Below are 139671 nucleotides of genomic sequence, written 5' to 3'. Positions count from 1 at the left end.
GTTGGTCTCTGTCTGTGGGGTTAGAGCAGATGCGGTTGTACCTCAGTGCTTGGCTGTAGACAATGGATCTTGTGGTGTACCCGGGATGGAAGCTGGAGGCATGAAGGTAGGCATAGCGGTCGGTAGGTTTTCGGTATAGGGTGGTGTTAATGTGACCGTCAATTATTTGCACCGTAGTGTCTAGGAAGTGGACCTCCCGTGTAGATTGGTCCAGGCTGAGGTTGATGGTGGGGTGGAAGCTGTTGAAATCGTGGTGGAATTTTTCCAGTGTCTCCTTCCCATGGGTCCAGATGATGAAGATGTCATCAATGTAGCATAGGTAGAGAAGGGGCGTGAGTGGACGGGAGCTGAGGAAGCGTTGTTCCAGGTCGGCCATAAAAATATTGGCATATTGTGGGGCCATGCGGGTGCCCATAGCGGTGCCACTGATCTGGAGATATATATTGTCATCAAATTTGAAATAGTTGTGTGTGAGGATAAAGGCACAGAGCTCAGCAACCAGTTGTGCTGTGGCATCATCAGGGATACTGTTCCTGACAGCTTGTATTCCATCAGCGTGTGGGATGTTTGTGTAGAGAGCCTCTACATCCATGGTGGCCAGGATGGTGTTTTCTGGAAGGTCACCAATGCATTGTAGTTTCCTCAGGAAATCAGTGGTGTCACGGAGATAGCTGGGAGTGCTGGTGGCATAGGGTCTGAGTAGAGAGTCCACATATCCAGACAGTCCTTCAGTGAGAGTTCCAATGCCCGAGATGATGGGGCGTCCAGGATTTCCAGGTTTGTGGATTTTGGGCAGTAGATAGAATAGCCCTGGTCGGGGCTCTAAGGGTATGTTGATTTGTTCCGGTGTTGGTGTAGGGAGTGTCCTGAGTAGATGGTGCAGTTTCTTAGTGTATTCCTCAGTGGGATCTGAGGGAAGTGGGCTGTAGAATTTGGTGTTGGAGAGTTGTCTGGCGGCCTCCTTTTGGTAGTCAGACCTGTTCATGACGACAACAGCACCTCCTTTATCAGCCTCTTTGATTATAATGTCAGGATGGTTTCTGAGGCTGTGGATGGCATTGCGTTCTGCACGACTTAGGTTATGAGGCAAGCGATGTTGTTTGAAGCGATGAAGCTTCCCAGGCTGCAGCTATCCTGACAATTATAGCAGCAGACACACTGTAACTTCAGAGTGTTTGGCAGGAGCAATGCTATAGCACACCAAACACATAGTAAAGGATAGTGTGGTTTGTTCCTTCATTGAAAGATTGCCTCTGTCAATTTGAGTCATGGCAGTAGGCTGACTCTGAGGTGATTCAGACAACAGGGAGTCTATTAATCACTTATTCCCCATATCACAGAACCCACAAAAGCTCTTCCTTATACCAGCTTCATCCCCAGATGTGATTTAAAGAGAAACAGCTGCTCCCCCACACTAAAAAATGTATAGTAGGATGAGCCATTCAAAGACAATGGAACAGGGGATTCCATACTTCCTCATCACTGCTGTGTGCGTGCATTTTAGGGTGTTAACTCCATGTAGCAAACACTTCGCCTGAAGATAGAATATAGTGCGCTTTAAAGTCAGACTCTTTGATCACCTGCTTCTTTTAAGAGATCTTCACGCTTGTAATTCAGGCAATAATGATATCTGATCCAACTGACAAGATCTTTAAAAAGTAGGGTGACTGTATGTCCCATTTTTGGCTGGGACAGTCCCCTTTTTAAGCCCTGTCCTGTGTGTGTGTGCGCGTGCATGCGCAAAACTGGGCATTTGTCCCATTTGCTCTTGCCAACTGATCATCAGTTGGCAAGAGCAAATGGGACAAATGCCCAGTTTTGCCAAAAAAAGGGGGTGTGCCCCCAGTGGGGTGCAGAGGAATGTTTGGGAGGGGCAAGAAGCTATGACAGCCCGGTGGGGCTTGTGCAGTGACGCCAAGTGGCTTGGGCCAACCCTGTGTGGGAGGAGGATGCCCCCTAAGGCCAGCCCCATCCGGGGGACGGGGCTTGGGTGAGCTCTGAGTGACGGTGGGGAAAGGGCCTTGGGCCAGCAGCTCGGAGGGGCCTTGGGCAAGCCCCATTCAATGTCCTGTTTTCCCTTTGGGAAATATGATCACCCTATTAAAAAGACTATAGCAATGCTGCTGTTAAGGGTGCACTTTATCAATGCACTTTAACCCTTCATCAACATAGGAGTATGTGTGAATTGCTCCAGACCCAGCTTTCCTACCCCATTCCCAAGAATGACTCCTAGGGGGGAGTCTGGAGTAATTGTGGACTGTAGCACAAGCAGTGCTACTTACCAACCTTTCCAGTGCCTCCTACTGGATAAAACCTGGAGCTGATGTGTGCTCCCTTTCAGCCTGTGCTCATATGCTGTTCCTTAGCAGAGCCACTGTAACTTCAGAGTGTTTGACAGGAGTAATGCTACAGCACACCAAACACTTAGTAAAGGACAGTGTGGTTCATTCCTTCACTAGAAATACTGCCTCTGTCTTGAATCCTGGCAGTCGGCTGGCTCTGAGATGATTCAGACAACACAGTGTCTATTAATCACTTTTTCCCCATATCACAGAACCCACAAAAGCTTCCCAGGCTGCAGCTATCCTGACAATTATAGATACTAACAGTGGCAGGAGTGAATACTGGCCCACTGAGAGACAGTGGGGGAGCTGTGGGTTCCCACTACCACCCAAGCTCCAATGCCATTCCCAACATTAGCCTTGTATCTCATTCTTGCATCCTAGCCCTTGTCTACACGACAGAGTTTTGTCAGCAAAAGTTTTGTCAATGATCAAAAAGCACTATAAGAAAATTGGTATTGCATGTTCACACTATGCTTCTTCTGTCGGCAGAGCACATCTGCACTTGGGGCACTAGCATAGATGGTGAGAGCAGTGCACTGTGGGAAGCTATCCCACACTTCAGTTCACCACCTTCTGTGGCTAGGTCTTGTGGGAAGGCGGAGTGGATCGCAGCACATCCTGGGTCCAGGCTCAACGTCCCATGATGCATTGCTTTCCATCCCATGTGATTCCATCTTCAATTTGCTGCATTTTTCAATGGTCCTTGTTTGCTGTTTGCCCCGTCTTCTCTGTGTGAAAGAGTTGCTTTTGGGCTTGGGAAACTAGCACTGAGTGGTGGGATCATATCGTCATGCTGGTCTAGGATGAAGAGCAGCGGCTACAGAATTTTTGAATGAGGAAAGCCACTTTTCCTGAAACTGTGTATGGAGCTTGCCTGAGCACTGCAGCGGAAGGACACCAAAATGAGAGGTGGCCTCTAAGTGGAGAAGCATATGGCGATCACTGTGTGGAAGCTGGCGACTCCAGATTGCTACTGGTCAGTTGCGAATCAATTTAGAGTTGGGAAGGCAACTGTTGGGGCCGCATTAATGCAAGTGATCAGGGCCATTAATCACATCCTACTATGAAGGACTGTGACTCTGCAAAATGTGCATGAAATAGTGGATGGCTTTTCAGAAATGGGCTTCCCTAACTGTGGAGGGGTGGTAGATGGCACAAACACTCCAATTTTGGCACCGGACCACCTTGAGACTGAGTACAGCAATAGGAAGGGGTACTTCTCCATGGTGTTGCAGGCACTTGTGGATCACTGCAGACGTTTCACTGCAGTGAAACTGCAGACGTTTCACTGATGACCTTGTCTTCACAGACAAGGTCATCTCCCAGACAGCTGCACTCTGCAGCACGGTATGGGGAGGAGGTGACCAGCTCTCTGTGGAGAAAGAAGTAGTTCGGGGCTATTTAGGAAAGCTGGACGAGCACAAGTCCATGGGGCCGGGTGCGCTGCATCCGAGGGTGCTAAAGGAGTTGGCTGATGAGATTGCAGAGCCATTGGCCATTATCTTTGAAAAATCATGGCGATCGGGGGAGGTCCCGGATGACTGGAAAAAAGCTAATGTAGTGCCCATCTTTAAAAAAGGGAAGAAGGAAGATCCAGGGAACTACAGGCCAGTCAGTCTCACCTCAGTCCCTGGAAAAATCATGGAACAGGTCCTCAAGGAATCAATCCTGAACCACTTAAAGGAGGGGAAAGTGATCAGGAACAGTCAGCATGGATTCACCAAGGGCAAGTCATGCCTGACTAACCTAATTGCCTTCTATGATGAGATAACCGGCTCTGTGGATGAGGGGAAAGCAGTGGATGTACTATTTCTGGACTTTAGCAAAGCTTTTGATACAGTCTCCCACAGTATTCTTGCCAGCAAGTTAAAGAAGTCTGGGCTGGATGAATGGACGGTAAGGTGGATAGAAAACTGGCTAGATGGTCGGGCTCAACGGGTAGTGATCAATGGTTCCATGTCTAGTTGGCAGCCGGTATCCAGTGGAGTGCCCCAAGGGTCGGTGCTGGGGCCGGTTTTATTCAATATCTTCATTAACGATCTGGAGGATGGTGTGGACTGCACCCTTAGCAAGTTTGCAGATGACACTAAACTGGGAGGAGTGGTTGATATGCTGGAGGGTAGGGCTAGGATACAGAGGGACCTAGACAAATTAGAGGATTGGGCCAAAAGAAATATGATGAGGTTCAACAAGGACAAGTGCAGAGTCCTGCACTTAGGATGGAAGAATCCCATGCACTGCTACAGACTAGGGACCGAATGGCTGGGCAGCAGTTCTGCAGAAAAGGACCTAGGGGTTACGGTGGACGAAAAGCTGAATATGAGTCAACAGTGTGCCCTTGTTGCTAAGAAGGCTAATGGCATTTTGGGTTGTATAAGTAGGGGCATTTCCAGCAGATCGAGGGATGTGATCATTCCCCTCTATTCAGCACTGGTGAGGCCTCATTTGGAGTACTGTGTCCAGTTTTGGGCCCCACACTACAAGAAGGATGTGGATAAATTGGAGAGAGTCCAGCGGAGGGCAACAAAAATGATTAGGGGGCTGGAGCACATGACTTATGAGGAGAGGCTGAGGGAACTGGGATTGTTTAGTCTGCAGAAGAGAAGAATGAGGAGGGATTCGATAGTTGCTTTCAACTACCTGAAAGGGGGTTCCAAAGAGGATGGATCTAGACTGTTCTCAGTGGTAGAAGATGACAGAACAAGGAGTAATGGTCTCAAGTTGCAGAGGGGGAGATTTCGGCTGGATATTAGGAAAAACTTTTTCACTAGTAGGGTGGTGAAGAACTGGAATGGGTTACCTAGGGAGGTAGTGGAATCTCCTTCCTTAGAGGTTTTTAAGGTCAGGCTTGACAAAGCCCTGGCTGGGATGATTTAGTTGGGTTTGGTCCTGCTTTGAGCAGGGGGTTGGACTAGATGACCTCCTGAGGTCCCTTCCAACCCTGAGATTCTATGATTCTATGATCTATGTCAGCGTGAGGTGGTCCAGGAAGGTGCATGACGCATGCATCTTCAGGAACACTGGCCTGTACAGAAAGCTGCAAGCAGGGACTTTCTTTCCAAACCAGAAGATTAAAGTGGGGGGTGTTGAAATGCCCATAGTGATCCTGGAAGACCCGGCATATGCCATGGCTCATGAAGCCTTACATGGGAAACGTGGATAGCAATAGGGAGTGCTTCAACAATAGGTTGAGTAGGTGCAGGATGACTGAGGAATGTGTGTTTGGCAGATTAAAGGCATGCTGGCAATGCTTTTATGGCAGGTTAGACCTCATATTTCTATGGTCATAGCTGCATGTTGTACATTGCACAATATTTATGAAAGTAAGGGTGAAAAGTTTGCTCGGGGTGGATTGCTGAGACAGACCACCGGGCTGCTGATTTTGAGCAGGCAGATACTTGCGCTATTAGAGGGGCACAACAGGGGGTAATTCAAATCAAGGAGGTTTTTGAGGCAACACTTTGAAAATGAAAACCAGTATTGTATATTACTATGCTCGGGACTGCAATGCTTAATGAAATCAAATTTTGCTAGGAAGCACTTGTGATTTTTGTGGTCTAGGATTCCAGTAAGCAAATGATTAAACTGCTTGTGTATGTCTTGCTGTCACCTGCTATCACAATTTGTAGGAAACAAAGACTACTTATCTTTCAAAAACTGCTTTTATTGCACCGCCACACACACGCACATGCTTGGTGGGAAAGGAGGTACCAGGAAAGGGCTCACTTTCAGAGCTGTGCGTAAGTCCAGCCATCATTTGAAAAGGTGTCCATTGGGGTGGAGTGAACAGGAAAGCAGAAAGGACTGCGTGGAGTTTGGGGTGGGGGGCATGAGAAAGAGTTCTGAATGTGCTGAAGGGGAGAGTGGACATTGATCTGCTCAGTCTGGAATGTTATGAGGGACTTCAGCATCTGAGTTTGCTCCTCCATAACTTTAATCATCCTCTCAGTAGCATCCTTAACAAAAGCCTCGTTTTCTTTTCTGTCCTGCCTTTTGATTTCCCTCCATTTCATGTGTTCTCTCTTTTCTGCATCTGAGTGTTGTAGCAGCTCCCAGAACATGTCCTCCTTGCTCCGTCTCAGGCATTTTCTTATCTGGCAGAGGTGCTCCCCCAGTGTGTAGAGGGTGCTTCTAAAGGCCACATCTGCAGAAGCACAAGGAACAATACACAAAGTATGATTGATAAGTGCTGTGACAGGGTCAGGCCAGATGGATACAGGAGAGTGTTAGAAGGCAGATATATTAGTCCCAGATTAAGTAGATCCCTTTTCCCTGGGTAAGGTAACGGGCAGTTCCAGAACAAGCAGGAACTTGCTGGAACCCGGAGTAGAGGGCGGGCCTGGGTTCTCCCCAAACCTCCCAACTCCTGATCAGACACAGGAGGAATTGACCTGGACTGTGGTGTCTACCGGGGGGAAGGTCTCTGGGCTGTTCCCTGACCCACATGGTGAATCTCTGAGGCAAACATCCGCCAGCTGAAAAGTTTTGTCACCAAAAGTGGCATTGCAGTATGTACACCTCTACTGTTTTGCTGAAAAAGCTGCCTTTTGCCGACAAAGCTGTGTAGTGTAGACAAGGCCCTAGTTCAATACCCATGATGCTCTACTGACTGTAATGCTTACAGTACTTCTCTGCAATAGGAACGATCACTGAGCTCATTGTTTTCAAACTCCGTTCTCTCCAGAGATCAGTGCATTCCACAGATTCATGACATCTCTGCTATTTTATTAATATGGTTTAAGGGGCGAAGAGTTAGGAGGATTCTCCCTCTCACCCAAACACCAAGATGCCCTTTTTACTCCTCTGCAACATGCCTCCCTCTCCATCCCCTTTACCTGTGTGCACAGGTGCAAGAGGTGGTACCTGACCTTGGACTCCCACTCTAATGCTATGTTGTATTGTGCCTAGACTGCTAGGGCAGCTAATTGGTTGTTAGTAAGAAAAACACCCTTGCCAGTAACCATAGTCCCTTCCCCGGGATTCATTCACAAAGGCAACTTTTTGCTTGTATAATTGTTTTATCTTGGTCTGTGGGGAAGCCAGCAAAGGGTGTGTGGCTGACCCAGCTGATGCACACTATTCCAGTGCAGCTGTCTGTTGAGTGTCTTTGCCATGCTTCACTAGTTAATGAAACTTCACTTATACCTTATTTAATAGCCCCTTTAACTCAATGACATTTTAAATTCACTGGAGGCAAGGTGTGCAGCATTGAGTAGGAAATGTACTGGCCTCCATCTAGCCCGTAGCCTCACTTTCAGTCAAACCCACCCCCTAACATACTGTACAAACAGAAGTGGAGGCTTATGATTGTTCCCCCACACTGTAAAGGGTCTCTGGGGAGAGGGGGAGCAGTTTTAAGACCACAAGGCAAAGCTTAGTCCAAGCAACACTCAGCCCTTTAGAACATCATCCCCTCCCTAGGAGACACACATATACAGAGTTTTGGAATTGCAGACGTGGAAGCCATGGGGGAATAACTGACTGGCAGGGGAAGTTGGGTTAGCATGTGTTTAACAGGGCCCATAGGGTTGGGAGGGCATAGTCAGGTGTGCAAGTTTCCCAAGCAAGAGTCAGGTTATTTTTTCAGGCAGGGCTAGTAGCTGTATTTTGGGCTGCCTTTTAAATCCTCTGGATCCTTTGGTGCTACTTTGTGCTCAGGTAGAACCCCCTCCAACCAGAAGCATTTTTGCAGCTGTGAGGGGAGTTGCACTGCTCTGATAGCCAAATAGAGTGGACACTTTATCTGAGCCCTCTCACTGGCCATTAGTCAGGGCAGCCTCCAGTCAATGTCCACTATTCCTGAGCTGTGGTGTCGAGCTGTTTGGGGTGAGTTCCTTCTCAGCAACTCTGCAAGGAGGGAGAGGCAAGATCTTGGACAGATAACAATCAGACTACACAAGTTTCAAGAAAGAGTTTTTGTCCTGAATGATAGACCTGTCCTCGTCAATCCAGCCAGAACCTACTGGCAGGGTCTGGATCTCTGCTTTCCTTGTAAACAAAGCAGAAGGAATCAAAAACACAGAACACCTAATGCCAACTAGTTCCCCTCCTGCCTTTAAAATGGTTTTATAGGCAGAGGATGTATGTGGAGCTTGATATTTAATCAGTTTCCTGCTAACTGATGATCCTGCACTGCTGAAGTGCGAGTGGAAGATTGACAGCAGTGGCGACTCCCAGAAACACTTTTTGATGTCAGTGCTCACGCAATTCAGAAATAATGATGACCCGCTCAATTGCCTCTGAGCTTTTAAAAAGCAAAGGGACATGAAATCTCAGTAAAAGTAAATGCACTCTGAGCCCAGCAAAAGAGACATACCACACTGAAGAGCAATAACATTCAGGGCAAGGATGAGAAGCACTGATTTGTGCAATGGGCATGAGGAAGAAACAGAAGAGCTAGAAAACTAGATCTTCATTTCTTAGCTTATCGGCAGTAAAGCACCTCTCTTTTGGCAAACTGTCCCCTCTCCAAGCCACATTGGGACAGGCTTCCTTCAACAGGAAACCAGGAAAGGTCTGAAGCTTAACAGAGGTTCTCAGACTGCTTCATAGCATGGACCACATCTTAATAGAGGGATTGTCTTGTAAAGGTATCCCTTCCCACATCTGATTGTGACACACAGGCCCACTCGTGGTTCACTGCTCTGACAGCAACTCTTGTGAGGCCTGACATACTCACTACACCTAACACACTGTTGTTATAATCTGCTCTCTAAAAGGCGTCATGTAGGTATCATACAAAAAGGTAACATGCTGGTCCCAAAAATCATTGTGTGTCCAGAATTATAAATATGCTAGAATTATGTTCTTAAACTGTTTGGCAAGCAATGCATAAGCCCTGTCTGCCTTAGACAAAGGAATATGACTTTGCTTGTCTGATCAGCCTGGTCATCTGGCAGAGACGATGAAGGTACACTTACATGTAAGGTAAACAAAGCTACCAAGGAAAGGAGAAGATAGCATAGCGTCTACACTACAGCAGAAGAGAGAAACTTTGGGCTTACTTTTCAAATACATTTCAGTGGTTTACTCAGGGGCAGCTCCAGGTCCCAGCACACCAAGGGCGTCTTGGAGCGGCAAGCTGTGGGGGGGCGCTCTGCCGGCGCCGCGAGGGCGGCAGGCAGGCTGCCTCCGGCGGTTTGCCTGCAGAGGGTCCGCTGGTCCCGCGGCTTCGGTGGACCTCCTGCAGGCGTGCCTGCGGAGGGTCTGCTGGTCCCGCGGCTTCGCAGGACCTCAGGCATGCCTGCGACAGGTCTGCTGAAGCTGCGGGACCAGCGGACCCTCTGCAGGCAAACCGCCGGAGGCAGCCTGCCTGCCGTGCTTGGGGCGGCAAATTCCCTAGAGCCACCCCTGGGTTTACTGGACTATAAAAAGAAGCGAGAGAGAACCCCTGAGTTATCCTTCACCCAGGGAAACAAGGAAACCAAGCGATTTGACCTCTGTTTTGGATCCTGGCTAAGGACTAGCCAGTTGTGCAGGAAGAATGACTATGATGAGACACCTATGAACAAAACACTCCAGTTTGTTAAATTGAGTTTCAGTCTTAGTACAGATGCTCCCCGACTTATGCAAGCATTCCATTCCAGAATGCCTTGCGTAACTCGAATTTTGCGTAAGTCGGAAATGCATACCTCACCATTATGCCAAAAAATCCCAACACCCTATTTCTAGCTTATGGAACTTTTTCCATAAATGCGGATTTGCATAAGTTGGGTTTGCATAACCTGGGGGGCGTCTGTAGTATATTTTCACTTGTTTGTTTGTAACCATTTCTAACCTTATTCCTGCCACTTGGTATCACTTACACTTGTGTCTGTTTGTTACTAAACTTGTTTTACTTTTACTGTAAGCAAGCGATGGTTGAAGGGAAGGGTGTGTTAACCCCAGATAACCTAACAGGCTGCTGTGTGCTATCTCTTTAGGAGCAGTGAACTCAACACTCCAGGGAAGACAGTTTGGGGAAAACTCAGGGCTGGAAAGGCTGTTGTTACTCTGCAAGAAGTAAGCTGGCTGATGGAAGCCTGGATGAAGTCAGGGTGCTGTAAGCAGGCTCTGGATATCCAGACTCTGAACCAAAGCTGCATAGGAAAGAGGCAGCCAGGATTACAAGGCAGGCAGTGACACATCCCCTTACCTGTCTGGATTGAACCCCAAAGCACCCCAATATCATGTAGACGGTCATGGTTATAGGGCTGGGTGTATCTCTGTCCCATTCTGGTCTCTCTGAGTGCACACTCAGTTCTCATGCCTTTACCTCTCCTGGGATGGAATTCCAGTTTTCCCCTCTCTTAGCCCTGGCTACACGCATGGCAGCATGTAGAGTACAGGCACTGCATGTGTAACTACACATCATAGTGAAAGCAGGCTGTATCCACCAGGGCCGCCCAGAGGATTCAGGGGGCCTGGGGCAAAGTAATTTCGGGGGCCCCTTCCATAAAAAAAAGTTGCAATACTATAGAATACTATATTCTCGTGGGGGCCCCTGTGGGGCCCGGGGCCTGGGGCAAATTGCCCCACTTGCCCCACCCCGGGCGGTCCTGGTATCCACATTTGTCACTCCAGTACGTAGCTACAAGCAGCAGTGGAAGGCACTGGCAGGGGGAAGGCAGGAGGGAAAGAATCTAAATGCTTCTTGCACCCCACCCTGCCAGAGCCTGTCCCTGCTGCTAGAGCTTTCCATTGCTGGCATTGGGCAGGCAGTGGGACCCTAAACATACTGGTGTGGGCATGGGAGACACTGCTTGGGTGTGTAGGGGGTTCAGGCTCTCTGCTCTACGCACCTAAGCCGTGCCTCACCGTCTAAACTGCTATTTATACCCATGCTAGCTGAGCATGCAGTGTCTATACTACGCACCCAGCCACTACTGTATAAGATCAGGCCCTGGGGCTACAGTATCCTGCATACCCACTGGGCTTACTGGTTCGTCACCTTCAGTTGCTGCCTTTGGGAGTCTGTGACCAGTAGTGAATATAATGACCAAACAGCCTTCTTAAACAGAGTGGTAGTTGTTCTCATAGTAGAAACAAGGCATAAGAGAAAAAAAGGCTTTAAAACAACAGTCACACCTATGTTTATCTTAACAAACTCTCTGCTAGTTCCTGGTGGGACACCAGGCTGGCCCAACATCTTAGACACACCAAGGTTCCTGTGTCAGTCTAGTTGTCCTGACCAGCTCCCCTTTAAACCAGCCAGAGTTCCTTTGTTCCTGGACTTTGGCCTCTTTGCTAAAACCATTTTGGATAGCGCAGCCAGAGGACAAGCCAGCTCCTCCGGCCTATGGCTCTGCCATTGTCCCGTAACAACCCTCAAGTGTTTGCCGAGGAGTGTCGTATCTTGAGCTATGCTTCCCTTCCGGCTTGTTTCTTCACACTGAACCCCAATACAGTCATATGCTAAACATCCCAATAACCAGGTCAAATTCCAGTGTCCAGCTGTTATTGCAGAGCAGCTCCTCATCCATCACAGTGACCATCTCTCTTGGCAAGTGTGTGAGGGGAGATATGGAGCAGCTCAGTGAAGCCCCAGAGCCGAGCTCATTGCACAATCACAGCGTATGGGCTTCAGTGGGACAGAGGTGTAGCGCTTTGTGCTGGCTCTCTGCACCAGGGTGAATGTCATGGGGTGTGTGGCTCTGGGGCCATAGTTTGGATGGGAGCTACGATCAGCTCCCACATGTCTCCATGTATTCAGCAAACAGCTGTCGACAAAAGCATGGTTGAAGCAGATGTGATCCAATGCCTGATTCCAAACTCCATTGCTCTCCACTGCCTGTATAATGCCCCTGTGTGTCAGTGTCCCAGAGACAGATGCTAAGCCCTCCACCCTTCCATTGGTTTACTACATGCCTTTCTTCCAGCTGGCATTTTCCTCCATTCCCTCCTAGAATCCTTCACCATACCCCCTGCTGAACTTCTACAGTAACAGCCCTGCTGATTGAAATGGTCTCTTTGCTGTGTTAATTTTCCTAATACACTTGGCTCCTTTTCCCATTCTCTTTAATTATCTCTCCCCTCTTCCCCATCCCCTCTGTGCCAGAGAGAGTATTGAACTTCTGTCATACTCTCCCTCCAGAGACACCTGCCCCTCATTTATTAAATAATGCACAGGATCCTGCCCCAATTCCTTGCTGGGGAGGCCAGGATGGGTCTCTCTCTGTAGCCCATCTCCACTAGCAGAGGATTCTGGATGCATTAGCTCTCTGCCAGCCGGTGGCAAATACAAGATTGAGATAGACCGTAAACTGCCCAGAGCACACCCACCCTTTCTGAGTGACTGGAACACACTAGCATGGAGTGGGTACTATTGTTGTTAATAATAGTACCATCATTTCAACCTGGGCTCATTACACTGTGGCGCAGAATATTACGACCAGAGTCTGCTTTCTACAGTGGGCCAGCCTGCCTTCCCAGTTACACCATCAGCTCCAGTAGACCAGCACCAGCATAACTGGGAGGAGAACTTGTCCCTGATGAAGCAGGAAATTCTTCTACAACTTTAGGGAGTTATCAGGATCTCTTCAGCAAAGGCTGTGAACTGGGAGTCTTTGGTCAGTCACATGGGAATGGGTGGAACACCATTGCCTTTATTTATATATAGAGCTGAGGCATTATTAAATAATGATGAGCTATTTGCTGAGAATCAGGCTATGCCCATGTGATCCTGACTGGGTCAGCTGATTGGAAAAAACTGTCCTTCAGGAAGAAGCAACACACTCTTAATATAGACCATGGGACATGTGCATCTTTTCCCCCAAGCTGCTCTCTGTTCATTCTGTTTATAGTGAGCTGTGCTATAGGGGGTGAGGCTCTAGGAATGCATCTCTGAGCAAAGGGGACCAAGCTATTTAGGTCTACACAGCAAGTTACTGCACTGCAAGGCAGGGTGTGAATCTTCCACACACCAGCTTGCTCAGCAATAGCATCCCATGCAGACACTGGGTACACTGCAGAGTGCAGCCTACCTGATGCACTACAGATTCACAACCTGGCTTGCAGTGCAGTAACTTGCCATGTAGACAAGCCCCTACACATACAAACTATGTGAAGTGGGAAAAACCAAAGTTGAATTGGCCTGAGATGCCTAAAACCCAGCTAGCAGGTGGTCTATAGTACTGATCTTTACTAATGGTTTTTTTAAGCAGTCAACCATCCCATATCAGTCCTACACTATAGTCTCTGGGAGCTCCTCTCAGAGGCCATGCACTCGGGATGGTCACACACAAATTTCCACCAGTGAGAGCTCTAGTGGAGACATTTCTAATTGGCTTCTGGTCTTTGTACCATTGTGGCTGATAAACTTGAAACAGACTCACTGCTCTCGAGTCTGTAAGTCACTTCAGTTTCTATCCATGGAAGGTGAGCTTATGGCAGGAAGCTTGGTCCAGGCCCTAGAGGTGAGAGTACAGAACTAGAAGTCAGGAGATCTGGATTATATTCCTGGTTCTGGACAAGCCCCTTCCCCCTCTCTGTGCCTTTGTTTTCCCATCTGTGAAGCAGGGATAAGGATCCTTCCTTTCCTCTCTGGGGTGGTTGTGAGGCTGAATGTATTCATGTGTGTGAAGCACTTAGAGATCTTGAAATGAAGGCTGCCATGCACAGCCGCATTATACCTTGAAAGCATTTCATTTCCCCATGTCATTGTCTGAGCTGCCACTGCTCCAGCTGTTAAAAATGGCCATAACTTCATCCAGCCCTTTTTTAAATCAAGCCAGTGAATTTCACAGGCTGACTCTGTCATTGCAGAAAGCACATTTCCTTTTGTCTGCAGCACAGTTACTGCCCCAATGTCTTCCTTGTTCTTGTTTTATGGTGCGTGATTAAAAGAGGAACAGATACGTTTCCATTTACACCCTATAACTTTATAAACCTCCTTCAAGTCCCCTCCTACTCTTCTTCCTAGGCTGAAGAATACTAGCCTGTATAATTCTTTATCATAAGCAAACCCGTGGCTGTCTTCAGCCCTCTTTTCTGAGCCTTGTCATTCTCTGCTGGTTCTCTCTTAACGTAATAGATCTCCTTCCTGAGTAAAGGAGCCCTAAACTCAAGACATTCCTGGCCAGCCAACATCAGGGACGGCTGGAGTTCTCCTGCATCTAAAGGACCCTTAGATCAGGATGGAGCCTGCCAGCCAAAACCAGCAGATGGGTACATGTCCTTCTTGTAGGGCAGGGCTTCCCAAACAGTGGATCATACGCCCTGGGGTCATCAGGGAGCTTTCGGGGGTCATGGCTGGGCTGATACCCCCTGTTGAGGGGATGCAGAAACGGAAGGAGAGGGAGCAGGATTCCATTCTCAGGGTGCAGCATGCAGCAGCCCTCCCCCGCCCTGCCCAACAGCTGTTGAGGGGTACAGCAGCAGGGAGGCAATGCCAGACTCAGCTGGCAGGGGGAATCAGAGGCAAGAGAAAAGAGCCCCCCTTCCATCCTCCCAAGGTTTGTGGGGTGCGCACAGTCCCAGGAGGAAGTTTGGTGGGTTGCAACCCACCATGAGGTTGTCTTATCTGGCCCAATCACTATGGTATCCAAACATCTCACAATCTTTAGTGTATTTATCCTCACACCAAGCAGAGGAGGGCTATTATACCTATTGTACAAGTGGAAAACTGAGGCACAGAGAGGCCAAGTGACTTGCCTGAGGCTGCACAAGAAGTCTGTGGCAGAACAGGAACTTGAACCCAGGTCCTGGGTTAGCGCCTTAATCACTGGACCATCCTTCCTCTTTATTGTGAACCACTGTTCAAAAGGACTCCAGATCCAGCAGTTTGCTGAAGCCTGGCTCATGGGCTGCAAGACTTGGCATATTATCATCTATACAGCTGCTGTGCTAAACCCTTAGTGAAACTGTGCTCTTTATTTAGGATAATAATATAGGAAACTTTGGGTGCATTGCATTTGCACAAGACCCTGCTTGCAATAAGTGGATCAAACTGCCTATAACTGAAGACAGAGGTTGAGGAAAGAGAAGGAACAGAATGCTGATAACTGGGGGAAAACCTATGGAGGCTGTGCCAGTATTGCTCTTGTAACTTGCTCTCTAAATCAGAGATGAGCTCCCTCCCAAAGACACCCAGCCTGTACTAGAAGCAGACAGTGGATACATGTGGTTGTGGGCAGCACTGGAGTCATTTCTGATCTACCAAGCCTGCACCTGCTGAGTGTAAAAAATAGAGGCTCATCTGCCATTCCTGCATCGTTCACCAGTATGAAATCCATTGGGCTTTTTGTTAGGGCACAGGAATGGGAGTTGCTAGTTCAATCCTGGCTCTGGCACACACATTCCCCCTGTGACTGTAGATGGGTGGTGGGATCTCCCTGTGCCTTGGGAGCCCATCTGTAAAATGGGGATAATAATGTCTCCTTTCTCCTGTGCTGTCTCACTTTGCTATTTATATTGTAAGCTTTTCAGGGCAGGCACTGTCTCCTCCTATTAGTTTGTACAGCACCTAGAACAATGGGGCCTTTACCTTGGCTGAGGCCAGTAGGGGCTGCTGGAATGCAAATAATGAAGAATAACGTTTAAGAAAATGAAAAACAAAATATTACCAAGCAAGCAGCCATTCCCCTCCCTGACCTGCAGACGTGTTTCATGCTTGGCTTGGCTTCCACCATCCCACCGTCAGGGCCGCCCAGAGGGGGGGGCAAAGGGGGCAATTTGCCCCGGGCCCCGGGCTCCGCAGGGGCCCCCAAGAGAAGAGCGGAGGCTCCCGCCTCCGCCCCTCTCCTGGAGCCTCAGCGTCTCCGTCGGGGCCCCTGAGCCCCGCCCCGCTCAGAGACGGTCCCGCCCCGGCCCCGGCCCCGGCCCCAGCCTCTTACCGAGCACGTCTCTGGCGGGGCCTGAGCTCCGTCCCGCTCAGAGCCGCGTGGTGAGCGGGGCGGGGCTGGGAGCTCCAACGGGGCCTGAGCCCCGCCCCGCTCAGAGCGCCGTGGGGAGGGGGCGGGGCAGCTGCCTCCGCTCGGCGTGGAGCTCACAGCCCCGCCCCCTCACCACGCGGCTCTGAGCGGGACGGAGCTCAGGCCCCGCCGGAGACGTGCTCGGTAAGAGGCCGGGGCCGGGACCGGGGCGGGGGGGAGGAGCGGGACCGCCGGGGCGGGGGGTGGGAGCGGGACCCACCGCCGCCGCCGAAGCGCAGCCCGGTCTTCGGCGGCAGGGGGCCCCTTCTGTTCCGGGACCCGCCGCCTAAGTGCCCGGAAGGCCCGCGGCGGCCCCCCCCCCCCGCCACCGAATTACCGCCGAAGACCAGGCTGTGCTTCGGCGGCGGTCCCGCTTCGGCGGTAATTCGGCGGCGGGGGGCTCCCGCCGCGGGTCTTTGGGGCACTTTGGCGGTGGGTCCCGGAACGGAAGGGCCCCCCCGCCGCCGAAGACCCCGGGCCCCCGGAATCCTCTGGGCGGCCCTGCCCACCGTATTCACAGAAACATCCTTTTCATGTCTGTCATGTGAATAGGTAAGAGTCCCTAGTGTGGTGAGATCTGAGAAGGAAAATCTTTGAAATGGCTGTAATGGCCACTTTTGGTTATACGATTAGTTGTGCTCGGCAGGGGTAAGGATGGGGGTGGGGAAGAGGAAACTCTCACTTAGGCAGTTCTCTTCTATATTTTTTCCTTGATCATTTGAAGAAAAAAAACCAATCTTGCAAATGTTTCCACTCTTCTGCCCCAAATTGCACTGCAGAGATAGGGAGTCTCTAATAACACCAAGAGCTGAGGCCACCCCTGTTATTGGGCCCTTGTTGTAGCCTAAGATAGACAGGGCCTCTTTCCAGACCCAAATCAGATATGGCCCAAGGATTTTGTTAGACCAGCTAATCCCATAAGATCTCCACCACTCACAATGGCAGCAGTCTCACTCTATCAGCTGCGAGGTCGGTTTGTGAGAGTTTAGAAGACCCCAAACCTAATCCAGATCTGACTCATCTCTATTTCCCCTCACCCACAACCTAGCAATAGACAAGGCATTCTTCACCAGTTCCTCTCTCTGCAAATGAAGAGAGAGGCAGCCACTGACAGCAGAGATCCCAGCTGCTCTCCTCGACTGGTGCTCTTGGGGAGGGAGGGGCACAAATCCCACTGCAGTGAGGGCCCTGTGGGGGAATCCCACCTTCAGGTACAGTGCCCTTCTCTGATTTGTGGAGGAACCTAGAAGCAGCAGGGGGTGGATCTGACCTACAACGCCATGTTTTTCTATTTTTTTATAGGCAGGTTTAATGATAGAATCTTCAGAGGCTGGGCCCAGTCATGGCTGAAAGCATGAATGCTTCTCTTTGGAAGCAAAGAGCTGAGATCTAATGAGCCCAGGGCATGTGAAAGAATAAATGAGAGACAGTGAAAGGTCAGCACATGAAACACCATCTCAGGAAGTAAACTTTGCACAATATTTCTTTTCATGATCATATCTTTTTCTGCTGCGCAAGGGGAACAGAAAGTCCCAGCCCCGGCTGGGGGTGAGGGGAAGGCGGAGAGCAGCCGCTTGCTGAGTTTTCTTTGAGATTTTATGTTTAACATGCTGTGTGTGTTTGTGAATTGGGATGCTGGGGCTCTGAGTTTGATGGGATCATTTCAGTCATTCATATAATGTGACAGCTGGCCCCATGCCAACATCAAGCTGAAAATTCCTTTCAATGAGAAACATTGTAGGCAAAAATCCTCCTCTCAGATCCGCACAGCGGCTATGAATGCTGATTTCCTGCTCTCCTTGCATGTGCAGAACTCCCAGTGACATCAATGAGAGAGCTGCATGGGCAGGAGGGAATAGCCCAGGCAAAAGTTGGCATGTGGCTGAGGAAGTTGTTTAGCAACAGAGAGCCTAGATAAGCAGATGTGAGTTTCTCCTGAGAGCCCATTCCCTTTGATTAACGAATAGGGCCTTAAAATGTTGTATGAAGCTTGTTGTCTGGCGTTGTACTTGGGGAATCACTTGAAGTAAATAGCAAACCTGGCTATTTACATGGAAAATGTGATCATTTTTTCCATCCTCAAAATCCCACTCGTTGCCATTCTGTGTGTCGTCACCAGACCCCTAGCTCTCGCCAACAGACAGGTGGATCATAAAGGCTGCAATAATGTAGATCTTGTTGAAAGAGAAAATGGACAATGTTGAGCCAAGTTTCTCTAGCAATGGTCCATGAACCAACCATCACAGACCCCAGAACTCTCCCTGCAATCCTCTGAATTAAGTGTTTTTGAGAACCTAACAGTGTGAGCATGTGCGGGGAACAGGGCCGGCTCCAGGCCCCAGCACGCCAAGCGCATGCTTGGGGCGGCATGCCGCGGGGGGGCGCGTCGCCGGGAGGGCGGCAGGCGGTTCCGGTGGACCTCCCGCAGGCGTGCCTGCGGATGCTCCACTGGAACCGCAGGACCAGCGGAGCCACCGCAGGCATGTCTGCAGGAGGTCCACCGGAGCCGCGGGACTGGCGACTCCCAGAGCGCCCCCCCGAGGCGTGCCTCCGTGCTTGGGGCAGCGAAATTGCTAGAGCCGCCCCTGGTGGGGAACTGCCAGGATAGGAAGGGCAGTTGGTCCATAAGCTCCTTGTATTACAAAGAACACCACAGAATTAAGTTTTGTGTGTTTGTTTTTGTTTTTGTTTTGGAGAGCTAATCAGTGTGGCCTAGTGGCTAAGGCAGTGGACTGGGGTGCAGGGTATTGCTAGCCTTGGCTCTACCACAGATTGGCTGTTTGACCTTGGGGAAGTCATTCATCTCCTCATTTTCCCCCATCTATAAAACAAAAATAGTGATACTGATCTGCCTTTGTAAAGTGCTGTGAGATCTATGGGTGAAAAACACTTCATCAAGTCCTAAAAATTTGGGTTTGTTTAGTCCAGAGAAGAGAAGACTGAGAGGGAACATAACAACAGTTTTCAAGTACATAAAAGTTTGTTCTTCTTCGAGTGATTGCTCCTATGCATTCCATTGTAGGTGTGCGCGCCGCGCGTGCACGGCTCTCCGGAACATTTTTACCCTAGCAACTCCGGCGGGCCGGCTGGCGCCCCCTGGAGTGGCGCCGCTATGGCGCCCATTATATACCCCAGCCGGCCCGTCCGCTCCTCAGTTCCTTCTTCCCGCCCGTGACGGCAGTTGGAACAGTAGAGTGCTCCCTTACCTCCACAACCCTAGTGTTTTCTCCATAGTTATAGTGTATATAGTGTTAGTAATTAGTTAAGTTCTTGTTATAGTTGTATATATATATAGTGTATAGTGTTAGTAGTTAGGGAATTAGAGGGCTTATCCCTCTTCTTCCGCCCCGGTGCGGGCGTATGCCCGGAGCACCGGGATTCAAGCCCTGCGCGGCTTGCCAGCGGCCCATGCCGGTCAGCGACCCGCACGACTCCTGCCTCCGCTGCCTCGGAGAGTCGCATAGACCAGATAAGTGCCCGATTTGTGTGGCCTTTAAGCCTCGTACGAGGAAGGAGCGGGACTCCCGGCTGAAACAATTACTAATGGAGTCTGCGCTCCAACCTCCGGCGCCGGCTCCATCGGCGCCGAAGCCTACCTCCACGAGCAGCGCACCGGCAGCACCGAGCCGCTCCGGTACCGAGCCGGCACCGAAGACCCGGCGCCGCTCCCTCTCCCCGGGGAGGAAGCACAAGGTGCCGAAGACGGCCACTGCAAAACAGCAGCGGAAGCCGTTAGCCCAGCCGCCTCCGACGAAAACGGTGCAGGCTGAGGCAGTGCACGCAAAGTGCACCGGGCCGTTGACTCCGGCGCCGCAAGGCCCGTCGAGTCCGGCACCGCCCAGCTCCCCGGTGCCCACCGAGGAGGAGCTGAGGATCCCGTCGACGCCTGAGGCGTTCGCGACGGCGAGGGAGCTAATCGACCTGACGTCGGCTCCGTCCCATCAGCCGCCGGCACCAACGGTGCGGACACTTAAGTCCCTCGGCAAGCCTGCGATGATTCGTCCTCCATCCCCGGGCGACCGAGGCGACCGCGGCTCCAGGATCCGGACTCGATCCCGGTCCCTCTCGCGGAGACGGTCACCGCCGCACCGCTCCCCATCCCGCCGGCGATCGACATCGCGACGCCTCTCAGCGTCTCGGCACCGGTCGCAGTCCCGGCACCGCTCTCCATCGCGGGGCCGGTCGTACTCCCGGCGGCACTCCAGGTCCCGGTCGAGAAGTCACCGGCACCGCAGCAGGTCCGCGTCCAGGCACCGCGGACATCAGCGGGGCTCCCGCAGCCGTTCAAGGCGCCGCAGATCGAGATCAAGATCTGTTTCCCGGCACCGCCGGTCGAGCTCCCGGCGCCGCCGGTCGAGCTCCCGCCGCCGCAGGTCGACCTCCCGGCGCCGTCGATCTCCTTCCCGGCACCGGAGATCTAGCTCCCGCCGCCGTCGCTCCAGCTCCCGGCACCGTGCGGAACGAAGGTCCCGCTCACCACTTGCCTCCCGAGACAGCCGGCACCGACCTTCGGCACCGGAGGCTCGTCTCACGCCGGCGCCCGATGCCCGCCCAGGCGCCGCCACTGCTCCACCCTGGCCTTCAAGGGAACCCTCCGTGGCCTCCCCTCAGGGCAGTGCGGTGGACTTCAGAGCCGGGTCACTTCCACCGGACCATGGACCCCAGTATTGGGGGCATTGGGTACCCTGGGCGCAGTATGAGCAGCCCCTGCCACCCAGACAGCCGGGCTCGGTGCGGTCGGTGCCAGTGGCCACCATCAGTAGACCCCCCCCGTCTCCACCGACTCAAGCCGATGCCCACGACCCGCCGTTAGGGCAGGACTCACTGCCACCGGATCACCAGGCGGTGGAACAGCAACATGAGGAGGTGCTGCCGGGCCACTCCTCGTCCTCCTCTCCCGATGAGGCGGTGGCAGGGGCGTCGCCATCAGAGCCCCCGCCTATTGACCTCAGGGCGCACCAGGACCTCCTCCGAAGGGTGGCGAAAGCCATTAATTTGCCCATCGACGAGGTCCAAGAGGTCGAGGACCCTATTACCGATGTGGTGGGAGACGAGACCCCCGTCAGAGTGGCGCTCCCGTTTATCCGCACCATCCAGAAAAACAATACCACCATTTGGCAGTCACCTTCCTCCGTCACCCCCACGGCGCGCGGCGTGGAAAGAAAGTATTCGGTCCCCCCCAAGGGGTACGAATATCTGTACGTACACCCCACCCCAGACTCGCTGGTGGTCCAGTCAGTCAATGACCGCGAGCGTCACGGTCAACCTGCCGCTGCGCCGAAGTCCAAGGAGGCCCGGCGCATGGACTTATTGGGGCGTAAGGTTTATTCGGCGGGGGGTCTCCAACTCCGCATCGCTAACCAGATGGCCCTCTTGTCCAGATATGCGTTTAATATCTTGGGGTGCCTCGCGAAATTCAAGGAGCTGACCCCTCAGGACTCCCGCCCCGAGTTCTCGGCGCTGCTGGAAGAGGGCAAGTTAACCTCCAGAACCCTGATTAAAGCGGCCGTGGACGCAGCGGACTCAGGGGCTAGAACGGTGGCATCCGGAGTGACGATGCGCCGCATTGCGTGGTTGCAGTCTTCCACCCTCCCACCGGAGGTCCAGTACACCCTCCAGGACCTCCCGTTTGACATGCAGGGCCTGTTTTCCGAAAAAACGGACGCCAGAATTCAGACCCTAAAAGACGGGAGGGTCGCAATACGGACACTGGGCATGCACACGCCGGCCACGCAGAGGCGTTCGTTCCGTCAGCAGCCCTACCGGCCCTTCAACCACGCCAGGACTCGGCCGTTTAACAATCGCCGCACGGCCCCCTTCCGCCGTAGACCGTCGGGGGGGCGGCGCAACCAGGCTCAGGGCTCGTCCAAGGCTCCGCAGGCGCAGAAGCCGGCCTTTTGATGGGACGCCCGAGGACGGCCCACCACTCTTCCCCCAGGATCCATCCCTTTTGTTTTCAAATCGTCTTTCCCGCTTCCTTCCGGCGTGGTCTGCTATAACATCGGACAGCTGGGTCCTCAGCACCGTCCAGCACGGCTACCGACTACTGTTTATTTCGCCCCCTCCCTCCCACCCACCTTCCCCGTCCCTCTTCAGGGACCCCTCTCACGAGCAAGTCCTCTTACAGGAGGTCCAGTCTCTGTTGAGCATGGGTGCCATCGAGGAGGTGCCTCTCTGCAGGCGGCGCAGGGGATTCTACTCCAGATATTTCCTCATCCCCAAGGCGAAAGGAGGTCTACGTCCCATCTTAGACCTCCGGGAGCTGAACAAGTACCTCCGCAAGCTCAAGTTTCGGATGGTAACCTTGGGGACCATTATCCCTTCCTTGGATCCGGGAGACTGGTTTGCCGCCCTCGACATGAAGGACGCTTACTTTCATGTGGCAATTTACCCCCCCCACAGACGCTACCTGCGCTTCATGGTCGACGAGACCCACTACCAATTTGCGGTGTTACCCTTCGGCCTCTCCACTGCCCCGAGGGTATTCACCAAATGCATGGCGGTCGTGGCCGCAGCTCTCCGTCGGCGCGGAATCCACGTGTACCCATATCTCGACGACTGGCTGATTCGGGGTCGCTCTCAAGAGTTGGTGGCAGCCCAGGTGTCCGAGATACTGCACCTGTTCCGGTCTCTCGGCCTCCTCGTCAACGCCGAGAAGTCCCAATTAGTTCCGACACAGCGCCTGGAGTTCATAGGAGCGGTCCTAGACTCCAACCTCGCCAGAGCCTGCCTCCCTCGTCCTCGCCACGAGACGATGGTCTCGCTCATCCGGGCCCTGCAGGCCTTCCCTTCCACGACGGTGCGGTCCTGCCTCCGCCTGCTGGGTCACATGGCGGCGTGCACTTTTGTGACCGCGAACGCGAGGCTGAGGCTTCGTCCGTTCCAGATGTGGCTGACGTCAGTGTACCGCCCCCACCGCGACCCTATAGATATGGTGGTCACGGTCTCGGACCCCACTCTCCGGACGCTCACCTGGTGGCTGGATCCGGAGGTGGTCTGCGCAGGGGTTCCGTTCCGCCCCCCTCGCCCGTCGGCCACCCTGACCACAGACGCTTCGGCGCTTGGATGGGGGGCCCACATGGGAGACCTGCACACCCAGGGTCTCTGGTCGGCCCAGGAACTCTCCCTCCACATCAACGTGCGGGAGTTGAGAGCGATCCGCTTGGCTTGTCTCACCTTTCTAGCTCACCTCCGGGACTGCTGCGTAGCGGTGTACACGGACAACACGGCGGCCATGTTCTATCTGAACAAGCAGGGCGGGGCCCGATCCTCCCCGCTGTGCAAGGAGGCGATGCTCCTATGGGACCTGTGCGTGACCCACTCGATTCGCCTCGAAGCCTTCTTTCTACCAGGAGTGCAGAACACGCTGGCCGACCGTCTGAGCAGGTCCTTCGCCTCCCACGAGTGGTCCCTTCGCCCCGATGTGGCTCATACCATCTTCCAGAGGTGGGGATTTCCCCAAATAGACCTGTTTGCCTCCAGGACCAACAGGAAGTGCCACAGGTTCTGTTCGTACCAGGGTCGGGCTCCGGACTCCATCTCCGATGCGTTCCTCATGCCCTGGACGGGCCCCCTCCTATACGCGTTCCCCCCGTTCCCGCTGGTCCACCGAGTGCTACTCAAGCTGCGGAGGGACAAGGCCCGCGTCATACTCGTCGCTCCGGCCTGGCCGAGGCAGCACTGGTATACCCTGCTCCTCGAGCTCTCGATTCGGGATCCCATTCCCCTGCCGTTATGGCCGGACCTCATCTCTCAGGACCTCGGCAGGCTTTGTCACCCGAACCTGCAGTCGCTACATCTTACAGCCTGGTTCCTGAGTGGTTGACCGACGCAGAAAGGGGTTGTTCGGCGGCGGTACAGCAAGTCCTGCTTGAAAGCAGGAAACCCTCGACACGCTCTACTTACCTCGCGAAGTGGAAACGCTTTGCGCTTTGGTGCGATCAGCGAGGTCTTAACCCGTTCTCGACCCCTATCCAGACAGTCCTCGATTACCTCTGGTACCTGAAAGGCCAAGGTCTTGCGATCTCGTCCCTGAAGGTGCACCTGGCGGCTCTGGCGGCCTTTCGGCCCGCTATAGATGGTCGCTCCGTCTTTTCCAACCCAATGGTTGCCCGCTTCCTCAAGGGATTGGACCGTCTCTACCCTCAGGTGCGTCCGCCTGCTCCGACTTGGGATCTGAACCTGGTTCTCACCCAGCTGATGCGGCCACCCTTCGAGCCCCTGGCCACGTGCTCTTTGCGCCATCTCACCTGGAAGACGGCCTTCCTCGTGGCAATCACATCCACCAGACGAGTCTCCGAACTCCGCGCCCTGACAGCAGGTCCCCCATATACCGTCTTCCACGGGGACAAGGTGCAGCTTCGGCCACATCCGGCCTTCCTTCCCAAGGTGGTGTCGGCCTTCCATCTTAATCAGGAGATCTTCCTCCCGGTTTTCTTTCCAAAGCCGCACGCCTCACCTCGTGAGCAGCAGCTCCACACCCTGGACGTCCGTAGGGCCCTCGCCTTTTACATTGACCGGACAAAGTCCTTCCGGCATTCCTCCCAGCTCTTTCTGGCAATTGCTGAGCGCATGAAAGGCGAGCCAGTTTCCTCACAACGGATTTCATCCTGGATAACGTCCTGCATACGGGCGTGCTACGAGCTTGCTCGCGTCCCCCCCTGCCGACTCACTGCGCACTCGACCAGGGCGCACACCTCATCGGCCGCCTTCCTGGCCCATGTTCCCATCCAGGACATCTGCAGAGCGGCCACATGGTCTTCAGTCCACACCTTCGCCTCCCACTACGCGTTGGTGCAGCAGTCTCGAGACGACGCAGCCTTCGGCTCTGCGGTATTACACTCCGCCACGTCTCATTCCGACCCCACCGCCTAGGTAAGGCTTGGGAATCACCTACAATGGAATGCATAGGAGCAATCACTCGAAGAAGAAAAGACGGTTACTCACCTGTAGTAACTGGTGTTCTTCGAGATGTGTTGCTCCTATCCATTCCAGACCCGCCCTCCTTCCCCACTGTCGGAATAGCCGGCAAGAAGGAACTGAGGAGCGGACGGGCCGGCTGGGGTATATAATGGGCGCCATAGCGGCGCCACTCCAGGGGGCGCCAGCCGGCCCGCCGGAGTTGCTAGGGTAAAAATGTTCCGGAGAGCCGTGCACGCGCGGCGCGCACACCTACAATGGAATGGATAGGAGCAACACATCTCGAAGAACACCAGTTACTACAGGTGAGTAACCGTCTTTTACAAGTAGGAGGGAGAAAAAATGTTCTCGTTAACCTCTGAGGATAGGACAAGAAGCAATGGGCTTAAACTGCAGCAAGGGAGGTTTAGGTTGGATATTAGGAAAAACTTCCTAAGGCCACGTCTACACTGGCAAAGTTACAGCACCGGCTGCTTAGAGAGCGCTGAAGGGAAACTGCTGTTGTGTGTTCACACTGTCAGCTGCCTACGCAATAGAGTGTTCACCTGCAGCGGTATTCAGAGCAGTGCACTCTGGGTAGCTATCCCAAAGAGAATCTCTTTCTCTTCTGCTGCTTAGAGTTGTGAAAGGCAGAGGAGGTCGCGGGGCATCCTGTCCCAATGACCCATGATGCATTGCTTTGCATACCAGAAATCCCTGTGCTTCCATCTGCATTTGGTGCCATCTTTCAACTGTTTCTGTACTGCATGCTCTGCCTCTTCAGGCTGCAGGAATGGATCATGAACTGTTGACCAGTATGCTGCTCGCTCTGACTAACACAGCATGAGTTGCAGTGGAGTTATTCCTTAAACTACAAAGGCAAGAGGAGTGTGACATTGATCTCACCACGTGTATTAGTGAGATTGCTTCTGGGCTTGGGAAACAAGCACTGAGTGGTGGGATCACATTGTGATGCATTTCTGGAATGATGAACAGTGGCTAGAGAACTTTCGGATGAGGAAAGCCACATTCATGGGACTGTGTGATGAGCTTGCCCCAAGACCTGCGGCGCAAGGACATGAGAATGAAAGTTGCCCTGCTGTTGGATAAGCATGTGGCGATCGCACTGTGGAAACTGGCTACTCCAGACTGCTACTGATTGGTCACTAATCAGTTTGGAGTGGGAAAGTCTACCATTGGATTCATGTTGACAGAAGTGTGCGGGGCCATTAATCGCATCCTGCTCCAAAAGACCGTGACTCTGGGCAGCGTGTGTGACATTGTGGATGGCTTTGCACAAATGGGCTTCCCTAACTGCGGAGGGGCAATAGATGGCACACATATTCCAATTCTGGCACCAGACCACCTAGCCACCAAGTATATTAATCGCAAGGGGCATTTCTCAATGGTTCTCCAGGTGCTTTTGGATCACCGTGGGCATTTCACAGACATTAACACAGGCTGGTCTGGAAAGGTGCATGACACACGCATCTTTCGGAACACTGGCCTGTTCAGGAAGCTGCAAGCAGGACTTTCTTCCTGGACCAGAAGATCACCATAGGGAAAGTTGAAATGCCCATTGTGATCCTGGGACATCCCGCCTACCCCTTAATGCCATGGCTTATGAAGCCATACACAGGCCAACTTGACAGCGGTAAGGAGCGGTTCAACGACAGGCTGAGCAAGAGGAGAATGACTGTTGAGTGTGCTTTTGTCCATTTAAAAGCCTGCTGGTGCTGCCTCTATGGGAAGATGGACCTGGCCGATGACAATATTCCTATGCTTATAGCCACATGCTGTATGCTTCATAATATTTGTGAAGGGAAGGATGAAAGCTTCACTCAGGGCTGGACCACAGAGGCTCAGCACCTGGAGGCTGAGTTTGAACAGCCAGAGACCATGTCTATTAGAGGGGCCCAGTGCAGGGCCATAAGGATCAGAGATGCCTTGAGGCAGCAATTTGAAACTGAAATCCACGAATATTTGTTTCTATGCTCAGGATTGCAGTGCTTATAATGCTTGGAGGTGATTGGTGCACAGGATGCAATAAGGGGGGTTAACATAATTGTATGTTGCTTTGCAGTGCTCTTTTTGCTTTCAATTAATAGAATAAAGATTGCTTTCAAATCAATACAATTATTTTATTAAAAGACAACAACCGGAGGAGAGAGTCGAACAAAAAAAAAATCAGCAGTGAAGGGGAGGGGGGAATGGAAGGTCCCAGGAGGAGGAGGGGTCATGGGATGGCTAAAGATTTGTGTATGTCCAGGAATCATATCAAACCTTCCCCTTTGGAGTATGACGCAGCGGGTGCTGTAATTCAACAGGGCCAAACTGCAGAGGGATGGGTGTTGAGTGCAGTGGGTACTGGGAGTCCACAGTGCTGGACCATGAATGGAGAGGATTGGAATGCTGCGGGTACAGACTGGGGACAGGAGGTTGATAAAAGTGTGATCAAGGTCGGCAAGTTATATGGGCCTGTGGTGCCCGGGGTTCCAGCAATATTGGGGGCCCAGCTCCTTCAATGTTTGGGGCCGGGTCTCTCCCCTGGCCCTGCCTGCCGCTCCCCCCCACCCCCGCACTTCCCCCGAGTGTTCCCCGGCCCCCACTTGCTGCCCCCGCACACCTCCCCAGGCCCCCAAGCATCCCTGCCTCTCCCCTGCAGCTCCAGGCTGACTCTCCTCTCCTGGCTCCCGGCATCAACTTCTGTTGCAGAGTCCTAGTGCCCTCCAGCTACTCATGCAAGGGCAGGCTGCCCTGCCCTTCCACCTCGGACCCTTCCTTTTTCTGGCAGGACCGTCCACCAGCACAAGCCTCCCCCCCCCCCCCCGCAGTCATTGCTTCGCTGGGCAAGTGGCAGCTCCATCCCCCACCCCCAGTGAGGCTATAGTGAGGGGGAGCAGCAGGGGAGGAGGTACATATGCAATGGCAGCCCCTCCCCCCGCCGCACCCACCAAAGGGGAGACAAGGGGGCTTCCTGGACCTGAGAGGGGCCCTAGGAGCATGTGCAGTGACAGTGGTGCAGGGTGAGTGTGCTGCCGGGGGGAGGGGGGTCCCTCCCCCAGAGCTCACTGCTGCAGACAGGGAGAGGGCTGAGGGGAATCCTCCTCTCTGGCCTCAGCCCCGGGGCAGCCTGTCTGCACCCCAAACTCATCCCCAGCCCTGTCCCACCCCAGAGCCTGCACCCCCAGCCAAAGCCATCCCCCCCGCACCCCAACCCTCTTCCCCAGCCCTGAGCCCCCTCCTGCATCATGAACCCCTCATCCTCAGCCCCACCCCACAGCCCTTACCCCACACCCCAAACTCCTCATCCCCAGCCACACCCCACAGCCCTCACCTCTGTACCCCCTCCCACCCCCAAACTCCCTCCCAGAGCCTGCACCCCCTCCCTCTGCACCCCCTCCCACCCCCAAACTCCATCCCAGAACCCGCACCCCCACTCCCTTCCCACACACCCTCTTCTGCCCCCAAACTCAGTCCCAGAGCCTGCACCCCTCACCCTCTCCTGCATCCCAGACCCCTCCCCCACCCAAACTCCCTCTCAGAGGCTGCACCCCTCCTGCACCCCAATCCCCTGCCCCAACCCCAGGCCTGTACCCCATACCTCCTCCCTGTACCCAAACTCGCTCCCAGAGCCTCAGGCAGGTGGGGACGGAGTTTGGGTGCAGGTTCTGGGCACCACCAAAATTTCTACAAACCTGCCACCCCTGAGTGTGTTGGTGGTGTCTGGGGGGCTCATGGGAAAGAGTTTTGCGACAGCGGCTGCAAGGGAGGGTGGACGCAGAGCTGCTCGGTTTGAAGAGCTAGTATCTCCTGGAACGTGTCTGCTTGGCGCTCCATAACCTTTAAGAGCCGCTCTGTGGAATCATTCTGGCGTGCCGTGTTCTCCTTTCAGTCCCTCTTCTCACTGTCCTCAGGGCCGGCTCTAGGCACCAGTGCTCCAAGCATGTGCTTGGGGCGGCACTTTCCAAGGGGCGGCACTCCGGCTCCTTTTTTTTTTTTTTTTTTTTGCTTGGGGTGCAAAAAGCCGGGAGCTGGCCCTGAGCGGAGGTGAGTTGCGGCAATGGGGGGCACGGGGAGGGCCGCAGGAAGTAACCCTGAGGGGGCAGAGGAACAGCTCCCTCCCCCAGCTCACCTCCGCTCTACTGCCGCCTGCTCTGCCGAGCACGCCACTGCTCCACTTCTCCCCCCTCCCTCCCAGGCTTGCCATGCAAATCAGCTGTTTTGCGGCAAGCCTGGGAGGGAGGGGGGATAAGCGGAGCGGTGGCGGCGCGCTCAGGGGAGCAGGCAGAGCGGAAGTGAGCTGCGGTGGTGAGGGGCATGGGAAGGGCTGAAGGAAGTAACCCTGGGAGGGGGCAGAGGAACCACTCCCCCCCAGCTCACCTCCGCCTCCTCCCCTGAGTGCACCGCCACTCCGCTTCTCCCCCCTCCCTCCCAGGCAAGCCTGGGAGGGAGCGGTAGAAGGGGAAATGCAGCGTGCCCGGGGGAGGAGACGGGGCCGGGGATTTGGGGAAGAGGTTGGAATGGGGTGGGGAAGGGGTGGACTTGGGGCCGGGGGAGGTGGGAAAATTTTTTTGCTTGGGGCAGCAAAAAACTTGGAGCCGGCCCTGGCTGTCCTGCCACTGCTTCAATTCCTGTTTCTTGGCGGCAGAATGTTTCATAACATCATGCAGAAAGTCCTCCTTAGTTCTTCATGGTCACTTTCTAAGTCTGTGCAGCTGTTCAGCCGCTGATAATAAAGAGGGAGGCTGGGCTCCCAAGGTCATCTCTGTGAAGTTTAAACGCAACATTTTACAGAAGCAGTATTGTTTGCAACACTGATTCAATGATTTAAAACATAGCCTCAACTCACACGCCTGTCACTAACTGGCTGACCCCAGGCAAGCACACATGAGCCACAAGCCCCCCAAAATGGTGAGTAGCCACAAGGGCAGGGTAAATCACTCTTCCCAGACCCTGCTGTACATTGGACACATGGCTCTTGGGGAGAGCCGACACTGAAGGGGGGCCTGATAATCATTCCTGTCCCCACCCTTTCCATAGGACGTGATCATTATGGAAGATATCTCGCTGCTGAGGGTGAGCAGGGAATCAAAGGAGGGTCTTCTCCAAGCCTGTGGCTTCCGACCTGGCCCCTATGCAGCTAGCCTGTGTGCATCAATGGTTCCCTCTCCCCCACACCATGACGGCACAGAGGCATGGGAAAGTTACCATTAATGGGACAAGAAACAAAGCAGCTCTGGCAAAGAACCTGCAGCAGTGGATTGCCCACTATCTCCACGAGAGTTTCCTGCAGATCTCTGAGGAAGATTCCCATGAAGTGAGGGAGTCAATCAACAGCCTGTTCTGCTGCTCAGACTAGGCATGCGGTAGGAGACAAGCCTGCTTTCTGCAACCCTCCTGCCCCCAACAACTCATTTCTGCGATTCCCCAAATCAAATCCACTTACCAGGGGCTTCCTCCCCTGTTTTTGCTTCGCCAATCTCTGACAGCTGTGACTGACTAGCCTCCTCCAAGGTAGAAAAGAGCTTCTGGCTGCATGCATCGCCTGCCTCCAAGTCATCCTCTGCCTCTGGGTCCCCCTCCCCCACCACATCCTTGTCCAAGATTTCCTCCTCTTGACTCGGCCCACTCTCAACTGGCATGTGAGCCACCGATGTAGCCACATTGGTCTTCGCAGTGGACATGGGGTCACCGCCGAGTATCGCGTCCAGCTCTTTGTAGAACTGGCAGCTCGTGGGCGCAGCACTGGAGCAGTGATTTGCCTCCCGTGCTTTGTGGTACGTGTTCCACAGCTCCTTCACTTTGACCCTGCACTGCAATGTGTCCCAGTCATGGCCCCTTTCTGTCATGCATCGTGAAATCTGTCCGTAGGTATCGTAATTCCTACGGCTGGAGCGCAGCTGGGACTGGACTTGTCGGCATCCTCTCCCCAGATGCCGACAACGTCCAGCAGCTTGACATTGCTCCAAGTGGGGGATCGCCTGCATGGGCGCCAACTTATATGGGCTCCTGGGGCTTTAGCCCCAGGAATATTCACAGACAGGGGCTCTGCTCCAGCAATATTTGGAGCTAGGTTTCTCCCCTGCTCTGCGCTGCCGGCAGCCCAGAGCCCTTTAAATCCCAGCCGCGGCTGGGAGTCAGAGGGCTCTGGGCTGCCTGCAACCGCGGGGAGCCCAGAGCCTTTTAAATCCCAGCCGCGGCTGGGATTTAAAGGGCTCTGGGCTCCCCGCCGCAGCGGGCAGCCCAGAGCCCTCTGATTCCCGGCCGCGGCTGGGATTTAAAAGGCTCTGGGGTCCCCGCCGCAGCGGTTGGTCACCTGAGGGCAGGGCAGTAGAGTTCAAACTGATGACGAGCGGTGAGAATAGGCATTGTGGGACACCTCCTGGCGGCCAGTTGCAGCACTGTAATCACCATGGTGTCTACACTGGCACCACAGCGCTGTAGCCCTGGCGTGGAAAGCTCTACGCCTTTCGTTGGGGTGGGTTTTTTAAAGCACTGCAATGCACAGTTTCTGAACACTAAGTGGCTTGGCAGTGTGTACACCTTGGGAGTTACAGCGCAGAAAACTGCTTTACTGCGCAGAAACTTCCTAACTGTCAGAGTGGTTAAGCACTGGAATTAATTGCCCACGGAGGTTGTAGAATCCCCATCATTGGAGATTTTTAAGAGCAGGTTAGACAAACACCTGTCAGGGATGGTCTAGATGAGTAGTTCCCAAACTGGGGTTTGTGAACCCCTGGGGCTTCATGAAATGTTATAGGGGGGTCTCGGGAAAAAATTCCCTAATGATGGACAGAGCTGTCCCTAGGAACCCTGGGCAGCATGGGGCCAGCAGCCCGGAGCCCCTGGACTTCCAAGACCTAAGCAGATCAAAGCAAGCATATCTATCACACTGAGGAGATTTAAACTTCAAGACTCCTTATAAGAAATGGAAAGGGAGGTGGATATTTTTTGCTGTTTTTAAATTAAATAGGCAGCTAGTATTGTTTTTAAAATTATTGTGAAGAAGAAGTTTAAGCTTTTTATAAGGTGCGTTGTTTGCCTGGACTGCGCAAGACCTGAATGCTTGTGTAGGGGAAACTCTTTGAGTTGGCTTCTTAAATACCTTCATGCTGTTTCACATCTGAGAGCCTTGATACAGGCTATGAAGGTGAGATCTTGGAAGAGTGTTGCCATTTTCATAATGCAATAAAAATACTGTAATGATAAATAATAAATAGTGTGTCATAAGCATAACAACAAATTTTGTATTTCCACGATCACCGCTTTTATAATTTATACTCAGGTAAAGGAGAAAATCTCTGGAAATATTCATTTTTAGGAGGGGGTTCACAAGACTTGACATTTTAGTGAAAGGGGTTCACAAGATGTTAAAGTTTGGGAACCACTGGTCTAGATAATACTTAGTCCTGCCGTGAGTGCAGGGGACTGGACTAGATGACCTCTCAAGATCCCTTCCAGTCCTATGTTTCTATGATTCATAAGAGTTAAGAATTCATACTGTTATCATCAGTGTCCACATAGCCTGGAGCAACAAAGTAGAAGAATCTGAGCTGAGCTTCAACACTCACAAAGACACTGAGAGAACAAATTGTGTGACAAAGTTCCTCCTCTATCTTGGTGGGTCCTGCGCTTATTGGCTGATTTGTTCACCTCAGAGATTCACCATGTGGGCCCGGGAACAGCCCAGAGACATTCCCCTCTGGAAGAACCAGGGCCGGCTCCAGGGTTTTTGCCCTCCCCCCGGCCCCAAGCAGAAAAAAGAAAAAGAAAAAAAATCTGCGATCACGATCTGCAGCTCTACCGCCGCCGCTTCAGTCTTCGGCAGCAATTCTGCGACTGGTCCTTCACTCCAAGAGGGAGTGACGGACCCGCTGCCAAATTGCCGCCGAAGACCTGGACGTGCCGCCTCTCACCGTTGGCCACCCCAAGCAGCTGCTTGCTGGACTGGTGCCTGGAGCCGGCCCTGGGTAGAACCCGCAGTCCAGGTCAATTCCTCCTGTGTCTGATCAGGAGTTGGGAGGTTTGGGGGGAACCCAGGCCCACCCTCTACTTCAGGTTCCAGCCCAGGGCCCTGTGGACTGCAGCTGTCTAGAGTGCCTCCTGGAACAGTTGCACGACAGCTACAACTCCCTGGGCTACTTCCCCATGGCCTCCTCCCAACACCTTCTTTATCCTCACCACAGGACCTTCCTCCTGGTGTCTGATAATGCTTGTACTCTTCAATCCTCCAGCAATATGCCTTCCCAATCTCAGCTCCTAGTGCCTCTTGCTCCGAGCTCCTCGAATTCATGCTACAAACTGAAGTGAGGTCCTTTTTAAACTCAGGTTCCCTGATTAGTCAGCCTGTCCTAATTGATTCTAGCAGTTTCTTCTCAGTTGGCTCCAGGTATCCTAATTAGCCTGCCTGCCTTAATTGGTCCCAACAAGTTCCTGCTTGTTCTGGAACTACCCGTTACCTTACCCAGGGAACAAGGGATCTACTTAATCTGGGACTAATATATCTGCCTTCTAACACTCTCCTGTAGCCGTCTGGCCTGACCCTGTCACAATTGCTAATCTGTAGGATGGTAACAAAATTCTCCAGCAATGGTCCAAAAGCTGGAGAGATTGGAAATCATAATGGCAGAAAAGAAATATCTACATCTCATGGCTGTTGGTAGGAGGGGAAGGGCTGGCTCTGTTGGATTTAATTTACAAATTGATATCCTGGCAATTTGATCTGGAGAGCTGAGACAGAGCAGGCAGGAGAAAGGTGTTACAGAACAGTCTATCAGTCTGGGTACAATCTGAAGCAGACTGACAGCAGCTTTCTCGGGCATGATCAATGGACAGCAAGGACTGCACACAGCTCTGTAGAAACAGGATATGTCCTACAAGGAAGCCAAAATTTTAGTTCTCTTGATCTGATGCACTAGCACACGGCTGCAATTGGATTGCAAATGTTGCGGAGGATGATTAAAAAATACCATCTGCTTCCCCTGCGTTTTTTAGCATGAAAATATTTCAGTTCCTGCCAACGGCTGTAAAATCCACCTCATACAAAACCTACATTTTGGGCTAAAACTACTTCCCAGTGTTCTGTTAAGGGAGTGTGGTCTAATAGAGCTTAAAAACAGCATGGCACCCCCACCCTCTGGATTTGCAATGAGCTCTCCTCTGCCAGCCAGGGGAGTGGACACCAAGATCTATAAAAAACATTAAAATACTAACAATACTTAGCCCTGATTATATCTAGTCTTTACAGATCTAAATGTTAGTTAGAATTCATTAAAAAGCCACATCCACCCACTTCCAACACAAGGTACGTGAGAAGTTTGGATTCCCTTGTTTCTAAGATTAGCCTTTTCAAAAGTGTCTCTCTCTGGGTCGTGGCGGCACAGCTATTCTTCACTGGAGCAAAAATCCAGTGCCCCACTCACTTCTGTCCTGGGAGGGTTACTAGGTCCCTCTCCAGTCCCACAACTAATTATCTTTTTTGTGCTGAACAGAGTCGGGAAGGTCCCACTAGATTGGCCACATGGATGCTTGATTAAGGGGACACTGCCAATTTAACCATCAGGGGCCACATCCCTACATTAAGGCAGCTTTACACTGCTTCCCACAGGTCAGCACAACAGCACATTCCAAGGCCAAGCCCGTTTCTGATGGAACATGATGGTCTGAGGACACTGAGGCCAGGGGACTTAACTCCAAAGCTAAGTCATCACTTGCACACTGGTCTCATTTCTGCTTTCACATATGTTTGAGGCCACCTCTGCTTTTGCAATTCCTCTCCCTTATGAACATACCAGAGAGGCTCCTCAGTGTGTAGACAATGGGAAATGGGCCATTCTATGATTTGAATTTGGAGAAGGCTTGGAATCAACTTTAAGTCAAAGTTGCAGAAACTCTCTGAAGCCTGCATCCCAAGCAAGGGTGAAAAATTCATAGGGAAGGGTTGCAGACCAAACTGGACAAAGAGGTGATTAAGAGGTGAATCATCTCAAAGAGGTGATTAAGAGAAAGCAGAAAGCCTACAAGGAATGGAAGCTGGGAAGGATCAGCAAGGAAAGCTACCTTTTAAGGGTCAGGAAGTGTAGGGATAAAGTGAGAACTGCCAAAAGCCAAGCAGAATTGGACCTGCAAAGGGAATTAAAACCAATAGTAAAAGGTTCTACAGCCATATAAATAAGAAAACAAGGAAAGAAGTGGGACCACTAAGCACTAAGGATGGGGTGGAGATTGAAAATAATTAGGTATGGCCCAATACCTAAACAAATATTTTGCCTCAGTTTTTAATGAAACTAATGAAGAGCTTAGGGATAATGGCAGGGTAGCTAATGGCAACGAGGATATGGGAGTAGAAATTACCACATATGAAGTGCAAGTCAAACTCAAACAGTTTAATGGGACTAAATCAGGGGGCCCAGATAATCTCCATCCTAGAATATTAAAGGAACTGGCACATGAAATTGCAAGCCCAATAGCAAGGATTTTTCATGTATCTGTAAACGGGGCGGTTGTACCTTATGACTGGAGAATTGCTAATATAGTTCCTATTTTTAAGAAAGGGGGAAAAAGTGATCCAGGAAACTACAAGCCTGTTAGTTTGACCTCAATTGTATGCAATATCTTGGAACACATTTTGAAACAGAAAGCAGTTAAAGGATATAGAGATGAATGGTAATTGGAATAAACTACAACAGGGTTTTACAAAAGGTAGATTGTGTGAGACCAATCTGATCTCCTTCTTTAAAAAGATAACTGATTTCTTAGACAAAGGAAATGCAGTAGTTCTAATCTACCTGGACTTCAGTAAGGCATTTGATACAGTTCTACATGGGAAATTATTAGCTAAATTGGAGAAGATGGGGATTAATATGAGAACTGAAAGGTGAATAAGGAATTGGTTAAAGGGACAACTACAATGGGTCATACTGAAAGGTGAACTGTCAGGCTGGAAGAAGGTTACTAGTGGAGTTCCTCAGGGATCAGTTTTGGGACCAATCTTGTTTAACATTTTTATTACTGACGTTGACACAAAAAGTGAGTATGTACTATAAAATTTGTGGATGACACAAAGTTGGGATGTATTGCCAATATGGAGGAGTACTGGAATATCATACAAGAAGATCTGGATGACCTTGTAAACTGGAGTAATAGAAATGAGATTAAATGTAATAGTGCAAAAGCTAGGACGTATCAGTTGGAAGTGACAGAAAAGGAGAAAGACCTGGGTGTATTCGCTGATCACAGGATGACTATAAGCCATTGATGTGATGTGGCTGTGAAAAAGGCTAATGCAGTCCTAGGATGTATCAGGAGAGATATTTCCAGTAGAGACGGGGAAGGGTTTATACTGCTATACAATGCACTGGTGCGAACTCATCTGGAATACTATGTGCAACTCTTGTCTCACATGTTTAAGAAAGATGAATTCAAACTAGAACAGGTGCAGAGAAGGGCTACTAGGATGATCTGAGGAATGGAAAATCTACCTTATGAAAGGAGACTCAAAGAGCTTGGCTTGTTTAGCCTAATCAAAAGAAAATTGATGGGCGATATATTTGTGCTCAATAAAGACATCAGAGGGGTCAGTACAAGGAAGTGAGAGGAATTATTTAAGTAAAGCACCAATGTGGACTATGATACAGCAGGGCCAGGGAGCAGTGGGAGAGTGGTCCTATTGGATGCTGGGAAGTGAAGGCCCCTCCCCCAGTCTGGGGAGGAGCTACTGAGCCCAGAACTCAACTAGAGTTGTGGAGGAGCCGCTAACTAATATCCCCGGCGGGCCGTGGAACCAAGGTGGAATACATGCTGGCCCACCAGAGTCCCTCACCCTCTGCAGCTGGTAAAAGGTACTGCCACTTGGTATCAGGGCAGGGCACAAGGGTGGGGAACTGAAGAGTGGGGAAGAAGTCGCAGGGCCCCACCTCTGCCAACCTCCGCTCCCTGGTGTTATGGATGGCCGCCATGGCCATGAGAAGGTTGACGAGGTGGTCCCACGACTTCGTAGGGCCTCGAATTGGGTGTGCATAATAAACAAGTGCGGGGAAAAGTGCAGCCAGAACCTCAATAAAAGGTTCTAGAGGAGCCGGAAGAGGGGCTGCAGCCTGGCACACTGAAGGTACATGTGTGCCAGGTTCTCCCTTACGCCACAAAATAGACAGGCTTCAGGGACGGAGGTGAACCGCACCAAATACACACCCGTGCTCATGGCTCCATGCAGGAGCCACCAGCTAATATACCCGACAAGCTGTGGGACTAAGATGGAATATAAACTGGCCCACCGAGGTTCCCCGCCCTCTACTGCTGGTGAAAGGTCCCGCCATTTAGTATCAAAGTGGGACATGAGGGTTGGGTAATGAAGCGTGTGCAGCACAAATGTGTAAAGATGGCCTCTTGGCACCATTTGTAAATGAACCGGCTGCATAACATGCAGCCAGCTCGAGGTATGAGGAAGGGGAGGCCGGGAAGGCTCACAGGGCAGGGGGCCAATGGAAAGATCCGGAGGGCCTGGAGTGAGGGGCAGGTGGGGCACGCCCTCTCGCAGGACCCGTTCAAGGAAAAACCAAGCTGCAGGAGGCAGGGCTGCCTCCACCTCCTGGAGTACGCGCTGGGGGGTCATAAGGGTGGAGAGCCCCGTGCGCCAACTGAACGCTTGGGGATCCACCCAACTCCCCAGGTCGTAGTCCAGGAGGTCTCCGATCTTAGCGACTCCCGCCAGGACCAACCTCCAGCACACCAAGGGAGACTCCACCATCTGCACATGAAGATGGGGATTGTGTAGCAGGGGCTCCGCGAGGAGATCTACCCCCTCAGTGGCCACAAAGGACCTGGCAGCTGAAAACAGCTTCCAGGCCCAGAGGAGGTCCTGGAAGAAGACCGGCATCTCAGAGAGGTCTCGCAGAAGACCTCTCGGATGGAGGTAAAAGAGCTGCCGGTTATATCGGAGGCCTCGCAGGTGGCGGAGGAAGGTGTGCGCCAGTATGCTCCACTCTGAGCCACCTGCACTATAAAGGAGTCTCTGCAGGGTCTGGAGGTGGAAGACATGGACCTGCGTGCGCATACATGTCAGGCCCTGTCCTCCCTCCTCCAGGGGGAGATAGAGAACCCCTGCAGAGACCCAGCACAGTCCCAGCCAAAAAAACTCCAGAACCAACCTCAGGATTGGCCAGGGGGTGGGCACAGGGGGTTGAGTTGGTGCCAGAACATAGACAGGACCAGTTGGTTAAGAACCAGCGCTCTCTCCCGGAGGGAGAGGCACCGGAGCAGTCCTGTCCGCCCCGCAACCGCCCAGTCATCCTGCCCTCTAAATGGTGTCTGGTGGAGACGGATGCGTGGCAGAAAGGTAGACACTGAGATAGAGCAGCAGACCCGCGCTCCACCCAGCCCCAACCACCAGGCCAGAGCTCGTGACCCAGCTGATCTGGGCGCAGGAGACCGCTGAATAAACTGCTTGACAAGCCTCCACCCGCACCAGGTCATCCGAGTCCTGGACCATGAGGAGCACATCATCAGCGTACGCTGCCAGGACCAGCCACACCTCCGGATCGCGTAGCACCAACCCCATCAACCTCTTGCGAAGGAAACGAAGGAAGGGCTCAATGGCCAGAATGTACAGCTGACCCAACAGCGGGCAGCCTTGACGCAAGCCTCGCCCGAAGTTGACAGGTGCGGTTAGGGTCCAGTTGATCCTGACCAAACACTCCGCAGAGGCATACAGCACCTGGAGAAACCCCACAAACCAGGGCCCAAAGCCGAATGCCTGCAGAGTACCCAGGAGAAATCCATGATCCATCTCGTCGAACACCTTCTCCTGATCCAAGGGCATTGCAAATAAACTTAGTTTCACAATTGCTTTGACATTGCAAGATCAGGTGATAATGTCACTTGGTAAAAAGTTCTGTACCACCTTGGACACTGCTAGTACTTTTCCACTGGAAACAAAGGCTTCCCACCTTATGTAAATTGTATTTAAGGCTGGGACTCTTCTCCATTCCCTTCCTGCCCGAGAAGAAAGACAGCTGAAAGTACCTGAAGAGACAAAGGAACTGAGCTGAGGGAAAGGCAAGGGCTGAGTCCAGACTAAGACAGGAGTCTCGACTGTAAAGAGAAATAACTGGAACTCTAAGCTACAGAAACTCTGCAACTTGTCTAAAACAACATTGAGGGTGAGATATTACATTTTGTAACTTGTTTCTTGAGTGTATTAAGCCTAATTTGTGTGTGTTGCTTTATTTTCTCAGTAATCTGCTTTGTTATGTTTGCTATCCCTTATGATCCCTTAAAATTTACCTTTTCTAGTTGTTAAACTTATTTCTTGTTTATAGCATAACCCAGTTTGTGCAATTCATATTGGAGGCAGGGGGAAAGTGGTGCATATCTCTTCCCACATTGAGAGGGTGAATTTTGATGACCTTGCGCTGTGCAGATCTTTCTATACAGTATGAGACTGTTATTTGGGTTTACTCCCCAAAGGGGGTGGGTACGTGAGTGCTGGGTGAATCCTCTCACACAGAGCTGACTTCAGTCTATGTCTGCAGCTGGGTGTGGCCTTGTGTGTGTGTGTGTGCAACTAGCACAGCAAAAACACGGTGAGAAAACCGAGGCTGATGGAAAGGGCAGGCTCAGTAAGGCCCCAGCACCTCAGATGGCATCCCAGATGGAGGGTTCAACCCGTCCCACATCACAGTAGCATCTGATCAAGGCTGTAGCCTCCACAAGAGCTTCACACAGAGCCATGAAGAGCTGGTTCTAAGGCCAGAAGATGAACGTCATGTTTCAGGAGTGTTTCTGGCAAGCCACTTGCAATTAGTGCAGCACATGTCACATTTCTGGGCATTACAAGAGGAAGGATCCGATTGCTTGGAGGAGGCTCCCACTGTGCAGGTGTCCAAGCTGTCTGTGTAGGCCAGGCCAACTTTAACCTGTCCCCAGAAAAGCCCACAGAGTTATCAGTGTGTGCAATGTTCCCTTGCTGCCTCCGGTTACAGCAGGGATCCAACAGGAGACTCCACACGAAGAGCTGGATGCTTGGGTCACTTACCAAAAATCTCAGTTGGGGCAGAAGTGATGGAAATCCCAGCCCAGAGTAAAGCTAAAGCAGCAGCAACAGGGCAGCAGCTGCAAGCGGAGAAGAAATAACACAATGGAGGAGAGCAGAAAGGGGTAGAATGCTGCAAATCCAAGTGCGTGGGCCGTGAGGTCCTGGGACTGGCTCGGCGGGTGAGAATCTCAAAGCTGATTAACATACAAAATGCTGAGATTATTATTCAGGGTGGAATCTTAATTTATTAGAAGAAAAAAATTATGTGGGTCCTTTGTCTTTTAACCATTTAATTTATTTAAAGCCCTAAACCCGAAACTCCTAGTTATCCCCTGGTTAGATAAAGTGTGCATCTGAGGGTACGTCTACACTACGGGATTATTCCGATTTTACATAAACCGGTTTAGTAAAACAGATTGTATAAAATCAAGTGCACGCGGCCACACTAAGCACATTAATTCGGTGGTGTGCGTCCACGGTCCGAGGCTAGCATCGATTTCTGGAGCATTGCACTGTGGGTAGCTATTCCGTAGCTATCCCATAGTTCCCGCAGTCTCCCCCGCCCCTTGGAATTCTGGGTTGAGATCCCAGTGCCTGATGGGGCAAAAATCATTGTCGCGGGTGGTTCTGGGTAAATGTCGTCAGTCAATCCTTCCTCCGGGAAAGCAACGGCAGACAATCATTTCGTGCCCTTTTTCCCTGGATTGCCCTGGCAGACGCCATAGCATGGCAACCATGGAGCCTGTTTTGCCTCTTGTCACTGTCACCGTATGTGTACTAGATGCCGCTGACAGAGGCGATTCAGCAGCGCTACACAGCAGCATTCATTTGCTTTTGCATGATAGCAGAGATGGTTATCAGCCGTTCTGTACCATCTACCATGCCATTGTAAATTGGCAATGAGATGATGGTTACCAATCCTTTTGTGCTGTACTATCTGCTGCTGTCATAGGTGCCCCTGGCTGAGATTGGCCGGGGGCGCAAAAGACAAAAATGGGAATGACTCCCTGAGTCAATCCCTCCTTTATGGTATCTAAAAATAGAATCAGTCATGCCTAGAATATGGGGCAAGTGTACTAGAGAACCAGTGTATCAGAGAACCAGAGAGCACATCCGCTCCATGTCAGATCCCGCAGAAATGATGAGCTGTATGCCATTCACAGGGGGTGCCCCTGCAACAACCCCACCTGTTGATTCCCTCCTTCCCCAGCCTTCCTGGGCTACCGTTGCACTGTTCTCCATTTGTGTGATGAAGTAATAAAGAATGCAGGAATAAGAAACAGTGACTTGTTAGTGAGATAAAATGAGGGGAAGGCAGCCTCCAGCTGCTATGATATTCCAGACAGGACATTAAGCAGTGTGGGGGAGAGGAGCCCAGCATCCCGCTGCTATGACAGTTCAGGCAGAACAGAATCTTTTCTTTACACATGAAGGGCGGGGGCTGATGGAGCTCAGCCCCCTGTTGCTATGATGAAGATGGTTACCAGCCGTTCTGTACCATCTACTGGGAATGATCAGGAGTTTTTTACCCAGGCGCCCCCAGCCGACCTCACCGGAGGCCAGCCAGGAGCACTCACGGGCTGATGATGAGGATGGATACCAGTCCTATTGTACTGCACCATCTGCCACAAGGCTGACTGTAGCAGGGTGGACCCTGCTCCGGCCCTGAGGGCTTTGAAATGCTGCCTGACAGGGCTTGAGAGGGGTGGCTCTGGAAGCTGGGCTGCTTAAAGAAGTGGCTGCAGCTGGGGCCACGCCCCAAACTGAAGCCCTGGGGCTTATAAGAGGCAGGGAAGCCAGAGCACAGGGAGTCTCTCTCTGCCCTCAGAGAGAGATGGACCTGGCTGCTTAGGGCTTGAGAATAGATACCTGAGGGAGCAGGGCTGGGGGACAGGCTGAGGAGCTAGGGAAGCTCCAGCCAGGAAAGCCCCAGGCTGCGGCCTAGCAAAGGGCCATAGGTACTGTGGGTTGCAGAGGGCAGCCCAGGGGTAGGACGAAGCAGCAGGTCCAAACCCCTATTGCCTGTGATGAGTGGGCTGATACTGCAGTCTGCCCCAGGGTGTGGGGCTAGACCATGACTGTCAGTGGCCACTACTGAGGCAAAGTGGGGACAGTACGGTGGGGGTTCCCCTGGGAGGGGGAGACCCAATTATAGAAAGGGGCACCGGGTCCAGGGAGGGACGCCGGGGCCTGCGAATAGGCGGGTCACCAGCCTGCCGAGGGCGCTCCAGGGCAGAACTGCGGGAATTCCGAGGCCAACCAGCAGGAGGCGCGGCAGGGGTGAGTACCACCCGCTTACACTGACGATGACGATGGATATCAGCCATATTGTACCATCAGCCACCAAGGAGGGGGGGCGAGGATGCTGCCGTTGACTGCTGCAGCATCGCGTCTATCAGCAGCATTCAGTAAACATAGGGTGACATTTAAAAGAGTCAAGAGAGGATTTTTTTCCCTTTTACTTCTGGGGGTGGGTGAGCTATGCCCTGAACCACCGCGGACAATGTGTTTGACACAACAGGCATTGGGAGCTCAGCCAAGAATGCAAATGCTTTTCGGAGACTGCAGGAAGTGTGGGATAGCTTGAGTCCTCAGTCCCCCCTCCCTCCCTCCATGAGCATCCATTTGATTCTTTGGCTTTCCGTTACGTTTGTCACGCAGCAGCGTGCTGAGTCCCTGCTGTGGCCTCTGTCTGGAGATTTTTTAAAAATGCTTTGGAATTTCGTCTTCTGTAACGGAGCTCTGATAGAACAGATTTGCCTGCCCATACAGCGATCACATCCATACAGTCCATGCTGGAGCTCTTTTTGGATTTTGATTTCGGACTGCATCGCCACCCGTGCTGATCGGAGCTTGACGCCGGGCAAACAGGAAATGATATTCAAAAGTTCGCAGGGCTTTTCCTGTCTACCTGGCCACTGCATCTGAGTTCAGATTGCTGTCCAGAGCGGTCAGTGGTGCACTGTGGGATACCGCCCGGAGGCCAATACCGTCGATTTGCGGCCACACTAACCCTAATCCGATATGGTAATACCGATATTAGCGCTACTCCTCTCGTTAGGGAGGAGTACAGAAACCGGTTTAAAGAGCCCTTTATATCGATATAAAGGGCCTCTTAGTGTGGACGGGTGTGGCATTAAATCGGTTTAACGCTCCTAAAACCGGTTTAAACGCGTAGTGTAGACCAGTCCTGAGAGAGAGAAAGGTCCAGTGGTTAGGGCACTAGCCTGGGGTTCAGGAAACATGAACCCCAGGAAACATGAACCCCAGGAAACATGAACCCTGCTCTGCCACAAACTTCCTGTGTGATCTTGAGCAAGTCACTTACCTGCTTTCTGCCTCAGTTCCTCATCTCTACAATGGGGACAATAGCGCTGTCCTGCCTCACAGAGGTGTTACAAAGATGAATACATTATAGATTGCAAGGTGCGCAGAAACAATGGTGATGGGGCCAAGATAGCTAGGTGATCCCTGGGGTGTTACCAGTTCTATTTAAGGTGCTTGTCGGTCTGTACAGCTGGCATCATCTCCCCCTGCTCCCTGGGCTGGGGAACCTGCAATGTGGCCCTCTGACCAGCTCTTTTCTGAACCTTTGTTTACCTGAAGGTTCCGTCTCTCCAGGGCCGGCTCCAGGTTTCCTGCCACCCCAAGCAGCGCAAAAAAAAAAAAAAAGCGATCGCGCTGCTTCACTCTTCAGCGGCAATTCGGTGGCTGGTCCTTTGCTCCGAGAGGGACTGAGGGACCCGCCGCTGAATTGCCGCCGAAGACCCGGACCTGCCACCCCAATAGCGGCCGGAGTGTCGCCCCTTGGTATTGGCTGCCCCAAGCACCTGCTTCTTTAGCTGGTGCCTGGAGCCAGCCCTGCATCTCTCTGAGAGCTTTGGATAAATGAGGATGTATCACAGTTATATGCAGTAGTTGAAATGCCAATCCCTCATCTGATTGGCTCCAAGACAGTTATGTTGCCTAAGGCAGTTTTATGCCATTGCCCTCACTTAGCTGGACAATAGGTTGGGTGTGATAACAATTGGCTGAGATGGGGTCACATGACCTTGTTGGAAGCAAGTGATGCAGCTAGTCAGCAGTAAACGGGATGTGGAAATGAAAGAAAATGAAAAACATTGCATCATCCCCTGGAGCTGTGAACTGCTGCTGGTGTTTGATGAAGAAGCTGAGAAAGCACAATACAATTTTCCATTTACATTCATCCAAGATGGCAGTCTGGAGCAGCCCATTCCTCAAAGGATATAGTGGAACATATACAAAATGGGAATTTTAGTATGTTGTGGGAAACCGTTGCTTTCTGGAGCTGTGGAAGTTAAGATCCACCACTGTTAGACAGAGACAGAATAGAGAGAAAAATTGATTAGATTAGATTAGATTAGATTAGACACAAAAGCCTCTCCATCAGGAAGCCTAGGAACCAGCTCAGCACAGACAGACACTGGTAAGGGCCTGAGTGACGTAGCAAAACCACCAGTGATCTGAGATTCTGAAGTCTCCATCCTCAGAGGAATATGTAGCTCCCCTAGAGGAAAATTCCCTTCCTAACCTCAACCCATAACTAGTCATGTGCTTTCCGAGAGGCTGTGCATGGGTCACAGGAAGGAGGAAGTGACTTTGCTGGATGTACAGTGTTTACAGGATGTGCTTGCTGAGGAGGGCAGGGAGTTGAATCCAAGATTGCCAACTGTGCCTTCCTCTCACCACAGTCAGGATATGGGCCCTATCCTCCGCTGGTGTAAACTGGCTTCACTCCATTGATGTCATTGGAGCTTCTGCAGTTTTCTGGCTCTGTTGTTTTTAGTTAGGGTTGCCATATTTTAGGTTCCCAAAAAGCGGACACTGCTGGAGGCGGGAGCTGGAGTGGGGTACAGTTGGGGATGGTGCAGGGAGTACCTACGGGCTGCTAGAGGAGTGTGTGTACTGGGAGGAATATATGAGGGGCGCTGGAGGGGATACGCTCAGCAGGGGTACTCACTGAAGGTGAAGTGGGCAGTGTCGCTCCCTGTCACCATGGCAGGGTGACTGGTGCAAACCCAGTACACAACAACAGCCATCAGTCAGTGCCTCCGTGCGAGACCCCCCTCCCCAGGGCTGGGAGCCGGCCTGGGTGGGCAGCATCCAGCAGCTGTGGCTGCAGGGGACTGGACCAATCAGATGCCAATGCGGAAATGGACCAATTGGAGCTCTTTCTTAGCTGCAACAACTGCTCTGCAAAAATCCCTGACATTGCCTGGTATTTGAAAAATATGTCTGGGCCGAGGGCGGGGGATCAAAAAAGAGACTGTGACCGGGAAAACCCAGACGTATGGTAACCCTATTTTTAGTTAACTCATGCACTAATCGGTGGTGGGCACTGGGCAGGGCTCTACGCTTTTCTTCTCATTGTGATATTGTGAGCTTGTCCCTAAATAGAGTTGGCTTGCTGACTGGCCACACCATTCACAAAATCGGTAATGCATGAATTTTATTTTACTCTGCCAGGAGCAGCAGCATCACATTTCATCCAGTCTCCTTCATGGACCCTTTTCTTCCTGCTTCTGCATGTATGGCTGATGGAGAGTACAGATTTCTGCTTCTGTTTCCCCCCCAGCAGCCACTGTAAATCCATCACTATCAGATGGATGGCTTTTCATATTCAGTGACAGAGCTGTTAAACTGCTGTCATCTGAGGATCACTGTGCTGTTGTTAGTGAGGTGGGTGTGTTTGTGGCTGCATTTGCTCTCCTTTCTACATTTAATATGGCAATACACACACACACTTCTATGTTAATGCACCATACAATTAAATGCACAAAGTCAGAAAATGGAAGTTTTGGTCCCCAGAGCAAACGTAGTGCATCCCCCCCACACCTTGTTCATATTCTGCACAGATGCTGTTAAATATATGCCTCAAACTGCAATGTAGCTGAGTTACAGGTGCTGTGGGAATTATAATTTTGGATTCTCTGTCTTCCAGCTGTTTAAATTCTCACCCTTGACGTTGCACCATCATCAGGAATTCCATTGTCTTTTTTGTTAAGAGGAAGAAAATAGTTCCCATGATTGCCCCTTGATATGTACATGCACAGGGTGGATGGAGACACTGGTGCATTGATTTCTGTGAGTGAGATAAGAATCATATGATCCTTCATTCAACCAAACCTGGTACCTGAGGTTCAAGGGAAGGAAGGTGTCTAGCCAGTGTGCAGGAAGAATTCAGAGCAGTCAAGGTTAAGAGATGGGCCAGAGGATTAAAACTATCAGTGCAAGACTGAGGTGGGACCCTTGGAATACCAAGCTTGGACTGTGAGTCGAAAGGGGAGCTCTAGATGTGGGGCCTGGGGCCCTTGACTCCAAGGAACCACCAGCTAGTGTGGGAGCAGCAGTTCCCACTGCGGGTCTGTCTGGAACCATGTCTAGACTAGGGAAGCAGATTGGTTTTAAAATGTGGTACTGTAGCTACATGTTAGACCGACCATGTTTGTAAACACCTCTGTAGGCCAGGGCTAACTCTTTAAATACTACGAGCTGGTTTGGACAACCCTAAACTTCCCTCCCCATACACCCCAGTACACATCTGCCTATCTCAACACCCCATGCACCCCCAAACACCTCCTAGCATCTACCCAGCTACTCCAGCACCCCAGATGCCATCCACCTACCCCAGCCACAGCTATAAATGTTGTGCAGCTCCATGTTCTCCCCTCCCCACCCTCTGGCTGTTGGGGGTGGGCGGGGATCAGTGACATTCTCGTCTGTGAAAAACATCCCATCTGGAACTGCACAACACTTGGTAGCTCTGTTACCACTGGCATCAGCTGAGTTACTCCTTATGGAGACCAGCATGAGAGAAGAATCGGGCCGAGTGACTTTCTATCAGTTATAATCCAGAGACTAGGGTGGAATGTACCATACACACACATTTCCAGTGTGCACACATCACAGAGTGTGTACACATAACAGAGGGCTCTGCTAGTACTTGTGTCACTAAAGTTCCTTTATATAGGGAGCAATGCCAGTCCCAGGATTAACCAATTTCTGGCCTTGATCCTACAAACCCTGACAGCCATGGGTGGTGGATTCTTCAAAGAAGCAACACATAAGGACTTAGAATCATAGAATATCAGGGTTGGAAGGGACCTCAGGAGGTCATCTAGTCCAACCCCCTGCTCAGAGCAGGACCAATCGCCAGACAGATTTTTGCCCCAGGACTTGGCCTGCTGCTACATATCAACTTTGAAACAAAGGGCCCCATCATGTACCCGCTGACGTAAATGGCCAAGTTCCAGTTGCTTTTAGTGGATGCAGGAATAGGCAAGGAAACCTTGCTTACTTTGGCGTGGCTGAAATGCAGCTCATGGAGCTCCACAATGAACCTGCAGCACCAAGCCTCAGAGCCTGGGTCAGCTGACTTGTGCTCACAGGGCTCGGGCTGGGGTGCTAAAATATGCAGTATAGATGTTCAGGCTGGGGCTGGAGCCCGGGCTCTAACACCTGCATGGTGGGAGGGTCTCAGAGTCAGAGCTCAGGCTCCAGTCTGAGCCCAAACCTCTACACTGCAATTTTATAGCCTGGCAGCCTGAACTCAAGTCAGCTGACCCGAGCCAGCTGCAGCTGTGCCATTGGTCTTTTATTGTAGTGTAGACATACTCTTAGGGTGGGATTTTCCAAGGCACTCAGCTTAACCCAGCTCCTGTAGTGTTGACCTAACTCTGCTGCATTGACGTCAATGGAGTTTTACCACTGACCCAATGTGAGCAGAGTTAAGCCAACACTGAATGCTTTTGAAAACCCAACCCTACAGGGTCCCAGTATACAATGCTCTCTCTGGATCGGTGTGTCCAGGCCAGGAATGCTGCATGCTAATGGGACCTTTTGTCACTCAGGCTAAGACAGGAAGATGGTTTCAATCTGCTATATTACATGCAAATGATATGCATGCCTGTCCTTCCAGGGAAGCTGCCAGTGTGGCCTCTGGTTGTTCAGCATTTGGGTTTCGGCACAGGTAAAGGCACTAAAGTAAACCATATTGGAAGTGGAATGGAGCTAATCCTACACATGCCCTCCAGCACCAGCAGTGCAGGGCCCTCACCAGCATGGAATCAATGTGGCTCTGCTTTGCCAGGGACAGGGAGTGAGGCCAGTGGTCTGTAGCCCCTGTATGATGTGTTCCATGGCTCTCCCTGTACCTCAGCAGTGGGCTTCACCAGCCACTCTCCTCCATGGAGGTGCGAGCCCAGGAGCTAGAGGGCTCTTAGTAGCCCATGGAGAAGATTCCATCCACCGAGCCCTATAGGACACAGTCCATTTCCTCAGGCCATGGCTGGACCCAGGATTTGGCACAAGGGACAAACAAAGTTGGGGAATGTTTGTATCTTCCTGGAGAGAGGGAGATAAAGGAAACTAGCGTATAATCCAGCCTGGGAAGGTCAGATCCTCAGCGGGTGGAAATCAGCTCAGTTCTTTGGAAGCCAGTGGAGCTAAACTGATTTACACCCGCTGAGGAACTGGCCCTGTAACTAAAGTCGATGGATCTGATTCTGACCTCAGTGTATTTCCATTGACTTCAGTGGAGTCACTCCTGATTTACATCTTTCTAAATGAGATTAGAGTTAGACCCATGGCCAGGGTATAAATAGGACAGAATTTGGCCCTGTGAATCTGGGTTCTCTTTAATCACTGAAAGGGGGGACATGATACCTTAAGAGCCCTCCTATACTATGATTCTAGCTAAAGATTGTATTTTTTCTGTCTAGCTCCAAGCAATTTATACAACTGGATCCAGCTATAAATAATATTCCTGACTTCCCTGGAGATAGTCTGAGCTTTGCAAAGTGAAGCGCTAGGCTTTGTTTTGCTTTCAGTGATTAATATGTAGCTTACTCACTATTAACCTCTTTTGTCCAGCGTGGAGGACAATCAAAACATTTCTTAGCTGGTTCCTTATTTCTCCAGACTTTGGAAAGTCCCTTAATAGCAAGAATGTTAATGGTCTTGTGTGCTCAGTGCAATGAAAGAGGTCAGGGATCAAGCAATTAGGTGCCGGGGCTTAAGCCATTTTTTTTTACATTGATAACTGTAAAAGCAGCAAAGAGTCCTGTGGGACCTTATAGACTAACAGACGTTTTGGAGCATGAGCTTTCATGGGTGAATACCCACTTCATCGGATATTCACCCACGAAAGCTCATGCTCCAAAATGTCTGTTAGTCTATAAGGTGCCACCAGGACTCTTTGCTGCTTTTACAGATCCAGACTAACACGGCCACTCCTCTGATGCAGCAAGCCAAGAGGTGCTGGGGCTCTGAACTACTAAACCTAGAGGAGCCGGGGCTCTGCCCCGGCACAGATTAAGCACTGCTTGTGCTGCTTTACCCTTACAGTTGGAACAGCTGGCTGCAGTGAGCTGCTGCAATCATCTCCATACTCTTGAGACACAAGCAAACAGGAATCAGAGCTTAAGCTTTTGGAGGATTACGAAAGTTATTGTGCAATGGTTTCTGTGCCCATTCCCGTTCATCACCATTCACATACAGTCATCTCTTCATCTCTCGCCTCCTCTTCTGAGACAAGAGCCTTTGGTCACTGCCATCTTGTGCTTTTCAATGGCCTCTGTGAAATTAACTTAATGACATCACTCCCATTCCCACTAGATACATGTCCGCATCACAGAAAAGAGAATCATATTACAAGCATGCTCATTCGAGGAGCCAAAGAGAGTATGGAGTAGAGACTGGGCTATTTTTTCACCCCTTAATATGATCCCTCTAGGGGAGAAGCTTGCACTGCAGCTGCCCATCTGTACCTCTTCTGTAGCTAGAAAGAGGCCTTCAGTCTCCAGGACTGTCAATATGGCACTGTGACACTCTGTACCTCAAAGTTGCACACTGGAACCCCTTATTCCCACTATGGTATTATTATGTGTGTTGTACAATGCATGCTTTGTGAGGTATCATTTTAAAAGTCTTGATCTGTTAAGTCTTGATCTGTTAAGTCTAAGTCTTGCCTGATAGGGCAAAAAACATTGTCGCTGGTGGTTTTGGGTACAGCCTCACCCCTCCCTCCATGAAAGCAACAGCAGACAACCGTTTTGCACCTTTTTTCCTGGGTGAACTGTGCAGACACCATACCACAGCAAGCATGGAGCCCGCTCAGCTCAAGACAGCAGTCATGAACATTGTAAACACCTCGCGCATTCTCGTACAGTTTATGCTGAACCAGGACCTGAAAAACCAAGCAAGGAGGAGGCGGCTACGGCAGCGCAGCGATGAGAGCGATGAGGACATGGACACAGAATTCTCTCAAACCGCGGGCCCCAGCACTTTGGAGATCATGCTGTTAATGGGGCAGGTTATAGCCGTGGAACGCCGATTCTGGGCCTGGGAAACAAGCACAGACTGGTGGGATCACATAGTGTTGCAGGTGTGGGACGATTCCTAGTGGCGGCGAAACTTTCGCATGCGTAAGGGCACTTTCATGGAATTTTGTGACTAGCTTTCCCCTGCTCTGAAGTGCCAGAATACCAAGATGAGAGCAGCCCTCACCGTTGAGAAGCCTGTGGAAGCTTGCAATGCCAGACAGCTACCGGTCAGTCGAGAATCAATTTGGAGTGGGCAAATCTACTGTGGGGGCTGCTGTGATGCAAGTAGCCAAAGCAATCACTGAGCTGCTGCTACCAAAGGTAGTGACTGTGGGAAATGTGCAGGTCATAGTGGATGGCTTTGCTGCAATGGGATTCCCTAACTGTTGTGGGGCGATAGCTGGAACCCATATCCCTATCTTAACACCGGAGCACCAGAGCAGCCAGTACATAAACCGCAAGGGGTACTTCTCAGTGGTGCTGCAAGCACTGGTGGATCACAAGGGACATTTCACCAACATCAACGTGGGATGGCGGGGAAGGGTTCATGACGCTCGGGTCTTCAGGAACACTAATCTGTTTAAACGGCTGCAGCAAGGGATTTACTTCCCAGACCAGAAAATAACTCTTGGGGATGTTGAAATGCCTATAGTTATCCTTGGGGACCCAGCCTACCCCTTAATGCCCTGGCTCATGAAGCCATACACAGGCAGCCTGGACAGTAGTCAGGAGCTGTTCAACTACAGGCTGAGCAAGTGCAGAATGGTGGTAGAATGTGCATTTGGACGTTTAAAGGGACGCTGGCGCACGTTACTGACTTGCTCAGACCTCAGCCAAACCAATATACCCATTGTTATTGCTGCTTGCTGTGTGCTCCACAATCTCTGAGAGTAAGGGGGAAGACGTTTATGGCAGGGTGGGAGGCTGAGGCAAATCACCTGGCCGCTGATTACATGCAGCCAGACACCAGGGCGATTAGAAAAGCACACCAGGAAGCGCTGCGCATCAGAGAAGCTTTGAAAACCAGTTTCATGACTGGCCAGGCTAGGGTGTGAAAGTTCTGTTTGTTTCTCCTTGATGAAAACCCGCCCCCTTGATTGACTCATTCCCTGTAAGCAACCCACCCTCCCCCTTCGATCACAGCTTGCTTTCTAAGGAAATAAAGTCACTATCGTTTAAAAATCATGTATTCTTTATTAACTGATTATAAAAAGAGGGAGAGAACTGACAAGGTAGCCCGGGTGGGGTTTGGGAGAAGGATAGGAGGGAAGGAAAAGGCCACTTCAGAAGTTCAAAATAATAACAGCCTTTTGCTTGGGCTGTCCACCGGGGTGGAGTGGGCGGGTGCACGGAGCCTCCCCCACCGCATTCTTACACGTCTAGGTGAAGAGGCTATGGAACCTGGGGAGCTGGGAGGGCGGTTATACAGGGGCTGTAGCAGGACTCTGTGATCCTGCTGCCATTCCTGAAGCTCCACTAGACGCCGGAGCATGTCAGTTTGATCACGCAGCAGCCCCACCGTTGCATCCCGCCACCGCTGATCTTCCTACCGACACCTCTGATCTTCCTGCCACCACCTCTCATCTTGAGCATCCCTCCTCTCTTCACGTTCGTCCCTCCTGTCCTCACGTTCACTGGCATCTTTCCTGTACGTTGATAGCGTGTCCTTCCACTCATTCAGATGAGCTCTTTCATTGCGAGTCAATTCCATGATTTCAGAGAACATTTCGTCTTGTGTCCTTTTTTCGCCACCTTATCTGAGATGGCCTTCGGGACAGAGGAGGGAGGCTTGAAAAATTTGCAGCTGCGGGAAGGAGGGAAAAAAGGGAGAGAAGTATTTAAAAAGATACATTTCACAGAACAATGCTTATACTCTTTCACGGTGAACAACACTATTCACATTATATAGCACATGTGATTTCAGTACAGGGTCGCATTTTGCATCTTGATATTGAGTGCCTGTGCCTTTGGTATTAGAGATCACAGATGCAGGTCCGGGCAACAGAATTTGGCTTGCATGCAGCCATGGTAAGCCATTGTCTTTCGGTTTCTGCAGCCTTCATAAAACCAGCGCCCTCCTTTCCCACATACCAAGCAAAGCCCGTTGACTGCTGCCGCTTTCCTGTTAACGTGCAGCAGCAGAAACCAAACTAACCCCCCCCCCCATCCAATTCTCTGGGATGATCGCTTTACCCCTCCCCCCACCGCATGGCTGGTATCAGGGAAGATCCCTGCTAGCCAAACGCGAAAAAGCTCAGCACCAACCCTCCTCCCCCCCCCCCCCCACCGCGCTTGGCTAACTGCAGGGAAGGATTTCTTTTCAGCCACAGGCAAACAGCCCAGTAGGAACGGCCACCTCTGTCCCCTTAATTAAATTCCCGTATTTCAACCAGGTTACCATGAACGATATCACTCTCCTGAGGATAACACAGCGAGATAAAGAATGGATGTTGCTTGAATGCCAGCAAATACCGGGACCATACGCTGCCAGGCTTTGTCATGCAGTGATACCAGATTACTTGCTATTAGCATGGCGTGGTCAAGTGTCCTATCATGGAGGATGGAATAAGGCTGCACTGCCCAGAAACCTTCTGGAAAGGCTTTTGGAGTACCTCCAGGACAGCTTCATGGAGATGTCCCTGGAGCATTTCCGCTCCATCCCCAGACACGTTAACAGACTTTTCCAGTAGCTGTACTGGCCGCAAATGCATCCCAAGTCCTCAGGGCAAATTAATCATTAAAAAAAAGCTTGCTTTTAAACCATGTTTTATATTTACAAAGGTACACTCACCAGAGGTCCCTTCCATGGCTTCATGGTCTGGGATACTGTCTTGGGAGGGTTGGGAGGGTACTTCAGTCAGGCTGAGAAAAAGATCCTGGCTGTTGGGGAGAACGGAGTGCTGTGTGCTCTCCGCAAGCTCATCGTCCTCCTCCTCCTCCTTATCTTCCCCCTCCACAGAATCCTCAGGCATGGCTGAGATTACCCCCTCCTCAGAATCCACAGTCAGGGGTGGGGTAGTGGTGGCGGCCCCCCCCTAGAATTGCATGCAGCTCAGCGTAGAAGCGGCATGTCTGCGGCCCTGCCCTGGACCTTCCGTTTGCTTCTTTGGTTTTCTGGTACGCTTGTCTGAGCTCCTTAACTTTCACGCGGCACTGTACTGAGTCCCTATTGTGGCCTCTCTCCATCATGCCCTTGGAGACTTTTTCAAATGTTTTGGCATTTCGTCTTTTGGAACGTAGTTCAGCTAGCACGGAATCTTCTCCCCATTTAGCGATCAGATCCAGTACCTCCTGTACAGTCCATGCTGGTGCTCTTTTTCGATTCTCAGACTGCATGGTTATGGTTACCTGTGCTGATCAGCTCTCCATGCTGGGCAAACAGGAAATGAAATTCAAAAGTTCGTGGGGCTTTTCCTGTCTACCTGGCCAGTGCATCTGAGTTCAGATTGCTGTCCAGAGCGGTCACAATGGTGCACTGTGGGATAGGTCTCGGAGGCCAATACTGTCGAATTGTGGCCACACTAACCCTAATTCGAAATGGCAATACTGATGTCAGCGCTACTCCCCTCGTCGGGGAGGAGTACAGATATCGATATTAAGAGCCCTTTATATCGAAATAAAGGGCTTCGTTGTGTGTACGGGTGCAGGGGTAATTCGGTTTAACACTGCTAAATTCGAAATAAACTCGTAGTGTAGACCAGGCCTAAGACAAAGACTTGGATCTAGGGAGATTAGACCCAGGCTGCAAAGGAAGTCCAGTCTGTGCATTGAGGAACTGTAACCTGCTTGTGCCATCTGCCAGAGTGAGACACTGCTTGATTCAAATCCTGCTTAGCTTGTAGAACTTAGTCTGTGTCAAGTATCAGAGGGGTAGCCGTGTTAGTCTGGATCTGTAAAAGCAGCAAAGAATCCTGTGGCACCTTATAGACTATCAGACGTTTTGCAGCATGAGCTTTCGTGGGTGAATACTGTGTGTTTACTTTTTGTTTTCATAAGGTAACTAACTCTGACCTTTATGCCTATCGCTTATCACTTAAAATCTATCTTTCTATAATTAATAAACCTGATTTATATTTTACCTAAAACCATGTGTTTTGGTTGGAATGCTTGGGAAATTTGAGCTCAGTTTACAAAGGCTAATGTGTATCCACTCCACACTGAGGGAGTGGCAAACTAATGAACTTGCACTGCCCAGGGGAGCCTTGAGCAGTGTAAGATGGTACAGTCCTGGGGTGTAGTGCTGGAGCTGGGGGGAATTGGCTGGAGCCTCCCTATGGATGGTTCTTGAGTGGCTGGGAGATAGTTCATGTAACACAGTTGAGTGTGGATGTCTGTGCAAGTGCAGTACCTGTCAGAGATTTTTAGCTTGACATCAGCATCACCGTGTGAGAGGCAGCCCAAGTTGGTGGGACAGAGGGCTCAGCAGTCCCACAGTCGAAACTGCACCCCATGGACCCTGTAACAGGCACCATCCCAGCTTTTTCATTCTTTGGCCTCTGTAATCACTTAAGTCCTGAGCTATGTGGGTCCTCTCTCATCTGAGCAGATAGGCCTTCTCTTGCTTCAGGAATTAAATAGGCTGGCACCTTTCCCCAGCATTACACTGGGTCACAACTTTGAAAGAATTTCTCAGCTTTTCTGGAAAGCAGTGGATGAGCAGCCAGTGGATTAGCCACCACTCATATCCAGAGGGCTAAGACACCAGGCAGGAACCCCAATCCTTTATCATTTCTCTGACCTCCTAAGTGCTGGCCATGGGCCAAATACAGCCTTTTGGGGCCCAAACAGCCAAACCTTCTGTTTCCTTCTCCTCACAGCACAAACACACTCTGGCCTCTCTATCCTCACCAAACCCACCCTGATCCCATCTACCTGTCCACGTACCACCCTATCTCCCTCTTCCCCTTCACCTCAGAACCCACTACATGCACCCACTGCCTTCCTCACTCCATTAAAATTGCTCTTTCCAAGGTCTCTGGAGACCTGCTCATTGCCAAATCTCAGCCTCTATGTCATACTCCTAGACTCCTCAGCTGCTTTTGACACGATCCACATACTCTCCTCGAAATCTTGCCTTCCCTCGGCTTTTGTGATGCTGACGTTTTGGTTTTCCTTCTACCTCTGTGGCTGTTCCCTCTGCATCTTTGTGGGACCACTCCTCTCCCATGCTCTGTGTAGCCCATAGGGCTTCATCCCTGGCAGATGGCTCTTCTTGCTTTACATCCTCTCTTTGGAGATCTCATCCGTTCACACAGATTTATATGCTGTTTTTATGCTGATGACTTGGAAATCCACCTTTCCACTCCTGACCTATCTTCCGCCATCCAACTCCATATCTTAGCCTGTTTCTCTGACACCTCCTGGATGCCTCATCAACAATTTAAACTTATCATGGCCAGATCTGAACCCTTTATCTGTTCTCCTGAAGCCCCCTTTCCCTGCATGCTTGCTTCACCTTTGACAACACTTCCTGGTCACTCAGGCTCTTAACCTAGGGAGTCATGTCTGATGAGGCTTCCCTCTCTCTTGGCCCACACTTCCCGTCCATCTCCAAAGCTTTCTGCAGCTTCCTACACAAATTTTAAAAATATAGCCTCTTCTTTCTGTCCACAGCACAAAAACTCTAGTTCATATTCTCAGTGTCTCCCATCTTGACTATTGGAATCTCATCCTCTCTGGCCTCCCTTACACACACATTGTCCCATCTGCCATCCATTCAAAATGCAACTGCTAAGGTCATCTTCACAGTCTTTTGCTCCAGTGTGACCCCATCTGTCAGGGTTCCCTCCACACTCTGAACTCTGAGGTACAGATGTGGGGACCCGCATGAAAGACCCCCTAAGCTTATATCCCACCAGTTTAGGTTAAAAACTTCCCCAAGGCATAAATTCTTCCTTGCCCTTGGACGGTATTGCTGCCACCACCAAGTGAGTTAGACAAAGATTCAGGAAAAGGACCACTTGGAGTTCCTGTTTCCTCAAAATATCCCCCCAAGCCCCTTTCCTAGGGAGGCTGGAGAATAATATACCAACCAAATAGGTAATCAAAGTGAGCACAGACCAGAGCCTTGGGTTTTTAGGACACTAAAAACCCAATCAGATTATTAAAAACAGAACTTTATTATAAAGAAAAAAGTAAAAGAAGCACCTCTGTAAAATCAGAATGGAAGGTAATTTTACAGGGTAATAAGGTAATAATTGGAAATATACCAATCTCCTAGAACTGGAAGGGACCTTGAAAGGTCATCGAGTCCAGCCCCCCTGCCTTCACTAGCAGGACCAATTTTTGCCCCAGATCCCTAAGTAGCCCCTTCAAGGATTGAACTCACAACCCTGGGTTTAGCAGGCCAGTGCTCAAACCACCAAGCTATCCCTTCCCCACACAGAAGATTCCCTTCTAGGCAAAACTTTAAAGTTTAAAAAAAAAACAACCAAAAAACAACAACAAAAAACAAGAATAAATCTCCCTCTTAGTATAGGGGAAATTCACAAGATAAAATAAAAGATAATCTAACACATTTCTATCCTATTACTTACAATTTGTAATCTTAGATGCTTAGTTCAAGTATGGCTTTAGGACATGTATTTTCCCTGCCCTGCTTCCTCGCTGACCTGGAGAGAACAACAAAGAGAGACAAAACAAAAACCTTCCTCCACAGATTTGGAAGAATCTTCTCCCTTCATTGGTCCTTTTGGTCAGGTGCCAACCAGGTTATTTGAGCTTCTTAACCCTTTACAGGTAAAGGAGGGATTTTATGCTACCCTTAGCTGTATGTTTATGACACCATCTTTGATACTTTCCATTGGTTTCCCATCTGCATCAAACTGAAGACCCTTCACAATTCTGTTGTTCCCTGCTCAAGGAGTGTGGCAGTTCAAATCACTCAAAGGTACTACCTCTCCCATACACTCCTACAATGTAATTCACACACATACTCTCAGCCAGGTTGCAGAGTAATTTATGCATGATTTAACAACAATCCTGAATCCTTTCAAAATTATACAGCACAGCCTGAAATATTATTTTATTTCATTGAATCAAAATGTGTGAATAAAGTTTTAAAATTACTCTAATTCTGGTCAGCTTGTAGCTGTTTATCATCATTCATTTAATTTATTAACATTGCACAGTCCATCATATCTCCAATCCAACCCTTAAATAACAGTATGCCAGCCTTGTACACATATTTACCTGCTTATCCCTCAACTGCCTCTGTGCTTTCTTCCAAAATGCTCCTTATATATGAAACACACTTCCTGAATTAATTTGTAAGGCCTCTCCCCTCCCGCCCTTCACATCGCTCCTACAGAAGTACCCTCTCCATGATGCCTACTTGAGATCAGCCAATGAAGGATGTTCAAGTAATGCAGCAATCTGGGAGAGACAATTTTATTGATATCTTTTCAACTTTCAGATGATTGGGAAATATGGAGTTGTGCACATAGCCAACCTTTGTGATTGCATTTTCCTATCTTCACCGCCCGCATCCCTGCCCTCCTTTTGTTTGCCACACTCACTTATTGTGCCTCATTTCTAATTAGACTATAAGATTAATAGATTTTAAGTCCAGGAGGACTGCTTTGATCATCTAGCCTGACCTCCTGCAGAACACAGGCCAGAGAACCTCACCCAGCAATTCCTGCATGAAGACCACAAACTCTGTTTGAGCTGGGGCATATGTTTTAGAAAGACATCCAGTCTTGGTTTTAAAGACTCCAAGTGATGGAAAATCTACCACTTCCTAGATAAATTATTCTACAGGTTAATTATCCTTAAGCTCTGCTTGTCTACGTAAGAGTTTGCTGCCTAGCATAATGGAGTCTTGATCGCAATTGAGACCTTTGGGAACAATAATAACAATTAATAATTAACTACAGGTCCCAGCATACAATGCTACACCTAGATCTGAGAAAAAGGATGATTGAATTAAGATGCAGGACTGCATGCTGGAACCCATAGTCTCTGTGGCTGCATGTGCATAATTGAAGCTGTCTGCAACATCTTCCATATCATGTGTGGTTCTCTGGCAGAGCACCATGTAGCCCTTGGTTATGTGTCCTTATATAGTCTCTTTCCCCTTACTGTATATTTTTCAACTATTTTGTTGCATGGTTGTTAGTGGAGAGATAGAATACTATGATGGGGCCTGATCCAAGGTCCACTGTTTTGATTGATTTAAATGGATTTTAGATCAGGCCCAGAAGGAATTGGCTAGCGTGAGTGCATATCACAGCCCTCTACTGAACAGAATCAGAGCTACTCAGCTGTGTGCTATCAGCCCCACACTGTTAATAGCTATGAGCCATTCCTCATGAAGCCTGGATTTTTGGAGCAGGAGGATCTGAGTTCTGTCTCCCTTCACTGTGAGGGTCAAAAAGGTGTGCAGCAGTGGCCCGACAACTGGTAGATGACCATGGATTTCTTATAATACTGTTATTTAAGAGTTGGATTGGAGATATGATGGACTGTGAAATGTTAATAAATTAAATGAATGATGATAAACAGCTACAAGCTGACCAGAATTAGAGTAATTTTAAAACTTTATTCACGCATTTTGATTCAATGAAATAAAATAATATTTCAGGCTGTGCTGTATAATTTTGAAAGGATTCAGGATTGTTGTTAAATCATGTGTAAATTATTCTGCAATCTGGCTGAGAGTATGTGTGTGTGTGTGTGTGTTAATTACACTGTAAGGGTGTATGGGAGAGGTAATACCTTTGAGTGATTTGAACTGCTGCACTCCTTGAGTGGTTCTTTTCCTCTGTGGTCCTCCCTGTACACCCAGCTTTCACCTGTGGCTCCAAGTAGCTTTAAGTATGCAACAATGTCACACCCTGTTAAACTGACTTAGCAGGTGGGCTAAACCAGGTGAGGGTAACCGGAAGTGTGGAAACTGACGGTGATTTAGGGATTGTCCTCCCAAACATATGAAGACTGTTCTGGTAGCCAAGGCAAAATATATTGGTCCAACGGCTTGAAAAGCAGTGCAGCAACATAAAGGCAAAAGGCATGATGGGGCACTACAGAAGGCTATCCACTGCAGCTAAAGAAGCCTCCAGCTGTAACAGCTTTTGTGTTACTGGGCCAACCTTCAGCAGCCAAGAAAATGGGATTGTCCCAGTGCAACGACTCTCCCATTTTAATCAACTTCACGCTCATGTCATTCATGCACATCTCTCTTCAAAAGTCCTGTGGCAAGGGGGAAGTGGTAAAGTGACAGCTGAAGATGATTCCTGGCAGTCATAGCCACAAGCCTGCACGCAGGTGGCCTGGGTCATTGGTCACCCATCCCTGACCCAAGGGCAGCAAGGAAGCTCCGCAACACCCCAGGTGACAGAGCAGCCCTTTTTAGGATTGCACTGCTCTCCCTTTGTAAGGGAAGGGGATAGAAAAGGTGCCTCAAACATTGCCTGCCCAAATTAAATCTGGCTAGCTTACTGCAGCTGGCGGATCATCCTCAATGTGGTCAAAAACCAAAGAAAATTAAAAAAGCACTAAAGATTGCTGCTTGGAACATCAGGAATATGACAAAGACGATACCTCTCGATTTGAAAGAAGAACAGCTCTCCTTTCAAAAGAGCTAGCCTGATATGGGTCTGACTACATTTCAGTGATGTGATAATAAAATGTTTAAAACCCAACAGACTCCATCTTGGCTAAAACCTGAATGGAAAACACTGAGAGACAAATATGTAGGACACTGGAAGATAGGTGTCATGGCAGAGGTAAAGGGAATCAAAGATGGCTGCTTTGTAGTAGTGCTAACACAGCAGTGGAGAATACAGGCTGAAAACAGTGGTAGTATTGGGAAGATCATGGCACAAATTCAGAAGAAGGAATACACCCACCAAGAGACAGTTGAGAGCACCTCAGAAGTTCTGTGGGGGTAAGGGTATCTTTTGTGCAGAAATGCCAGATGACTATTATTATCCCTATTTCATGGATAGGGAAACTGAAGCTAAGGCTATGTTTACACTATGGACCTTACAGCTGTACTGCCGCAGCTGCATCGCTGTAAGGTCTCCCGTGTAGCTGCTCTATGCCGGAGGGGCGGGAGGGAAGCTCTCCTGCTGGCATAATTAAACCACTCTCAACAAACAACAGTAGCTATGTTGGCAGGAGACACTCTCCCACTGACAGTGCTGTCCACACATGCACTTTTGTCAATGAAACTTTTCTTGGTCAGGGGTGGGTTTTTTTCACACCCTTAATTGACAAAAGTTTTGCCAACAAAAGTGCTAGTGTAGACATAGCTTAAGTGACATAGCCAAAGTTGCACACAAAGTTAGTGGCAGAGCTAAGAATACAACCCGTAATGCCTGATTCCCAGTCAGGAGTGAAGAGAAGTGTTTCTTGGGGAGAAGAAACTCCCATTTCCTTCCCACATCAACGGTGGCACCCATCAGCCTGATCTCCTCCCTACTCCACTAGCAGGATGGGAATAGGGGACAACATTATAGCGATGAGGGAAGTATAAGAACCTGAATAGAATAGAACAAAGCCCTCCAACCAATTCCTTCCTTGGACCACTCTTGCTTGAAGTCCCACAACAGAGTCAGTCCCTGGTTCTGAGGGATCTATGAACAGTATTATTTGCCCAGCCAGATCCCTGTCCAGATGACTTTCCCTTGTGGCCACTTTCTGTCAACTGGACCTTAGTTCGTAGGGGGTTGGGGAGCGTGGCAAGGTACCATCCAGCCTCAGTAGTAAGGGTGGAGGAAATGGGGGTGGTGTGTTATCTAGTCTCACTAGTAGGGGTGAAAAGAGCAGAAGCTCCTGGAGAGGGAGTATCGGGGTTTCCCAGTTTACGCAAAAGAAATAAAGTCAGCAAAGCCTTGTATTGCATACCCACCCTCATCCATCCTTTGTCTGCATGCTCCTTATGGGCACTGTAATCTCATCAGGCTTCCCACTGGACCCACTGGGTGGCTGGGCAACAAAATGGCAGATGAAATTCAATGTTGATAAATGCAAAGTAATACATATTGTAAAACATAATCCCAACAATACATATAAAATGATGGGGTCTAAATCAAGTGTTACCACTTTAGGAAGAGAGCTGGGAGTCCTTGTGGATAGTTCTCTGAAAACATCCACTCAATGTGGAGCAGCAGTCAAGAAAGCGAATAGAATGTTGGGAATCATTAGGAAAGGGATAGATAATAAGACAGAAAATATCATATTGCCTCTATATAAATCCATGGTACGCACATCTGAAAGAAGATATATTGGAATTGGAAAAGGTACAGAAAAGGGCAATAAAAATGGTTATGGGTATGAAACAGCTTCCATATGAGGACAGATTAATAAAACTGGCATGGGTGGCATGCAAACTGCCCCCAGCCCTGCCCTTCTGCCCGAGGCCATGCCCCTTCCACCCCCCGCTGGATCCCCGAGCCCCTCCCTTCTGACCCCCCTGGAGCCCAGAGCCCTCCCCCTCTACCGCAGCCACCAGCCTAGTCCCACGACTAGCCCCTCAGCCCCAAAGGAGCACCAGGAGGGTAGGTGGCACGCAGCCTCAGCCTTGAGCGTGGGAGGGTGGGCAGCACGTGGCCTCAGCCTCCCCAGTGCCGGGAAGGTGGGCAGCCCACACCCCACAGCCCCAGAGCGCGGGAGGGAGGGTAGCGCATGGCCCTAGCTTTCCCAGCCTTGGAGCGTGGGTGGTGCTTGGCCCCAGCCACCAGAGCACCAGGAAGGTGGGCGGTGCAAGGCCCCAACCTCCCCAACCCCATCTGGAGCACTGGGGGCTGGAGCTGGAGGACTGGAGACACACACAGGGAGCGGTCACAGTAGGGGATGGGGCCACACCTGGCTGTTTGGGCCCCCCCAGCCTATGCAACCCACCGACCATGAAGACTGGGATTTTTCAGCTTGGAAAAGAGACAACTAAGGGGGGTTATGATAGAGGTCTATAAAATCATGACTGATGTGGAGAAAATAAATAAGGAAGTGTTATTTACTCCTTCTCATAACACAAAAACTAGTGGTCACCAAATGAAATTAATAGGCAGGAGGTTTAAAACAAACAAAAGGAAGTATTTCTTCACACAATGCACAGTCAACCTGTGGAACTCTTTGCCAGAGGATGTTGTAAAGGCCAAGACTATAACAGGATTCAAAAAAGAACTAGATAAATTCATGCAGGATAGGTCCATCAATTTAGCCAGGATGGGCAGGGATGTAATGCCATGCTCTGAGTGGCCCCAGCCTGTTTGCCAGAAGCTGGGACTGGGTGACAGGGGGTGGATCACTTCATAATGATCTGTTCTGGTCATTCCCTCTGGGGCACCTGGCATTGGCCATGATCAGCAGACAGGATACTGAGCTAGATGGACCATTGGTCTGACCCAGTGTGGCCGGTCTTATGACTATAAGGTGCCCAGCAGGCTGTCACCTATACATGTAATAATGACAGCGTTTCCTCCACTTTTTTACATGCTCAGCAGCCCAGCATCTCTAACCCCCTCCCCCCACAGGCCTCTGCAGCATCCTGCTGGCCAGGAAAGAGCTGGGGACTCTGGGCACTGGCCTAGGCAATTGCCCCCTGCGCTGCACTTGCTCTGACGTAGGGCATTATCCTCCCCCCACTCCCTGAACCCCCAAAAAAACACCCCCACCCCACAGTCCTTATTTCCTCGCAGCTCAAAAAGGGGAGGGGCCGGCTGTGATGGACACGCCCCATATGCTAATGTGAGCTGAATCACGCTCAGCTGTAGCCGACGCGGCGGACCCTTTGCCGGGAGGAAGTGAAGTGGAGAGTGGACTAAACCATCTGCGCAAGGAAGAAGGGGGAAGATGATATTAAGATCCCCTCTCACGCCGCTTGGAGACCGATGGATGGGACCCTGTTTGGTTTGTAACGGAGGATAATGTGCTTGACGGTGTTGTAGGCTGGGGAATGGCGTTTGCATGTCCATGAGTGAGGCGTGAAACCCACCTGGCTGTGAGTGGTCTGATCCCCGAGGGGCGGGGGAAGGAGGGAACGCCAGCGGGAGGGTCACGTGACCGGTCGGCGGCCGCCATTTTGTCCTGCGGTGGTTGGGTATTTAGAGCGCAGCGTCCGCAAGCAGCGCACGTCAGTAGGCACCCACCCGAGCTGTCATCGCTCCCTGCGTCCGACCCCTCCAGCTCGGCTTGTGCCCCGTCCCAGCGCGGCCTCCGCAGTTTTGTCGCTGAGCATTGTCTGAGGAGGAGCCGGAGCCCCGAGGTAGAGAGAATTGTCGTCCGCAGCGCGCAAGCACCGACCCCGGCCCGGCCCAGCACCGCCCAGCCATGTCCGAAGGCAGCGCTCCCGAGTACGCCTCCTTCTTCGCCGTGATGGGCGCCTCTGCCGCCATGGTCTTCAGCGGTGAGACCCTCGGCTCCTTCCCCTCCCGAGCTCTCGGCGGTCCGGGGGCGGTAGTTGCTTTCCCTCGCCGCGTGGGGGGGTTGCGTGGTGCCGGTGGAGCCTGCGCCCTTACCGGGGGGGAGGCTTTTTCCGGCCCTCGGGCGGGGGCGACGACTGCATTAGCCCCGCGATGGGGTGTAGGGGAGGCTCGCGGTTCCGGGACCTGGGGAGTGATAGCTGCCGGGCGGGAGGGGTTAGCGGAGGGCTTGCTGTTCGGCAGTGCTGCAGGGGTGGAGGTCGGGCTCTGAGAGCGCCGCGGGGCAGCGCCGCCCGCCGGGGAGCTGACCCTTTGGGCTGTCTGGGAGGCAGGAGCGACTCCCCCGCAAGGCAGCCAGGACGCCGCTGTCCGCTCCACGGGCACGGTATGGGCGGGGGTGGCCTATTCGCTGGGTTTTCGGGTTGTTACGGCGGGGGCGGACCCCGCCGAGCCTGCAGTTCCCGTCGCTTGCTGCTGCGGCTCCCCCCTGCCGAAGCTCTTCGGCTCTCTCCGCCTCCTGCCGCCAACCCTTCCCAGCTGCTCCATCCGGGCTACCGGGGGCGCTCGGAAGCTTCCGGAGGGAGGGGGCTCCAGGGTGAGATGCAGAGGGTCTGAGGCTGACGTCACTGGGGAGCCTCAACCGGTGGAGGAGCCCCCGGCTGATCATCTGACTGCAGGGAGGGTGTAGGGGCTGGTAGGCTCTTTGCCACGCACAATTCTTTCCTAATGCGGATGGCCTGAACTAGCTAGAAGCATCTTGCTAGGGCACTTGGTGCAGGTGCCCTCTCGAGAGGGCTTTTCCTAGCAAACGTGTTGTAAGGACAATGTTGCTGTAATGGGGGTGGGATTGGGGAGGCTGTTTCCATATGGCTGAATAGGTGTCCACATTTCTGACCAATGGAAGCCTTGCAAAGAGGGGGCATGTAAGTGGTTGATCTATAATAGCTGCACCACTTACTGTAAATCTGAGTAATGAGTGAGTTTCTGATTTAGTGAATGACCCCAGAGCTGTTGGTGGATACAGGGTCATATGACTACTAGTAAGTGTTCTCAGGCTTATGACAGGATGGTCACCTTTAAAACAAGCAACTAAATTCCATCCAACCTAAATTATGTAAATGTAGATCACTTAAGGTTATGGGTTAACTTTGGCTGTTAGTACTTGACAGACTAGACTTTGACAAATTGTAAATGTCAGTATAAATGTAAACCTTGGTTAACCAACTAGCTCTTCTGAGGTATGTGGTCTTCAGTCCAATGAATTAGATGTGTTAATCATAGCATTAAGCAAATCTGTCACTGTGATCTTCTAGGAACTTCCTTCTTTTTGTAGAATAAAAAGCCATGAGGAACCATCTTTCACTTCATATATGGGAAAATCTAAAGGAAACCACTCCCATCACCTTCAGCCACTAAACTCAAAGCAGTGAATCCTTCACTGGCTTTGCACAATCACCCAGTCCTTCATTGTACTCTATAGACAGAGGACTACATTGGTGTGATACTGACTTGTGTTTGAAAAGTCTGGATTTAGTTCTGTTAAGTAAAACTGTAAATATGGCAAAGGCCACTGACCAAATAGTAATGCAATGGTTTACATACTACTACAACTTTTCCCAGCTATGAATAGCCATTTTTACTCCAATGTCTGACACTTACAAGTCATCCTTGCTTAGTTCAAAATGTATGCAGATATTCCTTAAGTAGACAGGTGAATTAACATATTTTAAAATGATCATTACACAAGCAGAAACTAGCAAGCCTCTCCATACTTCCATTTGTAGATGGGAGATAAAATTGTTTGGAAGGATTACACTTTTATTTTTTAGATGTCAAACATCAGTTTCACTATGTACAAAAATGGACAAAATTCCATTGATTGAAACGTAGGCAAAGTGGGAGATGCTGCTTGAAAATGTCTCTCTTAAATTTAAAGATATTGACTATAATTTGACATTTGATTTGTTAATAGTTATAAAGCTTTAACTTTGGCATTTCATGTGCTGCCATTTACTTCTGACCCCCAACTTCGTACAACTGAATTTTAAATCAATAAATAAAAAATGCTAAAGTATCTGTTACAGCTCTTCTGCAGTGTACACTGCAGATGGGGCAACTCATTCCTTATGTGGTCACCAACACAACATGATCTGGATGCTAAACACCTAAGTCTCTGCTGCACCAGTAGGCTTGTGAAAGATCAGCCTTGCTGGATGGGAGAATTTTTGGTATAAAGTAGTCCAAAATGTCATACCTACTCTTGCAAGCAGTAGACAGAAAGATCCTTATTGATTCATTGGTGGTGTCATTTTTGAGTGCTCATGGGTATAATTACCTCCCTTGAATTAAGGCGAAGCCTTCCTTTAGTTTCCCCTATTGGCTACTTTCTATGGGTTCTGCACGTTGATGCTATTCTTTGCAGTAGAGTGTTATGATGTAGATCGGGGTCACCAACTGGTCAATCATGATCTCCAGCAGCACAGTGGGGCTGCTGCTGCTAAGACAGGCTCCCTGTCTGCCCTGGCCCCATACTGTTCCTGAAAGTGGCCAGTGTGGCCCTGGGGGGGAGGAGGCAGAGATCTCCCTTTGTGTGCTGCCCCTGCCTGCAAGCACTGATCCCTATCTCGTAGAGCTGGAAGGGACCTGAAAGGTCATCGAGTCCAGCCCCCTGCCCTCACTAGCAGGACCAAGTACTGATTTTGCCCCAAATCCCTAAGTGGCCCCCTCAAGGATTGAACTCACAACTTGGGTTTAGCAGGCCCATGCTCAAACCACTGAGCTATCCCTCCCCCTGCAGCTCCTATGGCCCAGGAATAGCGAGTTGTGGCCAGTGGGAGCTTCGGGGTTGGTGCTTGTAGAGGGGCAGTACATGGAGTCATGTGCTGGCCCTCCTGCCCCCAGGGCTGCAGTGGCATGTTGCTCCCTTCTGGAAGCAGCATGGGCCTGGATAGGCAGAGAGCCTGCCTTGGCAGCAGCCACACTGCACCACTGACCAGGAGCCCCAGGAGGGAAGTGCTGCCTGACAGGAAGCCGCATCCCAGCCCTGAGCCCCCTCCCGGAGCCTGAACCCCTGCCTGCACACCAGCCCTGAGCCCCCTCTCAGAGCCAGCACCCTAAACCAGTCCCAAGCCCTCTCCTGCACTCAAACTGGAGCCCTCCCAGAGCTTGCACCACTCACCCCCTTCCTGCACCCCTGCCCTATGCTCAGTCCAGAGCCCCTCCCACACTGTGAACCTCTCAGCTTCAGTCCAGAGCCCATACCCCCTCCTGAACCCTGCCCCCGCCCAGTGAAAGTGAGTGGGGTGAGGCCTTGGGGAAGGGATGGGGTAGATCCTGGGTTGCCCTTAAATTCAAAATGATCTTGGGTGTAAAAAGGTTGGAGACCACTGATGCAGATGGTTAGTATTGCTCTTCAGTCATTGCTGAGAAAGTGCTGGAGCACAGACTTAAGTTGCCTGCAGCACAGGGTGGGCTGGGGGGAGGGATAGCTTAGTGATTTGAGCATTGGCCCACTAACCCCAGGGTTATGAATTCAATCCTTGAGGGGGCCATTTAGGGATCTGGGGCAAAAATCTGTCTGGGGATTGGTCCTGCTTTGAGCAGCGGGTTGGACTAGATGACCTCCTGAGGTCCCTTCCAACCCTGACATTCTATGATCTCCAAGTCTTGAACACTGTCTGGATCAGCCGTGGTAGTCATGTCAAGGCAATGTACTGAACTCTGCCCACAGTCACTCCTGCATAATGTAGCTCTAGATGGCTGTCCTAACCCTCATCTGCCAGAGGATGGCTTATAAGGCTGGAGAAAGAAAATGGTGGGCATGTGGGCTTTCCTTGGGAAAAGCTGAATTGAGATGAAGATGATTTCACAGAATTTGAATAAACAGAAGGTGGTGGTTTTAACATCTTGGATAGCCACACCCTACCAAGTGTTCTGAGTCATTTGAAAACCCAATGACATACCTTTAAACCATTGGCACCCATTTTGGAAGAGTAGGTTCTGTTGAGTTGGAAGGAATTGAGCCCCTAAAACTACTCCAAAACCTGTGCTTATGCTGCTGAACCACAACAATGGTGGAAGGCTTTGTTCTCTATAGCAAATCCACTCCCTCAAGCGGTGGTACAGTAGAACCTGTTACAAACTGACCTGTCAACCCCACACCTCATTTGGAACCTGATGTATGCAATGAGGCAGCAGCAGAGGCCAAAAAAAGCAAATACAGTACAGTAAGATGTTTAACATAAACTGCTTTTTTTTGACAAGGTAAGTAAACTGTTTCTCTGCTTGTTTCATTTAAATTGACAGTGCTGTGCAGAAGAAAAATGCTATTTAAAAGTTTCAAAGCTATATTAAGTCCACGTTCATTTGTAAACGCTTGAAAGAACCATAACGTGGTGTTCAGAGTTACAAATAACCTCCATTCCCAAGAGATTTGTAACTCTGAGGTTCTAGTGTAGTTATGATAGAATTCTTACATTGACCTGGGTGTCTATAGGGCTTGGTGGTGAGAGAAACTTTTGAGCTTATGCAGAGCTCTTCTTCAGGTCATTCTGTGTAAGCTCAAACTTCTCTATTGGACCAACTTCTGTTGGCAAGAAAGATATTACCTCACCCACCCTGTGTCTCTAAGGGGTGGGCAAATTGTATGGCAGGCCATGAATGCTCACAAAATTGGGGTTGGAGTGCAGCAGGGGGTGAGGGCTCCAGGGTGGGGTTGGGGATAAGGGGTTTGGAGTGCTCTGGACTGGGATCAAGGGGTTTGGAGGGGAGGAGTATCAAGGCTGGGGCATGAGGTTGGGGCATGGGGGGGAGGCTCGGGTGCAGGCTCCCTGCATGCTGCCCCTTGAGGTAAGCGCTGCTGACTCCTATCAGCAGGCACTGCCCCTGCAGCTCTCATTGGCTGGGAACTGCAGCCAATGGGAACTGCAGGGGTGTTGCTTGGGGCAGAGGCCCCTGGCTGCCCATACATGTAGGAGCTGGTGCGGGGGCCCTGCGGCTGTGTTCTTATAGAAAGCACACGGGATGTTTTTCAGGGGAAAAGGCAATACGCAGCATTTATTGAGAATACAGCAGTCTTTCGCTCATGCACACACCATGCACACAGTCCTTCCAGTTGATGTTTATAGTTACCAGTCCAGAGTCTGGATCAATCTAGTGGCTGGCCAGATTGGTCACAGAGGGGAGCTGGACTCTGTTGGTCACGATCCAGTGCTCCTGGAGTTGTGGCAAGACAAACTCAAAGTTCCATGGCAAAGTACCCTGTTCTTGCAGTCCTTTTTCTCTGAAGTCAGTGGATTTTGCTGTGTCATTTATGACCAGTTACTCCTTAATTGGTGGTATCTTTTGATGTTAACAAGTCAAACCACCTCCCAGAGGGTCATCCTGTCCTAGTTTCGATTTAATCAATTATCTTGTCTTTAGGGGTGCCAGCCTCCACCACAGGGTTGTCAATCTGCCCTTCATCAATTATGGATGTGCATTGATGGTTCTCTTCACTCCTCCTTTCTTGACCATCTGACTTTAACAAGGGCCTTCACACCTTATCTTTTCCTGATGCGTACACTCCTCATTCACACAGTCTCTTACAGAGACCTTCAAAGGTATACAAACAGCAATGTTTATGTTGAGCAAAAATGACGTAAATTAAACTTTACTAAATCTTTTGACCAAAACCATTCACATTGGGGCCCAGGCCTTCAATATGCCTCATTAACATAGACACAATACAAGATCCTGTCTTACTAACTAGACCTTAAAACAAGGAAACGTATATTTAACTAAAGGGCCTAATTTGAAATGCATATAGGAAACAAGAGCCCATCTTTTATAATACAACTTATCCTAAAACAGGGTGACCATAAAGATTGTTCTGGTCTGTCCCTGCCTTAACATCTGTACAGACATTGGTAGAAATGCATCTGACAGACTGCTAATGTCCTAGAGGGTCATTCCTTTCTGCTATTTGTAAAGGGTGTCTGGCAGGATGATCAGATCATACATTAATGCATTATTATAACCATTAATCATTAACCTCTAATACAAATAAAATCCCACTCCTACAGCTGCTTCCTGGAGCCATAGGGCACGGCACCTGGTCCTGCTCCCTGGCTGGAGTGCTAGGGGGCATCAAGCAAGAGACCATGGTCCCCAGCGGGATCTTGAGGGCTGGAATAAAACACCTGGTGTGGCTGGATTCAGCTCACGGGCCATAGTTTGCTGACCCTACTTGAATTGCTTCACTTTTACATTTCAGCTCACTAGATATGCCTTGACACCCTTTAAGTAACTTGTTAATGCCTAATGTTAGGATCCTGAAAGCTAGATACCTACTGCAGGAAGATATTGTGGCATTGAGCTCTTCACTTTTACATAATGACTGTGTCTTGAAACCTGCTCTTTGCTTCAGTTGTATATGCTCACAAATAAAGGAGAGTAGTAGGTACTAGCTGGCTGTGAACTAGTCCTTTCAACGGACTAAAGGGATTACTTGTTGTGAAGACTAATATTTTATTACATCTGACAAATATGAATGAGTCCTAAAGCTCACAAATTCATGCTACTGTTTGGAGTTCACCAATCTCTTAAAGAAGGGAACTATCCTAAACTAGGCTCGGGAAAGCTGCAGTCATTTATACAGACTTAGACTGGGCATAGATACTTTTCTAGTTCATGTTTGCTTCTGAACTTGCTGACATTCCTGTCATTCAGGGTACACAGATGCTCCCCAACTTATGTAAACCCAACATATGCAAATCCAAGTTAGAAATAGGGGCCTTTTTAGCATAATGGTCAGATACATTTCAGACTTGCGCAAAATTTGAGTTAGGCAAAGCATTCTGGAATGGAACGCTCGTGTAAGTTGGGGAGCATCTGTACTAAATGAGGCAATATCTTGTTCATATGTGATCTGTTACTGAACATGCAGACTTAAAGGTAGCATTAAAATTGATAATGTCATGTAGCACTTCTAACTGGGCTGTAGTACTACAGTATGTTCCAGTGCTGCTTGCCTAATCTGGTTGTTTTTTTTGAAACAATTAATGCTTTTTAGAGGTGAGAAGCTACCAGGTCTCTCTGGGGAGGGAGGCAGTGGCTTTAAGACTGCATGAAGAATGCCTGAGCTCAGTCAATGTAGTAGACTTTTACACAACTCTTTAAGTCATACATTTCTAACTTGAAGTCTTGTGAAGCTTGTATTTACAGAGGCTTCTGTCTTGTTTAAAAAAAAAAAAGTTCAAGCCTTGTTCTGTCCTGGCAGGCTTGATGTGGAAACAGTATTGCATATAGTCTTGTTTTGGGTTTGAACACTGACTTCTGATTATAGTAAATAGCCAGCAGAACTTGTTTTGGTCAGCTAGTACTGTGGTGGCCACTAGCAGCATCTGACAGGCTACTGCGACCTTGATGTATCTGGATATCTTCAGACTGCTTACTTGGTGATCAGATCTAATTTTCTTGTGGTTTAAATAGGTTTTTTTCCCCATTCCCAGCCTGTAAAATGTGTGGGTGGCTAAATGTCAGATGCTGTTGAGTGGTCAAATTATATAATCCTTTCCATGTTCTGACTCCTACAGCACATCCTTACTCATTAGAAAAGGAAATAGAGGCATGGTGTCAAACCAAGTGGTGTGCTTCTGCATTTTCATCAGTGGAGACTTCACATTGAAGGGTTGCTGTGTTAAGAGTTGAGAGTCTCAAACATTTTCAACCCTGATCATAATTTAAGGCCATAATCCTATATGCAGTTTCACTTAATCTCCTGAATTTGTCCTAGAAACAGGATCATGCTTTTGCTAGACTGCAAGCAGATGGATGATTTCTGATGGAGGAAATACTGCTTTGCTATATCTCAGAAATAGCAGATGGCTAGCTTTTGTGCATGTTAGTTCCTTTTTATCATTGCTGCAAGACTTGTATCAAACAAGGGCCCATTTATAGAATTTCTCTGCCTGCTGGGTTCTTTCACTACCATAAATTCATAGCATCTATGGACTGCTTGGAATTATTTTATCACACTGGATAGCTAAATTTCAATGAATCTGCCTGGCTAAGGGGGTGTGGTTCTTATCTCTTCCTCCCCCTTCCCCCCCATCCCCCATTAGAACTTGTCTTTGTATTGCCACCAACACAGAATCATAGAAATGCAGGGCTGGAAGAGACCTCAAGAGAGTCATTTAGTTCCATCCCCTGCACTGAAGTAGGACCAAGTAAACCTAGACCATACCCAACATTTTGCTTAACTGTTTAAAAACCTCCAATGATAGGGATTCCACAACTAAGTTTTTTTTCTTTTGTTTTCTAACATTTAACCTAAAGCTCCCTTGCTGTGTACTAAGCTAATTACTGCTTCTCCTACCTTCAGTGAATATGGAGAACAATTTATCACTATCCTCTTTGACATCAGTTAACATATTGGAAGACTTATGTGATCATTCTCTTCTCTCCCCCCACCCCCATATTTCTTGGGACTAAACATATCTTTCCTCATGGGTTAGGTTTTCTAAATCTTCTGTCATTTTTGTAGTTCTTCTCTAGGATGTCTCTAGTTTGCTGAGCTTCAAGGAAGATCTGGACACCATATTCTAGCTGAGGCCTTTCTGGTGCTGAGTAGAACAGGACAGTTACTTTCCATGTCTTAATATGCCACTCAGGTTAATAAATCCTAGAATGAGAGCCTCTTACACAAGTGCATCACATTGCTGATCACAAATTGCATGAGTCCACCATAACCCCCAGATTTGAGTTTAGCAATATTTCATGCTACCCCCAGTTATCCCCCATATTGTATTTGTCTAGTCTTTCCTCTTATCATTTTGACTGCCATTCCATTTAGACAACCAGAGTCCCTTGTCTTAACTCGTCCTCAGCCTGTCTGTGCTGAACCTTCCTCTGAGTCGCTACAGCAGCAATTCATGGTGCTGCAACTCCAGGGCTCTGTGATGCCCCACTGACCCAGCTGGGGCTCAACCTGTCCCAAGGCAATATGACCCATTTATACAGTCTCCCCTCTTCCTTTTCTCCCCATTTCATGTTTTCTACTACTGTCCATTGTCCTTTTCAGTCAAGTGAAACTGATCATGGGTTTTCACTCCATTTTGAAGAGTGATACTCATATGGACCCATCACTGTAGTATCTGAGCAACTGACAAAAGTATCAGTCTCTTCCTCCCTTGTCTGTACAGATGAACTTGATTAGTTTGTGGAAGTACTGCAAGTGGGTATAACTTGTAGAATATTGTTTCTGTGGGGTGGAGCCTCTAGAGCAGACAAACCTGGGGAAAGCTGAGTCCACTCAAAGTTAAGATGACTTTGCACTGAACACAGACATTGGTTCACACCAGTTAGAATTGAATTTACAGTACAGAAATGTGTAACTACTGTAGGATAGCTGAGATTGAAGGAATGGGTCTGTCTAGTTCTGAAGAGGCAATGGCTGGTAAGCTTCATAGTCCCCACCGGGGCGGGCAAACTTCAGCCCACGGGCTGGATCCGGCCCACCAGTTTTTAAGCTGGCCCTCAAGCTCTTGCTGGGGAGCAGGGTCTAGGGCTTACTGCACTCCAGCCAGAAGCAGCAGCATGGCCCCCCCTCCAGCTCCTACACATGCCAGTGGCCCCCTCTGGCACCCCAATGGGAGCTGCAGATGGGGCAGCCTGCAGAGCTGCCTGGCTGCACCCCTGCATGGGAGCTGGAGAAGGGACATGCCACTGCTTCCAGGAGCCACTTGAGGTAAATGCTGCCTGGAGCCTGCACCCCTGAGCCTCTCCCCCAGCCCTGATACCCCTCCCATCCTCTGAATTCCTTGATCCCAGCCCAGAGTGCACTCCTGCACCCCAAACCCCTTATCCCCAGAGCCCCACACTCTGATCTCCTCATTTCTGGCCCATCCCCAGAGCCTGCACCCCAACCAGAGGCCGCACCCCAACCCCAATTTTGTGAGCATTCATGGCCCACCATACAATTTCTACTCTCAGATGTGGCCCTCAGGCCAAAAAGTTTGCCTACCCCTGATCTCCAAGTCTAGAGGAAAGATCTCCTACACTTGGCTCTTCCCTGAGGGGGAGCAGGATGCTAGACAAATGGCTTCATGATGGCCTATGGTACTTAGTAGATGGGCTGCTGTCCTGTACTAGGTACAAGCTGTGAGTCTGCAGGATTGTCAAGGGAAATTTCCAAAGAAGGAAACAGCAAAAGGATCCAGCACCTGACTTAACATGTTTCATGGTAGCATATGAAAGTTTAAAAATTGGGGGGCCGGTCTAATTGGGGCAGCCCCTTTCTGAGACTTGGCTTTAGTTTCTCCTTACCTCACCTGTTATGTTCAAGCTTGCTCCTATGGTGTAACCCTTAAAGCTTTTACCATACCCTGTCTCAGCACTTTCAAGCAGGGCTTTGGAGAGGAGCCCAGAATAGTAGAGCTGCAGGTTTTTGCCTGGAGCCAGATCACAGCTCCAAAGCCCTGCTTTCAAGCTTATGGTAAATCACATGATCCACCAATAAGCTGTAAAATGCCAGCCCCACTAGAGTTTGCTTTCTTACTAGTTGTGTTGTGTCCATGTTGGATAGGACCATACAGCTGCTGTTCCTAAAATGGGAGATAACCTTGCTTTAAAACACTAACTGGAGCAAGGCATGGTTGCTAGTGTAAAGTCTCTGGGTTGTAAGAAGTTTTAATTTGTTACTAATGGCATTTATTTAAAGTGTGCACTGAATCTGAATGATCTATTGCTTACGATTTTGAATAACTTAATTTAGATCCCAGAACAGGAGTGAGGATCTAAACTAACCAATTTTGGAAACTGAGTTTCATATGGAGATACTTCCTTGAACCTAGTAAGACTATATTCAAGATACCATATCTGCAGGATTCTCACTCTAGTATCTTCTCCTGGGCAGAAATCCAAAGTTCTAAGCAGTACCTCTTCAGACACAACACTCTGGCCTTCTGAGGTGAGGGGTTCTTGGGATTGCTACTCAGAGGCAGACTAAGGCCCTCTCCTGGTCCACCCAACTCAGGCTTTAGTAAGTTTGCCAAGGGCACAAACATCTAATAGAGAACCCTGTTTAGAACTCTGAACAGCCTAGGACTTAAGTCTGTCTTTTTTTCTTTCTTTTTTTTAACTAAGGGACATGTTTGGTTTTTTCCCACACTTGCCTCTCCTAACTTAACTTCCTTTGAGACAAGTTACTTGTTCTCCATGAGTGAGACTCCTGTATAAATGGCTTTCAATTGAGTAGGGAGGGGAACATGATGTCTTTTCAGAAAGACAAGACACAAGTTCTTGCCTCATGTCAGTATCTGGAAATGTCTTGTTCTGAGGCCTTCAGGATTAAGCTAAAGCCAAAAGATTGGCTTTAATTTTAGGATGATATTCACTTTCTGGCCAGAATTGGAGCCCTCTTGCACAACTTGCTCATGTAGACAAGGCCTGAGTCTTGTATTCAACAGATGGCAGGTGACCTCCCTCCTCCCAGGAAGAGGCTGGTTTGTTCTTACTGCCATTAAGGATTCAGTACACCTCCTGGTGGCACTGGATATGCTCTGTCACAATTGGTACTTGAGCTGTCCACTCACATAACTCTCAAACTTTGTATGCTTAGCAGCAAGTGCCTCCTTGATCTAAAACTTGTAAAGGGAATTCACCACTGCAGTATGGAAGCAAATCTTAACTCAGGCTGAGGAGTTTTCTACTCCTAACAGATCATGTTTGAACCTGTTAACTTAACCTCCTTAGCCCTATGTCAGTAAGTCTGTTAAACAAAAAGCAAGGTCCAAAAGTCCAGTAGCTGAGGTGTTAACCCACTTCTCTAACAAGGTAAATATCCTTACTATAGAATAGGGCCTCCTTTATATTTGGCATATGTAAGAATGGTGCAGTTTGCTATGAGAGCAAAGAACTATTGGGCGCCTGCCTGGTATTTCCTGAAATATTTCTGCAAAGAAGCTTGTAAAATCTTCCAGGAGCATATCCTTTACGTTGGCAGAACTGTCAAGGATATCTATAAGGATAACTCAACTATACATACTCAGTTGCTGGAAAGAGTCCCATGTGCATAGCATAGTTCAAACCCTTGTCGAAGAAAAACTAAGTTCTCGCTTTTTTGTTTGGGTACAGCAAAATCAAATACTTTATTACTTTCTCTAGTGATCACAAGAGGGAGGGAGTGTCATAGGAAACTGGGTTGCCCCTAGTCCCGGACGGATCTCTCTCAATTAGTAAGCAATTCATAACAATCATTTATACCTTTGTAACAGACAATAGCTAGCAAACCTGGAGACAGTAAAAAGAAAACATTTGCATTTGTTTATACATAAGCCTATTTGCTATCTTATTTGTCTTCAATACTAGAACAAAAACAAGACTGCATTTCACAAGGTCGTAATGACTTTTCACACAATTCACTCTGTACCACATTATCTTATTTCTACATATCTCTAACTCATGCTAACTTAGTTAATTAACAAGGATTTGAAGGATCTTAAATGTATGTTATTTCCTGGCCTCCACACCCTTATTATCAAACATTACTTAAGCACTCTAAATGCAGACCCAAGATGACTTGTCTGCTGCTCTAAATCTCTAGGACTGGCCAAGTATGCTTCAAAATCTTAGGGCCCTTTGTCTACTTCAGTGCCAGGGGATGTAACTAGAATGTGTAATCACAAATATTAAACATACTTGATCCCTGGCAATCAGCCATATTCCTGATCTCTTGCAAGATCACAACTAGTCTTGCTTTAACACTTACTGAAGTCAGTCAGCTAGAGAACAACTTGGCATTGTGGCTCACCACACTAGCATATGTTCTCACTTTGGAACAGAATTGCTGCTGTCTTGTTGCTTCTCCACTAAATGGAGTGGATAATGGTGACAGCCAGAGCAATGCAAGGATATGCCCAAGCACTTCTCTGTAGGACTGTATCTGGCACATGCTTGATTAAACTACAGATGGGGAGAAGCATCTACAGAGGATGTGAAAAAAGCCAATGTACTCAAGAATTAGGGGGCTGGAACACATGACTTCTGAGGAGAGGCTGAGGGAACTGGGGATTATTTTAGTCTGCAGAAGAGAAGAATGAGGGGGATTTGATAGCTACTTTCAACCACCTGAAAGGGAGTTCCAATGAGGATGGATCTAGACTGTGCTCAGTGGTAGCAGATGACAGAACAAGGAGTAGTGGTCTCAAGTTGCAGTGGGGAAGGTTTAGGTAGGATATTAGGGAAAAACTTTTTCACTAGGAGGGTGGTGAAGCACAGGAATGGGTAACTAGGGAAGTGGTGGAATCTCCTTCCTTAAAGGTTTTTAAGGTCAGGCTTGATAAAGCCCTGGCTGGGATGATTTAGTTGAGGATTGGTCCAGCTTTGAGCAGGGGGTTGGACTAGATGACCTCCTGAGGTCCCTTCAACCCTGATGGTATATGATTCTGTTCTATAATAGCCGCATAGTAAAGACCCCAGTAACTCTATCCTAAGAACAAACATCTTAGAAGTAGCAGATGAAATACTAGATAGAGGGGTGTCTGAGGGTGGAGGCTTGCTTGTTTGCTTAGTGTGTGGTAAGTGAGGGCCTCTCCCACACTATTGCTCACACATCATACTTGACCTGGTAAGTCTGACTGCCTTTAAACAAACTGAGTGGTCACTGACTTGAGTTTAGAAGTAAGCCTGCAAGTTTGTCAGATTCCATGACTGTCCCAGCAGTGGATGGTGCAGAAGTCTTGGGGGGGGGGGGGGCGCACACATGCCACCACCCCCTCTCCCCCACAGCAGCGGAGTTTGGGTGTGTGAGGGGGTAGGGGATTGGAGCACAGGATGGGATGAGGCAGGCTCTGGGTCGTGCTTACTGGGGGACTCCCCAGAAGCAGCTGTTACACCCCAATGGCCCCCTTTTTTAAGCTTTTTTAAGGAGGCAAATTTGCATTGTATGTTGACGCTGTTGCAGGCATTGCAAAGTATTTTGGGAAGGCTTAAAGGTGTGAGTGTGGAGTGAAATTGTTTTGCAGGTTGCAAGAGGCTGAAGCAGGAGGAAGAGCAGAAAACGGGTTAACTTAGTGCTTTAGCTAGCTTAGTTTAACAGTAAGACATGGCCCCAGTTTAAGGTTACAGCGCTCCCCAGAAGCAGCAACAGTGACCTCTCCCTCACTCAGCTGTTAGCTGGAGGTATGGCCAGGCAGCTCTGCATGCTACCTTTGTCCCGGGCACTGCCCCTGCAGCTCCCATTGGCTGTAGTTCCTGGCCATTGGGAGTAGGGTGGTGTCTGCAGGCAGGCTAGTGTGCAGAGCTGCCTGGCCACACCTCTACCTAGGAGTTGAGTGAGGGGGATGTTGCTGCTATGGGGAGCCCCCAGGTAAGCACTGACCAGAGACCACCTTGCCCCCCACTCAAACTCTGCTGCTGCAGGAGGGGAAGAAACAGGGTCAGGTAGGGAGCCTGCCAACCAGTGGGGGTCCCAGGCCATGCACTGACACCTGCATGCCCCAGCACTAGTGGGGGTCCCAGTCCCCCTCCCCAGCACCTGCAGGGCCCCAGGCAGCCCCCCAAGTTTTAATCACAGGTGTTTTTAGTAAAAGTTACAGACTAGTCAGGGGCCATGAATTTTTATTTACTGCCCATTACCTGTCTGACTTTCCTAAAAATACCTGTGACTAAAGTGTAAAGCAACTGGCTTCCACCCCCCTCAGTACTTCAAGGGGGAACTGGTATGTTGCACTCATACTTTGAGAAACTCTTTTTTAACCAAAAAAAAATAAATGCAGCAATCTGATTTCATGTAACCCCTGTAAGAGCAAAAGTTGTGATAAATGAGACATCAGGTTTCCAGCATTTTGTGGAAACAAGTCTTCACTTCACTTGTAGCCTAACTTGCCTACTTACAGGCAGACTACATACTGTCCTAAGCATTCAGGCCTTTGGCAGCCAAATCCTTTCCTAGACACACTTTTATGATGTAAAACAACCCAAATGTGAAGTAGGATCCCTTCCCTCTAAGTCTCAATATATAAACTGTAATCCAAGTTTGCCTCAGTTGAGTTCCATATGTAGCTTTCATTCCAGAGTCCTGATGAAAATCCTGCATCAAAGAACATAAGTGTGCTCTTGCCCTCCAACAAGCTATTTTGGGAAAATCTTACAAACACTCAAGATTTCTTTAGAATGTGTAAAGAAATGAGGCTTCTTCTAGTCTGATTAAATGAGGAACTTGAGACTTGATTAGTGGTGAGCAGAAGTAAACTGCATAGTATTGTAATTGGGTATTAGTGTAGCCAAGTCTGATCACATGTTTATACATTAGCAACTCAACTTGCATCCATATTCTGTCCAAGAGAGTAGTCAGTAAGCCTGACAAGAGAAACTGCAGCTCTGTACAGTTTGTAGCCTATTTACCCATTAGCCTGGACTTCAACTCTTAAGATAATTTTAATATAAAACTTCTCAATGGCTGCCTGCCATGGAATTGCTCTTCAGTTCACCTCAAACTTGGAGGATTTTGGGGTCTGAGTCCTGAAATCTTGAGAGTTAAGTATCTTTAGATCTCTTTAATCAAGCAACCATTTTGAGAGTTTTAGGTAAACAAGTGAGTAGAATGTGTTTGGGATGGCTGGTCTGGCTATGTAATTGGAATTTGTGGTGACTGGCTCCTAATCTTCAAAGTCTGAACATCCTTGCTGAACTTCAAGGTGTGAAGTCTTTTATGCTTCCAGGTGACCTGTACTGACTACCTCAAACTCTGCAGAATTGAACCTCTTCCACAGATTGATAGAGGCTACCTGTATAAATTCACTGAAGTCTTCAGCAGATCAGGTGAAAATACTCAAGTCTCAGGCTAGATTCAAACTTCATGTAGCATTAACACAGGACACAACTAACATTATGGTGACTTAACTTGCACAGTTGAAGAGTCAAATGTCTTCTGACCATCTCCCAGAACTGCAAAGTTCTGCAATTCAAACATAAACTAGTTAAGGTTGTTTGTACAACCTTAATGCAGAGATAATCATTCCACTTCATACTACTTATGCTTTCAGTATGGTCTTGCTGTGAATACTTAAACAAGTCACACAATGGCCATCTGCAGTCTGATCCTCAGCCAACTACCTAGTTCAATATATCATCCACTCAAAAGTATACAGCACTTGTAATAGCCACAATGAGATCCCTTAATCAGTTGAAATAGTTTTAAACATTGGATTACATCTTGTCTGTGAAACTAAGCCAGGACTCTCCTGGCCATAAATATGGATTCAGACTTGAGATTTCTTTGCAAGTCACTTTAAGCCCTTCCTGTATAACAAGGGCTGATACGTCTTTTTTTTTTTTTTTTAAATCTGTTTACTAAGTGCAACTTTCCCTGGTGTTGAAGATGCAGAGGGATATTTGTGTGATCTCCAGTGGCAATGGATCAGAAGTTTGAAAAGCTTCCTTTCCTTAACTAGTCACTGAAGTTCTAAAGCAGGGGTCTCAAACATGCGGCCCGCGGAGCTCTTCCCTGCAGCCCGCCAGGGGAGCTCCGCAGGGGCCCCCAAGAGAAAAGCGGAGGCTCCCGCCTCCGCCCCTCTCCTGGAGCCTCGGCGCATAGAGCGCCGAGTCTCCGTCCGAGCGCCTGAGCCCCGCCCCGATCCGAGCCGTGTGGGGAGGGGGCGGGGCTGGGAGCTCTGGGCTGAGCGCTGCGCTCGGCGTGGAGCTCCCAGCCCCGCCCCCTCACCACGCGGCTCGGATCGGGGCGGGGCTCAGGCGCTCGGACGGAGACTCGGCGCTCGGGTAAGGGGGGGAAAGCGGGACCCGCCGGGCCGGGGGGTGGGGGGGGGAAAGCGGGACCCGCCGGGGCTGGGCCGGGCCGGGGGGCATAGGCGGCAGGTTATATACTTGTGTGGGGCCCGGGCCCCAGCAATATTCAGGGCTGGGCGCCCTGCTCCAGCAATAGTTGGAGCTGGGTCTCTTCCCGCCCCCCCCCCCCCGGTCCTGCCTGGATCGGCCCCGGCCACCGCAGGTCTCCCCCCGCCGCCGCGACCCTGCCTGGAGCAGGTCCCAGCCCCCGCCTGCCACCCCCCCTCCGCGTGTTCCCCCCCCCTCCGCCGCATTGTGTTGCGTCCCTGCCTGACAGAACGCAGCGTGCCTCTCCCCTGCCTGCTGCCCGGAGGGCTCCCAGCAGATTTGCTGTCTGCTGCTGCAGGGTCCTAGTGCCTGCCCTCCGCCAGTACTGGCAAGGCAGGCTGCCCTTACCCTGAGCCTCTCCAACCCCAAACCCTCAGCCCCAGCCAGAGCCCTCATTCCCCCCGCACCCTAATCCTCAGCCCCAGCCCTGAGCACCCCCACATCATGAACCCCTCATCCCCCTGCACCCTAATCCTCAGCCCCAGCCAGAGCCCTCATCCCCCCGCACCCTAATCCTCTGCCCCAGCCCTGAGCGCCCCCACATCATGAACCCCTCATCCCCCTGCACCCTAATCCTCAGCCCCAGCCAGAGCCCTCATCCCCCCGCACCCTAATCCTCTGCCCCAGCCCTGAGCGCCCCCACATCATGAACCCCTCATCCCCCCGCACCCTAATCCTCAGCCCCAGCCTTGAGCACCCCCACATTATGAACCCCTCATCCCCCTGCACCCTAATCCTCAGCCCCAGCCAGAGCCCTCATCCCCCCGCACCCTAATCCTCTGCCCCAGCCCTGAGCGCCCCCACATCATGAACCCCTCATCCACAGCCCTCACCCCACACTCCAAACCTCTTCCCTAGCCCTGAGCCCCCTCGCATCATGAACCCCTCATCCACAGCCCTCACCCCACAGCCCAACCCTCTTCCCTAGCCCTGAGCCCCCTCCTGCATCATGTACCCCTCACCCTCAGCCCCACAGCCCTCACCCCTGCACTCCCTCCTATCCCCAAACTCCGTCCCAAAGCCTGCACCCCCACCCCCTGCCGCAGCCTGGAGCCTGCATCGAGCACGGAGCCTGCATCGAGCACGGAGCCTGCATCGAGCACGGAGCCTGCATCGAGCACAGAGCCTGCATCCAGACCCCCTCCCCCACCCAAACTCCCTCCCAGAGCCTTAGGCAGTAAATCTAAGTGCGTGTTTTGTCCTTTGAGTGAGGTGCATTACTGAGTGTATATACCGTATTGTCCCGAGTATAGGCCGCACATTTTTCCCCTAATTTAAGTCTTTAAATTAGGGGTGCGGCCTATAATCAGGAATTTAAAAAAAAAAACAATAAAAATACTTAAAATCCCAGCCGTGGCCGGGAATCAGAGCGCTCTGGGCTGCCTGTGGCGGCGGGGAATCAGAGCGCTCTGGGCTCCCCGCCGCCACGGGCAGCCCAGAGCGCTCTGATTCCCGGCCGCGGCTGGGATTTTAAGAGCTCTGGGCTCCCCGCCGCGGCGGGCAGCCTAGAGCCCTCTGAGTCCCGGCCGCGGCTGAGATTTTCTTTAAGTTAAAAAAAGTTAAAAATTTAATTTTTTTAAAATAGCACCAAACTTTAAGGGTGCGGCTTATAATCAGGAGCGGCCTATACTCGGAACAATACGGTATTTATTAAAACTGCGCGCGCTTAGGGGAGGAGGTGGAGAAGAGACAGGGCAGGGGCGGGGCCTCATGGAAGGGGTGGATTGGGGGTGGGGCCAGGGGCAGCAAGGGGGCGTGTCAGTGATGCGGCCCTCGGGCCAATGCACTAGTCCTCATGCGGCCCTCGGGGTCATTTGAGTTTGAGACCCCTGTTCTAAAGTCTGACTAAAAATACTATCTTCCCCATCCCTCCCCCCCCCCAATTGCTGGAATCATTCCAAGTTCCTGACTTTGCAAGTTGAAGTCATCTTCCATATAGCCAGGACCTGAATTTCTAATCTGAAACTCTCAAGAATACCCTTCTTGCATATGCATCAAAAAGCAAATGGCACAGACCACTCCCCTGGCCATGAATCATAAAAGGTGATATGCAGATTAAGGCGCAGTCTGGCCCTAGGCCTGCTACAGCATGGCAGGGAGATGAGGTAAGGCTGTCTCATGGGATAGCCATACCCATTTGGAGTGGCAGAGGCTCCTTCCAAAGATGCAAGGACAGCAGTATGGGACCACCTTTCATCAGGAGCAGCAAGGATGGCAACAGGGAGTGCCCCCACCAAAAGTAGGGATAGCAGCAAGGGTGTCCCAGATACCCACTCTAGAGCTAAGGTGCTGAGGTGGGCTGGACCTTCTTCACTTCAGCTGCTACACAGTCCTGCCAGGATGGCATTGGCAGGGTCAGAGGTTCCATTCCATCTCAATGGAAGGGAAGTATTGGTCTCCCCCATTCCCTCAGTGATGGTATCTCCAATCTGCAGACCTCAGCAAACACTGCTGCATCAATTAGGTCTCACTGCAAAGGCTGGAAGACATTAGAAATGAGCTAAAATTTTGAGATTTGAGTGACTTCAGGGCCATGCCTAGGGCCCCAGATCTTGAAATACCTTTACCCTAACATCTTTTTTGTTCCTCAGCATTCCTCTGACCAGTGTCCACAGTGTGTGGATAATACAGTGTGGTTTTATTTCTTACCTTATTCTGCTTTAGAACTCTGGCTTTGCCCAACCCATCCCTGAAATCTTAAACAGCCCTGTAAAAGGTCTGCAGCAACAGATGAGTTAGCTATGAGAACTGAACAAAGCAGTTGACAAAGCTGTGTTGCAAAACTAGCTTCCAGGAGAAAAACATTGCCAAACTGTTCAAATACAGAAATGTTCTAAATAGATCCTCAGACTTGTAGGAACAGAAAAGCATATTTGGCTGTCCACTGTGAACTCTTCCTCATTCCTAGAAGCTACAATACTGCTTTCCTGCAGAAGATGCAAAAAGTCTGTCCAGGCCAGACTGACATTTTTTTCTAAAATGTTACCTTCTACTTAATGCTGTTATAAAGACAGAAATCTTTCAAGCTTTTATATAGTTCTTGCTTTCCCCTATGTGTGGACTTATCATACAGCAATAGGATGTATTGCTTTTTTAGTTTTTAGGAAGAGTTCCTACTTTAATCTCCCTGGGAAGACTGGAAGAGGAAGGTGTAGAAAAAAGAACTAGAAAACTGACAGCTCCTCTAAACTTAATCCTAGTCATGTGCCTGTTGGACATGGTACAGTTTACAGTAGTTACTTTCACTTCTAGGTTCAATACTCTGGGGTTGCAAACAGCTGTGGGAAACAGTTATCTGATTATTTCAAAATGCAGACTCTCATGGCTCACACCAAGCAGTGAAAAATACCTAGTGTAGATGGAACTTATTCCATCTCAAATGTGTAGGAGAGGAAAAACTTCAATATTGCATCTCACCATAGGTGCAGACTCCATAGGTGCTCTGGGGCTGGAGCACCCATAGGAGAAAAAAAATGATGGGTGCTGAGCACCCACTGTCAGGCCCTGCAAATCAGCATTTCCCCCTCCAGCCCCACACCTCCTGCCTGTCACAGTCAGCTGTTTTGTGGCATTCAGGAGGCTTTGGGAGTGAGGGGGGCAGAGCAGGGATGTGGAAGGGTGGGGCCTTGGGGGAATAGTTGAAGTTGGGGTAGAGCCAGGGGTCACGCACCCCCAGCACACTAGAAAGTCAGCACCTGTGCATCTCGCCTCTAAAATATCTTTGCATCAGTTGACTCTCATAGGTGTAGGGCCCAAAATTCCATTAATCTGTCCCAGTGAAGGCCTGGTGGTCAGGCTGCCTGCAAAAAGCACTTTAAGCAGTTGTAAGTCAATTATCTAATCAACCCGAAACAACTGCTGTAAACTGAGTGATATTTAGGCAACTTGTGTCTAGCATTAAAGCACAGGCTTGCAAGTGGCTTGTACAGTTTTACTGCCAGTGGTAATACATTACAGAAGTTCCTTGTGTGGGGTCTGGTTTACATACTAAATCTGGTCACTTGTGTTCCCTATTTTGGATTAGTTTTGACGCACTCCAGAATCTTTCAATAACTTGAATGGTTAGACAAGCCTTGACCCCAGCTTGCAGTCAAAGCATTGGTTCCCCCCTCCAAGAAAATTAATTGGCCTAATTGTTGCTGAATCAGTGAACCAATGCTGAGTGACTTGCATTCAGATTCTTTCAGTATACAGAAAGATGGACCAGTCTCTTTTACAATTTGAGTATAATTCCAAAGTAAACTTGGCTGATTTGTCATCAGAGTTCCCCAACTTCTCCAGAATAAGCTGTGCTTTTGCCTTCCTGCTGGAATTGTGCACTGCATTGCAGAAAACATAATTGGACTTCTACAAGATCAGCACATTCTTAAGCCACACAATGGCTGAGAAACTCAGTGGGAAGTCTTGACTGGCAAGCTAGTGAGTGTATCTGTAACTTTAGTACTCCTTTTCTGCCATCCCATATAAAGGGGTGTTAGGACCAGGTGGAATTCACCCAAGAGTTCTGAAGGAACTCAAATGTTCTGCAGTTTCATAACTCTGGTATGTAACCTGTCACTTAAACCAGCTTCTGTACTAGATGACTGGAGGATAGCTAAAAAAAATATATATATATATATTGCTGTTCTTAAAAAAGGCTCCAGAGGCAAGCCTGGCAATTAGACTAGTAAGTCTAACTTCAGTACCAGGGAGACTGGTTGAAACTATAGTAAGAAACAGAATAATCAGACATAGATCAATAGATGTTGGCGAGTCCATGTGGCTTTGTAAAAGGAAATCATGCCTCAGTCTATTAGAATTCTTTGAGAATCTCAGCAAGTTTTGATCCAGTTGATATAGTACTTGGATTTTCAGACATCCTTTGGCAAGGTCCCCCATCAAAGGCTCTTAAGCAAAATAAGCTGTCATGGAATAAGAAGGAAGGGTTCATAGCTCACTAATAGCTAATTGGTTGAGGCAGGAAACAAAGGGTAGGAATTAAATGGTCCATTTTCACAATAGAGAGCAAAATAGGGTCCCCCAAGGAGTTGTAACAAGACCTTTACTTTTCAACATATTCCTAGATCTGGACAAAGAGTAAACAGTGATCTTAAGGGGTAAACAAAGCTTGCAGGTGATACATCTGCTCAGTGTATCAGCTTTGACTGCTACTACAATCCTAGGAAAGGGATAGATAAGACAATCATCATGCTAGTATATAAATCCACAGTACACCCACACTATGAATAGAGCATGCCATTCTGGGTGCCCTATCTCAAAATAGAATTGCAAAAGGTGCAGAGAAGAGCAACAAATGATTAGGGATATGGAAGCCTTTTTGTACAAGGAGAGATTAAAAAGACTGGACTGCTCCCCTTAAAATATTGACTAAGGGGGGGAATATGATGTCTAAGTGTGTGGGGGGGGGGGGGGAGGGGGGGACAAATAAGGAAACATTTACCCTTTCACACAATACAAAAATCAGCTCACCCAATGAGGTTAATAAACAGCAGGCTTAAAACAAATTGAAGTACTTCCTTACACCAGTGCACAGTCAACTTGTGGAACTCATTGCCAGGGCATGTTGTGAAGACCAAAAACGTAGCTAGGGTTTTTTATAAACCCAAGTCTATGAAGAATATGTCCATCAGTGGCTATTAGCCAAGATGCTCAGGGACACAACCCTATGCTCTACGTCTCAACCTCTGATGTCCAGAAGCTAAGACTAGGGGATGGGTCACTTGATAACTACCTTGTTCTGTTCACTCCCTCTGAAGCACCTGGCACTGGCCACTGTCAGGATACTGGGGCTAGCTGGACCATTGGTCTGACCCAGTATAGCTGTTATGTTCTCAGTCTCAGCAGAAAGTTGTGCCATCTCCTAAGGCGTGCCAAAATCAGAATCCAGTTTTGAATACACTAAACTAAATACTCTAGCTTACTACATCCTACCAGTGTAGAATTTTTCTATCAGCTGAGGGCTGATTATATCTAAACCCCTTATCACTACAGTAGCAAGAATCTGACTAGTTCCTGTCCATATAACTAAAACATGCTTTTCAAAAGCACAACTTCAAACAATAGTATGCGTCAATACTCACATGAGAGGATTCTTTAGTGCTTCTGTGATTATAAGAATATGGCATGTGGGGAAACTGATCTTGTTAGCAGGTTGAAACTACAGAAACCTTTGACTCGCTGTCAGTGCTTCTCTTCTCCATGCTTCTGCAAAAAGCTACAAATTATTTTCATCGGGGGGAGGGAGGAATGTATCCTAAAATCATAACATAGCATGGTTCTAGAAATGCCTTAATTTTGAGGCTCTCCGATTGTATCCTAAGGCAACTAGAAACCTAGTGGTGTAACTATGATTTGACGTCTGAAGCAAAAACCTATTACAACTATGCCTGGGTAGGGGATGGTCAGAATTTACATGTCTAAGTAACTAGTTACAATATTGCTGACTTCCTGCATTAAAATACAAATGTTAAGTGGTGGTATAGCTGTCTGGGTCTATCAGGAACCAACTATCCTAGCTAGATTCAAAGGTCAGTTAGACTTTAGGATCAAATGGTCCCAAGGTCTCTAATGCAGGCTACAGTATGTCCCCAAAATTACTAGAGCATATCTTTTTAGGACAGTATCTAAATCTTGGACTCAATGCCCAGCAAGACTCAAGGTTCATCTTATAGCCTGCCTAGAACACTTCTAGGAGTATTGATGCTTGCTAAACCAAGAATGTCAAATGCAGTGATGAAGAATTTGGAAGCAAAGGCTGAACAAGTTCATAATGTCTAGTTGCCTGGTGTTTTCCTAATCAGACTTCAGCTTGGTATCCAGCCCTTATGGACTATAGCAGGGGTCAGCAACCTTTCAGAAGTGGTGTTCAGAGTCTTCATTTATTCACTCTAAGGTTTTGCATGCCAGTAATACATTTTAACGTTTTTAGAAGGTCTCTTTCTGCAAGTCTATAATATATAACTAAACTGTGTATATAAAGTAAATAAGGTTTTTTAAATGTTTAAGAAGCTTCATTTTAAAATTTAAATTAAAATGCAGAGCCCCCTGGACTGGTGGCCAGGACCCAGGCAGTGCGAGTGCCACTGAAAATCAGCTTGCATGCCACTTTTGCATGTGTGCCATAGGTTGCCTACCCCTGGACTATAGTATCTTTCTGAGTTTGCTGGTAGAAGGCACAAACTTAGTTAGTTGAGACTGGGGGCCAATTCCTTTTGGATATTACATAATTAAACTTAGCATTGGGGAGGGATAGCTCAGTGGTTTGAGCATGGGCCTGCTAAACCCAGGGTTGTGAGTTCAATCCTTGAGGGGGCCATTTAGGGATTTGGGGATTGGTCCTGCTTTGAGCAGGGGGTTGGACTAGATCTCCTGAGGTCCCTTCCAACCCTAATCTATGATTCTATGATTGTTTTGAAGTTGTAGGTTATGCCTTACAGACTAAAAGATGGTATGAACTAAATTACTGTAGACTACATAGACTCTTCAAAACTAGACCACTCCTTTGTCAATTTGTATATCTCAATTTATGATAACTGAAGCCCTGGGCTGAATTTTACATTTCTGTAACTTGTAAGAAATATTACAAAGAATAAAGTAGAACTTTCATCTAATGACAAATGTGAAAGATGTTCTGTAACAACTCACTGGCCTTCTTGAAGTATTGAACCACTCTACAGCATAGCTGTTGCCTAAACCTGCCTCTGTACTGAAGCATGAAGAATTTCACTAAAGTACCAGCCCTCTGAAAGTAGAAAAGTGCTTTATTTGAAGTCCTTTATTCAGAAGCTCTGTTGTACTGAGATCATGTCCTGAGAAGCTCCTAGGTTAGTTAAGAGTCAACAAAAGAAGCTGGAGTGTGGGGAGGCCTAACCCAGAATCATGGACTTACCAAGGCACTAAGTGAATACCAGGAAGATGTCCCACATTTGCATCTTATTACCCCATGGGTTGTCTTTGAATAACTAGTTGCACTTAACAGAGCAGCAGTAAAAAGAACCAACAGCTGTCAGCACCTGACAGGAGATGTAAGGCAGCCTGAATCAGTCAGGGAATTTAAATAGTGAATAGTTACCTAGACAGCAACTGTTTCTTGTCTGTAAACATCATGTGATTCCTATAAGCCTCTGTACAAATAGCCTGCTGTTGCAGACACTTGCTCTATAACAGTTTCTCACTTCAAGAGGAAACCATAAAAATCCTTACATTTCTAAGCACAACTGCTTCAGTTGCATCATCCTGTGTAAACACTAGTAGTGTGGTTTCACTTCTCTGAACAGGTGTCTGGGGCAATGCAGATAACACCCTGACTTGCAGTAAGCTTCCCCTTGGCAGAGATCCAGATCATCATATTTGGGCAACCTTTAAAATTGAGTGTAATAGTCTAATGTGAATTAGCTAAGTTAACTTTCCTGCAGCTAGATTTCCTGCAGTGTGGGTTAGACTCTTCAATTGTGTGCACTGTTGAAACAGCTGAAGACTACTACTCTGTAAAGGGGAAATACATTATGGCAGTCAAAAATCCTGAAGAGGAAGGGTGTCTACAAAGTTTTCAAGCTGCAGAGCTACACAGGATACTTTTTTTAGTATACCTCTGGCATTAATCTAAGTGCCTTCCTAGACACACTTAAGTAATTATAGATGTGTAGCACCCTGTAACTGCTTCCTAATGCCCTTCTACTGAAACCTCATCCAAACCTGTTTAACCATCAGGTTGCAATGACCATACAGTGAGGTCTGATTTACTGCTGCTTGTTAACTCAACACAGGCTCAATTGTAGTTGCTGAGAGACTTAATTCACTGTCATTGCTTGGGGGGGGGAAGGCTGGTAGCCTGACTAAATGCACTGTGGAGGAGAAATTGATTCAAACCTTACGCATGGTGATGTCTTAATTCTAGAGGTGCTAAGTTAAGCAGTAAATCAAAAGGAACAGAACACTGACTATGCCCATGTTTGAGCCCATGCCCTGTAACTAGACTTTCTTAAATGTAGGAAATAGCAGTTTCCAGATAACACAGCATATGCTTGGGACATCAGGCTAACTAGCCTCATAGCCTAGCTACAGTGTGTGATGGGTGGAACAGGCTCAATTTGTAAGAAGTCTAATCTTATTGTTACCTTGAGCAAGTCATTCCTACTTCAGCATTTCCCACCAAATGGGAGATCAGGGAAATATTTGCTGAAGCTGGTGCCAGTTTACCTACCTACTAGCAAAGCTCTGTGCAACTTAGGGTACAATAGCATAGAAAACCATGGTCTCATAAATCCATATGGTCTAGGGATACCACTAACACTGTTTTCCTCTCTTCCAGCCTTGGGAGCTGCTTATGGAACAGCAAAGAGTGGCACAGGTATTGCAGCCATGTCTGTCATGAGGCCTGAACTGATCATGAAGTCAATCATCCCTGTTGTCATGGCGGGTATTATAGCTATCTATGGCCTGGTAGTGGCAGTCCTTATTGCCAACTCCCTTGCACCTGGCATCACACTATTCAAGTAAGTTTTTGCTACACCTGTCAATAGCAGTGTTGGGAGTGTTAATCTGAAACTCTTGACCCTTGTCAAATGACTAGGTACCACTTAAACACTACTGCAGGGAAGCCACTTGCTATGGAGTACTTGGAATCTGTGGTGATAAGGGCAATGAAGTACCTAGAGCATTTTATAGCTATAGAATAGCTTGTAATCATGTAACAATCAGTGGAAAGTAGATCTGAACTTTGGACCTGTCCTATTAGGAACTCAGTGCATGATGCACAATGGAGAGCTTCAATACATGGTGTGACGGGTTGGATCACAGAAACCCCCCTGGGAGCTTCCACCTGGTGTGCCAAGACTACCTCTACTCCTGTTTTCCCTGCCAGCTCAGGACTCCAGCACTCTGTCTTGCTGAGCCAGACATGCCCATCTGCTCCAACCCAGGGTCTGAATTACTTGCCCCAAAACTGCCAGTTTACCTGAAAGCAGCTTACAGAAGTGTGCTTGTCTTTAAAACTCAAATACCCAACTCCCAATGGGGTCTAAACCCAAATAAATCCATTATATCCTGTATAAAGCTTATGCAGGGTAAACTCATAAATTGTTCGCCCTCTAACACTGATAGAGAGATGCACAGCTGTTTGCTCCCCCAGGTATTCAGACATACTCTGACTTAATAATCGATTTTATTAAATACAGAAAGTAGGATTTAAGTGGTTCCAAGTAGTAACAGACAGAACAAAGTAAGTCACCAAGCAAAATAAAACACATCTGTCTAATCAAACTGAATACAGATAATCTCACCCTTAGATGCTTCAGTAAGTTGTTTTTTTCCTCAGCCTGGACACCTTCCAGGCCTGGGCATAATTTTTTTTTTCCCCCTGGTACAGCTCTTGTTCCAGCTCAGGTGGTAGCTAGGGGATTCTTCATGATGGCTCCTCTCTTCCCTTTGTTCTGTTCCATCCCTTTATATATCTTTTGCATAAGGCAGGAATCCTTTTTTCCCTCTCTGGGTTCCCACCCCCTCCTTTTCCATGGAAAGACACCAGGTTAAAAATGGATTCCAGTTCAGGTGACATGATCACATGTCACTTCAAGCCTTCATTTCTCCCAGCCTGACTCGCAGGAAAGCCTGCCTGCAAACAGTCATCCAGTGAATTGCCCTGGTTAATGGGAGTCATCAAGATTCCAAACCACCATTAATGGCCCACACTCTGCATAATTACAATAGGCCCTCAGTTATATTTCATATATCTAGTTTCAGATACAAGTGTTACATTCATACAAATAGGATGATCACACTGTAGATTTATAAGCCGTCATTACAAAGCTTATAGAGACCTTTTGCATGGCACACATTCTCATTACATTATATTCACTCATTAGCATATTTTTATAAAATCATATAGGCTGTAATGTCACACATGGTCATACAACCTTGCCATTCTGTTTCTCTTCATATATTACTGGCATTTAAAGCTGTCTCACTATGGCCCATAAGCAGTTCAAGAAAGGGATCCTCAGCCAGTGAGAAGAACTTAGAGTCCCCTATTTATGGTACAGCTCCTGATTAAACAAAGACTGTTTAAAATCCATACCCTTTACAAGCTGTGCTAACTTAATTAGGCTGGTCAAATACACAAAATTTGAGCTTTGGTATGCACCAGTTACCCGGGAGATGTTTGTGAATAATACAAGTTGCTGCTCCTTTCAGAGCATGCCAGCATGTTGGTAAATTCTTTAGCTATGCTAACCTCTCAACAGTTGCCTTTTTGCACCTGGAGCAGTCTAAAATCCAATCTCTTCCAAGCTTCCCAAGAAGGGCTGGAACTAGCCTAAGACACAGCAGCCTGTAACAATAACTGACAGCCCAACAGACTGGCTTAATATGGCAGTAACACCTGTAATGCTGTAACTTCCTAAAATGTCTGTCCACTAAAATGTCTTAATCCTAACTGGGTAACAAGCATACTGAAATGAAGGCAGGTACCCTATCAAGTGGCAACTCTTCTGCCCTAACAAATTAGGAATATGTTTAATCACTCTTAGTTTGGGAAACCATCTCTATGCAAGTTAATGAGGGACTGGCAGTCCTCAACTGTCCAGTGTGATAGTGTTAAACCCCTTGATTCTAGAAATGGCTGCATCACAATGCAGGAGTTACTGTGCTATGCTGTCCATCAGCAGAAGCAAGTGAAATTATGCTCTACCTTTATTCTTCAGAGTTGGCCTGACAAACAGGATTAAACAACTCAAAGTTGTAGCTGTGCAGCATCGTATGGCAAACACTTATATTGGAATAGAACTTAATACCAAAATGACTCCTTACTGTACACAACTGCCTAGAAAACACATGCACAGCTATAGTTGCCAGAGCCTTGAATGTTTAATGGACAGTTTGATTCTTGCATAGCTTCATGTGCTGCCAGTATTTGGAACTGCCTCTGACTAAATTACTAATGCTCTTTCAGAAGCATGCTTCCAGATAGTAGTATATGGGCTTGATGTCCTGTTAGGTTCTGCATTCTCAGACCCTGAGAACATGAGATTCCCAACTATGTTCAACATCAGTCTTCCAAGATTATACCTGCATGTATAGTGGGAGATAAAGCTAGGTGTACAGTTGAACTTCCCAACTGAGGTTGTGATGGAATATCTATCCCTTTAGGAGGGTGTAGTTCCCCCTTCAAAAGTGGTGGTGTAAGTGCTGTTTCTGCAGAGAAATGGCAGTTACTTTTTTGACCCAGCCCTTGAACTTGAGATCTATCATTCACCACTAAACTTGTCTCATTCTTTATCTGCAGGAGCTTCCTTCAGCTGGGTGCTGGCTTGAGTGTGGGCCTCAGTGGTCTGGCTGCTGGCTTTGCCATTGGCATTGTGGGTGATGCAGGTGTACGGGGGACAGCACAACAGCCCAGGTTATTCGTGGGAATGATCCTGATCTTGATCTTCGCTGAAGTCTTGGGTCTCTATGGCCTCATTGTTGCCCTGATCCTTTCCACAAAGTAAACACCACAGAGTATGATATAAAGAATTAAACAAACAAACCCACATTTAAAACAAACAAGCTCCAGAATGAAAATGGTCTCAACAATGTGTACAGTTGTCTTAATTTGGTAGTGGATCTCTTGTAAATGCGCAATGAATGTTAGTGACTTGTCTGTCCTGTGTGTACTTCAATATTAAACTGGATGGGCTGCCCGAAACTTGCTTCAGGGCTTGGTGTGGCCTATGTGCAACTTTCCACCCATTTGCCATTTAGAGTACTTTATGTATAAATAGGAACTAGAAATGTAATTTTTTCTCTTCACTGGATGTTTATTTATAAAAGACTTGACATGTTCATACATTATGGAGCAAGAATTTTCAATTTCCCATGCTATATATATTAATCATACATGTAGATTATTGCACTGTGGGGTTAATTGTAAGTGCAGAGAATTCCTTGGATGTAACTCGATTCTAAAGATTGCTGTAGTGTCCTGGTATTGGAGTGTGAGAATTGTTTGTCTTTTACTTAGACAGCAAATGTCCAACACCCATCTTTCCAGTAGTAAAATTTATGCTCTGGCATCAGTCGTGCACCCAGTGTTGGGGTTTGCAGTTATACAAAGTTTCCAAATAAAACTTCCTCCACTACACTACTGTAGCAGATCTTGTGGTTTATTTTAAATCATGTGAAACAGGCCTGCATTCCACCTCCTAAACATCTCTCCTCCCTTCCCCTCCAACACAGTCTGAATCATGGGTGCAGGCAGGATTCCAATACGATTGAGCCTATAGTAATGGAAGAGTTAATGCTGCAGTGCATCAAATAAAGCTTGTACATGAAAGGAGCAATATATCCTCTTACCAAGGATCACAAGCTCTTACCTAATGGCTGGGCACTCTGAAAGCACTGGGCTAGAGCAATGCTGCATGCACTCAGTCCTTCCAACCTGCTACATATTAAGTCAGAGCTAACAGGATATTGAGTGTGCTGAAGGCCCAGTTATCAGTCCCACTGTTAGGTCATGGCTGTGGCTTACTTGGTGCAGGTGCAATGGAAAGGGTGCAGGACTAGCCCTACTTAGCAATTGAAGCATCATCCTTCTACTTTCCCAGTGTGCAAGCCACTTCAATGTAGTTTTTTCTGCTGTAAACCTGAGCCTAAAAATGGATGATAAAACACAGTACATGCCAAGAGAACAATTGTCTGTGCTTGAGTTCTCAAAACAACCACTTAACAGAGGGCAGCAATAGCCCTTAAACAGACTATCCATGGTTCACTCTTTGCTATGTAGAAATATCACCAGGTAGCTTACTGATTATTCTGCATGCTTCTGTGGGGGGTGGCAGGAATGACTTCCCCATTCATACTGGGAACGCGCAGGATGGATCCCTTGATTGCCTGTTCTGTTCATTCCCTGTGGGGCACATGGCACTGGCTACTGTCTGCAGACAGGATACTGGGCTACATGGACCTTTGGTCTGACCCAGTATGGCTGCACTTATGTTCTTATGCTGTGGAAGCAGCTTTCAAAGAGCATATATGTGAGACTTCTTCAAACTGAGCCAAAGTCTTCAGCTACTTCCTTATTGTGTCTTGCCCTAAGACAAGCTCTTGTAATTGCTTCTACTGGTGAAGAATGTAGATCAGTGATCCTCAAACAGGCTCATGAGCTGCAAGTGGCTCTTTAATGTCTTTGCAGCACATTGTTAAATCAAGTGTTTTACTATCATAACCAGTTGTAACTGATTAAGTATCTTATCAGTTATAGTCTCACAGCAAAATATATAAAAAGCTAAATATGTCCCTGTCCTTTTTTGAATGAGTCTATAGCACTACACTAAATGAACCAATGAAGTCTCACAACTGTAGCTCTTTAGGGCAATGTTGATAATATGATACCTGAACCACTGCAGTCTGAGTATCACTAGTTAACTCCTATCCTGAGTTACATCACTTGAGGCACCTTCCTCATGTAAAGGTGCAGGCAGTCCTGAGCACCCCCTTGTGGCCCAGTGTGGTGCTGCTAGTACCCCACCACCTAGAGCAGGAATCCACAACCTTCAGCATAAAGAACAGGAGTACTTGTGGCACCTTAGAGACTAACAAATTTATTTCAGCATGAGCTTTCGTGAGCTACAGCTCACTTCTTCGGATGCATAGAATGGAACACATAGACAGGAGATATTTATACATACAGAGAACATGAAAAGGTGGAAGTATGCATACCAACAGGAAGAGTCTAATCAATTGAGATGAGCTATCATCAGCAGGAGAAAAAAAAACTTTTGAAGTGATAATTAAGATGACCCATAGAAGGTGTGAGGAGAACTTAACATAGGGAAATAGATTCAATTAGTGTAATGACCCAACCATTCCCAGTCTCTGTTTAAGCCTGAGTTAATTGTATCTAATTTGCATATTAATTTGAGTTCAGCAGTCTCTCTTTGGAGTCTGTTTTTGAAGGTTTTTTGTTGCAAAATTGCCACCTTCAAGTCTGTCACTGAGTGGTTAGAGAGGTTGAAGTGTTCTCCCACTGGTTTTTGAATGTTATGATTCCTGATGTCAGATTTGTGTCCATTTATTCTTTTGCATAGAGACTGTCCGGTTTGGCCAATGGGCTATCTTAATTATCACTTCAAAAGCTTTTTTTCTCCTGCTGATGATAGCTCATCTCAATTGATTAGACTCTTCCTGTTGGTATGCATACTTCCACCTTTTCATGTTCTCTGTATGTATAAATATCTCCTGTCTATGTGTTCCATTCTATGCATCCGAAGAAGTGAGCTGTAGCTCACAAAAGCTCATGCTGAAATAAATTTATTAGTCTCTAAGGTGCCACAAGTACTCCTGTTCTTTTTGCGGATACAGACTAACACGGCTGCTACTCTGAAACCTTCAGCATGTGGCCCACCAAGGCAAGCCCCCTGGCAGGCTGGCCCAGGCCAGTTTGTTTACTTGCCACATCCGCAGGTTCAGCCGATCGCGGCTCCCACTGGCTGTGGTTTGCTGTTCCAGGCCAATGGGGACTGCGAGAAGCCATGGCCAGCACATCCCTCGGCCAGCACCACTTCCCGCAGCCCCCATTGGCCTGGAATGGTGAACCGTGGCTAGCGGGATCCGTGACTGGCCAAACCTGTAGATGCGGCAGGTAAACAAAAGGGCCTGCCCTACTGGGGGTTTACCCTGGTGGGCCGTATGCCAAACATGGGCACCAACTTATATGGGCTTGTGGGGCTAAAGCCCCAGGAATATTCACAATCAGGGGCTCTGCTCCACCAATATTTGGAGCTAGGTTTTGCCCCTTTAAATCCCAGGCGCTGCCGGGAATCAGAGGGCTCTGGGCTCCCTGCAACTGCGGGGAGCCCAGAGCCCTTTAAATCCCAGCCACGGCCGGGAATCAGAGGGCTCTGGGCTGCCTGCTACCGCGGGGAGCCCAGAGCCTTTTAAATCCCAGCCACGGCTGGGAATCAGAGGGCTCTGGGCTGCCTGCAACTGCGGGGAGCCCAGAGCCTTTTAAATCCCAGCCGCGGCCGGGAATCAGAGGGCTCTGCGCTGCCCACAGGGGCAGAGAGCCCAGAGCCCTTTGAATCCCAGCCCCTGGCCGCTGATTGCCCCCTCCCCAGACCCCTGCCCCAACTGCCTCCCAGGACCCCCACCCCCTATCTAAGCACCACTGGTCCTTGTCCCCCGATTACCCCCTCCTGAGACAACTGCCCCTTGGGACCCCAGCCCCTATCTAAGCCTCCCTTCTCCTTGTCCCCAACTGCCCCCTCCTGAGACCCCACCCAACTTCCCCCCAGGACCCCACCCCCTACCTGTCCCCTGATAAACCCCCTGGACTCCCATGCCTATTCAATTGCTGCCTGTCCCCTGACTGCCCCGCCGAACCTCTGCCCCATCCAACCCCCCCTGCTCCTTGTCCCTTGACTGGCCCCCGGAACCTCCTACCCCTTCTCCAACCCCCAAACCGCTTACTGGGGGGTGGAGAAGGGCAGCAGGAGGGTACGGGGGGAGCCCAGGGCTGGGAAGGGGGGCAGCCAAATTTTTTTTGCTTGGGGCAGCAAAAAACCTAGAGCCGGCCCTGCCCAGAGCTTCCCTGCCTGAACGTAAAGAGCGCACAGCGCGCGTCTCACTCCCTTGCTGCTGCTGCCGCCGCCGCCTAAGGGCTACAGCAGAACAGCAGTGCAAGCTGCTGGTGCTGTAGCACCTCAGGAGGGGGAGGGGAGTGGAGGGGGCCGTGCCGTGCCCCCTCACCATAATCCCATCTAGGCTGTAATTAATTTTGACTGAGTTGACTAGGACAATATCCCTAAGACCTGCAGACTTGTGGCTGCTGCTCTGTGACTTTTAAAGCAGATGAAGCCACTTTTGATTACAGCTTAAAACAAAATGATATGGGTGAGAGGAGGAAGTGATTGATTGGTTTCACATAGGACCTGGAGTAAAATTGCTATAAAGGATTGTCTGAAACTGGTGTACAGACAAACTAGTGTGTGGCAAAGTCTTAAAATGACTGAGAATTGAAATATTTAATTGTAATGTGCTCTTAAATTAATCAGATTGCATCAACAATTGGGAACCATTTTTATACAGTGATGGTAAAATGTATATTGAAGTAGGCAAGTGCTGCTTCTGACTTTCCACTTTTAATTGACCCTTGTAATCTTGTGGCACTGACCATTGTAGCTTCATTTTATATCGGCTTACAGGGCTGGAGCGGGGGGGGGGGCACCACCATTTTGGGCCCCACCAAAAATTATACAAACCTGCCGCCTATGATGCCAAAGGTTGCTGATCCCTGACCTAGAGCAATCTATTCACTTTACTTGCCCTATGGTAGAAAGTGTGCTGGCTTCCCAAGGGAAAAAAAAAACCTATCCCTTTTGAATCAGGTTTGGTACAGGTCAGAAGTCGCTACCAAACTGTTCAGTAGGAGCCTGGTTCAGGGCTCCCACATGTGCAACCCACACCAAGTTGCTGATTATCTACATGCTGTAGGTTCCAGCCTGCTCCTCCAAGGAGTAGGATATTTTCCCATGCACTCTTTTACACCTGGACAATGAGCTAACCACCTGGACCACTTTAATGTTTTAACCAAGGTATCTTAAAATAAGTGTCTGCAGTGATGGCTCTGAAGTAAACCTTGCAGGAATTTTGGCAAACCCAAGCCTTTTCTATCCTGCCAATTTAGAACAGGCTGTCACTTGCATGTGTTTCTCATGAAACTTCTACAAGCTTCTAAAATCAAACTTACAGAAAGTTCATCTGGAAAACATCCCACCCTCCAACAAAGATGACAACCCAGATTAGCAAACCTAGAGCTGAAATCACTGAAGGAGGGGGCTATATTTCAAGTGTTAGCCTTAAATTATTCCAAATTCACCAATTTTCAAAGGTAGAACTTGAGCTAATTTTTGGTCAAAACTTCAACCAAATCTGTCCCTAAACTTTATTTAGACCCAACCTGGGAGTAGAAGCAGTTCCACTGACTACTAGTGACTCAGCTATGATCCACTTTTAAAAACCAGAACAGTGGTATCGCCTCCATTTTTACCTTGGCTATCAAGTGAATCTCTTAGCTAGCCTGGCAGAACCTCTGCCACTTGAGGGCTTGTCTGTAGTGCGTGTTGTGCACCTATGGTAGCTGTGCTGCACTAGTACAAACCAGATTATGTTGCACTGGTTCAAAACCAGCTTTTATATGCATGCAGCTAATGTGTCAAACATTTCCCAACGTGGACAATCCCTGAGGGTCTGTACATTCTGAATCCAATATATATAATACCTCTCTAAGGATGGCTGCAGCTTCTCAACTAGCTTGCTCAGGAAGCAGCAGCTATCTGAGGTATTTATCTGGACCTATCTGTATAGTATCTGAACACTGCACAGTCAATGTATTTATCCTTACAACACACCTGTGAGGTAAGGCAAGACAGTGCTGCTATCACATTGTGGAGAAAGAGAATTGAGGCAGAGAGGCAAAGTAATTTGCACACAGTCACATGGAAATCTGTGGCACAGCAGGGAATTGAACCCCAGTTTCCCATGTCCTGGGTTAGAATCCTAACCACTGGCCCTGCCTTCAGCCAAGATGCAGAAACACTTACTGCATTTAAAATTTGTAACTCCTTGTACTGAAGGTGACTGGATTACAAGGAGTAATAGAATTGCCATCCTAACTAGAGGTCTTAAAACCAAGCTCTACTTCATCTAAAGAATAACACAGCCTCCTCACAAAGGCATGTTTGAGATTGTTACCAACTGCTCCTGACTTGAAATCAAGTGTGTGTAGATTGTTACCAGTTAGTTAAATCAGCTCTTTGCTAAAAGCTGACTTGTGTCTGGATTCATTGAACTGACCACATACCCTATAACCACAGATTAGCGGTGACTGCCTTCCAGTTGCTAATCTGGAATCTTTGTTGATTTTAAGACATGGAATGGACAAGTTTTCCACTACCAGCACAAGCTTTGTGTGCCTTTCTTGGGGTGAAGTGTGTGCTTTGGCTACATCTACACTGCACCCAGAAGAGTAATGTGCAATGTGTGTAGGTATACCTGCACTAGCAGTAAGAAAGTGAGCTTGCTAAAAATGGCAATGAGGACACAGTGCAAGTGAGTAATGAGGGTTATGAATTCAGGGGGTCAGGTGCAGTCCTTGCTGCCATATCCTGTTACTTTCAGAAAGGTAGCGAGATAGTATCTGGCATAGGTGCAGCTACACAAGCTGCAAATTACACCTCCAGTTGCAATGTACATTTAGGCCAAGTCTATATTAGGATGGCTTTGCCAGTGTAGCTACGCTGATATATTATACCAGCAAAGCACCCCTAGCATGGAGGCAGCACTGTTGCTAACATAGTTTATTCCAGCCCCATGCCCCAGAGCAAAATAAGCTATACTGGCACAACTGCAGTTTGGCTGATATGTCTACACTAGGGGCTTTTGCTGACACAGCTGTGTTGGTCAGAGATCAAATCTCACACCCTGACTGTTAGGATATAGATATTCAAGCCTGTCTGTAAAGGCCTATACTTAAAGAATTTAGGTATATGTTTATTATTTAGCTAGTTATAGAGGTATAAAAGAAAGAATCTGTGTAAGGGCCTTCTCTCACTGTGACAGTCTGAGCCCTGTTTAGTCATACTGAAATAAGGCAATCGGGGGCTGTTAGGAAGGTGATCCGATCTATCACCTCCAGAGAAAGGGAAGAGCCTAGAAGATGTAAAAGGAAATTTAGTTTAATAGTTTTCTGTCTGGTAAGAACTCACTTATCAATAGACACAGCTGAGAAACCCTTACGTCTTTATAGATGTAGTTGGGAACCCCTCGCTTCTCTATTGTTTTGTATGTTTATTTGCATGGTCTCTGTCTGGTTTTGTGATTGTTTCTGTCTGCTGTATAATTAATTTTGCTGGGTGTAAACTAATTAAGGTGGTGGGATATAATTGGTTAGCTAATCATGTTACAATATGTTAGGATTGGTTATGTAAATTTCAGTAGAATGATTGGTTAGATATAGCTGTGAATATTATTGTCTAAATTAGGGGCAAACAGGAAGTAAGTTGGGATTCAAAAATAAGGAAAAAGGAACTTGGATTTAAGCTTGTTGGAAGTTCACCCCAATAAACATTGAATTGTTTGCACCTTCTGACTTCGGGTATTGTTGCTCTCTGTTCATGTGAGAAGGACCAGGGAAGTGGGAGAGTGAAGGAATAAGCTCTCTAACACTGACCAACATAGTTGTGCTGGCAAAACTCTGTAGTGTAGACCTGGGCATAGCGCGCGCATGGTGTAGGGGCAAAGCAAAATGTGGAAAATGCCACAATTCTACCAGAAGCACCAAATTGCATGAGGAAAAATTATTTCTCTGACATTTCTGAAGCCTTCTGAACAGACCAAGTGAGAACAGCAAGACAGAGTCCTAATCTCCAAACTGCTGCTGGACTAATGGTCTTAAAATTGCACAGGACCTATATTACACATTTCCAGCAGCAAAACTGCATCACTTATCACTCTTCTGCACAGAACATCAGTTCAGAGCTGTGACCAAGCTGAATTTTTTTTTTAACATTTTCTCATCTCAAGCTATTTAAGTTTTATCTTCCAAATATTAAAATCCTGCAGCCATCAGAGAGAGATTTATACAGGTCGTATGGCAGAGTTAGAGGAGCACCTAAAAGTAGTTGGGGATATGCATGCAAAATCCACCACATTTACACTCTTCAGGGAATACTCACAGTCAGGTTGATATCTAGGCAATTGGAAAGCATATTAGCAAATTGCACAGGAAATAGCAATAGTAAATGCTGAGAGTAACTTTAATCTGTAATGGCTGCATATGAAATAACCCCACAGCAAACTGAAGGCTCTGGTCTAGAGAAGTCCTAAAACTTAACCACCCCTGACTCAGTTGCACCTTCTTATAAGAGCTTGTAAAGGTTACAAGGACCAGGTATAATAAGTCTCTAATATGACTCCTGCATAACTAAACATAGCTGTGATCCTATGACGAACATTTTGGTCTAATGGGTTAGAAAGCCAGGCATCTCCCATGGTAGGTAATTGATATTTAACTATGCAAGCATCAATAGGACTAGAAAGCAGAGGACACCAGGTGAGGGTAATTTATTTTGAGTATCTACTAATTGTTAAATATCAGTAAGAAAAACAAGTTCCAAGGAGTGCCTCTGAATTTATATTTTGGCCAGTGCAGTTCCCCTAACTGCCCAGCTGTGGTGCTTCTCACTGACCATTCCCAAGCAGGAATAAGCTTGTTCAAGTCCTTCATGTGTTGCACCAGCAGATGTCTCTAGTGATTCAGACCACTGAGAACTATGGGGACCATTCAGTCCCTGTTCTTCCTTTACCCCCAACAGGCTCCAGCAATGTACCCCATCAGCATGCTGACCTACCTGCCAGGCATGGGCCTTGTAGACTCAGGGTTTGGATGAGGTGTTGAGGAGTTGGAGTATAGTTAGATTCATAGATTCCCAGGCCAGAAGGGGCCATTGTGATCATCTAGGCTGACCTCCTGCATAACACAGGCCAGAGACTGCCCCAAAATAATTCCTAGAGCAGAGGTTTTAGCAAAACATCAATCTTGATTTAACAATTGTCTGACAGAGACTCCTCCCCAATCCTTGGTAAAGAATCTACAGGCTCTGGAGTGCTCAATTTTAAAGGGGATATAAATAGTTCTTTCTACCACAGCAGATTGCCTGCCTGTGAACCTGTATTTCAGACATTCTCTGAGTACAGTAGCATGAGTCAGCCCTGCAGAGGTAGGAGTGAGAGAATAGAACAGATGGATCTGAGGAGATAGAAAATGATAAACATCCATTAACAGTTAGCCCAGGCTCTGGCTAGGCCAGGTTGAGAGACGGTGGGTGTCAGATGCTGCCTACATACACAATGGTCTTATTTAGCTGACTATCCCTCCTCTCTCTCACCTCTTTCAGGATGTCTGATAGGTTCCTCCCAGAGTGCTGCCTGGAACTGGGGTACCACTGAGCCCCCCGACCCACCAGCCTGGGCTCCCTCTCACACTGTATTGCTGTGACAAGTTGCTAAGCTCTCCAATCTTGCTCTTTCAATCAGTATACACATAGGGACACAGCCCACTGTTGTAAGTGCACACAGGCTTTCTGACCAGCCCCAACATGGGAAGGCTATACAGCTAGAGCACTTACCAGCTCCTCAGGCACACACCCCCTCTGGAGGGTAAACCCAAAATTATTCCATCTTGTGCTGCACAGAGAACTGTACAGCGTAAGCTCATGAAATTCACCCTCTCCCTCAGTGTGCAGAGAGATATGCAATAGCTTCTGCCCCAAGTTATAATAGCCACACACTGGTTTTAGAAAAAACAAAAACAAGTTTATTAAATACAAAAGATAGATTTTAAGTGACTATAAGGGATAGCAAACAGATCAAAGCAGATTACCTAGCAAATAAACAAAACGAAAGAACTAAATAAATTAATTAAATAAATAAACTGAAGCAATTGGATATGAGTAGCAAATTCCTACCCTAAAGGATGATTTAAGCAGTTTGCAGTGATTCTTGGGGCCAACTGCCCTTGCTTGCAGCTTAAAACCCCAGGTATTCCTTTCATGGGCTAAAATTTTATTTTTTTAGTGCGGAATTTTTAATTCTTTGGTGCAGAATGCCCTCAAGTAAAGATCCTGGTTTGAAAGACTAAGAAGCGCACAGGACTAACTGCTATCTAATTTACCTAATACAAATAATTGTGCATTGCAGAATCCCATAATTTTCCTTGATACATTTATCCCAAGTTTAAAAAATTTTCAGACAAGAAATCATTAAGATGAAAGTCAGGTAATTTACTTAAGGAAAAAATCATTAGAACATTTTAATTTGTACAAATCAATGTCTGCCCACAAAATTTTAAAATTCTGCCAATTTTATTTGTCAAATAAATGTGGAGGCTCCAGCATGGCACTGGTGAGCACAGGCCACTGGCTGCACAGAGGTAGGAGATCACTGTGCAGCTCCCCTGGGACACAGACTCAGCGGTGAGACTGCACACAACTGACACACAATGAAAGGACCAGGCCTGCCGCAGAAACACCCCAGGGACCTGCCCCTGCTTGCCAGGTGCGGGCAGGCAGGCTCAGCAAGGTAAGATCCAAGTGTGGAGGGGCTTAGTGTGGGGGGAGCCAGTTGTGGGTTGAGAGGGTTCTGTGTGGGGCAATCTGGGTACAGGCGGCTTAGTGGAGGATCCAGGTGTGGAGGGGATCTGAATACACAGGGCCTTCTTGGGGGGTTCTGGGTGCAACAGTAATGGGATTCTGCAGGTTAAGGTGGTCCAGGTGAAGGTGGCTGGGGCTCGGGGGGGGGGGCTGGATGTGGAGGGGGATAGAGCTTGGCAGGGGGGTCTGGGTGTGGGGATCCAGGTAGAGCTGGTTGGGGATCAGTGAGGTGGGGATCCGGGTGTGGGTGGCTCTTCAGGGTGGTCCAGGTGTAGGGGAAGTGAGGCTCATCGTAGGGGGTTCTGAGTGCAGGGGGGTGAGGCTCGGTAGGAGGGTCTGGGGATGAGGGTGCCTGGATGCATGGGGGTTGGGTGGATGGGAGATCAGCTTCCTGTGCAGGGATCCCTCCCCCTGCAGCTGAGGAGTGATGGGTGCAGGAAATGGGGGACGGGGGGAGAAGGGGGGAATTTGTTGAGCTTCGTGCAGCTGAGGAAGAAACCTGGGGGTGGGTCTGACCCAGCCATGGATGCTGTGCAGGGGAAGAGGAAATCCCGTCCTCCCCAGCCCAGCTGGACTAGCAGCTGAGCCTGGCACTGAGAAGGAGCCACCAGCTAGGTCTTCCCCAGTCCTGCCCTCTACCCCACAGTGATTTACCTCTCTGCCAGCTGCCCTGGGCACCCAAGACTTACTGCTGGGGAGGGTTGCATGACCATTCTTGTGGCTTCCTTTTGCTTCCCCATCAGAAAGTCATTTTTCTGCAGGGAAGCAAAGAAATCTGTGGAGGGTATAAATTCTGCACATGCACAGTGGCACAGAATTCCCCCAGGAGTAGAGCCTCTTTGGCTAAAGATGTTAAGTCCTTAAAATTTTTGAATGAGTCTGGTTTCTAGGTCAAGCTGGTTTTGGTATTGATGTTCCAAATCCAAGACTGTCAGCTCTTTGGAGCAGGGACTGGCTTTGCTGTGTTTTCACAGCACCTATCACAACAGGCAGCAGCAGGAGCTCCGGGCCCTTTAAATCCCGGCCCCAGCAAAGCTCAGAGTTCCCCGTGGCAGCCGGAGTCCCGGGCCCTTTAATTTGCCCCAGAGGGCTCCCAGCCACCTCTTCAGCTGGGAGCCCCTGGTTGATTTAAAGGCCCTGGGGCGCCCAGCCACAGCCAGTGCCCCAGGGCCTTTAAATCCTCTTCGGCTTGAGGCCATGCCTCTTCTGGATGAGGCCTCGCCCCCCTCAGCACACCGGCAGTACCGGTAAGTCCTGTAAATTACTTTCACCCCTGGGTGTAAAGGAGGCTTCATTCCTTCCTCCATCTGAGTGTGCTGCCTCCCCCCAAGCCTACTCCATAGTGGGGGAGGCAAAGAGAAAGCGAGATGGCACCAACCATCTGCCCGTCCCTTCCAATCCACAGGGGAAGAAAGGTATGAAAGAGACACACACCCCTGGCACATAGGAGGTGGAGAATGGGGGACCCCGTATGTGGAGAGGAAGGACTGAGGAACACACCAACCCCCTGGCATGGTGAGGAGCGGGGGAGTCAAAGACAATGGTATGGGGGAAGGAAATGGAGGTGGTTCCCTGAAATAGAGGGGAATGGGAGGGCACCAGAGGGGGCTGGTGGGGTGGGATGGAGGCACAGCCAGGGGTGAGCTGCAGACGGTTCGCAACGGTTCGCGCGAACCGTTTGCTAAAATTAGACGCCGGACAGAGAACCGTTTGCTAAAATTAGACGCGGGACAGAGAACCGGATGCTAAAGAGCCAGGCAGGTGAGAACAACTCTGGTCTGCTGGCCGGATGTGGCCAGCAGGACCGCCCTGTCTCCCACCTGAGCAGCTCCCAGGATTCCCTGCCCTCTACCCCCCGCAGAGCCGCATGGTGGTCAGCCCGCCGCCAGCTCCGCTGAGCTCCAGCTTCATCCTGATGATTTGAGCGGCCGCCAAAAGGTAAGAGGGGACTGGGTGCTTCTAGGGTGACCACAGATCATAGAAATGAAACATCGGGATGGGGGGTGGGGGGAGCCAAAAAGCCATTTCGCAGGGGCCGGGGAAATTAGCAGGGAAGGAGCCGCACCTGGAGCGCAGCCGAGTGGGAGAGGCGCGGGGCTCCGGACCCCGGCAGCGGAGGGGGAGAGCGGCTCGGGGCCGCGTGAGCCGAACCCCGGCAGCGGAGGGGGAGAGCGGCTCGGGGCCGCGTGAGCCGGCCATGTAAAGTTTATCGGCTTGGGAGGGACCCTGGCTGGCTCCTCGCCCCTGTAGGGGAAGGAGGGGACGGAGTCAGGGCGCGGGGGGAGAGTCCCTCCGGGAGGGACGTCTGGTCACCCTAGGTGCTTCAGGGTCGCCAGGGGCAAGTGGGGCAATTTGCCCCGGGCCCTGCAGGCCCCCCCGTCCCACGAGGATGCCCCCCGCCCCCGCCCCCGCAGAGCCCAGCCGCAGGCAGCTGGGCAGCTCAGCGGAGCTGCAGCTTGTCTTGCTGCTTTGAGCAGCTGGCAAAGTGGGGGCTGCGAGCTCCAGGGTCGCCCGGGGGGCAAGTGGGGCAATTTGCCCCGGGCCCTGCAGGCCCCCCCCGTCCCACAAGGATGCCCCCCGCCCCCTTCCCCCCGAAGAGCCGCAGTGGCAAGCCGCTGGCAGCTGGGAAGCTCAGTGGACCTCCAGCTTGTCCTGCAGCTTTGAGCGGCCACCAAAGTAAGGGGGGGCTGTGAGCTTTGGGGCCCACCTGGGGTGGGGAGAGTGAGTGGGGCAATTTGCCCCAGGCCCTATAGGGGACCCCTGCCCCATGAGGATGTCCCCCCCCTTGACTCCACCTTCCCCCATCCAACCCCCGGCTCAGAGCATTGTGCATTTTTTAGTTAGGGGAGTGCTGTAGTGGGGACCACCTGTGTATAGTGTGTGTGCCAGACAGAGCTGTGTGTTGTAGGGCGGCTGGGTAGCAGGGGAGTTGTGCGGCTGGGAGAAGGTCTGCACAGTAGTGGGTGAGGGCTGGGGGTTGTGCACTGAGGAGGGATGTATAATACTTGGGGTTGTGCAGTTCAGGTCACTTATGGTGTGTATGGGAGGAGGAGGAGGGCTGTGTACTGTGTGTTGTGTTGCTGGGGGTGAGGTGCTGTATGCTCTGCGGGGACTGCATAGGAGAAGATCAAGAAGCCATCTGGAAATTACTACCTAATTTGTAATAAATGTACTTAAATATTCTTTAAAATGTTGTTTGTTGTTGCATTGTATACTTCAACATAAATATATTACTTTTTTAATAACTTAAGTAGTTCACATGTAATATTTTAAAATACAAGAAAAGGCATTTAATTCTTTATTATTGTTTGCTTACTCATACATCTTTATATATTTTTTCTTTTCAAATGTATTTTAAATTCATGTAATAAAGCAATACTTTGTTTCTATTGTAATAAACTTTTATACAAATGTTTTTTTATTAAGTATGACTTCCAATGATTCAATGCATTGCCATTTCTTATGGAGAAAAGGTACAAAAATACATACTGTGGACGAACATCCCTTAAATCAGAACTTTTTATAGGGAACCCGTTGTTAAATCAGAACTTTTTATAGGGAACCGGTTGTTAAGTTTTTGGCAGCTCATCACTGGGCACAGCCTACAGAAGTAATGAAGTGTGCAACTCCCTAGTAATCCCCTATCAAAAAAGCTTTTAAAAAGAAATTTCTCCAAACAGCCCATGCTCTTCCCCTGCAGCCTCAGGCGAAATCCCTTCCTGATAGCCACCCTACATAGCCCTGGCTCTCTGGCAATACAAAATTACCAAACAAATTCAATGCTCCCCACATCCGTGGCCTGATCTCCACAGGAGCTGAGCAGCCATAGATGGGTCGCTAGAGGAGAGTTTTCATGGAACTGACTGCAGCCATTCCAGATAGGGTGACCAGATGTCCTGATTTTATAGGGACAGTCCTGATTTTTGGAGCTTTTTCTTACATAGGCACCTATTACTCCCCCACCCCCCGTCCTGATTTTTCACACTTGCTATCTGGTCAACCTAATTCCAAATAATTTATTTACATTTGTGAACTGACAGGCGCGGTAGCATTGATCTCTGAAAGGAGGTACAAAATTAAAGCCTACTGACTTATCATGTGACTTTTGGCCAATCATTATATTGATGGAACAAAAATACCTACCTCACCAGGGGCTGTTTGCAAAGGGCATTGAGATGAGGGCAGGGGACCATTCCAGATCCTGGTAACATGACTGCATTTGTAAAGGCAAAGGTAGCTTGCCTCTATTCTAGTCTACTGAGCTGAGAAAAGTGAATAAAGATGCTTTTAAAAGCAGAGCATTGTATTACAACATGCTGGCAGCTTGATTTCAGTTATGTGACTTTGATGACCTTCATCACATTGCATTATTGTGACCGGTGACCCAGCCTCCTCTCATGGCAGCAGAGCTCACCCCAGCTCACAAACTCAGAAAAGGGTCAAATGCACCCAAGTTCCCTCCCCCACATCCCCTGTAACCTCAAAACCCTCTGAGCCCAGCCCCCCTGAGGAGCTCTGGCTCTGCCTGGTGGCAGCCCATCACACAGATCACCCCCAGTGATATATATGCTCACAACTCACCCGCTAAGCTGCCCTCAAACCTGCCTCCAGCTACCCATCCTGCAAGCTACCCCTCCCAAGCCTGTCCCAGCTACCCGCCCCCCAGGGACCCACCTGCCTCCAGCTACCCACCCGCCCCCAAACATAACCCAGCCGTCAGACCTGCTCCCGGTGCCGAGCGACCCGTCACGACCCGCCCTATCTGCTCCCTTCGGCATTACGCGCGACCGACCTCCCTAAGATGGCGGCAGCAGCTGACTACCCTCCTGTCTTCGCCCTTCTCATCATGGCAGCCCCTCGCTGCCGATCACGTGCTCAGGGGAACCTCGCCTTCCTACCCCTACCCAATCAGCTGAGCAGACTCACCTGACCGGCGCTGCGGGAGCCGCTGCGGCAGCAGGAGCAGGCAAGGCCGTAGGGGTAAGACGGGGACCTTGCCCCCGCGCCGGGGGTAGTGTGACTGGACGCGGGCTGAGCTGCCTCGCACCCCGTGCACCCGCCCGCGGCCCGGTTAGAGCCCGGAGAACCGGACCCGGTAAGAACCCACAGAAGCGGGGCCCGGGCTAAGCTGTCTTAAGGACCCCCATTCTCCCCCTCCAGCTTCCTGCCCCCTCTGCCCTGCGCTGGCGGGGCCTTAGGGAGCCGGGAGATAGATATGAGCTCAGCTGAGCTGCACCTTCCTCCCCCTCCCCCACCCGTTTTCTGCTAATGCTGCCTCCTGGCTACACTACCAGAGCTATGGGGTGCCAGCGAGGAAGCATGGTCTGAGCTCCTTCCACAGTACCCTCTCTGTGCCTGCCCCCAGCTCTGTCTACTGCTGCCTTCTCACTGTGCTGGCTCTTTGCAGAGACACTGTCTACTTCTCAGTGCCTGGATACAGAGGGGGGTGGTATCCCCCCTATAGGAAAACAGTAATGAGACTTGCGCTAGACTGCATAATCCCTCTCATCTGCCTAGCGGCGTATCTCTGAAAAGAAGAGCTGCTGTAATGCCACTGAAAGTACCTGGGAGACCCAAAAATATGGAGAGTGGTGAAAGAGAGAATAAACGGGCAAGGATTATCTTTTCATTCTGTGTTGTCAGTGCTAGCCCAATGTGGCCCTGATGTCTTCCAGGGCCTCTAGACTGTACCATAATACAATAGTAAGTAATAATGGCATTAGCCTGAAAGTATCAAATTCTAGTCATAAGTAGTCTCTGACAGGTGTAAAGTTTGTGGTAGGCTAGCTGATTTCTTTGATTCTTTCCTCAGTGCAGTGTAGTGCTATCATGTATTCAGTTACTACAATAGGAGTGTGGTCTAACTGACTGCCAAGGAGTGGGATATGCAGAGACTCTCTGCTTTCATTTCCACTGTGTTATACTTAACAGTTTCTTCCACAGGTACCAGCAGCCTGTCAGTGCAGTCCTCCTCCAAAGTCAGTATGGGATGCTGAGCAAGAGGTGCAGTTTCACAAGCTGAAAAGGTTGAAGAGCTCAGATTGATCTTCCCAGGAATTGAGGTTAGTTGAAAAGAAATCCAGTGACTTCTATTCATTGTCCTCACTCTCTGTGCTTGACTGTCCTATGGTATCATGTTGTGTTTCAAAATCATAGCGTTTGGGGCAGTTCGGTTGCATTGTCAGCTTCTATGTCCTGTTCACAGAATCCTAAATTGGAGCATCTTACTTCATTATTTCTATCAGCCCTTAATAAAAGGTCTGTTGTGGTCTGATCTGAAGGTCATTGAAGCCTGTGAAAAGTCCCCCATTGATTTCAGTGGACTTGCTATCTGGTCACACTAAATGGAAGTGCTACGGGCCTGATGCAAGTGTGAAAAATCAGGACAGAGGGTGGGGGGTAATAGGCACCCATGTAAGAAAAAGCCCCAAATATCAGGACTGTCTCTATAAAATTGGGACATCTGGTCACCCTACTTCCATTAGACTCTATTTTAAGGACATCTAGACTGGCCATTTTAAATCCTACCTGGCTGAAATGATGCATGTTTTGCCCACGAAAGTGTGTGTTTAACCAAAGAAACTACTCTAATTTGGTGTGACTATTGAAGGGTGTTTTAAGACTAGCCTGGATCAATTGTTTGTCAGCAGAGCTTTAGGATTTGGGGTGCTTCTAAACAGAGACTCATTTGAAACAAAACATGTGTTGGTGACCTAAAGATTCCTCCTCTTATTGCCTCCCCTTTCCCCTCCTCCATCTTCCTGTGCTGCTGGACAAGTGGAGTCAAGCTGCAGCTGTGAAGGTCCTGGTGGAGTTGCAAACACCTGAAACCTTTCGGTGAGGAAATGCTCTAAATAAATAAGGAGCCCTGGAGCAATCAGACCCCCCACCTATCAGGGCATTTTGTGTGCAGTTTGACAGAGATCAGGTTATTTTCTGTCTTTCTCCAAATATTTATCTCTAGAATCCAGCATGGTGATCAACTGCAGCCTAAGGGCTCTGAGTAACTGTCCCCCCCACTGTTCCATATGGATGAGCCACTGCTTGGAACCTCATTCTTCTTAGCATATGCAGAGTGTGCCTCAGGTGGCATGTGACCAGGATTTATCACTGAATTTGGTCCACTGGTTGGATCTTTAGCTTCCCTGGCCTGGGCTTGGTACTGATGGGGAGCATGACATGAATGCTGATCCATGCCCCCCAGAGCCTCATTGACTTCATAAGAGCTCCATGCAGGTTTAAGGGTCTTTGGAGCAACTTGGAAAATCATGGTCCTGGAAGTACAGTAAAATGAAAGAGCACAAATATTCACTAAATTAAGTTGTCTCTCTTCTTGCTTTTCCCTCCCCCCTTTTTTTCCTACTTCCATCTCCAACACATTATCTCCACTTTTGCCCCACAATTATTTATTTGTGTCATAGTAGCACACACAGGCCCCAATCAAGATTAGAATCCCACTGCGCTTGGCACTGTCCGAACTCTCTGATGATTGTTGCCCCATCTGGCTGATCTCTGTCTACTGTATTCTCACTATGGGTTTTTTTTTTTGCTTTGCAAAGCAGCACCTCCTTGCTCTCATTCTGCACCAACCCGCCCGAGAGTCTCAGCCCTGTGTGCTAACCACCTTTCCTTTCTCATTCTTCTGTCTATGCCTCTGTGAGGGTTACTGAAAGTATCCCATCCTCTGCATTCATTCCCCTTCCCTGTTTCAGGTGTTTTCTCAAAGCCTCGATGATGCCGTCTAATAAGTCTGTCTCGGATGCTCCAATCTTCCAGTTCACTAACTGCAGGATTCTGAGGAATCACCAGCTGCAAAGGTGAGCAGATGCATCTGTTTGCCCTGAGATGGCTGCCTGCATAACAAAAATGTGCTCCTCCGATGCCGTGGAATGCTAGGTATAGAAAATATTGGACCTCAGAGTGCTGCTCTTTGAAAAAACCAGGCCTGGGAGTTGAACCCATGCAGATCTCTTGTATGGCAGCAAAGAGCACCAACCACAGGGCTGCTGGTTCTGACAATACCCCAACTTCCCTCTGTTTTGTAAAGCTGCAGTTGTTCCCTGTAGCAGAGACCAAGAGGCCTCAACTATGTGTTAGGCTGCCACCTAGGTAACAATCAGAACAGGCGTAGACTCTTACCAGGCTCATTTGATCCACACTATCCTCTTCCCACGTCTGTCCTCTGCAGGGAGAGAGGAAGGACTCGGAGGATGCCAGCCCTCCCAAGGAGACTGTATAGGCATTGTTCATGTTGGGGTGGCATATGGGAAACATCCTAGAGGTGACACATGCAGTTCCCTGGGGCAGGAGTGCCTGGTGCTGATTTGGTTCTTGCCCATGCTTGCCATAACAGCACATGGTGGGTTAGCTGCCAGTCCCCGTGTTGGGGTGGTCTATGTGCTGGGTTTCCTAATAGGTAAAGGGGGACTGAATAGTGTGGAAAGCAGTCCAGGCCCCTCCCCTGCTGATGGGAGGAATGGTTGATCTTTTATTCTGCATGGTTCTTCTGTCAGGGAGGATCTGTGGGTGCGAGAGGGGAAGATCCTCAACCCAGAGAAGCTGTTCTTTGATGAGAAGGGATCTGCTGATATTCAGCTGGATTGTAAGGACAGCATCATCGCCCCTGGATTCATTGATGTGCAGATTAATGGTAAGGCATTCCAGCTGATCTAGAGCAGATCTGAGTGAGAACCAGGCTCCATGTGTGCCAGTTAGAAACAGACTAATGAGTTCCAGCACAAACATGTCCCCTCCGCCCTTTGAACTCTGACTCTGAAAACGGACTTTGTTAGGAGATCAGCTGCGTCAGCAGATAAGATTTCCATAGCTTCTAGTTTAGCAGTCTGTGGCTGGCTCTCTGTTTTAAGGCCTTGTCTACGCTGTACAGTTTTGTTGGTAAATGGCAGCTTTTGCCAACAAAACAATGGAGGTGTACACACTGCAAAGCTACTTTTGGTGCATAACTCTGCTGTTTTGCCAATAAAATATAACCACCTCAACAAGAGGCATAAAGCTTTTTGCAGCAAAGTTAAAGTGGCAAAGACCCAGTGTAGATGATGCCGTTCATTATGTCAACATAATTGGCCTCCTCCTGTATCCCACGATGCCCGTCATGACCACTCTGCTCACTGTTTTGAACTTGGCTGTCCTACAGGCATGTCTCTCTCCTTTCAAAGCTCTGGGAAGCTTTGACATTCCTCAGCCTGGAGAGCTCACAGAGCTGCTGTAGGAGAATGCAGAGGGAATCCCAGAACCATAGGCATGCAGACAGAGTGGGCTGCTGCTGTGGGGAGGAGGGTCCCCTCCCAGAGCCAGGGGCTGATATGGGGTGTGTGTGTCACCTCTTCCGGGATTGGTTGCTCAGGCTGCTGTCTGAACTTAAAGAGACAGCATGCAGACACACTCTTCACCAACACACACACACACACACTTCCCTAACACACACACACTGTCTCTCCTGCCCCCCCACCACACACTTTGTCTCTCACACTCTCCCTCCTTCCCCCGTGTGTACACTGTCAGTCACTTTTCAACTGAAATCTAGTAGGATGCCCATGGAACATAGGATTGAGAAACCTGCATCATGTGACACTGTACTTGTCCCATGAGGCATTGCAAACCTTTCCCAAGCACCATGTGGCCAGTTACACAGTGGGATAGCTACCCTCAGTGCACTGCTCTCTGTGTCGATGCAAGAGCTGCTAGTGTGGATGTGCTCTGCCGACACAGGGAACATAGTCTGGGCAGGCAGCAGCAGTTTAATTAAAGCAGCATAACTTTTGTTACAGTCCATGTCTACACTAGAGTTTTAAGTTAGGAGGTAGCAAAGCCATGTGGGTTGCCATTGGGAGAATTGTGGAGATTGGCTGGGTTTTGAGGAGGGATCTGAAGGACAATGTATGGCATAAAGGATCAGAGAGGAAGGATGGTCCAGTGGTTAGGGCACTAGCCAGGGACCTGGGAGACATGAGTTAAGTCCCTGCTCCACCACAGATTTCTTGCATTATCTTGGGCCTCTCTGTGCCTCTGTTCAATGGGATCAGAGCCTTAACCTGCTTCACAAGCGTGTATAAGGTTAAATGAATTACAGCTCATGAGGTGCTCATATACTGTAGGAGTGGGGGCCAGGTAAGTACCTAAGAAAGAGTACGGGGCAGTGTGGGGGAATGAAATAGAGGGGTCAGGCCCCTTCTGGTGAGTTTGCCTGCTTGCCCTTGGGGATTAGTTCCCAGGATGGCTAGTGCAATCAGGTACGCCACATCTCCTTTTATAGGGGCTTGCTGTGCAACCCAAAATCCTCCCCCACCCCACTTGCTTGTAGCACTCCTCTTATTCTCTCAGCTAATCTTCAGTTGCACATTATATTAGGTATCATTTACAGTCCTGCCTCCGGAGCTGGCCTCCCTGGTTTCTAGACCCAATTGCCATGTCACCACTTGCTGTCCTTGTTTCCTTTATGGTGCAGGGGGCTTTGGGGTGGATTTCTCCTTGGCCGTGGATGACGTCCAATCAGGGATCTCTCTGGTGAGTCAGAAGATTCTCTCCCATGGCGTGACCTCCTTCTGCCCAACCCTGGTGACCTCCCCGCCATCCGTCTATCACAAGGTAAGGGGAGCCCCACAGGTCACCAAAACACTCACGGCAGTGGGGATGGCACCGTTGGATCAGGTAGCTAAGCCTTGGGGGCTTCACCACAGAAGTGGAGTGTGTGGGCTCTGTGATGGTAGCGGCCTGTTGGGAAGGGGAGGGGGTGTGAAGAGCTGGGCTCTAAACCCAGATGGCTTCTCTGCACATTTAGGCAGCTAATGCTGCAATATTCCCAGGGTCCCATGAGACAAGTAATACAGGGCTTGAGACCTGCTTTTTCTCAGAGCACAGTGTATCGCAAGTCTTACACAGTGATCTGTTTTGGGTTCTTTTGAGAACCAGGCACTGGGGAGCTGGGGTACATGGGTCCACAAGAGGGTGGGTTCTGAAGTAGTGTCCCCCTCCAGCAGAGATTAACCCTTTCTGCTAAAGACCAACACATCAGTCTGCCCTACCACTACGAGAGCTGCACAGGCCATGCCCAGCAGGAAAGCACATCTAACCCTGGGGACAGTTTTTACCATTCCAGCAGGGGTAGTTACCTCTCGCTGCCCTGGGGTTGAGTGGGTGAAATAGTTCCCTTTGGCGCTCATAGGCAGACTGGGTACCGTGTCCGTGAGGCTTCTAACACATCCCCATACTTCTAGGTTCTTCCTCAGATCAGCGTAAGAAATGGAGGGCCTCATGGAGCTGGTATCCTGGGTAAGTGAACAGCAAGGTCCTGTCCTCTTGTCCCCTCTCCTTTCTGCTGTGTGGGGACTCGCTCCTCTGTGGAGGAAGGAGAAGCAGCTGCTGTGGAAAGCATTCACTGTGGCTGGGAATGTTGTGCCATAGGGAAGTGGGGGTGAGGTGGAGATTTGTACTTTGTGCAAGGCCAGGTGCAGCCTGGCCATGACTCCCAGAGATCTCCGTATGCTGGCTGCCATGTTCCTTCTGCAGCTCCACCCCATGGCACTTGCTACTGCACTCCTCTCTGCTGGGCTCTGCGTCCAACATGTCGGCCCTGCTGGAATTGGGCAGTGTGTGGCAGTGGGTCACTGTGAGTGGGCAGACTGCCCATGCTGGCAACAATGCCATCTCTCATGCCATGCTGACGAGAGCAGCCCAAGGGCCTCCATCATTCTGAGGAGTGGGGAGATCTCTGCCTGAAAACTGGGGGTGAGGCACCTCGGGGAAGGCTGCACCTTGGGGACCTTGCTTTGGTCTTTAAAACTGAGCTGCTGGCATTTTAGGCAAGCTCGTTGAGGCGAGGAGAGTGGGAAACAGGCAGTAGGAAGGGGCTGTGGGGAAGTGTGGGCTAGGGCAATAAAGATTATAGGTGCCAGCAGCTGGTGAGGTCAAGGAAAGCCAGAGTGGGATGGTGAGGGGAAGGAGTCTGGGGCGGGGGATAGAGCAGGATAACAGTTACAGGGCGATAGGGTGACCAGATGTCCCGATTTAATGGGACAGTCCCGATTTTGGGATCTTTTTCTTATATAGGCTCCTATTACCCCCCCAACCCCATCCCGATTTTTCACACTTGCTGTCTAGTCAACCTACAGGGAGATATGAAGAAGCCTTGACTTTCTCTGCAGCCGTCTGTTTTTTCATTCTCAGAGCCAGCTTGAGGGGGAGGGGGATTGGCAAATTGCAGGGTGGGGCTGGCCAGGAGAGGGGATTGGCTGGGCTGAGGTGGGGCGGCCGGTGTCCTTACCCTTGGGGTAAGAAAGGGAAACAGTTGTGGGTATTTTTTCTCTCCCTGGTGGGCAGGGGCCCATCTGGAGGGGCCTTTCATAAGCAAGGAGAAGAAGGGGGCGCACCCAGAGCACTACCTCAGCACCTTTGAGTCGGGAGCTTTCCAAGACCTGCTTGCCACCTACAGGCACCTGGACTGTGTCCGGATCGTCACCCTGGCCCCTGAAATGAAGAGGAGCAGTGAGGTGATCCAGGAACTCACCAGACGGGGCATCTGTGTCTCGCTGGGTAAGGGTGTCTGCTGGCTAGGGCCTGGTAGGCTATGTGGGTGGGTCTGGGTAATCCCTTAAAGGTCCACTCTGTTTGCTCACATTGCTCACCCTGGGCCTGATCTTCTGTTCTGTCACACTGGTCTCATGCCAGTGCTGGTGCATTGAGGTTAATGGAGTTACTCTAGCAAATCAGGCCACTGTCTGTAGTGCAGAGTGCATGCAGTGTGTTCAAGCCAACATGGCTACGAGAACCCTAACAACTGATTGTCCTTCATGTGGGAACGAATGATACAGCTAGATTCTCGCTGGAACGTATCAAGGGAGACTATGCCAAACTGGGGAAGACGCTTAAGGAAATCGAGGCTTAGATGATCTTCAGTGGGATTCTGCCTGTTCCTAGAGAAGGGCAACAAAGGTGTGACAAGATTATGGCGATCAACAGATGGCTCAGGCAGTGGTGCTATAAAGAGGGCTTTGGGATGTATGGCCACTGGGAAGCATTCATGGACAGAGGACTGTTCTCGCGGGATGGACTTCACCTGAGTAAGGAGGGAAATAGATTTCTAGGATGGAGGCTGGCATAACTGATTCAGAGAGCTTTAAACTAGGAATCTGGGGCACATGGTTGGGAGATGTCCAGGTAATCTGCATGCCAGAATGTAACATTGAGAGGGAAGAAAACAAAGTAAGAAAGGATACAGCCATGGGTAGGAGAATGGACATTAGGAGGAAGGGTAGTGTAGGTACCAGTCTAATAGTTGATACTGGTGGTAGAATATCTGTTCCTAATCGGGTAAAGAATGTCAGTGAAGCCAAACAGCAAAAATTAAGATGTTTCTACACTAATGCGAGGAGCCTAGGTAACAAAATGGAGGAACTAGAGCTACTGGTGCAGGAAGTGAAACCGGATAGTATAGGGATAACAGAAACATGGTGGAATAGTAGTCATGACTGGAGTACAGGTATTGAAGAGTATGTGCTGTTTAGGAAAGACAGAAATAAAGGCAAAGGTGGTGGAGTAGCATTGTATATCAATGATGAGGTAGAGTGTAAAGAAATAAGAAAGGATGGAACGGATAAGCCAGAGTCTGTCTGGGCAAAAATCACATTGGGAAAGAAAGCTACTAGAGCCTCCCCTGAGATAGTGCTTGGGGTGTGCTACAGACCACTGGAATCCGATTTGGATATGGACCTCTTTAATGTTTTAATGAAGTAAACACTAATGGGAATTGTGTGATCATGGGAGACTTTAACTTCCCAGATATAGACTGGAGGACAAGTGCTAGTAATAATAATAGGGTTCAGATTTTTCTGGATGCGATAGCTGATGGATTCCTTCACCAAGTAGATGAAGAACCAACAAGAGGGGATGCGATTTTAGATTTGGTTTTGGTGAGTAGTGAGGACCTCATAGAAGAAATGGTTGTAGGGGACAACCTTGATTCGAGTGATCATGAGCTAATGCAGTTCAAACTAGATGGAAGGATAAACAAAAATAGATCTGGGACTAGGGTTTTTTATTTCAAAAGGGCTAACTTTAAAGAATTAAGGACATTAGTTAGGGAAGTGGATTGGACTGAAGAACTTGTGGATCTAAAAGAGGAGGAAGCATGGAATTACTTCAAGTCAAAGTTGCAGAAACTATCAGAAGCCTGCATCCCAAGAAAGGAGAAAAAATTCATAGGCAGGAGTTGTAGACCAAGCTGGATGAGCAAGCATCTCAGAGGGGTGATTAAGAAAAAGCAGAAAGCCTACAAGGAGTGAAAGATGGGAGGGATTAGTAAGGAAAGCTGCCTTATTGAGATCAGAACATGTAGGGATAAAGTGAGAAAGGCCAAAAGCCATGTAGAGTTGGACCTTGCAAAGGGAATTAAAACCAATAGTAAAAGGTTCTATAGCCTTATAAATAAGAAGAAAACAAAGAAAGAAGAAGTGGGACCGCTAAACACTGAGGATGGAGTGGAGGTTAAGGATAATCTAGGCATGGTCCAATATCTAAACAAATACTTTCCCTCAGCCTTTAATGAGGAGCTTAAGGATAATGGTAGGATGACAAATGGGAATGAGGCTATGGAGGTAGATATTACCACATCCGAGGTGGAAGCCAAACTCAAACAGCTTAATGGGACAAAATCAGGGGGCCCAGATAATCTTCATCCAAGAATATTAAAGGAACTGGCACATGAAATTGCAAGCCCATTAGCAAGAATTTTTAATGAATCAGTAAACTCAGGGGTTATACCATATGACTGGAGAATTGCTAACATAGTTCCTGTTTTTAAGGGAGTGGGGGAGTGATCCGAGTAACTATAGGCCTGTTAGTTTGATATCCGTAGTATGCAATATCTTAGAAAAAAATTTGAAGTAGTAGTTAAGGACATTGAGGTCAATGGTAATTGGGACAAAATACAACATGGTTTTACAAAAGGTAGATTGTGCCAATCCAACCTGATCTCCTTCTTTGAGAAGGTAACAGATTTTTTTAGACAAAGGAAACGCAGTGGATCTAATTTACCTCGATTTCAGTAAGGCATTTGATACGGTTCCACATGGGGAATTATTAATTAAATTGGAAAAGATGGGGATCAATATGAAAATTGAAAGGTGGATAAGGAACTGGTTAAAGGGGAGACTACAACGGGTCATACTGAAAGGAGAACTGTCAGGCTGGAAGGAGGTTACTAGTGGAGTTCCTCAGGGATCGATTTTTGGGACCAATCTTATTCAATCTTTTTATTACTGACCTTGGCACAAAAAGTGGGAATGTGCTAATAAAGTTTGCAGATGACACAAAGCTGGGAGGTATTGCTAACAGAGAAGGACTGGGATATCATACAGGAAGATCTGGATGACCTTGTAAACTGGAGTAATAGTAATAGGATGAAATTTAATAGTGAAAAGTGCAAGGTCATGCATTTAGGGATTAATAACAAGAACTATTGTTATAAGCTGGGGAGGCATCAGTTGGAAGTAACAGAGGAGAAGGACCTTGAAGTATTGGTTGATCACAGGATGACTATGAGCCGCCAATGTGATATGGCTGTGAAAAAAGCTAATGTGGTCTTGGGATGCATCAGGCGTGGTATTTCCAGTAGAGATAAGGAGGTGTTAGTACCATTATACAAGGCACTGGTGAGACCTCATCTGGAATACTGTGTGCAGTTGTGGTCTCCCATCTTTAAGAAGGATGAATTCAAACTGGAACAGGTTCAGAGAAGGGCTACTAGGATGATCCGAGGATTGGAAAACCTGTCTTATGAAAGGAGACTCAAAGAGCTTGGCTTGTTAAGCCTAACCAAAAGAAGGCTGAGGGGAGATATGATTGCTCTTTATAAATATATCAGAAGGATAAATATCAGGGAGGGAGAGGAATTATTTAAGCTTAGTACCAACGTGGACACAAGAACAAATGGATATAAACTGGACATTAGGAAGTTTAGACTTGAAATTAGACGAAGGTTTCTAACCATCAGAGGACTGAAGTTCTGGAACAGCCTTCCAAGGGGAGTAGTGGGGGCAAAAGACATATCTGGCTTCAAGACTAAGCTTGATAAGTTTATGGAAGGGATGGTGTCAGAGTCTACCCTCACTTGAAACTGGGCGGTTTCAAAGTGAGGACCCGCATGTCTTCCCCCACCCCAAAATCCTAGGGTAGGTCTTCCCTTCGGCTGCCACCACCCGGTCAATTCCGTGGGCCGGGACACCCCTGTTTCCCCCCTTGGGAACACAGATCAATTCACAGAGGAGGAACCTTCCCCCTCCCCCCTGATTCAACTCCTTGAATCTCACACACACAGGGAAGCAGCCCACTTCCCCCTCCCCTTCCCCTGAATTTCCCCAAGGGAAGGAATTAACCAAGTCCAAAGAAAAGAAAAGAATTTATTAAGAGAACAAAAGAAAATACAGAATCTCTATGAATCCAAGCTGGGCACTCATAGGGTATAACCTTATCGATCTCTGGAGAGAATCCCCTCTCCCCCTTTTCTCAGTAAAAGCAATATCAGCAAACAGGAATAAAGCATTTCCTTTAGCAAACACACAATTGCCAATATAGAAATCAAATCATAAGACTAATTCGCCTTTCTAATTAATACTCACTATTAATTAGTAGAAACTACTCCAGGAGAACTTGGAGACATGACTGTCCTCTGTTAGATTCAAGAACAGTTCTCACACAGACAAAGGCTTCCCTCCACAGAGATTTGAAAAAATCTTATCTCTGATTGGTCCTCTGGTCAGGTGGTCACCAGGTACTACATGTTAACCCTTTACAGGTAAAACAGACTTTAACCCTTAACTATCTGTTTATGACAGATGGTATGATGGGATTGCCAAAATTAGGCTATCAATTGATCTTTGATTATTAACAGATAAATATGCCCGATGGGTTGTTAGATGGGATCTGAGTTACTACAGAGAATTCTTTTCTGGTTGCTCACTGGTGAGTCTTGCCCACATGCTCAGGGTTTAACTGATCGCCATATTTGGGGTCGGGAAGGAATTTTCCTCCAGGGAAGATTAGCAGAGGCCCTGGAGGTTTTTAGCCTTCCTCTGCAGCATGGGGCACGGGGTCACTTGCTGGAGGATTCTCTGCACCTTGAGGTCTTTAAACCACGATTTGAGGACTTTAATAACTCATACATGGGTTGGGGTTTGTTACAGGAGTGGGTGGGTGAGATTCTGTAGCCTGCATTGTGTAGGAGGTTAGACTAGATGATCATAATGGTTCCTTCTCACCTTAAGTCTATTAGCTGCATAGTAACCGTAATGATGCATTAGTGCAAGCTATCTGCATTGGATTTCCCTCTGTGTCTTTTTCCAACCTCAAAGGAAAACCTTTCTGCTTCCACTCCTCATGTCCACAACTGTGTAGAGTCAATGTTCTTCAGAGCTCTGGAGCCCTGCAGTGAAACAGAAGCACAAAAGGTCATCTGTGTAACATGGCTCTAAACTGGGTGGGCATATCTGATGGTGTGCGTGTCTTAGTTTTTCAGAGTGCTTGTAAATAAGGACCAAATTCCACTTTGATAAGAGTGAGCAACTCTGACTCCAGCAAGATGTAGGAGTGAGGTGGGTGGGCCATCTGTATTTAAGGGCAGAATATGATCCTGACCTTTACTTGTCTTAAACTTAGCTAAGATCTCAGTGAGGGCCAACCACATGCAAAGGTTCAACTTCTAAAGTTAACCTGTTTGAATTCTCCTTGCACAAAAAGGCTTAAGTGTCCAGCTGTAGCCACCTTAAATGGGACTGCTTTCTAGAAAGTGCAGAATACCTGCCCTCTGAAAACTAGGGCCTCTTACTGTGTTTCAAGTTACACACCCAAAAATGGAGGCATCACTAATCTCTGGAAAATTTAGCACAGTTCATTTTTTTTAAAGTGGAAGCCATGTGTGCAGAGAACTCCCCACTCCCCCTTCCTTCCCCTCCCCCCACCCCACACACACTCTGATAATTTAGCACTGACTGTATTTTTCTCATGTTCTCCTCACAAGCTCCCTTTTGGTGCTGAGATCAAGGATAGAAAAACTTAACCCCTCCCCTGAGTTGTTTCTCTTTGGGCTGAAATTGATGAACCATGCAAAAGAAGGGTTTATGCAGAAAATCCGTATATAATTGGCCATAGCATTTGCTGCCCTACAGGCTGTATAAAAGAAAAATCCAGAAGGGCAAATTTCTGCCTCCAGCAGGATTCAAGGCCCCCTGGAAAGGGCTATGGTTCTTATCTTCATTGGGCAAAACAAAAGCTCATTCCATCACTTTAACAAAGCCCCAAGGTCTTATCAGCACCTGAAGAAGAGCTCCATGTAAGTTTGAAAGCTTGTCTCTCACCAACAGAAGTTGGTCCAGTAAAAGACCCACCTTGTCTCTCTCTTCTGAAGTCCTTGGAAGCCATGGTACACTGCAATAGGGATCCAAATTCATCTCAACCACTGGCACTGGAACTTCCATGCTCCAGCTGGGTTCTGAATGGGGCTGTCAGAACTGGAGTGTAGCATGATTGAATAATAGGTGGATTTCCAGCAAACTTCTAGTGATTTGTGGACTGAGCACACTTGCCCCTGGTCGTTATTGGAGTAAATGGAGAGAGTAAAGGGGGAAATAGCAAGAGAAGTCACCTAGTGCTCTTTATTCACAGGACATTCTGTGGCTAATCTGTCTCAGGCAGAGGAAGCTGTCCGGCATGGTGCTACTTTTATCACCCATCTCTTCAATGCCATGTTACCTGTAAGTAACCGAGGGAGCCCACTGCCTGCCTGCTCACTCTGGCTTGTCTTCTCCTCTACGGACATTTATTCTCTGCCACGCATCTGGGTGGGTTGTCAGCAAAGGGAAGTGACTCTGGGTCTAAACGCACAAGCCCCTTTGCCAGAAATGAAGACACAGCTCTGTTAGCTCATCAAACTTTTGACATGGGCCAGCCACCACTAGTGGGGGATAAAGTGCCACCCCGAGTGGGTATGGGTTATATCACCATGCATGCTTCTTCATTGTCACTACATCCAGCTGCTGCCTTCATGGCAGCAGCCCCTAGCCAGGGCACTATGGTGACCAGACAGCAAGTGCGAAAAATCAGTTCGGGGGTGGGCACCTATATAAGACAAAGCCCCAAATATCGGGACTGTCCCTATAAAATTGGGGCATCCATAGGGCACTGGCGGCCTGTGGGTTTTTTCATGGCAGGCATCACACCTGTTTTCTCATCCCTTTGCACAGTTCCACCATCGCGATCCTGGGATCGTGGGGCTGCTGACGAGTGACCAGATTCCTGCCAGGCGGAGGGTGTTCTATGGCATGATATCAGATGGGATCCACACCAACCCTGCGGCTCTGAGAATTGCACATCGAGCACACCCCAAAGGTGAACCACTGGGGATCCCCTTGGTCTGGACAGCACAGCACCTCTGAACCCAAATGCTGTGCCCATCTGGATTGCTTTTCTCCCAGCTGACGTGCAGCATCCTTCTCAAATGGTACCAGATAGGATTACTTCCACTTAAGAATGATGTGTGTCAGGGGCCTGGCTGGCTCTGGATAGTGGGAGCTTTCACCTTTAGGTTACTGGTTTCAGACAAGTATGGCCTGTGCATCATTTGCTGATCACATGGTGCTGGTTTCTCCTCCTTGTTCCTGCTAAAAGAAGCTGAAAACCCATGAGTCATTGCTATTGTTTCCATGTGAGCAGTTGCTGTAGCTGCCCAAAGGCTGTTCTATGGTCAGGAGTGTGGGGAGGAGCAGGCTCCCAGAGTCTCTCTGAGGTATGGCCTGTGCTGTCGGGGCTCCCTCCAGCTCCCAAAGAATGGGTGTCTGCATAGCACACGGAGCCTTTCCCCACAGGCTCCGTGTGCTATGCAGACACCCATTCTTTGGGAGCTGGAGGGAGCACATGGAGAGTGGGGCGCACCCTTGTTGACCATCTCAGGAGAGATCCCCAGAGAATGTCCCAAGCTCTTGCCCTGGGGATGAGGCCTCCCAGCTTGGGGGAGGCCCATTGGTAGCCCAGTGGGAGGTGAAGAGTGGCTCTGTCACTGCCCATGCGCTACCTGTTCTGCGGATAACCAGAGGATTTCAGGCACCAGGGCACCCCTGCACCCTTCTCCAGTGCTGTGTGAAAGGAATCCTGTGTGTCAGTGGCCCCTCACGAGTAAAGTCCAGTGTCATTCCCCACCCCCTGCTGCACTTACACGTTCCCTGTGGCTCCAAATTACCCAGCTCATAGCCTGGTCCTTCAGCTCAAACCTCTGTGTCACCTGCCCAAAGCTTTGTGCTTGTCTTGTGAAACAATCTGTCTTCTCCCCGCTTCTCCATCTTCTTCTCCTCCCCACTTTCCTAAGCTACAGTCAGCCCTGCACCCAGAAGGCGCAGTGCTCTCAGGAGAGTCCTCCTTGCTGGGTCACAGACATCCTGACTGCTGCCATTACCACTCCCAGCAGAGCGAAATGCCTGGGACTTGTTGCCGAAGAACTGGAGAGAAACCCCCTGCAAAACTGGGCTGAAGGCTAGAGCTAACGTGGCCCCTCCTTGTCTCCCTTAGGCCTGGTGCTGGTGACAGATGCCATTGCTGGAATGGGGCTGGCCCCAGGGAGGCACACCCTGGGCCAGCAGGTGATCGAGGTGGACGGGCTGAACACATACATTGCAGGTGAGCACTCCATACACAGCCTGGTCACCTTCAGCCTCCACCTAGGTCCATGTGTGTTTTAAGGCAGATCCCTGGGCCTTCCAGATGGCTCCACTGGTTGCAGAGCAGGTGTGAGCCCTGTGTGTGCTGAGCTAGCAAAGGCTGGCAGTGCCATGAGGCAACCTGCTGTCCCCTAGCCCAGAAGGGAGTGCCCTTTGGCTGTGTCTCACCTGCTGCTGGCTGATTGAAATCCTGACCCCTGGTGGTGTGGTACCTTGTAAGGGGAAAGGCTGGGGAGGACATATGAGCAAATGGTGCCACATCTGAAGTTGCACTGGGCACTACTATGAGACACGTGCTCTGCCATTATGGGAAGTATCCTCGCACTATGTGGGACAATAGCATCTACTTCATTTCCCCCATTAAAGCTCAACCCTCTCCCAGGGTTGTGGTGCCCATGAAAGTGAGGTGCCAGGCATGGGGTGAGCAGGAGCTGGCCATGCACCTCTAACAACCTGTAATTTCCAGTCCAGAACCTCCTTCCAACCATACTCCTCAGTCCTGCCCTGTCACACCCCCTGCAACCTCAGCCTATTGCCAAAATCTGCCCTGGCTTCTCTGGAGCCGAGGCTGAGAGCCCTCAGACTCATTCCACTTGTGGAATAGGATTGTAACCCCACGAGGACTGTTGCTGTTAGATGGCTGGTGGATCTGCTCAGTTTCCTGTCCTTTCTCCTGCTCAGGGACGAAGACCCTGAGCGGCAGTGTAGCAACCATGGATTCCTGTGTTCGGCACTTCCTGGAAGCCACAGGTGAGCCCAACTCACTTACTGCTCTGCCTGCGGGCTCTGGGATGGAGCACAGTGCCCCTTGCTGTTATCACTTCTCCTAGGGCCAAAGGTCTCTACACATATCCAGAGAGCATAGGAGGGAGATCCTCTCCCCAGACAAGGCTGGCTGTGGCATTCTTTCCAAGCCCTCTTGGAGTCCCAGGTCAGCTAGCAGGCAGAGCCACAATGGGTGCCAGCCAGGGAGAGATTAGGCTTTACTCTTACCGCAGTGAGAACAAGCAAGCTCCTCCGTAGTCACAGGTGCAAAGGGACCAAAGGTGAATAATCTTGTCCACAATTCTGATTCCTCCCTCCAGCCACACTGCAACTGCTCATCCCTCTCCTGCAACCCCTCTGGGCCTTTCCCCGCAAGCACCATCAAAGAGTAACTATTAACAAGCTATGTCTGAGTTGCTCACACGTGTGTCCCTGGTGTCCCCAGTGGTTCAGGAAAGTGTCCATCTCTCTGTATGATTGTTCACTCTGCTCCCTGAAAAGTGGGGTGGGGTGGAGACGGGGGTTATCAGGCTGTGTTGGGACCTGTCATATTAACTTCAAGGGTCAGAAGAGATAAAGTGTTAAACTCTTCCACTGTCCAACATAAAATGAGTGATGCAAAGAGGTCCAGGGTCTCTCATGGGGGCCTTGGTGTATTCAATTTCTTGGTAAACACGCAAAAGCAGTCATTCTAAAGCTGAATGTTTATTGATCAGGAACACGAAATAAAAACAAGCATTTATACTGAAATTGAGTGATTACGCAAAACAAGCTTAATCAAACCCTTTAAAGTTGCTCTCCTTTTGGAGAAAAATATTAGTCTAATTTTCAGAACAACCTTTCTTTGAGAAAAGAAAAGGGTTAAATTTACATTCAGTCCTGGTGTGAAAATGGTATTCATTTCTCCTGACAGACCCACACAAGGTGGAGGGGAGATAAGACAGAAAAGGTGGGGAATGTATGGTTGTGATGGGTTTGATCACAGAGACCCCCTTGGGACTGTCACCTAATGTTCTGAGACTACCTCTGAGCCCATTTTCTCTGCCAGTTTGGGCACCCCAGTCTGCTCCAGCACAGACCCAGGGTCAGAATCACACACCCCAAAGCTGCAGACTTAACTGAAAATGGCTTAAGAAGTGCTCCTGTCTCTAGCACCCGGACACCCAGCTCCCAGTGGGATCCAAGCCCCAAATAAATCTGTTTTACTCTGTATAAAGCTCATACAGGGTAAACTCATAAATTGTCTGCCCTCTATAACACTGATAGAGAGCTTAGCTGTTTGCTCCCCCTGGTATTAATTGCTTACTCTGGGTTAATTAATAAGCAAACGTGATTTTATTAAGCATAAAAAGTAGGATTGAAGTGGTTCCAAGTAATAATAGACAGAACAAAGTAAGTTACCAAGCAAAATAAAACAAAACATGCAAGTTTAAGCCTAATGCATTAAGAAACTGATTATAGATAAAATCTTACCTCAGAGATGTTCCAGTGAGCTTCTTTCACAGACTGGACTCTTTCCTAGTCTGGGCCCAATCCTTTCCTCTGGTACAGTCCTTGTTCCAGCTCAGGTGGTAGTTGGGGGATTTCTCATGACACTAGCCCCCTTTGTTCTGTTCCACCCCCTTTTATAGCTTTGGCCTAAGGCAGGAATCCTTTGTCTCTCTGGGTTCCCAATCCCATCCCTCCTTCTAAATGGAAAAGCACGAGGTTTAAGATGGATTCCAGTATCAGGTGACATGGTCACATGTCACTGTAAGACCTCATTCTTCATTACCCACAGGCTGGCCCCCATGTCCACAAGAAGGCTTGCAGGAAAATAAACCATCTACAGCCAATTGTCCTAGTCAATGGGCGCCATCAAGATTCTAAACCACCATTAATGGCCCACACTTTGCATAATTACAATAGGACCTCAGAGTTAAGTTCATATTTCTAGTTTTAGATACAAGAACAATGATACATACATACAAGCAGGATGAACACGCGCAGTAGATTATAAGCTTTATAATGATACCTTACAAGAGACCTTTTGCATAAAGCATATTCCAGTTACATTATATTTACACTCATCAGCTTATTTCCATAAAATCATATGGAGTGCAACATCACAACGGCTTTTGTTGATGTCTTTGGAATCCTGGATGGCTGGTCAGTCTCAAATGGATGCTTTGGCTGGCAGGTTGACCACAGCCCCTGTTGCTTGGACCCTGGTTCACTTTCCAGTCAGGGATGTCATCTGCTTGGGTCTTTTCTTCTTAGATGGGGCAAGACTGTGGTCAGCTCATCTCGCTGTGCTGATGCAGTGCAGCTGATTTCAGGATGATAGAAAGACAAGAGAATAAGAATAGGACAGGAGGAGGGATGGTGTGGGGAACAACATGAAAGGAAGGGAGACAAAACAGGATCTTGTGCATCTCTGTGGTGCTGGCAATCAGGTATCTCCATTGATGGACTGAGGACTGGGTGTCATAATGCTGTGATTATTTTCACCTGAGAGTTCTGAAAATCAAGTTCCTTAATTGAGAGCAAGGCCAGCTGGCATTCTGCCTGGAAGAAAGTATTTCAGTCTGGTCTGCTCCTTCTATCAGGGAGGGCAGCTCAGTGGTTTGAGCATTGGCCTGCTGAACCCAGGGTTGAGAGTTCAATATTTGAGGGTGCCATTTAGGGATCTGGGGCAAAAATTGGGGATTGGTCCTGCTTTGAGTAGGGGGTTGGACTAGAGGAGGTCCCTTCCAACCCTGATATTCTATGACAAGGTGGGGTGGGGGAGAGAGTCTATTTTCCTTTAAAGGAAATCCCAAAAGGGGAAATGTTGGTGGCATAGTTCATCCCCTCACATTATTTTCTCTACCAATTAGACCCAATATCCCTCACACCAATTTTGGTCCATTAACTTCTGGTCCCACATCTTCTGTTTTTACCAAGGATGATTTCAACACAGTCCTTGAATCATACCATCAGGTCTCCTTATGTTTGGACTAACCTAGCTTCTTTGTCTGGTTCTTTTGCACTTGTTTATAATCATCAACAAGGACAAGTGCAGAGTCCTGCACTTAGGACGGAAGAATCCCATGCACTGCTACAGACTAGGGACCGAATGGCTAGGAAGCAGTTCTGCAGAAAAGGACCTAGGGGTTACGGTGGACGAAAAGCTGAATATGAGTCAACGGTGTGCCCTTGTTGCCAAGAAGGCTAATGGCATTTTGGGTTGTATAAGTAGGGGCATTTCCAGCAGATCGAGGGACGTGATCATTCCCCTCTATTCAGCACTGGTGAAGCCTCATCTGGAGTACTGTGTCCAGTTTTGGGCCCCACACTACAAGAAGGATGTGGATAAATTGGAGAGAGTCCAGCGGAGGGCAACAAAAATGATTAGGGGGCTGGAGCACATGACTTATGAGGAGAGGCTGAGGGAACTGAGATTGTTCAGTCTGCAGAAGAGAAGAATGAGGGGTGATTTGATAGCTGCTTTCAACTACCTGAAAGGGGGTTCCAAAGAGGATGGATCTAGACTGTTCTCAGTGGTACCAGATGACAGAACAAGGAGTAATGGTCTCAAGTTGCAGAGGGGAAGGTTTAGGTTGGACATTAGGAAAAACTTTTTCACTAGTAGGCTGGTGAAGAACTGGAATGGGTTACCTAGGGAGGTGGTGGAATCTCCTTCCTTAAAGGTTTTTAAGGTCAGGATTGACAAAGCCCTGGCTGGGATGATTTAGTTGGGTTTGGTCCTGCTTTGACTAGATGACCTCCTGAGGTCCCTTCCAACCCTGAGATTCTATGATTCTATGATTTATTGGCAACTTAACCTATTGTTCATGGTTAATTTCCAGGTAGGCAAAAATTGTTGGTTAGCATGTTGTCTTATATAAGAGCTTTCACATGCTTTGTACATTTCATCTTCCCACGGGGGTAAATGTTATGGGCCCAGAAGTCACAGAAGACCCAGCATGTCTGATTTCAGCATGTGGCTGTCTAGCAGCCAGCAGCCCCCTGCTGTTCCATTTCCCACAGAGATGGCTGTCATTATCTTGGCAGGACCCTGATTCAGCTGGCACCTTGCTCCAGCAGCCTTGCCTTGTCTGAAGGGCTGCCTGGTGTGGGAAGCAGCGAAGAGGTCCTGAAAGAGGATGTCTGTTAACTGCCCTAACAAGGTGCTGTTCTTCCCCAAAGGATGCACTGTGGAGACAGCCTTGGAGGCAGCATCCCTCCATCCTGCCCAGCTCCTGGGAATTGAGCACCGAAAGGGGACCCTGAACTATGACAACGATGCAGGTATCAGCATGATGGCAGGTTGATGCACCACTTCACCATTCTCCACAGTGTCGTCTGGTGGCTGAGGCTAGGGCTGGAGTAGCAGTGAGCTCCCCAGCCCACCATCACCATTCCCCATGTGGGTGGCTCCTAGAAGGAGCTGAGGCTGACATACCTATGAGCTCCCTCACCATTGGGGCTGCTACACCATTTCCTACAGCACCTCCTACTGATACAGCCTGGGTAGGGCCAGTTCTACCACCGTTTGGGGTATGTGCCTTACTGGAAATCCTCTGCAGTCTCCATGGGTATTGGAATGTCTCCTCCATCAGCAGGAAATGTAACTCTTACAGTCCTTTCCCCTGGCAATCCCAACAGATCAAGCACCCCTCCTGCTGCCTCTGATTCCTGCTTCCTCTCTCTTCTGTCTGCTGCAGATTTCCTGCTGCTGGACAACAGCTTACGGGTGCGAGCCACGTACATCGCAGGTGAACAGGTCTGGAGTCAGGACACCTTCACTATATGAAACCAGAGACTCACCTGGGACTGGCAGCACTCCCACAACCCTGGTGCCAACTACCAGCTCCCCCAAACGCCATGCTCAGTGGTCGCTGGCAGCCGCATTGTCCTCTCCCTCTCAAAGAATGCTTTTTTAAGACCTTGGTGTTTCTTCCTCCTGAGTCACCCTTGAAAGTACCAAAGAACTGAGTGTTCCAGAGAAGCTCTTGCTTTCAGTTGCCAGACCTGCCTGCAATGAGTTTGTCAGCTCTCCGCTAGAAAAGAGGTAAAAGAGTGGGTGGAGTTCTGCTGCTGGGATCACTCTACGATGGAGCCACCTGAAGGATGAGGTGCCTGTCTGTCTCTGTTCTCTCTCTTGAGCACTGGATTTGAGCCCTGCTGTTGAGGAAAGGGAAGCTGCTCCATGTGCTGTTCTGTGTCGATATGTGCCCACATGGGCCTATGTGCATATCACAGCACACACACAACATTAACTTCACTTCCCAGAATAGGCCTCTGGCTGTGCCCTTTGTCTCTCACCATAGGGCCTCCTAATGCCAGAGTGTCGACTTCCCAATGTTCATCTGTCATTTTCTAGAGAAATCCCAGTGGCCTTGAAGCAGCTCTGCTGACAGCCTGCAATCTGGCTGGGAGCCTGGGGAGGGGGCGATGTCTCTACCTGGCACTGTCAGCCAGAGGCCATAAGTTCATGTCGCACCTTTTATGTCCTGTACCCTGAAGCAGAGTACTCACCACCTCGCTCAGGCCGTGGCAGCCCTAGTGCCTTGTATTGCTCCCTGGGATGAGACCCTAACCACCAACTTTCCTCCTGGGCTGAATCCTCAGGGCTGTGTACAAACCCATGAAAAGCAGGAGCTGCTGGTTCCTCATGGCATCTTGCTGCGTGGGCAGTGATTTTGTCTGCTGGGTGCATGGACTTCATTCTGCAACAGAAAGCAATGTTATTCTTGAATTATATACACATGCAAAGTGGGTCTTACAGGCTCTAGTATATATTCCCATCTGTATTAAACTAATATGGTTGGAGAGCTTCCCGAGGACTCTGCACAGCTTGCTGGTCTGTTAGTTTCTGTGTGTCAGTGATGAGGTGAAATGCTTTTGCTGTAGAGAATGTATCCAAAATGGCAGTGATGTAACTGGACTCCATTCCATCTTGAGGTGCGGGGTTCTCTCTGGGTTTATATCCTCAATAGAAGCACTGCATGGGATTAGATGATTGCTTATCTACTCATTCTCATAATTATCTTCACTTGATGTGTCAGCTTTCTGACTCTATAGAAGGCTGAGAGAGTTTCCATTCTAATCCTGATCTTGATTCTGAATTTACCACCAAGAAAATATGTCTGAAATGCCCCCTCATAGGTAGAGGAGACCATGTCTGAGATACTTCAGGTCAATCAGACAATGATAGGACTTAAACTGTGGTGAATCTTAGCAAGTTTGGCGTTCATAAAGAAACCTTAAATCTGGTAGGTTTCAGTTAGGTTTGATCTTCCTTACGATATCTTTTTATAAGTTCACTGGAAACAACATCTGACTGAGCCCTCATTGTAGTTGTAACCCCTGCTGGCATCACTGGTCTCCTCAGAATTTCTAACATCTGCTGCCTAGATGAGCAGATACTCTGCCCTCCCAGACTGCAACATTTGAAGATGTCAAATGTTGTGCTAGCATGTGCAGCACTCTGGGGTTCCACATCTCACCAGTGGCACTTCTGATGGCCATGGAGCCTCTGGATAAAAATGGAGGAAATTTCAGGACAAAAAAAGTTTGATAGACCTTAATTTTGAGAATGTTTTACTTATTTTTTTTAATTGAATAAATGTTATAGATTTAAGTGCTCAAAAGATGGTATAAATATAGTCTGACTTTAAGAATGAAATGGATCAGTTATCCATTGCAGAGGATTAACGATAGTATATGCACGTATGATTAAAACTCCCCCATGCCCACCCTTTCATGTACATACACAGAGTGGTTGATACGCTGGAGGGTAGGGATAGGATACAGAGGGACCTAGACAAATTAGAGGATTGGGCCAAAAGAAATAGGATGAGGTTCAACAAGGACAAGTGCAGAGTCCTGCACTTAGGACGGAAGAATCCCATGCACTGCTACAGACTAGGGACCGAATGGCTGGGTAGCAGTTCTGCAGAAAAGGACCTAGGGGTTACGGTGGACGAAAAGCTGAATATGAGTCAACAGTGTGCCCTTGTTGCCAAGAAGGCTAATGGCATTTTGGGTTGTATAAGTAGGGGCATTTCCAGCAGATCAAGGGATGTGATCATCCCCCTCTACTCAGCACTGGTGAGGCCTCATTTGGAGTACTGTGTCCAGTTTTGGGCCCCACACTACAAGAAGGATGTGGATAAATTGGAGAGAGTCCAGCGGAGGGCAACAAAAATGATTAGGGGGCTGGAGCACATGACTTCTGAGGAGAGGCTGAGGGAACTGGGATTGTTTAGTCTGCAGAAGAGAAGAATGAGGGGGGATTTGATAGCTGCTTTCAACTACCTGAAAGGGGGTTCCAAAGAGGATGGATCTAGACTGTTCTCAGTGGTAGAAGATGACAGAACAAGGAGTAATGGTCTCAAGTTGCAGAGGGGGAGGTTTAGGTTGGATATTAGGAAAAACTTTTTCACTAGTAGGGTGGTGAAGCACTGGAATGGGTTACCTAGGGAGGTAGTGGAATCTCCTTCCTTAGAGGTTTTTAAGGTCAGGCTTGACAAAGCCCGGCTGGGATGATTTAGTTGGGTTTGGTCCTGCTTTGAGCAGGGGGTTGGACTAGATGACCTCCTGAGGTCCCTTCCAACCCTGAGATTCTATGATTCTATGATTCTATGGTGTAGACTGAAATGGCGTGTTAACAGCCTGGAGTTCAGACTGTCAGTTGCTGTGTGGTGGTCACTGTGGCAGTTCCTCCCCCGCCTTGGTGCAACCTGGAACTGGGGTACCGCTGAGCCCTTTATTTTACCAATCCCAGTACCATTGTGACAAGCTGCAAAACCCTGACATCCACAGGCAGGGGCCATACCCAGCTGTGTTCATGAATGTTCTGGCCAGCCACTACATGAACCACCAAAAGTAATTTTGGCTCCAGCTAAAATACCCCCAACCCAGGACCCTGGAGCTGTACCGTCCTGCGCTGGTCCAAAAAGCCTGACTAGTAGAGATTACAATTATCCAGTCTGTCCCTCCCTCAGTGGAGAGGAATATGCACAAACCTTTAAGTGAGCTGAGATTTTCCCCCCAACACTTCACTCACACTGTCTTTAGGTAAAATATAAAATAGATTTATTAACTACAGAAAGATAGACTTTAAGTGATTATAAGTGATAGAAAACAGATTAAAGAAGATAACTTAAACAAAATCCAATCTAAATCTTATACACTACATGGGATTTGAATCAAACTGTGTCTCACCCTGTTAGAATTATAGAAAATTAGGGTTGGAAGAGACCTCAGGAGGTCACCTAGTCCAATGCCCTGCTCAAAGCAGGACCAACACCAACTAAATCATCCCAGCTAGGGCTTTGTCAAAACCTCTAAGGATGGAGATTCCACCTTATAGTACAAGTAGTTTGTAGATGTTTTATACACAGGCAGGAATCCTCTCTTCCAGCCTGGGACCAGCACTTCCCCCAGTTCAATCTCTGTTTCAAAGGTGTTTCCAGGTGTTCTCTTGGGTGGAGAGTGAGGCCTCTTGGTGAATTCACTTCCCCCTTTTGTAGTTTCTTCCATAGGACAGGAACCCCTTTGTTCCAAGCCAAGTTCCCAGCCCAATTTGTGGAAAAATACAAGTACCAAAATGGAGTTCAGTATCCTGTGATCTCATCACATGCCCTTGCGTGCTTCACTGAATCATAGCAGGGGCCATTACCCATATTCCAGATGGAACTTCCTGAGGAAGGTCCATCAGGTGTAGATAGGCTTCTTCCATGGTCCATTGTGAGTTGTGTTCTTTGATGGGCCATTCAACTTGAATAGTTCCTTCACAATGTGCTGGCCAGACTAGAAGTAAAGCTTTGTGGGTGTTACCCAGAGCAAGCACATTTGAAATACAGATGCATAGTCAATATTCATTACTCCAGATACAAATATAGTACATGCATACAAATAGGATAATCATATTTAACAAATCATAACTTTTCCATTGACACTTTGTGTGACACTTTGTACAAAGTGTATCATAATTATGTCAATCATACCACAATGGTGAATATGGGGTGCAGAGTGTCCAGTCAGTTGGTGTGTGTGTTGATATAGGATGGTTGATTTGAAAATGAGTATGTTCAGGGGAGTTGGTGTGCTCCAGTGACTGAATAATTGGAGAGCAGTTTTGGTGAGGGGAGTGCCTTTTTTAACCTAGTTCCTTTGATTTTTAGGAATTGTGTTTTCTGACAGGAAATCCACTGGAGAAACCTGAATTCTCAGTTAACACAGGGTTGTGGTTTTGTTTGGGGTCTTTATTTGGGTGGGGGTGGGGAATAAATAGTAAAGGGATAGACTAGTCTCTGCTTTTGGAAGTAAGCCTAAAGCTATGTATATGTGACATTCCCCTCAGGTGGTATCCGGACTGGTGATCTGCTAGGTCACTCCAATCTTTGACTCTGGGAGCCAGCCTTACCCTGCTCTGCTGTGAGAACCCCCACTCCGGGGCTGTTCACGCACAGACTCTGGCATGTAAGCTGCTCCTTGGATTGTGCAACCAAATGGCACTAGCCAATATCTCCAGTCCCAGACGCAATCCTAGGAACCTCCGTCTTGCCGTGTCCAGTTATGCCTGCTGGATACTGCAAGCTTATATGAGTTTGTCAATTTAACAAAGAAACTGATATGCACCAGGCTTGTTATCCCAAGGGGAGTCTCTGACACACTTCAAATCAAACATACTGCTTCAGGTAAAATAAACAGATTTATTAACTACAAAGATAGATATTAAGTGATTATAAGTCAATATAATTGAGGGACCGTGTGCTCTGGCTGGCAGTTGGAGGCAGGTTTGAAAGCTCGAAGCCTCTGGTAATTGGCTGAGCCTTAATCAGTGGGCGGGGCATTCACTCAGGCCAGGGCTTTATAAAGCCGCGCACAAGCGACTAGAGAGCTTTGCGAACAGGGGCTGCTAACAGGGAGTTTCGCAAGGGAATTTGGAAGGGGAGTGGGAAGGGAGCGGGAGTCCCTCGCCGGCCGTAACCCCTTCCCTGTGGCCCCTCCCTAAAATCCTAAAACCTATAAACCAAACTACATTCTAAAACTACTTTCCGTAAACCACCCTTTCACTAACTAGGAGACAATGCAGGCAGAAGCCCAGCAGCAGAGTGGGGGCTATCCAGTTTATTGCGCTGACTGTCGCATGTATGATTACCTGCCCTGTGGGCGGGTGGCGTATGGGTGCAGTCGGTGCAAGGAGCTCCTGGCCCTCAGAGACCATGTACGGACTTTGGAGGCCAGGGTGGCGGAACTGGAGGAGCTGAGAGAGGCAGAGAGGTATGTTGATGAGGCTTTCCGGGACACTGTAGAATTGTCCCACCTCCGCTTAGACAGCTCCTGTGCTGTTGAGGAGGAAGAAGGGCCCAGGGAAGTAGAGCAGTCAATGGGAGCAGAGGGAAACCTTCCCGTAGTTGGGACCCTCCTTCCAGATGGTGCTGGGGTTGCCTCTCGCACTGAGGTTGCCTCTCCGGGGGAGGGAACTCCAGTTTCTAGGAAAAGGCAGGTGTTAGTAATGGGAGATTCGATTATTAGAAATGTAGATAGCTGGGTCTGTGATGACCGGGAGAACCGTATGGTGACTTGCCTGCCTGGTGCGAAGGTTGCGGATCTCTCGAGGCATCTAGATAGACTTGTGTAGTGCTGGGGAGGAGCCAGTGGTCGTGGTACATGTAGGTACCAATGACATAGGGAAGGGTAGGAGAGATGTCCTGGAAGCCAAATTTAGGCTGCTAGGGAAGAGACTGAAATCCAGGACCTCTATGGTGGCATTTTCAGAAATGCTCCCAGTTCCACGCACAGGGCCAGGTAGGCAGGCAGAGCTTCAGAGTCTCAATGCGTGGATGAGACGATGGTGTAGAGAGGAGGGGTTCACGTTCATTAGGAACTGGGGAAACTTCTGGGATGGGAGGAGCCTATACAGGAGAGATGGGCTCCACCTAAACCAAAGTGGAACCAGACTGCTGGCACTAAACATTAAAAAGGTTGTAGAGCAGTTTTTAAACTAGGAGATGGGGGAAAGCCGACTGCTGCAGAGGAGCGTGTGGATCGGACACAGACTTCTCTTAGGGGAGAGTCTGATGATAGAGAATCTCCAGGTTATAGTCAGGAGCAGAGGAATGAGAAGTATAATGTAAGGGCCGGATCAGATGATAAACAGTCACATAAAAAAGAATCTGGCACATCAGAAAAAGGCAGGCTAATAAACAGGGACAAGTTTTTTAAGTGCTTGTACACAAATGCCAGAAGTCTAAATAATAAGATGGGTGATCTAGAGTGCCTTGTGATAAAGGAGGATATAGATATAATAGGCATCACAGAAACCTGGTGGACTGAGAGCAATCAATGGGACACAATCATTCCGGGGTACAAAATATATCGGAAGGACAGAACAGGCCGTGCAGGGGGAGGAGTGGCACTATATGTTAAAGAAAGTGTAGATTCAAATGAAGTAAAAATCTTAAGCGAATCCACAGGTTCCATAGAGTCTCTATGGATAGAAATTTCATGCTCTAGTAAAAATATAACAGTAGGGATGTATTATCGACCACCTGACCAGGACAGTAATAGTGATGATGAAATGCTAAGGGAAATTAGAGAGGCTATCAAAATTAAGAACCCAATAATAGTGGGGGATTTCAATTATCCCCATATTGACTGGGAACATTTCACTTCAGGACGAAATGCAGAGATAAAATTTCTCGATACTTTAAATGACTGCTTCATGGAGCAGCTGGTACGGGAACCCACAAGGGGAGAGGCGACTCTAGATTTAATCCTGAGTGGAGCGCAGGAGCTGGTCCAAGAGGTAACTGTAGCAGGACGCTTGGAAATAGTGACCATAATACAATAGCATTCAACATCCCTGTGGTGGGAAGAACATCTCAACTGCCCAACACTGTGGCCTTTAATTTCAAAAGGGGGAACTATACAAAAATGAGGGGGTGGGTTAGACAAAAGTTAAAAGGTACAGTGACTAAAGTGAAATCCCTGCAAGTTGCGTGGGCCCTTTTTAAAGACACCATAATAGAGGCCCAACTTCAATGTATACCCCAAATTAAGAAAAACAGTAAAAGAACTAAAAAAGAGCCACCGTGGCTTAACAACCATGTAAAAGAAGCAGTGAGAGAGAAAAAGACTTCCTTTAAAAAGTGGAAGTCAAATCCTAGTGAGGCAAATAGAAAGGAGCACAAACACTGCCAACTTAAGTGCAAGAGTGTAATAAGAAAAGCCAAAGAGGAGTTTGAAGAACGGCTAGCCAAAAACTCCAAAGGTAATAACAAAATGTTTTTTAAGTACATCAGAAGCAGGAAGCCTGCTAAACAACCAGTGGGGCCCCTTGACGATCAAAATTCAAAAGGAGCGCTTAAAGATGATAAAGTCATTGCGGAGAAACTAAATGGATTCTTTGCTTCAGTCTTCACGGCTGAGGATGTTAGGGAGATTCCCAAACCTGAGCTGGCTTTTGTAGGTGACAAATCTGAGGAACTGTCACAGATTGAAGTGTCACTAGAGGAGGTTTTGGAATTAATTGATAAACTCAACATTAACAAGTCACCGGGACCAGATGGCATTCACCCAAGAGTTCTGAAAGAACTCAAATGTGAAGTTGCGGAACTATTAACTAAGGTTTGTAACCTGTCCTTTAAATCGGCTTCGGTACCCAATGACTGGAAGTTAGCTAATGTAACGCCAATATTTAAAAAGGGCTCTAGGGGTGATCCCGGCAATTACAGACCGGTAAGTCTAACGTCGGTACCGGGCAAATTAGTTGAAACAATAGTAAAGAATAAAATTGTCAGACACATAGGAAAACATAAACTCATGAGCAATAGTCAACATGGTTTCTGTAAAGGGAAATCGTGTCTTACTAATCTATTAGAGTTCTTTGAAGGGGTCAGCAAACATGTGGACAAGGGGGATCCGGTGGACATAGTGTACTTAGATTTCCAGAAAGCCTTTGACAAGGTCCCTCACCAAAGGCTCTTACGTAAATTAAGCTGTCATGGGATAAAAGGAAAGGTCCTTTCATGGATTGAGAACTGGTTAAAGGACAGGGAACAAAGGGTAGGAATTAATGGTAAATTCTCAGAATGGAGAGGGGTAACTAGTGGTGTTCCCCAAGGGTCAGTCCTAGGACCAATCCTATTCAATGTATTCATAAATGATCTGGTGAAAGGGGTAAACAGTGAGGTGGCAAAGTTTGCAGATGATACTAAACTACTCAAGATAGTTAAGACCAAAGCAGATTGTGAAGAACTTCAAAAAGATCTCACAAAACTAAGTGATTGGGCAACAAAATGGCAAATGAAATTTAATGTGGATAAATGTAAAGTAATGCACATTGGAAAAAATAACCCCAACTATACATACAACATGATGGGGGCTAATTTAGCTACAACGAGTCAGGAAAAAGATCTTGGAGTTATCGTGGATAGTTCTCTGAAGATGTCCACGCAGTGTGCAGAGGCGGTCAAAAAAGCAAACAGGATGTTAGGAATAATTAAAAAGGGGATAGAGAATAAGACTGAGAATATATTATTGCCCTTATATAAATCCATGGTACGCCCACATCTCGAATACTGTGTACAGATGTGGTCTCCTCACCTCAAAAAAGATATTCTAGCACTAGAAAAGGTTCAGAAAAGAGCAACTAAAATGATTAGGGGTTTAGAGAGGGTCCCATATGAGGAAAGATTAAAGAGGCTAGGACTCTTCAGTTTGGAAAAGAGAAGACTAAGGGGGGACATGATAGAGGTATATAAAATCATGAGTGATGTTGAGAAAGTGGATAAGGAAAAGTTATTTACTTATTCCCATAATACAAGAACTAGGGGTCACCAAATGAAATTAATAGGCAGCAGGTTTAAAACAAATAAAAGGAAGTTCTTCTTCACGCAGCGCAGTCAACTTGTGGAACTCCTTACCTGAGGAGGTTGTGAAGGCTAGGACTATAACAATGTTTAAAAGGGGACTGGATAAATTCATGGTGGCTAAGTCCATAAATGGCTATTAGCCAGGATGGGTAAGAATGGTGTCCCTAGCCTCTGTTTGTCAGAGGATGGAGATGGATGGCAGGAGAGAGATCACTTGATCATTGCCTGTTAGGTTCACTCCCTCGGGCACCTGGCATTGGCCACTGTCGGTAGACATATACTGGGCTAGATGGACCTTTGGTCTGACCCGGTACGGCCTTTCTTATGTTCTTATGTCAAAGCATAACAAGTCAGATTTGGTCAAATGAAATAAAAGCAAAATGCATTCTAAGCTGATCTTAACAC

General features: G+C 48.7%; 2 protein-coding genes across 2 annotated transcripts; both read left to right on the top strand.

The window, feature by feature from the left end:
• The first annotated feature begins 63584 nt into the window (after nt 1-63584).
• Nucleotides 63585-93865, top strand: ATP6V0C (ATPase H+ transporting V0 subunit c). The gene is made up of 3 exons (XM_044979891.1): nt 63585-63860; nt 90059-90242; nt 93029-93865. Exons 1-3 carry the CDS (start codon nt 63785-63787, stop codon nt 93231-93233), a joined length of 465 nt encoding a protein of 154 aa, XP_044835826.1. The 5' UTR covers nt 63585-63784; the 3' UTR covers nt 93234-93865.
• Nucleotides 93866-108792: 14927 nt separating this feature from the next.
• AMDHD2 (amidohydrolase domain containing 2) lies at nt 108793-132022 on the top strand. Its single transcript, XM_044979888.1, has 14 exons — nt 108793-108911; nt 109875-109993; nt 110710-110768; nt 111644-111748; nt 112445-112581; nt 114397-114536; nt 115166-115220; nt 116268-116480; nt 122604-122692; nt 123182-123326; nt 124500-124607; nt 125330-125398; nt 129584-129685; nt 130102-132022. Exons 4-14 carry the CDS (start codon nt 111663-111665, stop codon nt 130188-130190), a joined length of 1233 nt encoding a protein of 410 aa, XP_044835823.1. The 5' UTR covers nt 108793-108911; nt 109875-109993; nt 110710-110768; nt 111644-111662; the 3' UTR covers nt 130191-132022.
• The last annotated feature ends 7649 nt before the right edge of the window (nt 132023-139671 follow it).

Source organism: Mauremys mutica, chromosome 11 (genome assembly GCF_020497125.1).
Source record: "Mauremys mutica isolate MM-2020 ecotype Southern chromosome 11, ASM2049712v1, whole genome shotgun sequence".
In the NCBI taxonomy this organism is placed as follows: domain Eukaryota; kingdom Metazoa; phylum Chordata; order Testudines; family Geoemydidae; genus Mauremys; species Mauremys mutica.
The sequence above is the reverse complement of the archived record's forward strand: the minus strand, read 5'-3'. Positions and strand labels throughout refer to the sequence as shown.

Excerpts from the sequence above, each read along its gene's own strand:
- ATP6V0C (XM_044979891.1), top strand. The coding sequence starts at position 63,785 with ATGTCCGAAGGCAGCGCTCCCGAGTACGCCTCCTTCTTCGCCGTGATG. Across the intron at positions 63,861-90,058 it reads TGCCGCCATGGTCTTCAGCG|CCTTGGGAGCTGCTTATGGA; the intron begins GTGAGACCCTCG and ends CCTCTCTTCCAG. Across the intron at positions 90,243-93,028 it reads CCTGGCATCACACTATTCAA|GAGCTTCCTTCAGCTGGGTG; the intron begins GTAAGTTTTTGC and ends CTTTATCTGCAG.
- AMDHD2 (XM_044979888.1), top strand. The coding sequence starts at position 111,663 with ATGATGCCGTCTAATAAGTCTGTCTCGGATGCTCCAATCTTCCAGTTC. Across the intron at positions 112,582-114,396 it reads CATTGATGTGCAGATTAATG|GGGGCTTTGGGGTGGATTTC; the intron begins GTAAGGCATTCC and ends TTTATGGTGCAG. Across the intron at positions 115,221-116,267 it reads TCATGGAGCTGGTATCCTGG|GGGCCCATCTGGAGGGGCCT; the intron begins GTAAGTGAACAG and ends CCTGGTGGGCAG.